This window comes from Cryptomeria japonica, chromosome 3 (genome assembly GCF_030272615.1).
Source record: "Cryptomeria japonica chromosome 3, Sugi_1.0, whole genome shotgun sequence".
Classification (NCBI taxonomy): Eukaryota; Viridiplantae; Streptophyta; class Pinopsida; order Cupressales; family Cupressaceae; genus Cryptomeria; species Cryptomeria japonica.
In genome coordinates, this window is record NC_081407.1 from 907,867,635 (window position 1) to 908,011,813 (window position 144,179).

Here is a 144,179-nt window from a genome sequence, read left to right on the forward strand (position 1 = left end):
AGAGCGACGTGCATTTTGGTCCTGACATTTCAAGAGCTCCTTCTGGAAACAAATATGAGCACTCACATATTACTCAGATCCAAGTTCGTGGCTTCGTCAAATGACTCTAGCTCATTGTTTATGCATTTTTACTTCAAATCTAGCACATTTACCTTAATTTTAGCATTTTCACAATTTAACTTAAAAGACGGTATCAATTATCAATCCATTGAATCCACTAAGAATTCTTAGCCGTATCCTTGCTAATTTGAGGCTAGATCTAGTGGGTTCACCCCTATTTAATATGGTTGTCACTAAGCAAAATATTAGTGTTTTTACTACATCATTGTGTGAAACCTTAATATTTTCACCATTGCATTTTGGTGAACCCAATATCTTACACTTTAATTTTCTGATTTATGTTATCGGATTTGAATGTTTACGCATCTCAAATTTAAATTTAAATTTACAAGTTTAATTTTCAATTGAATTTCAAAAATTTAGAGGTTAAATTCACAAAAATGCTAATTTTTATATTCTAAAATTGAGCTTGTGGTTTGTCTAATTTAGATTATTTCAAATATGATTATTCATTCAATTTAAAATTCAAATTTTCCCTCCTAGATCTCGTTTTCAAATTGAGTTACATAAATTTAGTGATTGAATTTACAAAAACCCTAATTTATAATTAATTCTAAATTTACTTGTGGATTACATAATTTTTCAAATCAATTTTCATATCAGATTTTTATGATATACTATGCTATGATCTAGATGCATTTATTTATCAAATTCACAAATCAAATTGCTCAATTAATTGGTTAAGCAATCACTTTTTACAAAATTTTGCATTGTTTAATCATAATTATCAAATTTTAAATTCAAATTTTCCTTCTTTGTGCATGAGTTTTACTACCATTAGTCCTACCTACAATATTCCTATGAGAAGAAGTTGTAAAATTAAGGCTTCCAAACGTTTAATTACTAAGGATATGAAACCTAATTTGCATAGCTTATTTCATGAGAATGTTGGTGGTTCCTCTAATCCAACAAATAATGTCATTTATCTGCATTCTTTTCATAATTTGCATGATGTGGATGAATCACTAACTAGGGTTTTCATTGATCAATTGGAGAAGATTGACAATGAATTTGAAAAAACTTAACAATGGATGAGTCAACTATACCCAGAAAGTGAGGTAATCTCATGATTGAAGGATTAAAGAGAATGGTTCAAAGTGATAAAATTGGTGCTGATTTGCTGTGTGGCCTTGCTCATATTGTTACATTAATATCATGCCTATGAAAATTTGTGTTGAATTCCTTGGTTACACTCAAGCTACTAGTCAAGTTAGTCATTCTATTCATATTCCTACATCCTTGCCTAGTGTGCCTACCTTCACATCTTCTATTATGAGTACTTCCACACAAAATGTTAATCCTACACATGTTAGTCAAAGGGGAAACTTTGTTAATCAAAACTCTTGTATACTTCATTTTATGAATCTTCCATTTGTGACCCAATCATCTCCCATACCTACATATTTTAGTGTTCCACCTCCTTATTCTCAACCTCAACCTACATACTATAATGTTACTCATCCATCCCAATCCAATATTTCCAATTTCAATCCATCATTTGGAGCAACTATCAACAACGTAACCCAAACTATGTCATCCTTACAACAACTAGCTTCCATTACCCAATCCAAGTTTAATGTGCCCACATTTGATGTAGCGAGCCCATTATCCGATGACATTGTTCGTTTTGTCCATCCTAAACATGTGGAAATTTATCTATTGGAGCTTTATAATGGAAAAGGTGATCCTTGACTCATGTGAAAACATCTCAAACTTTGTGTAGTGATTTTGCTCATGATCAAATACTTTTAGCTAAATTATTTAATCAAAATTTTAGGGATAAAGCTTTGCAATGGTATTTTCCCTTGCCTCCTTATTCTATGACATCATTTTAACAATTATCTAATGCTTTCATTCAATGATTTCACAATAATATTAGTCCTAAGATTACTTTGACTGATTTGATTCATTGTAAGCAAGGTGTTAAAGAAAAAGTGACTGATTTTATTGGTAGATATAAACATTTGTATTCTCAAATTGCTTATCCTATGCTTGATCAAGATGTTCAATGAATTTTTATTTATAATTTACAAAAAGACATTAGGGATAATATTTTATTTTCTGATTTTACTTCATTTATGTAATTGTGTGTGGTGCTCCATAATTATCAGCTTCAAGTGAGTCAATTTGAATCATCTCCTTCAATGGCTTTGGTTGGTAAGAATGAGAGTGATCAACAATATTTTGCAAATTTTAAACCAAACAAGGGATACATCAAGTTCAATGATAGCATCAATACCCAAGTAGCGGTCACAACATCAAGTGTGCCTCCTTTATCCAAATACTTTAGAAAAGAATTCACTCCTCTTTCTAAGTCTTTGCATAGCATTATGACACAATTATTGAATAAAAATATCTTGAAACTTCCTCCCATGAAACTAATTGATACTTACAAACCTTTGCCACCCTATCATGATCCCAAAGCCTTTTGCCAATATCATCATCAACCCAGTCATGATACTAAAAAGTGTTATTCCATAAGGAGTAGAATTCAAGACTTTATTGATAACAATACCATATCTGTGGCTGTTGTGAATGACAAAGGAAACAAATTTGTAGCTCCTCCTAATCAAAATCTTCAAATTTTCACTAATCCTTTGCCTTCTCATTCTACTAATGTGGTTGAGTCTAGGCATCTTGATTTTTCTCCCAATGACCTTGGCCTTGAATCTAATAATGTGGTGAAGCTTATGGATAAACCTACACCTCCTAAGGGCCTATGCATTACCTTTCATCCTAGTGAGACTATTGATGCACCTAATGGCGCACTATATATCACTTTGAAGATCAAATACAAACTCTCGCGTGGGTACTCATTGATCCAACATGTTTGGTGAATGTGATAACTAAAGAATATCTTTATACTCTACAATTGCATCAAGTAACATATGATAAATTTGATGTAGTGGTTAATATGTATGATGGTTTCTCTTGCACTACTATTGGTTCTATTATGGTTCTAGTTGAGGTTGGTACTAAGTACTTGGATGTCATTTTTTCTATCATTCCTACATTGGATCAATTTCATGTGAAGTTGAGACATCCTTGGCTCTCTTCTATGAAAGAGTTCCCTTCTATTATTCATAAATGCTTAAAATTTCCTCATAATGACAAACTCATAACAATTAATCATAGCATGTACCAAACCACAATGAGGCGTGGAGATATTAATCTTGATTACTTTTGGCCTAAACAATTTGAGCCTTTTAAGCCTCATAGTGATGCTCTTTTTCAATCTTATCAAAAGTGGAAGAATGAGATGATTTTATCTTTGAGTAAACCTAGAGATCCTAGACCTATTCCTCCTCCTCATGATGGACCCAGTCTCCTTGCTACACCTTCTATTCCTCCTTTATATGCTGGATTTTCACCTCCTACATCTTACAAAGGGAAGCATCTGACATCTCTTATCTTTCAACTTAGTAAAGCTTCTCCCATTCCTCCTCCTTTAAAGGAAGAGAAAAAGCCTATGTCCATTGATCCTAAACCTTCACAACCCTCGGCTAAAACTAAACCAAACAATTGTGTGAGATAACATCGATCGAGACATCGTGCTAAGGCTCATGAACTCACTTCTCAACCTATTTATGTTTCAAGGTGTGCGCCCTTGGTCTCCTTGTGTTGTGCAACACAACACTTGGTTTTGTGACATGGCATAACTGCCTCTCGTGAGTTCTATAAACCTAGTGGTTGTATTGGGCATTAACAAGTCGATCTTTTGGTGCAACGACAACTGCACTTTTAACAAGTGGTATCAGAGCTTGGTCACAGGTTCAAACCCCTCGCTTGCGCTGGGGGGGATTGTTGCAAGATGGGTGCCCTTGGTCTCCCTGTGTTGTGTAGCGCAACGCTTGAGTTTGTGACATGGCTTAACTGCCTCCTATGGATTCTATAATTTTAGCGATTGTATTAGGCATTAACAGGTCGATCTTTTGGTGCAATAGCAACTACACTTGTAACATGGAAGTGGTCGAGATGGATTTAGAGTGGATAATCAAGATGTCAAAAATTTAGAATGATTTAACATGGTTGATTTTCCATATTTAGGATAGGTTATGTTCCTGATAAAATGTTACATTAGATAATTATACTTTGGATATACTAATTTACCTAACAAGTTTTTATCTATGGTCTAATATGATCTAAATTTTTTATCTTGATTATGGATTTTGGCTTGAGTTCGATATCAATGGGCTATGGTCAAATTTTCATATCTAAATTATGGTTTGGGATTGATATTTTGGTTGAGAATTTGGGTTTTATTATTTATGGATGAATTTTTAATAGGAGTTAAGACTAAGATATTATAATTACAGGTGGATTAAGTTTATGATGGGGGTAGGATTAAGGTTTGGGTAAGATCTTAGTGTTGGATGGATTATGATAAGTGGCTTTGTTATAATGGACTAAATTTTGGTTATGAGTCTTTAGGGTTGTCTAAGGTCTAAGTTTTTTAAATATTTTATGGTTCGGATGTCTTTGAGGTTTCAAAGATTGGATTTGATTTGGGTAGTTTAATTTTAGATAATATTCTGATTTTTATGAAAGGGGGGGATCAAGGATATGGGGAGGTGGATGTTGCTTTCTTTTGAAGGTGTGTGTGTGTGTGTGTGTGTGTGTCATTTTAGAGTTGTTGGAAAATTTTGGTTTGACGATAATCAAAATTTTAGCACAGGAAGACACACAAGTTGTAAGGATGTTAATATAGCAAAACAACTTCATGCACTAATCTTGAGAGGAGAAGGTAATGCAAAAAAAATCAGATATGTACAATAGTTACACAATTAAAATAAAAATAAACATAAATATCAAGCATACTAAAACACAATGATTTATGTGGAGAAAACCCCTTTGGGAGAAAAATCCCACACTCCAAAAGATGCTAAATATATTATTTCAAAATCAACAAGATTACAATATATATGTAGAGAAATATTCTCATAGGAGTATCACCAACTATATATCCAAAGGTAACTCAACAATTATGAGAACCTTACACATAACCTCCATTTCATGCCTCTAATATATAGGAGATACAATGCGTGAAACTATTAAATTCTATAACAAAACCATGATCTAAACGCACCCAAAAAGTGTTGCCTAACTTATCTCCAATCCAATATGTCTTATAATGTGTCAAAACACACACAGCACATGTAACTCCCCCTTATAATGCATTTATGTGCCAAATGCGTTCTTATAACTCCCATTTCAAAAGATCCAACTTTTGGAGGTTGTAACTTTTGATCTAAGAGTCCAATTGACAAACTGTTAGAATCGTTGGAAATTTCATGAAGTTTTATATCAAGATCTAATAGGCCATACCAGTTATGACCAATTTTAGGCCCAAAAATTACCCTAAGGCCTTCAAACTAAACTTTGAAATTTTCAAAAATAAATTTTTTAATAGCTTCAATGCAAACATGACCTTGCAACGAAAATTTGCAAGCATGCTTATGTAGCCAATTTGTAGCTTTGAGGATAATTATGGACCAATTCATGCACAAATATAAACTTACTGTAAAAAGTAACCTTATGTAATTGCAAGGTTGAGACACCATTTTCTTAATAGTCTATCACTTGTTCAACAACTTACGAGAGACATCATGTAGATTGTTTTTCATCTAATCTTTGTTCAAGTAGTGTCGTTGGCGGAAATCATGTAGATTGTATTCTTCTTGGTACTGGTTAGCATTCTTCAAACTATTGGTACCTGTATTTATAACTAGCAGTTTACTCTTGCATGGTTGATTAGTGTCTTTAGGGTGACACACTAATATTCATGTCTTGTTTACAACTTTAACTAATAGATGTTTGCCTCTATTTCCCATCTGATTGTTCGAGCAATGTCATTTGGGACACTCATTAATATTATTGTCTTTAGAAGAGGCTCTTCATTCAACACTATAGCAATATTTTTCAGACAGTTTTCTATAGCTTCTTCATGGTTTAGAGGAGGTTCTTCATGATTTTGGGATATTTTTTGAGGCTTCTTAGTCCTTCATTTATTTTTCTCTCTTTTGGATAGGAGTTTTATCCCACTAATTTGTTCTCATTTTATTTGGTTATGAGATATTTTTCCTTTTGTACATGGGTACCTCATCGAGCCTTTTGTTGTCAGGACCTATTCTTTGCATTTCATGCATTTGCATTTAGGGACTTTTTACTTGTCCCTAAGCTTCACTCAATGGGGTTGTTAGTGCATTCTATATTTAGAAGGCATGTTTTTTAGCTTAAGTACACTTTGTTGAGCTAATATTTATTTATTTGAGTTAATTTTATTTTTCTAATTTTAGATTAGGTTTCTCTTACTTTATAGATAGCAAGTCTTTATGCATTGTTCCACTTATTTTATAATCTTTGTTTTTCAAGAGTATAACAAACACTTTCTTGTTTCTCTAAGTTGTGCAAGGTCTAATTTGTTTGTTGTTTGATCTTGCAAGCTTGTGTTGCAAACTTCATAGTATGTACACCATAATTTAATTGCTAGGGGATGTGAGGTCCATAGACTCTAAACACCATCTAAACTTATCTATCATTAAAACCTTAGAGAATATGCATCATTCATCAAAGTCTAACATTACTAGCTTCACTCTACATTCCTCAACCATATATTTAAAAGAATGATAATATACATCAATGTGCTTGATCCTAACATTAAAAATTGAGTTTTTAGTCAGGTAGATCACACTTTGATTATCACAATATAGTGTCATTGCACCTTGCTTTATTTTGACAAATAAACACAATATCTCAAGCCAAATAGATTATTTACAAGCTTGAGTAAATACCCCATACACATCTTTAGTAGTGAAAAAAGCAATCACAACCTATCACTTACACATACAGCTAATTGAATCACCAAATAATGTAAACACATAAGCAAAAATGGATCATGTGTTATCAACATCACCTACACAATCTAAATCCACATGACCATGAATACCAAGGGGAGTATCATCTCCAATCAAATTACCATGATAACACAGGGAATAATCTAAGGTAACATACAAATATAGGAAGAATATTTTAACCACATCTCAATGAAATCTAGTAGGATTAGAAATATGTCTATAAATAACTACCACTACTTAGGAAATGTTTGGTCTAGTACAAACCATAACATACATCAAACTTCCAACTGCACTCTAGTAATGCATTTTTCTCATGTCTTCCATCTTTTTTGTGGATGGTTGACAAATCCAAAGTACATAAATTTGGTCCAACTATAAAAGGAACATACAATGGTCTACAATCTTTCAAGTTAAACCTCTATAAAATTGAATATAAATACTTACCATAGACATCTCATAGCTTTCTATTCACTCTATCTCTTTTAATTTCTATTCCAAGAATGTGTTTAGTTGTTCCAAGATCTTAAATTAAAAATTTAGCCACAATTAGAGACTTTAGTTTTAAAACTCTATTTGAGACCATACAAAAAATAATTCAATTTACAAACCACATCACTTCTACCTTTCTCCACTTATTGCTTTCAATGTGTCGTATAAATATCCTCGTCCAAATCACAATGAAGGAAAGTCATTTTCACATCCATTTGATCAACCTTTGAATCATAAGCAATAGCAAATTAAAAAAAATCTAATGTAATTCATTTCTACAACAAGAGAGAATGTGTCATTGTAATCAACACCCTCAACCTAAGAATAACCTTTGATAACCAACTACTTATCTGTACCTCCATCTAAATCAATCTTTTTTCTTGAACACCCATTTGCAACCAACGAGTTTCCATTCCTCATGAAATGGTACTAGATCCCATGTATCATTTTTTTAAAAGTTGTTATTTCTTCATCCATCTAATTCTTCCAAGATTATATATCATTCATACCTAGTGCTTCATATACAGATCTAGGTTCATCCATGTTAGTATTCAAAGAAAAAATACATCTATAACCATCAGGTGAATACCTTTTAGATGGTTTTCTATGTCTTGTATACCCTCAAACATTTTTAATTGGAGGTTCTTCCTCCTCTTTTGAAAATTCATAGGTACATGAGCTCTCCTCAGCTTCTTCTTTATCTAGGGACCCTGATTCAACTTTCTCAAGCGTAGAAGGAAGTTGAATTAGATTCAGCTAGAAAGCAATGGAAATAGCTTCAGCATAAATAAATAAATAAAGTGTTTTAGACTAGCACCACTAAGAATACTCCTAGCCTTCTCCATCAATGTCTCACTCATTCTGTCTGCAACTCCATTATACTGTGGATGATGCAAAGTTGTCTTTTGTCTTCGAAAGTAACATTCTTTACAAAATCAATCAAATTATTAGAGCAAATTCACCACCATTGCCAATCCTCAATAATCTTAGTTTCTTTCTCGCCTACAACTAAACCATTTCTTTAAACTCTTTAAATTGACTAAAAATTTAAATTTATCTTTAGAAAGTATACCCATGTCCTTGTACTATATTCATCAATCAATCAAACATAATATGTGAATTTTTCAATTCAAGAAACATCTAAATGACCAAATACATCAAAATGAATAAGATCCAACACACCACAAGGTTAATGATAATTTGAGTAGCACTAAACACGATTTTATTTACAACAAATATAATGCTCATAGAAATCAAAATCAATATTACAATCAAACAACCCTTCAACAACATTTTTATTTTTTAAGATCCTTATATCCTTTCTTCAATGTGGTTAGGTCTCTCGATACATAACATGGTCTTCTTTGCAGGCAATTTTGATTTAGAGGAAAGAGAACCATTGGACACCCAAACGCCATGACCATTCGTTGAAGGTGAAACTAAAAGGATAAAACAAATGGGAATGAATAAAATACAACACACCACAATATTTATGAGAAATTGAGTAAAACTAAACATGTTTTTATTTACCATAAATGTCATGCTCATAAATATTCAAAATCAAAATTACAATCTAACAGCTGTAGAGTCAAAAATATCACCCTTAGTGGTAATTGCGATATGTGGCACCTCCCCCATGCTGCTTAGAGGACAAGTTTGCCAACTTGTCCTTTTATCCACCAAAGAATTACATGTCAGCTTCCCTAGAGGCATTACCAATTCTGTCAATCTGACAAATTCACGGACGCAGAAGCGACGCAGAGACGTCTGCGTGACACGCTACCGTCCCACCAACCTGCCAGCCAACAGGTGGTAGTTGGGATGTTACGACCCATACCAAGAAGGAATCATAACGCCTCCTTGCGCGGCCACCAACATTCGAACTCGTCCCTTATCCTATATCCTTGGTTTTGGGACATTTCCAAGGGATCTTTTGGCAGGTCGGACACTTGTTCTTAGAGATTGAAGCTCTTGGAGACACCACCACCATTGTTGCAGCATCACCAAGCTACCAAGTTTATCAAGCATTCCAACACTTTCCTAGCACTAGGGGAGTAATCTAACTCTGTCTTGCACTTCCAATATCTCATTTATTTTCCAACTACCAAATAGCATAGCATTGTCTTTGTATTTATCTTTACATTCTTCTTTATTAGCTTCTTCATCATCTTCCTTTCCTATGGCTTTTTCGGTTGTCCGTGGAGGTGGAAACACCAAAACAGGGGTCTGACTTAGGCAAACTCCAAAAACATAACCCCCAGAATTTACTCTCTTGCATGTGTGTAGGAACAGCTTCATGAAGAGGATATTATCTTACGAGAGGCTTCACGGCATGGACCGATTGTGAGATTTTCTTATTCTTTAGCATTTTCCTTATTTTGTTTCGTAATCTTTTTTTTTTCTAATTTCCAATATTGTTTAGCTATTTTATAAGTTATGTCAGCTCGTCCAGGACTTTCTTCTCGGAACCTGCACTTTGTTCGTACATGACAAAAGCGCGTTGCGCTGGTGTTCCAGCTTCGCGCGCTCATCCCGAGGATAAAGGCTCTACAGAGTCGTCCAGAGATGCTTCTCAGGTGGCTGACACTAATTGTATAAATTTATCATCCCCTAGCTCATCTTAGCGCTAGCGCCAGTTTGTAGAGGTAATCAAAAGGACAATTTGTCATTGAGGATTCATCATCCTTGAGGTGACAAATTCCATCCATTACATTTTGGTGAACCTGACTTGAAGGGGGATTCGTGTGTGTTTTCTTTTTCTAGTATAGCTTAGTTGCTTTATTTCATTTCCTTTTCCAGTTTAGTATAATTGTTTCACTTTTCATCTCATTCATTTTTAAACAAAAACCAAAAAAAGAGAGAACAAAACAAAAACTGAGAACAACAAACATCTTTTTCCCTTTCACTTTTTTATTTTAAACACATCCAAAAAAATAGTCCTACATCTTTTTCTAAAGACTTGCATAGGTGTCCCTATTCTATGATTTGGTTATCGATCAGCTTATGAGCTTTACGACCCAAACTGTGACAGCACCCGTAGTCGGGAGGTCATCTAGGAGGAGCTTCCCTCTTGATCGCTACAGTCCTCCTCTACCCGCCACCATGCAGGGTGAACAATCATCTATCCCAATGAGTTCTTGACCTCTCACAGTCAGAAATCTATTATGATTGGGGAGCCTTCTCCTTCTAATTCTAACTCTCTTAGGAGTTCTACCCTATCTTCCCCTCCTATCGATCACGATTTTGTTGTCTCTATCGATTTTGAGCAGATTAATTCTTTAGAGAAGAATCTGAGAGATTTTGAAGGATTCCTGAACCGAGAGAACATCCTCCCCCAAGCCGAGAATGTCATCATCACGTTGAGAGACATGTTGATATCCGACAAGAGAGGTTTTGAGATGTTGAGGGCCCTATCCATGATTGTTAAAAACCATGTGCCCCTAGCTAGGGCACCCCCTTGTGGACACCCACTTTGATCCATTTGGGTCCCAAGTCAATGTTAGCATCCCGGGGTTGGGAACCTGCATGGTGGATTCCACCATCCCGAGTATCAGTGCCTCCTTTGTTCCTTTAGGTTACACGGGTATGGACAGTGACTCGATTTCTATTTATGTTGCTTCCCATATTGCAGTTGTCTCTGGCAATACCACATAAAACGACATGTCGTCTGGCAGCGGAGGTGGTGCAGCCCCACCCTCCTCCTCCTTTGCCCACGAACTCAATTCTAAATACTATAATGCAGAACATGGGCCAGCTTCAGTTGCAACTCACTTCATTGGCTTCTGCTTCCGACCAATCATCTACACCCTCGTACTATAGGAAGAGCCCTTTAGACATCACTATCTTGAATACCATACTTCCAACGATCGTCGATTCGTTGAAGTTTTATAGGTTCAGTGGCGATGGTGACCCAAACACTTACATCGATAGATTTATGACCATGTGTAGTGACTATCACAATGTGGACTTTGTTCTCCTTAAGTTGTTTTCTCATTCCCTCAAAGGGACTGCATTGGAGTGGGACAATTATTTTCCTGACCACTCCATCTATACCTTTGACTAGTTGATGGATCTCTTTCTCAAGCGGTTTCAGGCTAACATAGGTAGCAAGGTTACTATATCTGACCGTATTCATTGTAAGCAGAAACAAAATGAGAAGGTGATGGATTTTATCTCACGATATCAGGTGATTTCAACTAAGATCCCCTTTGCCCTACAGAATAACGACTTGTAGTGTATGTTCATAGGCAACCTGCAGCCAACATTAAGGAAGAATTTTTCCCTGAATCTTTATTAAAATTTTGCTAGCATGTGCTCTACCTTGACCGATTATTAGCACATTGTGACACAATTCAAAGACTCTTCTTTGAACCCTCATTGTGGGTCCTTTCCTCACACATCCTCAGATGGATCTCAAAGGAATAAAGTCATGGCTAATGTAGCGGCTACTCCTCCGATAACTGCCTCTGAATCTTCGCAAAACCGATTCTTCACAAAATTGAATGACTCTTATTTGAGTATCATGCAGCAGTTGTTGCGAGATAACCTGATCACTCTAAGTACTTGAGCCTAAACCTCTGTCAAATAGCCAACCCTACCCCCACTGGTTTGATGGGTCGAAGTATTTTCATTACCATCATGTGCTTGGTTACGACACTGAGAGATGTTATCATCTTACACACATTGTCCAAGACCACATCAACAATGGGGCTATCAAAGTTGACGCAAGGAAACACAAGTCAAACAAGTTCGTAGATAAAACCAATAATGACTTGTAGATCTATACCAACGTGTTTCCTCCACACTCGATAAATGTGATTTCTACATCTGATCCGGCCTTGGATGGTGGTCCATATGTCAATATGGTGACCGTCACCCCTATCGTCTCCCCTCCTTCCCAGAAGGGAAGTTGTTTGACATTCTTATCTCATTCACACCACTCGATGCCCCATATTGCAGAGGACCTGCTCCTCTGTATATCCCTTCTCAGTTGAATGATCAAACTGTCATAGGTGTGATGGTTGACCCCTCCAATAGAGTAGATGTCATCATGGAGGAGACACTCTTCGTGAATGGATGGCATAGGGTAGTCTATGACGAGTGTCGCACTACCTTGCGGACCCACCATGGACTCTTTATCAGCCCATTGGGAAACATTACCTTGACGATCATGGTAGTTCCCAAGTCAGTGTTCTCATTTTTTACTATCATCCCTGAATCTGATCTCTTCCGAGTCAGATTCGGGATCTCGTGGTTGATCGTCATGGAGGCGGTTCCTTCTATGGTTCACAGATTCTACTCATTACAAGTGCTTAAAGTTTCCTCATGAGAGCATAGTGGATGTTGTCCAGGACACTGGCTATCAATCGTTGATTTCCTGTGGGAACTTCTCCTTGGATCACTTCTGGCCTGCCCCATTTGGGCCCATGCTTCCTCGCGGTGACGTTTTATATTGTGTGTATTATAAATACAAGATGGGGTAGTCAGCTTCTATGTCGATGCAGCCTATTGTACCTCTGTCACCTCTTACATCAACTTCTGCACCCAAGATCTCAGTCTTAGAACGGGTTGTGACACATGTCTCTCCATCAAAGGGGGTTGGGGCTAAACCCGCTCCCGCACCAAGATTTCCTCATCCGCCTAGGACCATGCAAACCCCAGTGTTGTCCTCTATTCCTACGAATACACCTAGTGTAGCCAAAGGAAAGACACCTTCACTACTAAAATCCATGGCCCACCCACCCTTTGAGCTTCTCATCATAGACGATATCCCTAGGCTATCTCACTATGCGAAGGGGAAGCATTCGTCTCGGGTTCCTTCGTCTCTGCCCGCATCTGCATCACATACCACGTTGATGCTTCCTATTCCTCCACCTGCTCCTCGAGATAAGTGAGGTCAGGCGCCCATCACTGTGAATGTGGTGCCCATTCAAGATGTCCCTCCTTTTTCATCGGTTAGGCCTTCTACTGTCCTTGATCCAATCCTGGAGGCCTCTCCTATGGAGCACGATGCTCCGGATTCATCTCAGATTGTGGTTGGTGGTTCCCACCTCCATCGGAACTAGCGTGCACATGAGCATAAACCCTTTCGACAGACCCAGGATTGAGCATGTGACGTTGCCTTACAGTCTACTGGTGCATCCTCCAATGTTGCTATCATGGAGCCTGCTCCTTCGATGGCTCCCACCTCTGCATCAATTCTAGTTTCACTTCTCGTGACTCCAGGGACCTTTGATGACCCTCCCCCTAAGTGGGTGCAGGTCTTCATCGCTCCTTCCTCAGACCCTCCGCTTATCAATTCTCTATCGGACACTTTGCCCTTGTCTGTGCCTTTGGATATGCCACACACACGCGTGGTCTCCAGCGCAGCTTCCACTGCTCCACCTGTTATGCCACCCTTTCAGCATCATATCTTTCCTAGGGACCTTCAACCTACTATGATTGATAAGAAGCCTGACACTTCTATCCCATATAAATGCAAGTTTGAGCAAGGCCCTATTTCAGAGTTTCAATGGCCCAAGTCTTCACAAGTTTATTCTTCATCCCTTCCTTTGCTTGTCTCAGTGCTTGTTGGTTTGTCTGTCTCTGTTTGCATGATCAAGAAGGCCCCGCCTTCTCCCAAGTTCATCATTACCCCTCTTCCTAAGGCCGACAACCCTGTCCTTGTTCCATATTCTCCAAGTGAGTCATATGCTTCCTCCCCGGAAGCTTCAATGTTTGGCTCCTTGGAGGACATTTCAGCCTTGTCTACGATCTTCACACAATTGTTGACCCTCACCTCCTCCAAGCTTGTAGACGAAGACGTTGTTGTTGCTTTGTTTCTTGCTCTCATTGATGGTGAGGCACCCGGTGCAGCCCTTACAATAGTCCCTCTCTGAGATCGGCCCCCCTCTCCCTATGACCTTGATTGGGAGGACGAGGCTCTTCTTGAGGATGATGATCTCCTGTAGTATGATCCCCTCCTAAGGGTTGATCGTTAGGAATTTTATTTTTCATCTCCATCTGCTTGCATGTGTGTGTGGTTGTGTTCCCCAATGTTTGCTTTATCTATTTGTGTTCTCCTAAAGGACCCAAGTTACTCTGTAGGTTCTCGGATACAGGGTATTTTTTATCGTACACATTTCTCTATTTGTCTACCTCCTTCTTCTATTTTTTGTATCTTGCTTTTGACATTTGGGGATGATGCAAAGCATTCAGGGCATTCTTTTCTTTATTCCATGTTCACCCAAATTTTTATTTTATCTTTGTCTTCCTGTGCTCTTCTTCAGATCCGGTAATTTGGCACTATGACAATACACCCATCTCGTAGCGATCCTATATGTCTTTTTGACACTACTATGGGTTATGATACCAAACTATCAGATCCCCCTGTCCTCTTGCATTGCATCTTTTGATGTTGTGGACATTTATGTGGCACTATCTCTTGGTGGCATTCCATAGAAACATCTTGTTATGTTGATGTGCCACAACTCTTCTTCTCCTTAGAATGACATGCCTTCTATGCATATCATTCTAAGGGGGGGCCATCATATCATAATTTATGCATTTGTGGTTTATTTTTGTGAGATTTTGCCAAGATCAAGGGCACAATGAAAAGTATAAACAGTGACAAAAGAATAAAAAGAACAAATTGTATTCTCGTCAATATACAAATGATCGACTGGATTAACCATTACAATGAATATGAGCCTGCTTATATAGGCAAGGCCATATGGATATACGAGCACACAATCATGACATGTGGCTCAATCAAAAACAAGGGTAGGTAAGAAATACTAGGGGTGGGTAGGAGAAATAATATAATATTCCACACGAGGTGAATGACCCACCGAATGTGGAGTGTAACAGCAAAATAAGACCAAAAAAGGTGGAATTTCTCCTACAAGTTATATCCCTATGTGCACACTTCCCTAAGTGTCTCATATCCAAACTACGAAGAGATGCATTATTCTAAGTTAACTTAAGTAAAGTGTAATAATATCCATGATGAATATTTATTTACACCAACACACCCCCTTAAGTGCAACTTAGGGGGATGAAGACTCAAGTCAATAATGCAAGATGGGTCTCGGCTACTAGGCCATGATACGTACCCATGTACAATATGCAAAAGCAAGAAAAACTATGCAATGCAATCTCTCACAAACGGAGAAAGAGAGAAAACCCAGTGGGAGAAAACTTCCCCCCAAAAGAGAGATGAATGTACAAAAGACTCTCAAAGAAGAAAGACAAAACCTCAAAAAGGAAAAAGTCCCCCCCATAAGAGAGGAAGGAGAAGTCAGTTGACCCCCCCTAATGAGACATCCCATTCCCCCAAGAGAGCTCACAACTGCTGGAACTTACTCTCAATGAAAGGTTTGGTAAAGATGTCGGCAACTTGCTCCATTGTAGGACAATACTGCAAATCAATGACCTGCTCTTGAATCAACTCTCGGATATAGTGCATATGGATCTCAATGTGTTGGTCTGCTGATGTTGGACCGGGTTCTTCAAGATTGCAATAGCACTCTGATTGTTGCAATGTAGAACTATCAGTCGTGGAGTGGTGAACCCAAACTCTGTGAGAATCTGTTGAAGCCAAATGGTCTCAGTCATTGCGTTAATAGCTCCTCGATACTCAGCCTCAGTCAAAGAGAGAGCAATAGAATGCTTCTTCTTGCTCTGCCAACAAATGGGGCCTAAACCAAGGTGAAAATTGTAACCTGAAGTAGACTTACGATAATCAAGATCACCAGCCCAATCGGAGTCTGTGTAACCAACCAAGCGAAGTCTTGTGCCTGTTGCATAGTGAATCCCATAGTGATGTGTACCCTGGATGTAATGAAGGATGTGTTTGGTGACTTTCCAATGAAGCTCATGTGGTTCCTGCATGAAGTAGGAAACCATGCCAACAGCAAATGAAATATCAGGGTGTTTGTGAGTCAAGTAGATGAGACTACCCACAATCTGATGATACAATGCGGCATCAACTGGTGGACAAGAACATTGAGCCTCAATCTTGACTCCTAAAAGAAAGGGAGTCGGGGCAGGCTTACAATCAGCCATATGAAAGCATGCAAGAAGATCAAGAGCATACTTGGGATGCGATAGTGTAATCTCAGAAGGTGACTGTGAAATCTCTATCTCGAGAAAGTAGTGCATAATACCCAAGTTAGTCATAGCAAATCTGTCATGCAAAGCAAATTTGACCCTGCTAATGATGGATGCGATGCTCCCTATAATGATCAAATCAACAACATAGAGCACAAGTATCAAGTGAGAGTCATCCTGTCGCAAAATGACACCTGGTGAACCTTGCGGAGAGAAGAAAGGAATCCATCTTTGCGTACCAAGCCCTAGGGGCCTGCTTAAGGCCATAGAGAGATTTCCTTAGTCTACAAACCAAGGAAGAATCCTGGATGAAACTTTGTGGTTGCTCCATATAAATATCCTCATCGAGATCCCCATGAAGAAAGGCACTCTTCACATCCATCTGATGTACATCCCAACCATGAGTTGTGGCAATAGCAAGTGTCAAGCAAATGGAGTTCATCTTGGCTACGGGCGCAAAGGTCTCAGTATAGTCAAAACCAAGAACCTGAGAGAAACCTTTCACAACAAGTCGAGCCTTATACTTATCCACACTACCATCCACTGCAAAATTGGTCTGATAGATCCACTTACATTGAACCATCTTTCTCCCCTTAAGGAGAGGGACTAACTCCCATGTGTTGTTCCTCATCAAGGAACTATACTCTTTCTCCATAGTGTGGTCCCACTCAGGAACCCCTGATGCTTCACGAAATGTTTGTAGATCGGAAGCAGTGGAAATGAATGCATGTGGAAGGTCCTGATGTTGTGATCGAGTCCTCTGTGTATTTGAAGGATCCCCAACAAGAGAACCCACTGACTCGAGTGTCTGTCAACCCCAACGAGGTCTAGGTGGAGGTGGAGAACAAGGCTCCTCAACTACAAGTGGACCCTGCAGAGGTGTGACCCTGTGAGTCCGAGTTGAAGGAGTCTCATCATCTGAATCACTAGGATCACTATCCACAATGGAGGAAGGAGGAGGAGGTATAGAGGCTAAGATAGGAGAGCTTTACTCAAAATTAACACTCCTCTCAATGAAGACCTCATGTGTCTCAGGATCCATCAATCGATATGCCCTAACGCCCTCAGTATATCCAACAAAAATACAAGGCCTACACTAAGGTTCCAATGCCTTGCATTTTTGCAGAGGTATGCGAGCCCATGTTGGACACCCAAAGACTCTGAAATGTCTCACAATCGGTTTCCTACTAGCCCAAGCCTCAAAAGGAGTAATACCTTGCAAAGATTTGTGAGGAACCCGATTTTGGATGTGTGTGGCACAACTGATAGCCTCTTCCCAAAAGGCGAGATCAAGAGAACATGCATGTATCATACAGCTAGCTATTTCTTTGAGAGTTCTATTCTTGTGTTTTGCAACTTTGTTCTACTATGGAGTGTAAGAAACAGAATGTTGAAGATCAATCCCCTCAAATGTACAAAAATCCTTGAGTCTTTTGTTCACATATTCCCTTCCATTATCTGTGCAAAGAATCTTGACCACTTTCCCGGATTGCTTCTCCACACGAGTCTTGAAGTCCTGAAATCTGTCAAATAGTTCACTCTTATGAATAAGAAAGTAGACCCAAGTGAAGCGGGAGTAGTCATCAATGAAGGTGAGGACATAGCGGACCTTACTAAATGAAGGTGTAAGAAATGGACCTGCTACATCATTGTGAACAAGTTGAAGAACTTCCAAAGCTCTCCAAGCTTTCCCCTTATCAAAATTCTCCTCGGGATGCTTGCCCCTGGAACAACCTGAACATACACCCTCTGAAAAACTGATACGAGGTAAACCTATGACCATGTCTTTAGTGCTGAGCTGTTGAAGATAGCGGTAGTTGAGGTGACCAAAACGCTCATGCCATGTCTTACTTTCTGAATTTGAATGAGTAAGCAAGGCCCTAGAAGGAGAACTTGGCACAAAGTGGGAGAACGAATAAAGCCTTGAGTTGTCATTGACTTGTCCCACTGCTACCAATGCATCATCATCAAGTTCCTTTACCACAACTGAATCAGGTGTAAACTCAACCTTTTTCCCATTCCCATAGTGAGTGATTTGGTACATAGAGAGAAGGTTGGTAGACAAGTTAGGAACATAGAGAAAATTCTCAAATGTTTCATCATCCATGTCAATTGAACCTTTCCCTTCAACCTCAACTTGTGTATCATCACTTATGTAAATGTGAGGTACCTTTAATGGCTCCAATGAAGAAAACTGCTCCTTTGTAGAACCCATGTGATAAGAGGCACCTGAGTCAAGTATCCACTACTGTGAAGAACCTGTTGTAGCCACAAATGCTTTCCCTTCTCCCTTAGACTGTGAGGAAGAGGAAGGAGATGAATCCTTCTTTATGTAGGCATATGGCAAGTTGATGTTATTTTTTTAAGAAGATTTGTCAACTCATCAACTTGCTTGGCATCGCATCGATGTTCATCATGACCATACTTCTTGCAATAAGCACAAGTTGGTTTATTCTTCTTAGGTAGAGTCCCCTTCTTGGAAGAGGATGAAAAATCTCCTTGTGATGGAGAGGAGGATTGCCCTTTTTCTTGTTGTGGCTTTGACTTAGATTGCTTCGTCTTGTTGTTGGAATCTTTGCGTTGACTTCCTTGACTCCCTTGATTAGCCACAAAAGCCTAGGACTTTGAAGACTTGAGAAGCCCCATGTTCAACAACTTAGATTGTTCCAATATCAACATTTTTGTGAAAGCATCAAATGAAGGCATAATGTAGGAACTCCCCACTGTCAAACGATGAGTTTGGAAGCTTGAAACAAATGATGCATATTCTGATGCAAGCTTGTCCAACAAGTTGAATATCAATAGAGCATCATTTTGTCAATTCCATAATCCTTAAGCCTTTCTCTTAGCTCATTTGCTTTGATGATACAATCTTGGATTGTATCAAAACTCTTGGGATCCAAGTTGGTGAGCTCATTGTCAATTTTGTAACCTCTAATTTCGTCAACTTGACCATACAATTTCTGAAACATATCCCAAGCCTCTTGGATTGTAGTACACTTCTCAATGTGAAAAATGAGGTCATCTGATACATACTTACGATCCATACAATTCTTAGTGAGCCATTCTAACTAAGCATTAGGATCAGCCATAGGATTAGGTGGTGTTGCTATTATTCCATCTATGTAATGTGTGAGTGTTTTTTCCATTGATTTGCTCCATGTTTTAATTTTCCAAGATGCATAATTATGTGGAGTTAAAGGAGGAAATTTCTGAGGACTCATTGCAACAAAAATGAAAGAGCACAAGGAAAGAGAGGCACAATCACACAAGACACACCCCCAAATTCACTCAATCAAAGACCCCCCCCCCCCAAAAAAAAAAAAAAAAGATGATTTGGCACTTTATACTTAGTGCGTGTACAATGGGCCACTTGCAATAAATGGCAAAGTGGACTTTTGATTTCAACTTTACAACTGCCTTAATAAGGCCAAAGGAGACTCAAGCTAATAATGCAAGTGATCTAAACTAAGATCCAAGCAAATTACAAGTACCAAATAGGCAAAAAAAAAGACCAATATCTGAAAGTACAATATACACTCAAAATCTCTAAAAACTGATCATATATTATGAAAGTGGATGAAAAAATATGCACTTAAAAAAAAACAGTACCTGAAAAGGAGGTCGTATGAGCTCAAACGAAGCCTTTGAAGTTGCAAAATTGAGGATTGGACAGGTACAACTAAGAGAATCCAAAATTTCTAAAAACCATGTGCACCAAAATCATAAAATAACCACACCACTGCGAAGAGCACAAAAAATTAGCCCAAATCAAAAAAAATTGCACCCAAAAAGGAGCAAAATTGAGCAAGTTATGAGCCTCCAAAATTGACCCAAAAATCCAAACTGCTCGACGAAGAGGGGCCTTAATTGTTTCAAAAAATGTTGACTGGGCATTGACTATGTGCTACTGATTAGGCAGAAGGTACGGACCCCACCCCCCCCTCCCCCCTCAAAAAAAAAAACAAAAAATCCTGAAAATTATGTACCGTACCCATCCGAATTGGGCAAAACATTTCTCCAACACCCAAAATTTGACTTTCGCCAAAATAGGTCGAGTTTATACTCATTTTTTATGGAAACGCCCTCTCGGATGCAACGGTGAGGTTGAAAACTCTCTAGGATGCCTCCAAAACGCGTAGTACCTTACATCCGAAAATAGAAGTCTTCTAAGATGTCTCCCAAAACCAATAAATGAAGCCCCAATAGCTTTGATACCATGTGATATTTTGTCAAGATCAAGGGCACAATGAAAATTATAAAGAGAGACAAAATAATGACAAGAACAAACTGTATTCTCATCAATATACAAATGATCAACTGGATTAACCAATACAATGAATATGAGCCTGCTTATATAGGCAAGGCCATATGGATATACGAGCACACAATCATGACATGTGGCTCAATGAGAAACAAGGGTAGGTAGGAGAAATAATATAATATTCCACAAGAGGTGGATGACCCACCGAATGTGGAGTGTAACAGCAAAATAAGATGACAAAAGGTGGAATTTCTCCTACAAGTTATATCCCTATGTGCACACTTCCCTAAGTGTCTCATATCCAAACTACGAAGAGATGCATTATCCGAAGTTAACTTAAGTAAAGTGTAATAATATCCACGATGAATATTTATTTACACCAACAATTCTTATGCCTTTTCATGCATTTTCTTTATCATGTGCGCCTAGGTGGGGGCCAAACCACTTGATCTTTTATTTCCAAGTGGGGGAAAAACCACTTGATTTGTTCCAAAGATTGCCTACATGGGGGTTAAACCATCTTTCCAATCTACATCATCTTTCTTGCCTTGGTATAGGCCAATATACTATGTTCCAATTCCACTTGCCCTATTGTATGGCAATCTAGCATGTCGCTACCCATGTCGGCTTATTTATATGCCCTATCGCATGGTGATCCAGCGCCTCGCTACCCATGTCGGTATATCATTTCTCCCTATCATATGCTTATCCATATCGGGGTTCCAATTTGCCCTATCATATGGTTATCCATATCGGCGATCCAATTCGCCCTATCATATGGTTATCCATATCGGCGTTCTAATTTTTCCTATCGTATGGTCCTCCATAACAGCTTATCATGCCCTATCATATGGCTCTCGGCATGGCGCATCATGCTAACCATATCGGTGTATCTTGTACCAATGGCAGTCGCCCTATCTTGTATCTTTTCATCATCAAGGAGTTTCCTCCACAGTGAGGCTTGTTCTTGTTGCGCTTTGTTCCAACTTCTTTATTATATCTTATCATCCATCAAGCTAGACTACAGCTAGCGTGTTGTTGATGTTCCAAGTACCGATTTCTATTCCAAAATTCTAGCATCATATTGTCGGGGGCAACTTCGTCTGATCAACAAGCATTTGCTTCCCTATCGTGATATTTTCTCCTCTTCACCTATTCTACCTTTCCTACTTTAGCTTCGCATATCTTAACAAAGACATGCTTGCTAAAGTGGGGGGAAAATGTAGAGTCAAAAATATCACCCTCATCACCCTTAGTGGCAATTGTGGCATGTAGTGCCTCCCCCACGCTGCTTGGAGGACAAATTCACCAACTTGTCCTTTTGTCCACCGAAGAAGTCCATGTCAACTTCCCCGAAGACATTACCAATTCTGTCAATCTGATAGATTCGCGGAAGCAAACGCAGCGCAGAGATGTCTGCGTGGTGCGTTACCGTCCTACCAGCCAGCAGGTGGTCGTTGGGACCTTACGACCCACACCAAGAAGGAATCATAACGCCTCCCTTTGCAGCCACTAACATTCGAACTTGTCCCTTATCCTATATCCTTGGCTTTGGGAAATTTCCATGGGATCTTTTGGAAAATTGGAGACTTGCTCTTGGAGATTGAAACTCTTGGAGACACCACCACCGTTGTTGCAACATCATCAAGCTACCAAGTTTATCAAGCATTCCAACACTTACCAAGTACTAGGGGAGTAATCTAACTCTATCTTGCACTTCTAATATCTCATTTATTTTCCAATTACCAAATCGCATAGTATTGTCTTTGTATTTGTCTTTACAATCTTCTTTATCCGCTTCTTCATCATCTTCCTTTCCCGTGGCTTTTTGGGTTGTCTGTGGAGGTGGAAACACCAAAACGGGGGTCTGACTTACGCAGACTCCAAAAACACAACCCCCAACATTTACTCTCTTGCATTTGTGTAGGCACAACTTCGTGAAGACGAGATTATCTTGCGGGAGGCTTCACAGCGTGGACCGGTTGTGAGATTTTCTTATTCTTCAATATTTTCCTTATTCTATTTTGTAATCCATTTTTTTTATAATTTCCAATATTGAATAGTTTTTTTATAATTTCTTTCAGCACGTCCAAGACTTTCTGCTTGGACTCTACGCTTCGTCTGTATAGGATGACAGCGCGTCGCGCTGGTGTCCCAGCTCTGTGTGCTCGCCCTGAGGAGAGAGGCTTTGCAGAGCCATCCAGAGATGCTTCTCAGGTGGCTGACACTCCTTGTATAAATCTATCATCTCCTGGCTCATCTTAGCGCCAATTCGCAGAGGTAATCGGAAGGACAATTTGTCCTTGAGGATTCATCATCCTTGAGGTGACAAATTCCCTCCATTACAACAACGCTTCAGTAAGGATTTTAATTTTCAAGGTCATTAGACCCTTTTCTCTAATATGGCCAAGTCTTTGGTCCCATGGCATAGTTCTCTTTGCATGTAACCTTGATTTAGAAGAGAAATTACCCTTGAAATCCTAGACGTCGTGATCATATGTTGAAAGTGAGACCCCCCACCTTTTCCAATGAAGTAGTCACATAATTACTTTTCACAAAAGTACTATTGCACTAAATAGTGTCTATGTCAAGCTTATATAATGTTTTAAATCTAACACCTCTAGCGATCACCATAGCACCTCTAATCATATTAAATCCTACATCATAAAAGACTACCTACACACTAGCATCTATTAGTTTTCTCGCTGATAACAAATTTATTGCTAGTCCAAGGATGTGCAACACACAATTACTCTTTTTTATTGTACCATTGCGAAACATGATTCTAACTTTACCATGACCAACAATATTTAAACAAGAATCAACACCCAAGAACACCTTACTTCTATCAAATTCTTCATATTCAAAAAAACAATTTCTACAAAAGTTATAAGAAAGGATGCACTCAGGTCAATTAACCATGCATCATTATTTGCACAAGTGGCCAAAGTTGCAATGAATGCATCACCATCATCCTTATCAAACTTAGAATCATAATCAAATCTCCTTTTTTTCTTCTTATTTTCTTCTTTGCACTCCTTAAAAAAGTGTCTAATATTACTGGACTTCCAAGAAATGGCTTGGGACTTTCTAGGAGATTTGTATCTCCCCTTGGATTGAATTTATCACAGTTCTCATTAATCTTTCATTTTTCTTTAGGTCTTCCATAAATATTTAGGATCTCCTTGGCACTATTGGATACCTACCTCATCTCTTTTTATAAGCAACAAACCCACAACATCTTTGAATTACTACATCACATAAGTACTCTTAATAAGAATAACAAGAGAATCCCACAAATGAGGCAAAGAACAAAACAAGAACTGGCATTCCTAATTCTCATCCATTTTGACACCAACTAATGCCAATTGAACCATCAACATATTAAATGCTTTCAAGAGGTATGTAATTCATCCATCCTCTTCCATTCTCAAGGAATATAATTTCTTCCTTAAGAAAATATTCTTCATTAAAAAATTTGGCTTGATACATCTCATCAAGTTTCTTTCATAATTTCTTTGCAAATGACTCTTCATGGACATTGATCAAAATACAGTCTTCCAAGAACAATCTTATTAGACCCCTGGTCTTAATATCCATAACATCGTGTCAAGTAGCGAAAGTAGGATATGCAAGTTTGAAAACATTCTCGTCAACAACATCCCACAGGTCTCAAACTATTGACAAATCTTCCATCTTCAATTTTCACCTCACAAAATTGTTACCAAAAATTTCTTCACATCTATTCTCCTCGATAAAATCATCAGCTGAAAATTCTAGCAACAAGATCACAATGTATCTTCTACATAGGATCGCACTCAAATCTAGATTAGTTCGAAAAACCCAACAATCCACAACTAAACAAAAGGTGATCAAACTCTGTAGAACAACTTCCTACACTAATTTTGAGAGAAGGGTTATGTAAATACTTTTTAGATATTTACAATAGCTACAAAAAAAAGACAAATAAAGTCAATATCATGCATACCAAAACACAATGATTTTTCAAAAAGATTACAACATACTTGCAAATTCAACTTCTCATAGAAGTATCACCAATTAAAGATCTAGAGGTAACTCAACGGCTATAAGACTCCTACACACAACCTCCATCTCTGCACTTAATTTAAAAAATATAATACATGAAAGCATTAAATGTTATTACAAAACCATGAGTTGGAACCACCCAAAAAGTGGCTCCCAACTTATCTCTAATTCAAGATGCCCTATGATGTGCCAAAAAACACCTCTAACTCCCCATTATAGCTCATTTATTTATCCAGCACATTTTACATCTCATATTTTTTGAGACCAAATTTTTGGATGCCATAAATTTTGATTCTGAAGTTCGATTAGCGAACCATTTGAATTTTTGAAAAGTTTGTGAAGTGCTCTATCAATCTATAACTAGCTAAGCCAATTATGACCACTTGCAAGCACAAAAAATTCCTCTAAGGCTTTCTAATTGGACTTTGAAACCTTCAAAAATGAAAACTTCAATATCTTCATATCCAAACATGATATTGCAATAAAAATTTACTAGCATTCTTATTTAGCTAATAAGTAACTTTGTGGAAATGTTTGGACCAATCTGTATTCAAATGTAAACTTACTATAAATAATATCCTTATGTAATATCAAGGTTGAGACATAAACTTCCTAACATTCTCCCATGCGTTGAAAACCCTACAAGAGCAAAAGGAGTATCTACACAATATTTTAAGTACTAGGGGTCGTGAGACCCATAAACTCTTAACACCGTCTGAATTTATTTATGCTCACAACCTTAGTTAGAGAATCTACATCATTCATCAAAGTCTACCTTAACTAGCATCATCTTACCATCCTCAACCATATCTCTCACAAAATGATATTGTACATCAATGTGCTTGATCCTAGCATGAAACATTAGCTTCTTAGTTGTAGCACCATGTTAAATTTTTAGATCCCCTGATAATGCATAGCCTTCAATTTTTTGTAAGTATGAAAGCCTTAAAGCCCTAACACTCACCTTTAACCCTAAGCTTATTTTTGTTATGTTTCGTTGATGACTTGTAATGCTTGTTAGTCGATTTTAAGTTATAACTTTGAGTCTTCTTACAACGTCCATTATTGTAACTAGAAATTGTTGTCGCCTTGAGTTTAATGTTTCCTAAGTCTACAGTATGTGAATGGGCTAACAAGAGGCACTGTCTACCTAGCCCCTAGGATGCACTAGCATGTAGGCATGCAGTTAGATATATATGTAACATGTAATGTATGGGTAACATGTATTGTATGCATAGGATGTGGTAAACGTTGCCATGCAGTTATATGTATGTATAACATTTAATGTATATATAACATGTAATGTATGCATAAGATGACAGTGCATCCTAAGGGCTGGGTAGACGGTGCCTAACAAGAGTATCAAACATGACAACATAACATGCACCCACAAGCTCCAAGGATCTATATTTTGTCACAAGTGCATTGTTGCATGATGGTGCCATTTGTCTAGTGGTCCTACTTCTTTGCAAAACCAACTAAACGAACAATCAAGCGAAGTATCTTTTTATTGGTCGTGTGCTAGCACAGAGATTGACATGTCAAATTCTAATAGACATTATGTTTATGCAATTTGGTGTCACGTTTCCTAAGTAGACCCATGGCTAATCAAGCAAAGGAAGCTTAGCGCAAGCCCTCGGTGTTTGAGATGTGGAACCCTATCATGAGTGCAAGAGCACAAATTGTTGACACTTGGAGTTGATTGTACATTGAGATGGAAAATGCAATCACGACTAACAAAATGTGATCTAGTCGTGAATTTTCAATGCATGTGATAGGATTTTCAAATCTGGTCAAATCAACCTAAGTCAGATCTTGCCATGCCAAGCCAAAAATAACGATTTGCATTCAAAGTTTAGAGCGGTTAATTGCAAACACTTTGTTTGAAGTGATTGTTGCTAATTGAATTCTAGGTCATTGGAGGAAAATAAATATAGTACATATGGATCATCTCAACATCTACTTTCATTTATATCAAGAATTTTCAACCAAATTATGTTGCCTATTCCATTTTCATTAAAACTAGGGTTTGCAAAAAGAAAAGTGACTATTATGTTCTTAAATTTTATGCATTCCTTGCCTTTGAGCTACCATATGCTGGTATAAGTTGATATTGTGAGAAGTGGAATATTTGATAATTCACAAACTCTAACCATAGTAAGAAACTCTAACCTCTATAATTGAAAAAAATAATTCACTCAATTGGTCAATTGTCCACTTCAAAATGAGTAGTGGATGAGGACGGACTTATTCAATTTCCTTGGTCAACAAGGAGACTTACTTATTGAAGAATTTGTTGCTTACATGTTGAGACTTGATAAGCAAATCAAAGATAAAATGAGATGATTGTAGTAGAGATGAGGATCATGCCAAACATCCTAGATGAACAAGGTCAAGTCAAATCCCTAAATTAATGTAAGAGTGAGTTTGGTGTAGTGGGCCCAAATCTATCATCCTCTATGTGTGTCAATGAAGAATTGAACATTAACTTGTTAAACATCATATTAATTGAGTCGTTTACCCTAGAGACTAATTTAAATAGTTTTAATAAGGAAACTACAACAATGTTGGATGCAATGTATGCACCACATGACAATAAGGTTTCCAATGACCTTAAAAGAAAATGTGTCTTGGGAAGAGAAGTGTAATGATTAAGCATATTTGCATTTCAATTGTCATTAATTCATGACAGTTAGAATTAAAATCAGCATACAGCCAATTTTGACAAGTTTTGAAGTGATGCAACAATATTGGCCACAAGTAGTTTATGCATCAAGATTGGCTATCTTCATCAACATGTGCACCATTCAAATACTTTCAAATGTAAACCTTATGTTGTAATGGGCACAAGTCCCCAAGTGGCTCTTATTTTGACATTAAGTTTTTAGGCCTACATGTTTTTGTTTTTTTGTACATGACATTTGTAATTCTAAAAAAGGATTCCAATCCTATTTTTTAAAACTTCTAGAGCCTAGAGATATTCCATTTTTTGTGGGAAAGCATTTCTATTGAGAAGTAGACATTTTGAGTTGTAGAACAAATTTTGCATATAAGTGGAACATCTCTTTATGACATGTTTTCAATTTAGATTGAATAATATGAAAGACACTTCTAGTGTTTGTTCTCTCCAATTGTCTCCTTGAATGTAAGCACTATCTTGTTAAATAAAGAACTCGAAAAGGTTTCTCAATTTATCTATACACATTTGTTGCATTGTATATCTTGTTTACTGTTTTTGTTCAAGTGATAGATTAAAAAAGCTTTGAATAAGATATGTAGGGTTGGGTATTGCATTAGGGGTTGTTAAGAAGAATTTCATAAAATACCCTTTCTTGAATGTGTCATTATAAGACATTGATACTTTATATCCTCAAAATTTGAAGTTTGGATGTCAAAAAGAGGCACTTGCATGGGATAAGTTGACTTTACACCCAAAAATAGGCACTGATCAGAGATAAATTTGGTCCAAAGTCTAGAATCATAAACCCTTTTACAAAATCAATCTCAGTATTTCCATGTTTTGAAATCCGTAAATTTTGAGATAAAGAAACCAAAATAGTGTGTGCATGTGTGGTTTTAAAATAGAAGAATAAATGAATATTGCATGTTCTCTTTGCATCAATGTTGTCTTGCCAAGAGAGTCGTATGTTTTGAACTATCCAATAGCAATAACTAGTTAGGATATTGCAAACTCAAAAAGAAGACTGACCGACCAAACAATTGCATATTTGGTATCATTCCAATAACAAGACTTAAAATGAGATACTTTAAAGGGAAAATGAAAAGCTAAAAAGAATGGGTTGCTTCTTCATAGCGGCAACAAAAGAATGTTTACAAAAAAAATGAACTGTAGGGCATCACAACCTTCACCTTAAATGAGTAATTAAAACTTTTTTAAAAAATGAAAATAATCACTCATTTTCAATTAGAAAGACCGTTAACTGATTATTTGATTACTGCCTTAAAGTAAAAATACATATGGTTGTATACAGCTTGAACTCGGTTATTACATTCATTCAATTAAGAAGAAACCCATCATCTATGCACTGGTTTCTTATATCTTCCATCACTTGCTGAAGCAAGCGAGGCTAACTTGTTATGATGCTATCCACTCCTGCAAGGAGCATCTTTTGCATAGAATATATATTATCCACGGTCCAAGCATACACCTTTGTCCCTGCCCTGGAACATGAACAAAATAAATGCATGAGACTTCAGCTTTCATCAAACATTCAAATTTCTCTCACTAAAACAATAGACATGAACTAATTAAAAAGCCATCATGTTTTCAATTATATTATGCAAAGGGATATCAAGGCTCTGAGTTCAATCTACAAAATATTTCAGTTTTGGCAGTTCCACTTCTACAGGTCAAACTGTGAAAAAAGCATAAACATAGGGCAAACTAGTTTAAAATTCAAAGCACTCTTTAGGTCTCTAAATTTAAGAAAGTTATAAACAAATTTTAAATAGATGAATTAATCAAGGTGGCACGATAGTAGCATCCAAATATTATATTACACTTTCCCCCAAGCGGCTAGATAGAACATTTACAAACTAATTGTAGTAAATAAAAATCAACATAAAAATTTAAAAAATTGATAATCTTTAAGGTCATCATATCTCCAAAGGTGTTAATAATATAAATATTAACCAAACTATTCAAATATGTGAAAAGAGCTTAAAAATTAAATTCAAAGCAATCTCAAGGTCTCTTAATTTAACAAAGGTATATTCAAATTTAAAATAAATGAATTATTCAAGATAACCCGAGCAATAGAACATCCAAAGCACTGCTACTTGAGAAGGCACGGTATTAGTATCCAAATAATATATTACACTTTCCCCAAAATGACTATACAGAACACTCACAAACTAATTGTAGTAAACAAAAATCAACATTAAAATAAAAAATTAATGATCTTTGAAAACATTTTATCTCCAAAGGTGTAAATAATATAAATATAGTATCTGTACTACAGTCTGGTCCAAAGAGCATAAAGGTTATCCCACATGAGCAGACGATTGTTAAAGACATGTAGAGTTGCATTCAAGAACTTACTATATGCTAGCCAAGGTGAATAATCTCACTCAATTAAGGTATATGGTTCAAAGCAAATGAATGCAAATAATTGAACAGAAAAATGACGAACTGTAGATTTCTTCAAGGCTGAATTAACTAGTATTTTAAATTAATACAGGTATGGTATCTTATGCAGATACCATGGATACAAAAATCTAGAATGCTTATAAAAAAGAGGATTCGATGTGTGAGTGTAATAATAGTAAGAAGAGTCAAACTACCATTTCATAAATTTGGAAATATAACCAAATAATAGTGAACAAAAAGATTAAATTGGAAGTGAAAAAATTCTTTTCCCTTAGTATATTTGGTGCTTTAAAAAAGTGTATGCTCTCCATGGCTGACTGAGAATGGTCTCAGAATGCGGCCCCATATATGCAGGATCAAGTCTTGAAGAGTGTATACGTTATATTAGTTACAGCTTATCAAAAAGAATTGGATGTGACTGAGATTAACCATATCCATAAACTCCTATAGTATAGGACTTAAAAATTAAAATTGGTCATTCTCCAGTATTGTTTTGTATTTATCATTAGTTGGTTCCTTATATTAATTAGCAAAAAATTTACAATGTCTTAATCATGCAAGCATAACAAACAAATACACAAAAAACTACCCAAAAACTTGTACCTCCTAGCCCCAGCCACCCAGAAACTATATGTCATTCTTTACAAAATGGGCTTGAGGCCCCTTTACAAAATTCAGTATCACCTTAATAAAATTACTTATCAAATTTAGGAGCTTGGCTCCTGCACTACAATTCCTTTCCCATGGTCCTCTGTTAACATAGCCCCCACCTTCTCATCGGGTACCATGCTCTGCCTCTCCACACTCAAGTAAGTTCTGCCCTTCACGAGTCCTCGTCATTTTGCACTATAAGAGTCCATAGGCTTGTCACAGTTATTTTTAGGAGGACAAGCCTCCTCTGCTTGCTCCTGGTTCTCATCCCTCGGCAACCACTTTGCCACCTCATCTCACACCATTCAAGCTTCCCTGGACAACACTCTTTTAGCCCTAATACACAAACTGCAGGTGTGTAGCAGCATCTACCCCTTGAGCTATCTTTATTCCTTTCCATCTTCCCGACTCTCTACATTTACAAATGAGTCTCCCAAGAGCTTCTAACATAATCACAAAAAGAGATGAGGGCAAACGATCTCCCTATCTAATACCCCTCGACGTTGGGAAGAAAACATGTGGGCTCCCATTGACTAGCACTAAAATTTGCAGTGTTGAGATGCAGCTTTTGATCCACTCCATCTAAATGGGGTGAAAACCAAATCTTTCCAAGACCTTCAAAAGAAATGATCTATTGACGTGCTCATATGCTTTTCGAATATTCAACTTGATCATCATTCTATTTGTTTTTCCTTGTTTCACAATGTGAACCGCCTCATGTGCAATAACAATACCTTTCACAATTGACCTATTCGAGGTAAATCCACTTTGCTCCTCTGAAATAATATTTGAGAGGACCTTCTTTAATTTGTTAACCATTACCTTTGCAATAATTTTGTAGATTGTATTACACAAAGAGATAGGGTGCATATCTTCAAAGGTCTGAACCACTTCCTTCTTAAGGATTAGGGCTAAAAGAGTGTTATCGATTTCCTTCAAAATATACTTCTTCTGGCGCAATTCTTCTACCACCTCCTGTAGATCCGTTTTCATGAGCTCCTAGAATTTTTGAAAAAACGAAGGACGAAAACCATTCAGACTAGACACCTTATCTCCTTCCATTGAGAAATGAGCAAGCCTAACCTCTTCCATTGACACATATTGGACCAAAAAACCATTTTACCAATCCGATATGATGTGCAAAATGTTCCCCGAAACTCTTCACCATTAGTCTCTACCCTTGCATCATCCTTCGATAATAATTTCTTAAAAAAGCCTACTGCTTTGGAGTTGATATCTTCTATATTGCTAAGTAGATTACCTTCCATACTCCTTATTTCGCTAATCCTATTTTTTACCCTTATAGCCTTAATAGAATTGTGAAAGAATTTGGTATTTCGATCTCCATCCCTTAACCAGCATTCTCTAGACATCTGGCACCAGAATATTTCCTCCCTAGCTAACACCTCCGCTAATCGCTGGTGGAGAATTTTCTCATAGATTTCATCATTTGGCATTCCATGTTGGATAACAACAGCATTAACCTCTGCCAATTCCTTCTCAATTATCAATTTTTCAGCGATGATATTACCAAAAATGGACTCTATTACATTCTTTATAGTTTGTGCTTTACATACCGAAGCTTCCTGACCACATTGAATGCTTTGGTGCCTATCTCCTAAGGGACCTTCGTCCACCATTGCTCCATTAACACTGCCAACTTGTTGGGACTTCAAAAATTTTGTTTAATTTTTAAGACCCAAGCTCAAAATTTTGTAGATTGCATTCAAAATCGCCTTTCAAAGCAAGCCTTTGTAGCTCAGTCGGTGAGCTCATATTTTTGCACCGGTAAATTGTCAAGAGAAATACCTTTGGGGGATTGTTATACACCTTATAGAAATGCTATATACCTGTTTTTCGATTCCTCATAACAGTTTTGACAAGTTTGTGAAGTCTCTTTTGGAGGACCTGAGTTTAGGATCGTTGATTGCACCTTTCTGCATTTTTTTGAGTAGCCCTGTTTGATCGATTATATCTTTGTGCTAGTTGATAGTCAAGCCAAATGGATAATTGTTCGTGATTCCTGCTATTTTTGAAGCCCCGTACCAAGTGGAAAAGTCCTATCAATCCATTTGACAAGTTTTCAAAGCCAATCTTGTTTGCAAAAAGTTCAGTTTTGCACTCTAGTGTCAAACAACAGTCAAACGCCCACTTTGAGATTTTTTATTTCACGCCCAGTTGACTTGCACTTCAAAATGAATATACCCCATGATTCTCTGTAAAATTATCTACCAGATCCCAAGTTTGTAGCTCCCCATCTCGTCATTTGACCACTTTTTGAAGCCCATTCTGAATGAACATTTTCAAGGTTTTATGAGCAGCATGTTCAGATTTATCGGAGCAGCCAACTTCGAGGGTTAATATTTTGCACATGTGACCTGATCAGGTCAAACCCTCTTGCACACGTATTCAGGGTATGTTCATCTACTAGTGGGCCAGGTGATGGCTCTTGAAGTAATGATTTGATATTTTTTCAAATCAGGGTTTGAAGGTTACTCAGATTGATTCAATAGGTTCAAATTTAGAAAATCCTGAGTAGTCAACTTTGCAAGTTAATAACTTTCGCCTCAGATGTCACAATAGCAATCCGTCAGGTGCCCCAGATTCTTAGTATTTCAATCTTTCAGTGCGCCGGCTTGCAAGGTCTGATGATGAGTTTTGAACAATTTTCAAGGCCTATTTTGGAGGCTACTCAGATGTTTCAGGCCAAGTATCAAAGTTGCAAAGTGATCAAATTGAAGATTTCGAACTCAATTTCTTGCATCCCGGGCACCTCCAATCAGTGTATCAGAGTGTTCTCACCTATTCAGTTGCACAAAAACGAAAAAAAAAATTAGTCGGGCCACTTTGGGGCCCGACTAAAGCTAAGACCCTCTGTGAACAGTTTGGGTTCATAGAGTTAAATATATATTATTTTTAATCATAATGATGTAAATAATATTATATTTACATTTGCATGGATATATTTAACTAAAATTAAAGGGGGCCAGGTGAAAAGGCTTTTGAAAACAACTCAAACATATTTTAATATATGTTTTGAAACATGAGCCTCAATGTGTTTAAAAAGAAAAAATCAAAACCTAAGGGGTTCTTAAAAATTTTAATTTTTACTCTTGTAAAAGGACTGAGCAAAGAAAGAGGAATAAAGAGGTAGTGGGGCCTACCCAGTGGTTAGAGTGATATATTAAAAGTGGGACTTTACGCTTATTTGAAGTCATATAAATTTGTATCCCGCACAGAGGATATGGGTAGCTCATAGACCGGCGGGATAAGTTTCTCCCTGGGAGAAAGTCTTTCTCCTCTTACTCCGTGTGGCTTTTAAGGCAAGCCCATAGGCCTGCAGGATAAGCTTCGCACCCTGGATGTGGACCCACAAAAGTGGCGCGGGATAAGCGCTAGGACACGAGGAGGTAAAAAAACTACCCCGCGTAGGAAAGAAAGGGTTTCGGGAAGACCGCAGGATCGTAGAGGAATGCAGGAAGTGTGTTTTCCTCTATCCCACGTGGACAAAGCAATCAATCTGTAGTGCCCCTCCTTGATTCATCTTGCCTTTTTGTACATCAATGGATCATATTGATATAGCTTAGTCTATTTAAAAATGATATGATGGTATGATACTATGTACTAACTCTATTTCATGATTATATTGGATATGATGATGATGATGATGATGATAGTGCTTGGTTGTCATGACTGTCTTCTACAACATTTATGATAGGGACGATGTCATACGACTCATTCATGAGCACGATATGACATTGTGATTCCCCTTCAATTGTTTGTTTTTTTCATGATATATGTTATTGTATATGTTGTTGTGTGTATATTGGTGGTGATAGGTTTGCAAGTACCAGACATCAACTCCACCTAGCCTCACAGGTTTGAGTGTGTCTTCATCCCAATGGCAAGTTGATCAGAGGTGACATGAAATCTCATTCTACAATCTAGGTTTAAGTTGGCATCCTACTAGACTTAGTTTTGTGTTTAGAGTTGTCTTGTGGTATTTATGTTACCCTATGTTGGGTTGTCTTGAGGTATAGTGATTATTGGTTAATTAATTATTAATTAATTAAATTGGTTCATATAGTTTATAACAATAAACTAATTCAATAGTTGATATAAATATTCGATATTAGTTGATTATTGTTTATTAATGTCATTTTGTGGATTATAGTATTTGGCATTTATAATTTTGCATAAAAGATTATCTATTTATTGGTTATTTATTTGTTATTTATTTGTTATTATTTATTTACTTACCCTTTGTTATGATTGGACCCTCTTGAGAGTTGTGCTTGTGAGATATTATTATTTAATTGTTTATTTATATTATTTTATGGTTTAATATTTAAGTGGGTCTTCACATTTTATTGTGCCTTGGTTTATTTAATTAATTGGTTGGTTATATTATTATTTCTCATTTTTCTCATTTGGGTTAATTAATATATTATTTGTTGTTTATTTATTTATTTATATTATTTTTATGGTTTAACATTTATTGGACTTTTGATTTATTTACTAGCCCTTTCTATTTTATTTATTGGTTAATGGATTTATTTATTATTTATTATTGTTTATTCTTCCTACCCGTTATATATTTATTATTTATCTTACCTACCCTCTCTCATTAATGTTTGAGGTTGGAGATTGTAATAATATTATTTTATATAATTGTTGTTTTAATTTTTGAGATGGTTGGTAAGAAATATATTATTTTGGATTATTTGGGTTGGGTCTTTGATTTATTAGGTTTATTTTACTAAACCTTTATATTTTATTTATTGGTTATTATTATTTAATTTCCATTTTATCGTTTAGTTTAATTATTTATCTATTACTTAATTATTTACCCTACCTACCCTATTTTATTATTGGTTGAAATATTCGAGTAAGTTAAGTAATATTATTATATATTTTTCTTACCTCAAATTTGGGTAGGTGTTGGTATGAAATATCATATTTCTAATCACTTTTGATTGGCCAACATATTTCATGGATTTTGAATGGAATTTTATTTATTTGGTTTTTTTGAGATTGTTGGGTGTGGGTTTGGCTGGAGGAATTTTGCATTGTTTGAAGATTTTGGAATTTTTGGTTTTGGAGTTTGGAGTTGGAATTGGGCTTCTTCAGATTGTTGTCTTTCCATAACTTCTAATATCAGGTTGGAGATCTACTTCTTTTGTTATTGAAATGGATTGATTGTAAAAGATTGTCTGTGGGGATAAGAAATTGATGTTGTTAAATTAATTGGTTTAATAATATATTATGGGGACTATTATATTTTTTGTTTATCTTTTTTAGAAATGATTGTCGTGAATTTTGGATAGATGGATTGCTAGTGTTGTTTTGGTTAATTCAATTTATTTCATGTTGTGACTTATTTACGCCTCATTTTTGTTAAGTCTGACATTGGTTTTAGGTGTTTAATTTATTTTTCAGACTTGGTCGAATGTTTCTGGGTTGTTTTGAGACCTTTTTGTGCTCTCTATTATTTGCGCTATTGTATTACTTGTATGCGCCAAATTGTTAAACAAAAGCATTGTTTTTTATTGGCATAAGCGTTGCACTATTTTTTTATATGCGCTATGACATTCTACGTAGGCGCTAGACTGTTGTGTTTGATGTTTTGAGTCATCTTGGCCTTCTGTTCATTTGGTTTTGCCAGTCCAGAGGCTATCCTTTTAGCCTTTTTGAGTTTCTTGATGTTGTTCCGGGAATGATTTATTGATTTGTAATTGCACTAATGAATTGAGCAAGATGGGAAATGTCTTGCAGTTATTCTTTGGGCTCATATTGGATGCTTTTGATAATGAGATTCTTGATGTTTGATGATTCTTGGTTGCCTATGTAAGGCTGTGACTTTGGCATATGTTGTTCATGTTCTTGGAGATTATTATTTGATGTATAACCTTGGTTATCCGGTTATGATGTATTGAGAGCCCATGTTTATGTGATGTGCGTTTTTGTCACCCTAAGGTCTAGGTGCATGCTAGGGGGAGTGTGATTCCAAGTGAGTGACTGGGGAGTAGATAGCCAGGTTACCTAGAGTCTAGACAGGCCAGAATATCTCATTGGGAGTTTATCTTGTATTCAAGTGATAATTTAAATTAATTAATTCTATGAACGTTTGGGTATTAGTAATTCACCATAATAAGATGAGAAATGGTTTGTGGCCTCAACGCATGTCCCTGGGGTACTTATAGTTATTTGGGAATGGTTGAGAAGACCTTGGTGATCTAGGTAAGCTAATCTCCCTGACTCGTTTAAGGTTGAGATGGCTCCGCATGGGCATTATGGATGTCGGGACGACTTCTCAGGTTTCCATTATGCTTGCATGCGATGACACTCTTTCCCTACATGTAGGTCCTAGCATCTTGAGTCTTGATTTGTTGAGTATCCTCTGGAGGTCTTGTGTTTTTTATTGAGCTTTGATTTAGTTGTGTGATGTGTACAATGTCATCCTTTGGTTGTTAGGTGTCAACCTAGATTTAGAGTGTGTGTGGGATCTTGTGTCATCTTCTAGCACAAGGGATGGTTCCTTTGGTTCCACATGGTCAAGTGTTTTGATGCCTTATTCCATTGGGATGTTCTTCATTGGATGTTCTTCATTGGATGTGGATTTCTTATCACTTAAGCTTATGGATGGATATTTGTAGCAGATTGATGTATGATTCATATGGCATATGTACTTGTAGAATTTAGGAGATAATTGTATTGTTGTTGAGAGCTACGCTCCCTGATGTAAAATGGATATTGTATTCATGTGTAATGGTAGATGATATATTAGGTTAACATAATGATGTATCTTGTTGTATCTTAGATATTGCTCATTAATGGAATTGGATCTATGGATATGCATCTAGTGTTATGTGAATGTCTATGATGATTAAAGAAATAGATTAGTAATGTGATAATTAGTATTGGAAATGGAAAAATGATGCCAGGATGTTGAATAAGTGATTGGGATTAGGAACATTTGGAATTGATGTTTTAAAATGAATCTAAGGGGTTATTGGTATTTGCATTATTAGGAATGGAATCATGACAGATGGTCTAGTAAAGAGTCTTGTGTATGCATGAAAAGAGATAATGATAGATGAGTTAAAATGTATTAGATAATGATAGTAATCATGGTGATGTTATGCTAATGATGATATATTCTTGATGTGATTATGCTCTATGGATAGGTTAAGTAATGTCGTTGAGATACCCTAGGGAAGATTAATTGTAGAGTTGTATTTTATTTCCGCTTGTGTAAAGTACTTTGATGAATATATTCATGATAGTTAATTGTTTATCTTGTTAATGGATGTTATATGCATACGAGTAATTAATTGTTGCGTGTGTTGCATTAGTAGATGTTTTTAAAAAAATCTCTATTGCATATTAGATGGTTAGTTTCTCTAGGGTATTTTGGCAAGCATTACACAATCAAAATCAATGTGGGATAAGATGTACATGAAGTCACAGCAAGTAAAATGAAATGTGAATGCAGGAAATGAAAAAAAATTAGGGCACGAGGTACAAGTGAAAGATATTGTTTGTCAATATAAACCCAACAATAGGGAAAGAGCGAGATGGTTATTGGGGATCTTCTACTCAGAGGTTTCGTCCGGCTTGGATGAAGAGAGTTCCAGTCTCTTTGCTAACTTTGAGCCAGTGATGGACATCATGAGATTATGCTCAAATGTGTGGATGATAAGCACGATATTGTTGTGCATACTGGGGTGATTTGCATAGGGCACCATTGTCAACATAATGCCTATTGGGACTACACAAGTAGCAAATGGATGTCGATTTTTATCTACTTTGTTGCAATTGGAGATCTATGGAAACAAGATGGGCAATGCAAAAGGGAGATAGATGAATTCCAATTTGGAGTCAAATGCACAAAAGATATTGATGCATAGAATGTCTCAGGGTTTGATGCATTTCAATACACACCTAGGCTCATGCGGGTATGGCTTGGCACACAGTTTACATTCTAGGTCTCAGTAACCGGTTGAGTAGGAACATCTTGACAAATTTAGTAATTGTTAGACAACGCTAAGAGGAAATTTTAGTATGTAAAGGCAACGCATGAAGGGGGCGATATGAAATGTACACCCAGTGTGGTCGTGATCATGGAAGCAATCCAGAAGACAGGAGGATGCATTTGCTTTGTGCAGAAAGGAATTCAAATGAAAGTGCTCGGTTGATGTGTGAAGGCGCCTGTATATCACGAACCATGTACGCAATGCATAAAAATGGTTTCAGCAACATGAAGGACGTGATATTTTGACTAAAAGTGAAGCATCCAACTTGTGGATTAAGGTCTTCAACGTACACCAACGATGTTATGTTTGGAAAAGGGGCATATTCTCTGCAAGTAGTCTCAACTTTATACATTTGTGTGAATGTCGAAATATGACGATGCAATAATGGGCATAGGGAGCATTTCAGATCTAAAGTGTCGAGGCGCCAATGTATCCATGACGGTGTCAACGCTTGTTAAACAGTTGCTTGCAAGTATGGTAGGGATACCCGAATGTGGGTCAAGGGAGAACCAAATTGATTTGCAAAACTATGTCCAGCAACACAAAGGTTCCTGGAATTGATGGTTGGGATGAACAAAAAACCATGTTGATGTACTAAATATGAATTGCAATGTGTTAAGCAATTTGAATAGTAGCAAATTGTTAGAATTCAATCCGGCCTCTAAGGATTCTTGGGAAACTATAGAGATAGGCATGAAAGAATAATTTTGTACCAGATTTGAAACGATCTCAATAGTGGTTTGCTGAGAAATGGTTCACCGAGTTTGAGATGATTAACATTTTTAGAAGAGATGAAAGGTGTGTCATGGCGGATTGTAAACAGTCAGGGTAGAATTGTTCACATGAAATGTGAAAGATTGAAAAGGCATAGGGCTATATCGATGGGGAAGTGATTCTCATTTGGAAGTAATTATTTTTCACTCGGAGGTAAATGCAGCTAGCAGGATATTTTTTATTCGTGGGCAGGTTTTTGGAAAGAATGTATGCAGAGAGAGTGACAGAGCAACCATCTATGCAAAGGAGAATTTCTATTTTGTGGATCAGAGAGAAAATGTATGCTTTAGGTGATAGACTCATTCAAATTATTGAAAGGAAAATTTTTAGATTTAGTCGAAGCACTTTTAGCTATAGGAGGAAAAAAAATTGTTTCTAATCAAAGAGAAAATTCAAACAAAAAGTGACAGCCACAAAGGGGGAAATTTTTTCAATTTCAGTTTGAGAGAAAATGTGAACTATTGATAGAACAACTGCAACTCAAAAGGGGATTTTTCTATTTTTGAGCGGTGGGAGAACCAAGAACCCATTTTGAAAGTGAAGTCTTTTCAGCAAAAGGGGAGAATTTTCAGTTTTGGGAGCAAAGAAGAAAAGTGTGAGCTTCTGCAGTCAAATAGACAATGGCTACAAATGTAAATTTTGGACGTAGTGCAAAAGTTTGGACTTCACAAGTGACTCCAAGAGGTATTTTCAGATTTTTGACAACTTCTAGTAGGTGTGACAAATGAAAATTTTGGCAAATTTTGAAAAAAAAAGAGCAGATTTTCAAAGTTCTAGATTTCAAGGAGAAGACAAGTCTCTTTCAGAGGTTCCTTTAGGGTTCACATTAGGTCTTTCTCTCTTGGATATATAATCTCTCTTCTTCTCAGTTGGAAGAATTTTGAATATAAGTTTCTCATTCTGGAAGTAGGGCTTCCATGTATACAATGCAAAATTTTCATGACAGTTAGTGTTATTTTCAGTTTGTAGTTGCTTTATGTTCTGAGTAGTTGTAACTAGATAAGCACATAATGAATATGGGTCTTTCTTACTGTTGTCTCCAATATGTAATAGCATCTTTTATGAAGTAAATGATCAAGGATCGCTTACTTTATCCCAACAAGTCTGGTGTTTGTTCTACTTTTACTTCTCTTCAAAGAAGAGACTATGATGCTTGAGTAGAATGATGAAATATTTTTTTGCATATAAGATCTTTAAGTATGATCGCAGAAAGAACCAAGCTGATGGGTGTTAATGTCATGCATTAATGTTGAGATTTATGAGGTTACAGTTCAAGCTACTTGGGTGTAAGGTTGCATACTGAGAGTAAACTTTGTTGCCCATACAAGGCACTAGTCATGGAGTTGTTTTCAGTTTTCAGAATCATTCCTTTATTCAAAATATCTTTTACTTTCTACATTTCTTTCTACATTAGGAGTAGGATTAGTGTAGAAGCCCCTCCTCAATTAAGTGCATAAATGTTTAAAAACTAAGGTTAAAGCCAAAACCAAGAACTCACCCATCTTCTTTAGTACATTTCATTGAGATGATTTGTTGTAAATGTAATGTCTTGAGTATTTTGAAGTTGTTAGTTGTTTTGACATTACATAGGTTCACCCGCCTTGGTCTCGCACAGCCAAAAGTGTAGGAGGCCTCAGTCTTGTGACTAAATCTTGTTCGTTGACCAAATCCTTCTCCGAGTTTGTTGATGAGTTAGTGGCAATTCCTCTAGAACTCGAAAACAGTTGGTTTGGGAACCAACACAACTGTTCATCTCTCAACCACATCTTTTCAAATTTGAATGGGCATCTGATTAGAACCAAGTCATGTTGCATTTGAACCGAGTCACGTTGCATGAGAAGAGAAATAGGAAAATGATCAAACCCCAGATAAGGGAGAATCAAGGCTTCCCAAAGCAACAGCACTTTCTTGTTAAATAAAAAACTCAAAGGTTTCTCAATTTATCTATACACATTTGTTGCATTGTATATCTTGTTTACTGTTTTTGTTCAAGTAATAGATTAAAAAAGCTTTGAATGAGATATGTAGGGTTGGGTATTGCATTAGGGGTTGTTAAGAAGAATTTCATAAAATACCCTTTCTTGAATGTGTCATTATAAGACATTGATACTTTATATCCTCAAAATTTGAAGTTTGGATGTCAAAAAGAGGCACTTGCATGGGATAAGTTGACTTTACACCCCAAAATACGCACCGATCAGAGATACATTTGGTCCAAAGTCTAGAATCATAAACCCTAAAATGGAAAATCAATCTCAATATTTCCATGTTTTGAAATCCGTAAATTTTGAGATAAAGAAACCAAAATAGTGCATGCATGTGCGGTTTTAAAATAGAAGAATAAATGCATATTGCATGTTCTCTTTACATCAATGTTCTCTTGCCAAGAGAGTTGTATGTTTTGAACTGTCCAATAGCAATAACTAGTTTGGAAATTGCAAACTCAAAAAGAAGACTAACCGACCAAACAATTGCATATTTGGTATCATTCCAATAACAAGACTTAAAATGAGATACTTTAAAGGGAAAATGAAAAGCTAAAAAGAATGGGTTGCTTCTTCATAGCGGCAACAAAAGAATCTTTACAAAAAAACTGAACTATAGGGCATCACAACCTTCACCTTAAATGAGTAATTAAAACCTTTTTAAAAAATGAAAAGAATCACTCAGTTTCAATTAGAAAGATCGTTAACTGATTATTGGATTACTGCCTAAAAGTAAAAATACATATGGCTGTATATAGCTTGAACTCGGTTATTACATTCATTCAATTAAGAAGAAATCCGTCATCTATGCACTGGTTTCTTATATCTTCCATCACTTGCTGAAGCAAGCGAGGCTGACTTGTTATGATGCTATCCACTCTTGCAAAGAGCATCTTTTGCATAGAATATATATTATCCACGGTCCAAGCATACACCTTTTTCCCTGCCCTGGAACATGAACAAAATAAATGCATGAGACTTCAGCTTTCATAAAACATTCAAATTTCTCGCACTAAAACAATAGACATGAACTAATTAAAAAACCATCATGTTTTCAATTATATTATGTGAAGGTTTGAGTTCAATCTACAAAATATTTCAGTTTTGGCAGTTCCACTTCTACAGGTCAAGCGTGTGAAAAAAGCATAAACATAGGGCAAACTAGTTTAAAATTCAAAGCAATCTTTAGGTCTCTAAATTTAAGAAAGGTATAAACAAAGTTTAAATAGATGAATTAATCAAGGTGGCACTGTAGTAGCATCCAAATATTATATTACACTTTCCCCCAAGCGGCTGGATAGAACATTTACAAACTAATTGTAGTAAATAAAAATCAACATAAATATTTAAAAAATTGATAATCTTTGAGGTCATCATATCTCCAAAGGTGTTAATATTATAAATATTAACCAAACTATTCAAATATGTGAAAAGAGCTTAAAACTTAAATTCAAAGCAATCTCAAGGTCTCTCTTAATTTAACAAAGGTATATTCAAATTTAAAATAAATGAATTATTCAAGATAACCCAAGCAATAGAACATCCAATGCACTGCTACTTGAGAAGGCACGGTATTAGTATCCAAATATTATATACACTTTGCCCAAAATGACTATACAAAACACTCACAAACTAATTGAAGTAAACAAAAATCAACATTAAAATAAAAAATTAATGATCTTTGAAAAGATTATATCTCCAAAGGTGTAAATAATATAAATATAGTATCCATACTACAATCTGGTCCAAAGAGCATAAAGGTTATCCCACAGGAGCAGACGATTGTTAAAGGCATGTAGAGCTGCATTCTCGTCTTACTATATGCTAGCCAAGGTGAATAATCTCACTCAATTAAGGTATATGGTTCAAAGCAAATGAATGCAAATAATTGAACAGAAAAATGACGAACTGTAGATTTCTTCAAGGCTAAATTAACTAGTATTTTAAATTAATACAGGTATGGTATCTCATTCGTTGGCCAAATCCTTCTTCGAGTTTGTTGATGAGTTAGTGGCAATTCCTCTAGAACTCGGAGACTGTTGGTTTGGGAACCAACACAACTATTCATCCCTCAACCACATCTTTTCAAATTTGAATGGGCATCTGATTGGAAACGAGTCATGTTGCATGAGAAGAGAAATAGGAAAATGATCAAACCCTGAATAGGGGAGAATCAAGGCTTCCCAAAGCAACAGCAAATTAGCCCATTTTTCCACCAAGAAGAATCTATCTAATTTTTGAGCAATTTTGTTGTTACCCACTTGTCTATTTGTCCAAGTAAATGTACCATTTTTTAACTTTGGCACAAACAATCCATTTTCAGCTATGAACTGTTGAAAATCTAGCTACAGTCTATTCATACCACCAACCCCCCACATTTCTCTAATGGACTCTTGATAGCATTGAAATCACCCCCCATGATGAAAAATACATTATTCAGAGATTTCAGCATCCACAAGGCATCCATTCCATTAGGGCTAGATATTTTGAAATCCTCTGATATCCTCCGCCTTTAGTTTAGTTTCTTGCTGCAAAAGTATATTTGGTTTCGCCTGATCAACACCTCGCTTGATCAAGCACCTCTTGTCAAGGGCATTGCAGCCCCTAACATTCCACGAAAGGAACTTCATTGCTCCTCAAGAAGGGAGGCACCCTTCTCAGATTTAAGTTTCATTTGACCCTTTGCACTCCCAGCCATTTCCAGCTGGAGTTTCCTAGATTTCTTCTCTTGTGATCTCTTTTCCCTAATCTTAACTTTGCTTGATGATGTCAGGGTTTGGCAAATTGTTCTTTTACCTGAGATATCCTCCTCCTCAAACATATCAAAGGGATCATCTTCTTCTATATCTACCTCCACTTCATCCCCAAAACATAACTTTCTCGAGGTCACTTTTTTTTGCTTGACATAAATTCCATTTTTAGCCTGGCAAAACGGTCGGATGCCCTTGCTACATCCTGCTCTACTCGGGCATTATCTTCAGCAAGGGTTGTAATCTTCTCGTACCATGTCGGTGTTCTCCGTTGGTAGGTTCTATTAGGAGAAACCATCATCGAGATTTTCTTCGCAACCTATGGCTATGTCATTGTAGAGATTGGAGTTCTTTCGTTTTTTGTTCCATCTAAAATCATTCCTAGATTATTCGTTCTCTGTAGAGGATTTTCCCTATCCATGAATTCCTAGCCAAAACCCTCTATCTATTCTTGAGTATTACAATCTACTTGAATCAGATTAATATGTGGACTTGGTTCTCTATGCCTCCCTTTCGTAATCCTGGTTCCATTTCCTTGTAGGTTCTGGTCGTCTTGGAATATTTCTTCTTGGGCCACATCCCTACCATTTTCCCCAAAGTTAAATTCCCATTTTCACAAGCCTGCTCCACAAACGGAGACAGGGATTGCCCCTCTTGAGGTTGCCCTTGGACAAAGCTCCCCCACCTTATTTTTGCCTTTATCTTTAGCTAGAAATTCTAAAGTGATATGCCTATTCTAATTACATGTCTTGCAACTTTCGACAATGTCTTCTACTTCAATCCTCTAGACCCATATACCCTCATTCGAGACTAGTTCTATTTGCATCAACAACTGGGGAATGGGGCACCAAATTATGCATATACGGGTGCAAACACTGAAGTCCCTTTTCTCCACAGTTTTGTCCGCTTTTAAAAACCCACCCAGTTTGTTCCCAATCTGTTGCAGAGTTTCCATTTTCCAATACTCCCTAGGCAGATTATAGAGTTGAATCCACATCAGCACTTCTTCTATGGTTGCTTTCAAAGGGTCAAAGTTCGGCTCCCAGTATTTGATATATATGCCCATACCCCCCATCATATATGGGCCACCATTCATGATGTACTCTTTGCTTATTGTATATTCATAAATAACCAAACATAATCCATTTGGAAGGGTCTTAACAATACATCCCACTCCCCAAATCTCTTCACACCATTTTTTGACTTTCGGAAAAGCCGGCCATTCTCCTGCCCACTTAATGAAAAAAACCTTCTCTCTCAACGTATGCACCTCAAACTTCCAATCCTCATCTTCTATATTGATTGAAATCCCCTTCATCGCATCTACTTGGATGTTCTTTAGAGTCGGGTCCTTTCCAATTTGGTTTTCCTTTGGTCTCCAAAAATTATTGGCTATCTGATGATAACCCGCTTCTCTTCCTATGATAGTATCCGCATAGCCCTATTTCCTCAGGGGGGGTCGTTTTCTCTTGAGGTATTCCGGTCGCTTTGCTCTACTTTCAGACAACAATGAGCACATCTACTGATCCTCCCAAACCCTTTGCGGCAGACACCACGAGAGAGTGCGACCCTTCTGCAAGCCCCTACCTCTTCCTTGAAAGGAAGGTTCCCTGTAGCACCTTCGGCTCTGAAAATCCATCTTTATCCCATGTATCATTCTTGTTCAATGCAACCAGAGTACTGCATATGATTTTGATTGTGTATGTTTTTTCTTTTTTTCAGTGTTTCCATCACTCTAGCCATATCTCCAGTTTTACACTAATGCTGTGATGTTGAATTACATATCTTATTGCATTAATGTCATTTTACTTTTGCATGAATGCATGTGGTTGAATGAATTGAGCGCCAGGGTTAACAGGCTCCTAACCTAGGATTAATATGCGTTTAGAAGTTTTTGTAAAGGCTTCAGATAAGAAGTGTATGATACTTTGTGATAAATGATAAAGACCATCTTGTTTTTACTCCACAGACTGAATCAAGTAGATGGAATTGATCCTAATCAGCACTAAATAACCATTGTACAGGTTGAAAACAATATATGACTTGGTGCAGTATATTTTCACCAACAAGAGACTAAAGTGCAGTGTCTCTCCAAACAACTACACAAGGATGATATGGCTGCTAGGTGTAAAATTGTTAGTAATTCAAACTTCCACAAGAAAGAGTCTAGTGAAACAAGACTGACTAGATGGTGACCAAGACATTGAATTCTCACAGGACGTATGTATTCAGTATGTCAACAATATCTAAATCCATCGAGGTGATGTCTCCAGCAACCAGCCGTAAGAAGTATCTTTCCTACCACATATCCTTGACCTCAGAAACAGTCGTTCAACAAAGACATCTCTGTTTTTGTGGGGTCTTGAACCCTCCAAGTACTCATAAGGAATAGTGAGCCATAAAAATCTTTTAAATGGTCTTCAAAGAATGATCCAATGACAATCAAGAGAGTGGAAATCCAATGACAATGTACTAACCTTTAATGATTGGTGTGCAATACCTACTTTTCGTGATATATATTAATTGGCTGATGTGATGATGTATCTATGATGGTTGAGAAATATCAAATACAGCAACCCCATCAAGAAGGGCCATAATTGTAATTAGTTCTTCCATTGAGTTTCATGGTTCAGAAGTGGAGTTATAGTGGAGACCCTTAGAGATCATGTCTCCTGCACAAGAATTTAAAAAATGACTGACATTCTCAAATTTTTCTATTGCTTGAGTAGTTAATTTGCATACACGTTGATAATTCAAGTGGTTTGTGTCTTATGATTCCAAGAGTGCAAAAGCAAACCTTCAATAAAGCATGCATTTTCTAAGATAAAAGTAACAAAAGCATCTCCTGTATAAGAATTAAATAAATCATTCATAATCCCAAATTTTCCTATTGCTTGAGTAGCTTATTTACCCACTCAAAACACTAAAGCCATTCAGGTGGTTTGTGTCTTATGATTTCCAAAGTGCAGAAGCAAACCCTCAACAAAAGACGCACTCTTTAAGATAATACTAATAATAACATCTCATGTACAAGAATTAAATAAACTATTGATAATCTCAAATTTTCAATTGCTTGAGTAGCTTATTTGCCCACTTAAACACAAAGTATTGAGGGGGTTTCTGTCATTCCATGAGTACAGAAGCAAACTTTCAATTAAACACACATTTTCTAAGATAAAATTAATAAAAATATAAACTGATACAATACACGATAGCCTAAAGGGTTGCCTCAGAGTTGCCAACTCATGTCTGATAGATGTTTCTAAATCGTTTTCCTCCTTAAGTTTTGATGTCATTGGGTGATTGAGTATGTTTTACTTTTGGTAAATAAAATTTGAAAGCTTAAATGCTACTTCAAGGTTGACAATTAGCATGCCTAGGGTCCATTTTTCTCTGATATTTTTAAGGCTAAAGTTAATTTAATGCAACGTGCCAATATTAATTCACAGAAATTTGAAGCTAAGAGAGGTTAATCAAAATGCACTAGATGCAACTAGATAAATGCCAAAGGTAAAAGGAAGGTGGTTTCATGCAGCACATGACTTTAACCCAAGTACAATACAGATAATAAGAAGTTGCAAGAAAGGCTTGGTTCTCCAACAATTTAGAGGAATTAAGAATCTGCGACTTTTCTTTAGACATTTTCACTGGCAAAAGTATGAAACTCTAAGACTCTTTCAAGGGTCCTAATCCAAAGGACAAAAGCCTGTTTCTATGCAAGCAACAATGGCATTTGAATGATAAAAAAGATTCAAAGATATTTAAAAAAATTCTACCAAATCATGCAATAACTTTTTGGATGCGACCTCAACTACCTGTGTGCCTTTCCAACAAGATTCTCATTCACTAAAACATGATAAACTCCAATGACGTCTGCTCTTTCCATACGAAGTAAATCGCTTTGCATTCCAGTTATAGGATCTTTCATTACAATATATCCCACCTGTGCAACACACAAAACAACAAAATTCCAGTCATTAATAATATAGAATGGCAATAAGGAAAGCAAGAATCTACACTTTCATGAAATTTCTTGACTCCCATAAATAGAAAATGCAAACCACTAAATTTAAAATTTCATTGCAAACCAGAGACCACCAATATATATAATCTTGAATTTTGTTAGTTGGATTACTCAACACATACATTATTAGGTTGTCATCGGGTATTATTCAATGTTTGTAAGAACTGTGAAAAGAGGGTGGCGTACAGGCCATTACATGCTCCACAAAGATTTACCGATGGGAGAAGAGGCAAGAGGATGAAAGTCCAAAACAATGGATTGCATTTCCCCCCCTCCCCCCTACCAAAACAATGGTTAAGTGTGCTTATGTGCTAGGTGGGTCCTCTTACCTCGTTGCCTTCTAAGTATTGCCACATACATGAGGGATGATGTTATTCATGTCTATGCAATGACTACTCATCGAGGTCCCCTTCACATGACTTCAAACAAACACATATCAAAACCCACAAATTAAAAAATTATGCTAACATTTAAAATGACCAAGGAATTCTTCAATTATTATACTTATAAATTAAAGAATTATGCTAGCATTTAAAATGACCAAGGAATGCAAATAGGTAATAGCATGGGTAAAAAGCAGTATTCCAAAGAATCTCAAAATGAGGCAGCGAAGGGGCAGGTTTGGGAACAAGGGGACTATAGACCAAAATTTAGGCAGAGTGACGCAAATATAATATAGAACTTGGAAAATTATAAAAAATAGCAATTTATCCAAATCTTTTATGTAAAGTTGAATTATAAACTACCATACACAATGCACTGACAATGTTGAATATCAATATAATTGTATTCAATATGATGATTACATTGAAGTAAAATGGGGAGAATTTTGCGCTATAAAATAGAGAAACTCAATTTATGTGCTATAGATCTTGTTTTTGGCCAAAATAAGAAGGGGCCCCAACACCCTCCCAAATCAAAACTTATGGCCTTAAAAGTTATGATTTATAAAATATATGTGAGACACAAAAGAGCTGTAAGAGGACCAACTTATGACACATGCTATGACATATCATAAGGCATCTTTCAATGGAGAAAATGAAACCAAAATGGAACACCTAAGTTGGTGAGTGGATTAAGACGGGCATATGACAAGTGGAAGAAATATGTTATTTTCAGCTTCTGGACTCATCTTGAGATTTGAGTGTTGGATTTCTAACTAAGGATTTGGGTGCCACATTTTGGGTGGATCTAGCTCATGGTTTTGTAATTACCATTTGATGGTTTCTTCTATTTATTGGGTGCTAGAGATGGAGGTTTTGATGATGAGTTTTATAGATATTGTTATGCTGCCAAAATTACTCCAAATCTCAAGGGCTTAGACCCTACAAGTATACTGTAACATTTGATTACTGAATAACATTGAGTTGCTTTGGATTACGGAATTTTTTTCCCAAAAAAGTTTACAATCATCTCCTCCCATAATATTATATTTTTAGGAGTCAAAATTTGCCCCTTGTCATTTGGTTCATCGAATTTCAGTCTGTGCTTAACCATTTTTTAATGTTAGTAAGTCCATTTAGGCAATGCCTTTCCATCAAGAGTTTTTAATCTTTTAGTTTTCGAATTCACCCAAACCTGAAATACTTAGGTTACCTTTACTCACCAAGCTCTCTTATTCGCAAACTCAACAACAATCCTCTATCAAATTAAAAATTTCACTAAGTCTGCACCCTCGAGAGGCTTTTCCATACTTCCTCATGGTTTTCTTTTAACAAATTTAATCAGATGACATTGTTTGCAATCTGATTCAATAACTTTCATATCTAGTTTCCCTTGTAAATACTTTAAAGTTTCCTGACCTTGCCAGATTTCAGAACCTATCTTTTGTAGATTGGTCTAACAAGTCATAGCAATGTGGCAATTTCCTATTGATTTCTATAGATCTAAAGATAGCCAGATTGTGCCCACCATGAAGTTGCATTTTGATAGTCATTGATTATGCGTCTCCTCCAAATCGCACCACATGTTAACTCCCTCAAACATTTCTATAAGTCTAAAGATCCACAATTTTCCATATTTTCCATATGTTGATCCTCTGATCACCATTGACTTTTCAGAAATTTCCCTGACTTCACCACACAGCATTCCTGGATTGTAAACAAACCTAAGGTCATGTAGAATTTGATTGGATTTATCTCCATGCATCATCTAGGGACTCCTGGGTTTTCTTCCACATCATTCAGTTTGTTTTTAATCATGCAATTTTCTAATTGTAACACCTTCTAGACTTGGTAAACAACTCAACCCAATTTTAGAGATTGCTAAACCCATGAGGTTGAAAAATTTTAGCCTCTAATTGTTTGCACTTATGTTCAGAAAATCCTCAGACTCCCTTTTACAATTAAATCTAATTCATTGACAAGTTTCAGATCCATATTTTAAAAACTATCAATGCACCTCAAAGGCCACATGGTGAACTTTGGCACCTATGGAAGTCTATGCCTATCATATCCCAATTGCACCTAGATTGTCCAAAATTGAACAGGTGTCTTGTGAAGTCTGAGGTATCATCAGATTGTGATACAAACAGAGAACCCAGGTTCAAATCAAATCTAACCAGAAATTATATCTTTTGCCTCCAGATTCTTTCAGAGAAAAATTTGTCAATTGTTTTCAGATTTTGTTCCTCCAAATTCCAAATTTGGCAAGGCTTTTAAAACCATCTGAATCTGATTTTCATATCCAGATTTCGTTCAGCTAATTCAAAAGGCAAGTATACTTGTCTTGACTCTAATACCTTTTCCAATGTACCTCAACCTGAGAAACTGATGCTGGTTAAGTACTTTCCAAATGCCATTCCATTGAGCATATGGATATGATCATCTAATGAACAAATTTGATACCCAATTTTTATAAAAGATCACGTGAAAACCAATACAAAAGAATTTGCCCATGAAAACAAATATTGAATAGGTTTTTAAGGGAAGTGATCTAGTGCACTCTATTTTCCTTTATACGATTATTAACTGGGTTCCAAGTGATATTAAAAGAGGTGAATGAAAACTCAAACAAGAAAATTCTAATTTATTTAATAACTTTAACATCAATAAAATTGAAAGAAATGCGACAGAAAACAAAATCAAAATCCATGTTCCTGATAAAGGCATGATCTGTTGATTAAGAACTTGGTTTGTTGTTGATACCACCATGGTTAAAACCACCATTGGGCCATTGTGCTTGCAGGCCATGTACCTCTACTAGACTGCTATGTTTGCAGGTTTGGAATGCCTGTATTAAAGAAAGAGGGCAACAGTGGCATGGGGCAGAGGACCCTCAATTGAGGCCTCTCTAGCTCAAACAAAGCTAAAAAATCCCAAGATAACCAAACCAAGAAAAATTCAAATCCATGTTGATCATTACATGCATGGTCCTTAAATTGGAATATTGAACTAGTGCAGCATGAAACCTGTAGTAAAATACTTATTTTCTGGATCAAATACCAAATTATTCACCATTAATCCAAGAGCATAGTCCTAGACTCCTAGGAACTAGAAATTAATTTATAATTTCAGAGTACTTAGAGCAAAATAGTAAATGAAGATATATCACAAAAGAACTATTGTAACTACCTGGAAAACTTGTTACCAACAATAAATTATTGTAACAACCTGGAAAACTTGTTACCAAAAATAAATTATCAAAAACTTAATACCATTTGTAACTAGGTGATCATATGTACCTGGATTATTTACATTGTAAAAAATATTGAAAACCGTGGAGACTTTTCATCTTTTGAGCATAATATGTCAATTTATCTATCTTTTTATTCCACTGTGAATTTAATAACTTCAATACTGCAGTATATATGAGTTCATCCCAGTCACTAATTAAAGAGAAATCAAAGCTAAGTTGTCAATTATGGTATGGTGTCAAGTATGCTAGCATGGGAAAAAAATCTTGGGTACAGTATGGCTGGGTACAACTGTATAATGTATAAAAATTGGTTAAAAAAAATTAAATCATAAAACATAAAAACACTAACACTCATAATTACCAATAAACAAAATATTTAAATACCTCAAAATTTACTGAAAAAAAATCTCAAAAAAGCATAAATCAGTGACTTACCAAATGTCAATACACAATGAATATTCAATAATCTTCATATTGCTCTCCATTGAGAGCATCAGAATCAACATTTGGTTCTATTTTAATTGAACCACAATGAGTTACAATACCATTTCCACTAGTCATGTCATATGTAGAAGCAATCTCTTCTAAAGGGATCTTGGGCTAGTACAATAATGTCCAAGTCAGCACATTCAAGTTTTAGATCCTAATTCCTTGTCACTCCCGCACTGTAATCAAATTTATTTTCTGACAAGAGTTCCCAATAATTAGTAAGGGTCTAGGAGTAGACACCCCAATGGGGTTAAGGGGCACACCGTTTTCACAATTTTATCATTAAGGAAAAAATTAGGCATTTGGCACTTTTTTGTTGTTATTCAAAAATGATTTTCATTTTGATTCTTCTTTGGGCATTTGGATCCCCCTGGGTTTGCCCAAGTTCCCCAAGGTCTCATCCAAGCACCCTAGATTCCCTATGGTGAAGGACCCACAAGGAAGCTAGGGTGCCCAAATGGGACCCTGGGTGAACATATGCCACTCCCATTTATGACTGACACAAAGACCAGTCAGCAACATAGAATCAAAGCTTCATCGTATGCAAATGTAAGTGGTAAATGTCCTTAGTGATCTGCTCAAGTTTATGGTGTTCATCTTGTCACAGGTATGCTGTTCCTTTTCTTTTCCTAGAATATTGCATTATCCACACATTCAAGTCGTATTTCGCTAACTATTGCTTAGATGGTTTTGTTTGCTTGCATGGGATACTTGGAAATTGATAATAATAATTCAAACAAACATGCTCATCTCTAATATTTTTTTCCATCTTACCTTTAATCTTTTGATCTTTCTCTAAAAATTGGTTATTTTAGGTTTTGATTAGGTTCAGATTTCAGATTTAGAATTTAGGATAGAAATGAATTTATTTTTCTTTTCAACATCATTTTGAGCTTATTGAAACACTGTTAAAGTGTTTTCTTACCAGATATATATAAATACAAGAAAATTTAATGTTTTCTATAAGCATTTATATTAAATTTTTCAAAGGTGATTTTGATCAAATTACATTATCTTTCGTTATTTCAAATGTTGGGGTCATCAATACACAGTTACAAGAGTCACCCGTTAATGGGTCTACTCAGGTTAACCCGAGCCAAATCAGAGAGAATGCCGCAAGTTGGACTCCACCCAAACAAGGATGGATTAAGATTAACTTCGACGGTGCTGCGAAAGGAAACCCAGGCCCCTCTGGAGCAGGGTGTATGGCAAGAAATGCCCAGAGTTGTGTGATAGCTAGAGGCAAACAAAGGTTATCACAAGGAATGAACAATGAAGCGGAAGTGCAGACTGCCTCTATGGCTATCCAATTGGCAAAAAGAATTGGGGTGACGAAGTTACACCTTGCGGGGGACTCCCAAATTATCATCAACACCATAGTCCGTGGGGGATCGCAATATTGGAAAATTGATCGGCAGATAAAGGATATAAGAGAAAGACTAGCATCTTTCCAGGACTTTAAGGTGACGCATGTAAGACAGAAACAAAATGTGGAGGCAAATAGGAGTGCGAATGAGTCTTTGGTGCTCCAAGTTGGAGACACAATTTTCGAAGTGTACCATTAGCGGATCATTTGAAATCAACCTGCAGGTTAGTTAGGTGAAATTGTATCTGTTGGCCAATGAAATGGAGGATGGAGTTAATGAAGCGATCCACGGTAGGGATATGACAGCAGTATGGAGGACGGGTGGCAGAAGCAGGCTCCCCTACAACCTTCAAGGCATATCTTCTCAAGTCTGCCTCAGGCTGGGCAACGCCGGGAGTTGGATGGTTCTGCAGTTGAAGGTTTACACATACCGCTATTTAATGACGAGCCATCTCACCAAATGGAGTTTAGTTACACTCGAATGACTTTTGTCCACTACTACAGCCATATCTCTTATGGAGTGTGGATAGCAACAAAGAAGTTCGACGGGCAACTGCACAGAATGGTCTGCATGGAGTGGACGAATACCTTCGTGCATGGGAAAGACAAGAAATACGCAGGGAGTTAACAAAACGGGGGTCGAAGGAATGCAAGTCGACAGATGAAGATTCAGGTTCGGGTTCCTCCTTAAGGAGGAAGAGAGGACGTCCAAGAGGCTCTAGGAAGAAAACAACGCAGCGAACTTTGTGGATAGGATTCCCTCCCGAAGACCACAATGATCTGGATGAATCCGCAAACCCAAGGGAGGAGATTGACATGGGAGACAAAGGCAAGGAATTAGCACAGACCAGTGGGCCGTAGGGGTTGGTTTTCTGCATTTTTTGTATATCGTTTGTATCAATTTGTCAAAGTGTTTCAACTGGGGAGTTGTCAGGCTGGGAGTTTTTTCATAATAGGGATGTTTTTTGTTTTGATAAATTGCTTGAAAATACTCTGATTCGATATATCTTTTGTAAGCTAATTTTCGTATCAATAGAAAGTATCAATTACCGATCAAAAAAAATATACACAATTACAAGAGTCAAGCTGTCATGTCCCCTCTTTAGCTCTGTCTAGCAGAGACATGTGAGTCAGCTTATTATGGGGTCTTGTAGGCTGACAGCAATGGATAGAGACTCAGTGTGGTAATACAGTGTCTGGGACTTGGTGTTCTGGCAGTAGTTGATCAGTTTGGAGCAATTCCTTATTTTTAGGAGACCGTTCCTACATTTATGGAAGATATCCCTACTATTTAGGAGGTTATGACCATACCCAGGGTTGGGTCTCCTTGAAATTATTCCTTGGGTTCAGTTTCAGAGGATTTGGGTTTGTTTCCTAGTTTCTAGGAGCATCCCTAGATTTTAGGGATGAGACTGCCAGTGGATCCTTGATTTCCGACTTCAGTCACAAACAGGTGGCAGGTTGACTTTCTGGTTTGTGGTGTCATTTGAGCATTTTGCAACTATTTGGGTTATATTTTTAATATTTCCTAAGTTAGTGTTTATTATTTAAATAAGGCTATGTTTATAGCAATTTTGGAGTAATAAGGGGTTTTTGGCCTCATCTGGATGCGTATCCCTTGGTGTAATAGCTCGTTGGAAAGGTCTTGGACTTTTCTAAATATTTCTCTTTTGACTCAGATACTTTCGGTGAACGGATTTCTTTATATTTGAAAAAAGGTCATTTTCTATGCACTCCGCAACTTAAAATGAGAAATATAACATTTTAACCCTAAACGCCCCATTGAGTCACTTTTAGGGTTCGAGCTAAGTGGGAAGGTGTTATAAGGAAGTTGAGACCTAATTCTTATTATCTTTTACACATTTTACATCTTAGATTTGAGATTTGGCTCTGGAAGAGCTTTTCAGCATCTGGGACGCCAACCCCAATGCCTTGCCTGTTCAGGACGTAGCCCCCAATACAGCGGTTTGGATTTGCTTGCAGCTATTAGCATCTTGGAGATTGTACGGCATTCTTTCTGGAGGTTCAGCCATTCTGACAGAGTTCAGCGTGGGGTTTGGGGTTTCTAACCAGTTGGGTGTACTTGGCAGCCGTACGGCTGTACCTCGCAGCCACTTTCCTTCCCACATGCAGCACTTGGAGGGCTGGAATCTTGCCATAGCTTCATTCCTGGTTATGTTACTCTTTCAACATTCAGGTTGGAATTATTACTGATTGTAATCTTCCTGGAATTATTGGAAATCCTCATCTGGTCAAATATTTGATTTTATATTTAGAAATCTGCCTTGAATCGAATTTGTTTTGGCTGTATATGAACTTCATTTTCAGTACTTTGTTCATGTACTTGTACTTCATTATTTACTTGTTGAAAAATCATCAAAATACAAAAAGAATCCAACCCTTCTGCAACTTCTGTCTATTTCTGAAAGAAAATATTAATAAGCCGGAAAAATCAATTTAAAATAATAAAAATTACAGCAGATTAGTAAAAGAGATCCATCAGTGATCTTTCACAAGCTTGGCTCAGACTCATTTGGTAGATTTTTACTTGGACTTGAACTTGGCACCCAAACTTGGCAAAGACTTAGCAAAATTAAAAATATTAAATATAGAGAATTTTTAAGGATTTAAAGAGTTTACTATCCACCCTTCAATAAATCAACATTAAATACATAACAAAATTATTAATTAGAAGCTATTTTGATCAGATACACAAATATATAAAAATAAAATGAGTACAAAAGCATATTTCATTTGAAGGAAACGACATATTTTAATATATAAATATTCTCAAGTGTTACAGGTGTACAAAACTCATGAATTATAATATCCATGGCAGAAAAAACAAAAATCACATGGAGAGATGAACTAATGTAGAGGGAAGTCTCTATCATTCAGCCCAAGATCACAAAAATCACGTGGAGTGATGAACTAATGTAGAGAGAAGCCTATATCATTCAGCCCAAGATCACAAGCATTATGTGGGATCCTACATTCATATCTCAAACAAGTCTGCAATGCTTCTACAAGCCTACAACTATAGTGGCATTACATGAGATCAGGTTTGAGTCAGCAAACTGAAAGCATAAAATGTAAATCAATGTCTTGGGATTTAATTGCAAAAAACTCAAGAGAATTAAAAAACGTCATCTTTCCATTTGACATGGCCTAAAATGGTTGTTATTTTTTGCTTTTTAAGACTAGAATAACGTTTAGAGGAACAAGCCCCAAGCAGAATCAAGGGCACCAATTTTTTACATTTTTATTACTTTTAAGTTTCAACCAAACTCCAACAGTCCAGACCCCAAACCCTTCATTAAACATAACTGTTGAAGCCATAGACCAATAATTAGGCCCCAACTCTGTTTGTTTCTTTTTTCTTCAATGTATTTTGGCTTCAAATGCTTTTATTTCTCTTTGTTTGTGCTTGCAAATTGAATTGAATATCATTTAAAAGTGATGTAGGTAATTCACAACAACAACAAAATCACTTTTCTACCTCTATTTTGAAGGCTGACTACAAGACTCGTGACTCAGCAAGTCCCACAAGGCTAACAAAACTCACCAAGACCTAAGTCCATGGGACTCACTCCATGCTACTCACCTCAAGACTCATTGATTTTGCTGAATTGCAGACAACTCTTGTAACTATGCACCAACATTTTCTAGTAGAACTACTTTACCTTTCAGTGAAAACCAATAAGCCTAAACTAAGTAATTGAAGCCTTAAGGACTCGAATCCCTTTCAAGTGGAAGCATTCTGTTACAGCTTTGTTGGTGTCAAACACACACCAACGTTTCTATTGCTACAAGGAGGGCCTCTATAGGTAAACTTGGGAAGTTCATGAACTTCAACTAGATCAAGGTCAACCTCAAAATTTAACATAGTCAATTAAATTTGTTAATAAACACCCAAAGGTGGTCCTCTAGTTTTCTCACCTTTTGTAGACGCCATTAATCAAACTACCTCTAATTGTAAATATTAAAGTGTCGTTAACATTGCAAATCCTATGTATCTCCAACACTCTTGGAAAGTGTACATGGACAACAAAGGTAGAATTGAAGAAATTATTTGTATTTTATACTCTCTTAGAATCATAATATTAGTTGTCATATGCATTCATGATGAAGATGGAGCACTATAGTGGCATCTATGTTTGACTTTGTAGTCACCAAATGTTATTTCCCAATTCTAGGTGCTACGATTGAGTAGAGAATCTTGGCATAATGGATGGGACCCACTAAGATGATTTCTCAATGTTGGAGCACTATGTTATGTCCCAAAACCATAGGTCCACAATCCTAGAACTTTGTCACACCTTCAGGGGCACAAGGTTGTCTTCAAGAAGGTATAAGGGGAGTTCATCAACAAATTGAGGATGGTTGAAGGCTTGCAATAAGTGGATAATCTCTCGTACTCTTAGGCTCAGCTTAAACTTGGGAGGGTGATCTCAGAGATCTCCTTAATAGGTTTGTAAATTAAATAGCATGTGACTAATAAACTACAGCTATACCCAACTATACACTTGACCCCAATTTTTGTCACTAGATCAAGAGTAACTAGCAACATATGATCTCTATAAAGCTGATGGAGCGCCCTGCATATGCACCAATAGATGCCAACATTTAAAGCATCGTTAACATTTCAACTCTACCATGTTTCCACACACCTCTCGCTTGCTCAATACTATGCATTCTTGTACCTGGATTTTCTAGACCATCAATATGCAACACTTTTCCCTCAATTCTACATAAGCATTACCCTCATCACTCCAAATAGCTCTAATTCACTCTCTCTTCATGCACCCTATATTTTCTAACAATTCACTCCGTTATCATTATTTAATTTTCCTTCCTTAAGAACCTGCCTCTACATTGGTTTATATTCCTTCAAAACCCCTTACCAATCTTCTCATTTCATTCTCATCTGTTCCTTTATCCTACAATTAATTTTTATTCCTTTTATGCTATGTTCACACCAACACCTACACAGCCTAACACATGCAATTCCCTCCACCACACAAACACTTTAAGTTATTTCTATTTCTTCTATACTGTGCTTGTGCCAACACCCACACAGCATAACACACGCAATCACCTCCACATACAAGCATTTTCAAATTTGTTCTTCCACCATGCTGCCTCTACCATATTGTGATTGCCTCCTTTCTGCTAATAGTTGATGAAAGCACAAAATAAATAAATAGAAGGACAAAACAATTAAAAGATTTTAAAACTTGATTTAGAAAGATAAAAAAACTATGTTCAAAAGCAAGACCTAGCAAAAACTAATATAGAGAGTTTAAAAACAAAGATAGTATCTTAAGAAACGCCAAATCCAAAAAATCACAATTACATCAAACATCATCTAATAATTCTAGCAAAAATAACTCTCCCAACATTTTCAAGGAAAAAATCTATTTTGCTGTGGAAATTTTAATTAGTTTGTCCAAGTGGTATATCCAATCAATAATGTGAATCATTAGTGGTTAAACATTGATTATTAAGTTAAATAAAATTTAACCTACGGTTAACCTAAAAGAAGTTTTTCCATGTCAATGGTCTAAGTGTTGCACATTATGTTGTCATTGATGTCAAAGATGTAGTCAATACTCAATACTACTACTAGTGTTAAGGTATCCCAAAGGTTGTTGGACGTTTAATTACTTCTAACATGACGATACAAAGCATCTAAAAACACAAATTATCATTATGTTCCCCTCGATTTCATGCATCCGGAAGGTATAGTAATGTTAATTACTATCATGTCATTTCAAAGTTTTGGTGATCCAAATAAACAAAGTCAAGCTATGCTGGTTATATCTTCTGTAGTATGTCACTAGTATCATCTTAATCATGTTTCAGTTGTTAGCAAAGATCCGGAAGTATCTGCGGTACGTTCTGAGGTTTGTCTCTAAGAACTTGTGTATACACTGGCAACTTGTTTGTACCACATTCTACCGCAGTAATGTTCCATGGTTTGCAGTTTGGAAGATAAGTAAGGCTATAAACGAAGACAAATCTATTCAAGTTTCAAGGGTGGAGTTCAAAAAGGAGGAAAGTTAACATCAACATTATCCTCATTGAGACCTGTTCTCAATCTGTTCTAGTGTTCCGGATGTATGCACCAGAAGTATTGCAGTATACACCAGCTAGATGAAGCATGTGGATGTACATTGGGGCCAATAGAGTGTGTGTTGGGTAACACATTGCATGTCCCCACTCCTGCCGCCATTTGTGGGATTTAGGACCTAGTCGACTACACATTTGATTAAGGAAGTTGCATGTGGCCAGCTTGCGGATAGTATTGAATATGATCCAGACCGAAGATCTCAAGTACGTTGTGAGAGTGTTTTGAAGCTGATTAGCTCAGAGAGATGCTAAGGGTTATGAAATAATAATTTCCATGAGTGATGAAATAAACCCGTGAATAAAAAATTCTGATACGATTTCAGAAACCTTCACAAGAGCCTATGATTTTGCCTTTAAAAAATCTGCGATTGTCACTCTTAAAAACTGCAATTTCAAAACAAAAGACCCGTGTTTTTTACAGAAACTCTTGATTTTATTCAAAAACATCGATCAAATACTTGTCGCAATTTCTAGAGAAGAAAATCCCACAATTTTTGTCTTAGATAAAACTCGATCAAAAAACCCTAGGTTTTTTTTTTTTAAAAACAGACTAAAAACTTAAATTTCCAAGTAAATGGACAACAATTTTTTTTATTTAAAAATTTGTCAAAAAAAGAACCTATACTTTGATACCATGAAATAATAATTGATCATTCAATGTTAACAAAGGAGAGGAATACTCCTTATATGAGCAATTACAAAAGATCTTTCCATAACAAAAACAATCGAGAACTAAAGATAAAATAGAAAGATACTAAATACTAACCAATTGACTTATAGAATAGAAAGTTACTAAAAAATAACTAAACGACTTAAATGACCATTATAAGCTAAATATTACAATATTACTTTATTGGGTTCAGCCTTGAAGGTCCACATAACACACCTTTTGTATCTTGATGTATTTGAGATTCGTGTCTCATACTTTGAGTTGATGCTCAGAACTTGGATTAGGGGATTGGTGTCTTTTGTAGGTTGGTGCCTACAAAAGCATTTGAGAATTGGTGTCTCCAGTAGGTTTGTGCCCACAAACATTGTAAATTCTTTGATATATTTTGTGAGGCTAGATTTGGGTAGTAGATCCAAGCAGCTATTCTAACTATGGTTTTTCCCTTCCGAGTTTCCACATTAATTTGATGCTCTTTTGTGTGGATGTCTGTTTATGTTCATCATTTGATAAGTTGCTTAATTGTTAAGGAAAGATTAGTAAATGCTACTTCTAGACACCTAAAATTGTCATGTTTAATTAGATAAATCTTTTTATTTATTTAATTATTTTATCCTAAAGTCTTCTATTAATTAAATAAATTCTTATTTATTTAATAAATTCATTTAGCCTCTTCTAGCCCTTTTCTCATTTAAATAAATATTTTTATTTATTTAAATTATCTTTTTCCTAAATTAAATAAATTTTAATTTATTTAATTGGTCCCACTTCTTCTATTAATTAAATAAAACTTATTTATTTAATTAATTCACTAGCTTTTTTTTCTATGACACATGTCATTCATCTTTTAATTTTCCTCTGCCTACCCCTTTCATTATTTTATTATTTCTTCTACCTACCTGTAATGTCCCCATTCGGAATTTACCTTGTTTTGGCCTTGAAACAACAATTCTAACTTAAAGTGAGAATTGTAATACATTTATAAATATAATTTCACCAAATGCACGGACATTTCATTATAATGTTTAATTTAAAATTCTAAGAATAGGTCCAAGGGTAAAACTTATCTCTGATTTGTAAATAGATTTTGCTGATCCTAAATCTCCCATCAAACGGTTTACTATCTCTCTGCAATTCTGCTATAAAACTTCTTACAAATCTTCATATATTCTTATTTATCAATTTACTCATGTTCCCTTCATATATCTTTTTGTTTTCTCGATGTATCTTCCCTTTCCTTGTATTGGTTTGTATTAACAGAACTTTAATGAGTTGTAAATAAAACAGATCATTCCATTCCTCCTTTTTCTACCACTGCCATAAACTTGTTGCCATTTTTTATAATTATTATTTCGGCCTTCTTATCTAACACCCTGTCTTCTTATTTAACACAGTCACTGATAGTTTCATAGACAATGATCGTTAACTATTATGCTTAATCACATTCTTTAGTTATTGCATTATGTGTAATTCAATCTTTGTCTTTAGTTGCTGCTGATAATGAGGAAGTTGTCAGTCATGAAGTTGACAATATACGGAACTCCAGTCGCTGTTTTGTTCATATTAAGAAAGTCGACCACCTGTATTGCTGTTGGTTCTCAACAGTTTGCTGTCTCTTCTGTAGCATACGCTTGTTTAATCTGAATTGTTCTTTATAATCACATCGCTGCTTTATTGTTCATTAACATCTCTTTCAACAATTCCCCAAAAAATTCTCCTCCCCATAGTGAACAGTTGGGAATGCCTCCTTATACCCTTACATTTGAAATGATAAGTCACGATGTAAAGGCACAACTCGTGTCTCATCATAATTCCTTCATAATTGCACCATTTCATGACTCATGGTTCGTTACTAATCCAGATTGGTATTGTTCATAATAATCATTGCACCCTTTTATTATGATTAATCTCCAACTAGTGATTGCTGTAAATATCGTGTCTCCTCATAATGATATTAATTATGTTTTCTGATCATTACAACTTAATGTTATAATATCAATTAGTTGAAAGAGATGAAAATTAGTAGTTAAAACTTAAAACTATTTAATTTGTATTAGTTTTGATTACATTATTGAATATCACTGTCTACTGTGAGGGGACAATCTCTGACAACAACAGTTTACTTATATTTTATTTCATAATCAACTTTATTTATTGATTAGGATGAGTGCTATTCTATTATATATATTGTTTTTATTGAATTTTTTTTTTTCTGAATTTATTTATTATTAAATGTATTTTCTAATTACTTTAGTATTTTGTCAATAATATAATATTGTAAAATTTATATTATTATTTGATAAATATGAAATTAATATTAATGTTTAATAAATATAAATTATATATTAAATCTTGTTTACTATTATCATTAAGATTTTATTTAGTTCATTCTATTCATTTATTTGGTTATATATATATATATATATATATATGTTAATTGTATTATTATTTATTATTAAATTTTATTTTACAATGGGCATCATCATGTTTTGATTGTTTAGATGGGGACATCACACTACCCTTTAATCCTAGCCGGCCATTTATTTCCTTCACCTCTTAATCTTATCCCTTCATTTTCTAAAAGTATCTTCTATATAAGAGGATTCTTCCTCTCTTTCTACTACCTAATGCGACTATCAAACCTTCTTGCGATCAAACGATTTTACACCCACAATCCATTCTTTGTTGAGCTCTTGTGCACATACAAAATCTGAGAGCAAATATATCAAGCAAGATCAATGGAGATAAGAGACAATGGAGATCAAACCCTACTTGGCATGTGAATGGTATTGTTGTTCAATTTGTTGATTTGCATGTTCTTAGGTATCTTCATTGTTGTATGGTGTATGGTGAATGTTTCATTGTAAGACTAGGGTTTGTTGTGGTTGGATCTTTGTGGTTTTGCAATAGTTTGTCATCATCATTTTTCACCATATACACTACTAATGATGAATTTGGTTTTAAGTTAATCATTATGTTTGAAGAAGTTATTAATGATAATCAATGTTGAATCAACTAGAATTGGCACATATTAATTCAACCCCCCCTTCCCCTCCTCTCAATATATTTGTGAGCTTAACACTAAGAAACATTTAGACGTAAGAGTGTGAATTAAGATTTTTAAATCTTAATTTATCAATCATTATGAATTAGGAAATTAGCCCATCAAAATCAAACCTTGGTCAAAATCCTATAACAAAAGAACTTGGATATTACACATTACCAAGTCATAACAAATCTTTGAGTAGTAAGGCATTGAACTCCAATAAGAAATAAAATACATATTTTGAATTTTATCAGTAATGACTCTTTTATAGATATTAGTCATGTTTCAACATATGAAGCAATTCAAAGCAATGTTCAAAACTCTAGGGTATAGGAATACAAAATAACAATTACTAAATGACAGTCTGCAATATGGGACAGTTATTAGTATAAACCAATGTAGAATCAAAGCTTACAGACACCTGCTCTACTATGAAAACATTTAATTCAATGCCAAAGTTCTAAGGATTTCGATCCCTATTATCATAGGTCCAGATAGAATTTAAGTCCTTTGTATTCAATTCAACAAAATTCCAATCATCAATTGCAACATTCAAAACTATAAGATTTAACTGAGACGGAGTTGACATTTTTTCTTGCTACCATCAATCTTAACAAAGAGTCATAAAACCTAAATCATGGGATCAAAAATCCAAATCATACTCTTATCCCTATCCTTAGATGGAAGACAAGAAAACACAACATAACAAGGCCATTCAAGCCTTCTTCACTTTGAGCTCCACTAAACTCAAGAGGGTATTCCTAACTTTAAGCCTGAGCAGATAAGATTTATCACACAAAATGAATTACAAGCTCATGGCTGTGGATGGTTCTCAGATTTATAAATGATGGGTGTTATGTATTTTCCCCAAATTCATGTGTAATCCTACTTGCACTGAACAATCATTGAGAATAGTTAAATGTGTCTCCATCTTTTACTCTTAGAGGACGAATGTACATTATCCTTTATATACAACCTTTGTATTAGACCTACATCTCAGAGACATACCAAAACCATAAATAATTGGAAGAAGAAACAAAGAACATGGAGTAGATGAGATTTTGAATATTTTGAATGCTTCTAAGCTGGATCGTGGAAGCTTCATGGACAATGCCTAACCTAGGGTGTAGAGTCCAACCATATCCAAATGTAAGCATCAAACAACAAATTATTTCAATTAGTGAGCCTCTCTGACATTAATGCCTAACATTAATGCAGCCCCTACTGTTACTACAAAAATTATTCTTACAAATCCATAATGTATTTCCAAACCTATTGCAATACATGTGTAGGAAATTAATCTTTTCTTTGAAAAGAACCCACAAATAGAATTACACATTTACAAGAGATTTGTAAAGACGAATAACAAAATCCTTGATATTACTATTCATGTGAGATTAAGAAGTACAATCTGGAGATAATAACTGTAGTAATTTTTCATGACAATTCATAAATTAATCAATATTACTGAAGGAATATTTACATTCTTCACTATGAAAAACTCTTCATTCTAAACCAGACACAACTACTCTATCCTTTTGGAAAGATCAAGACTACCTCCTACGCTTTAGGTAGGCAGCTTGTAAAAGACCATTTGCAACTACAAATGTCTTTCAATATCCCTTTAGCTACCTCCTGCATTTTCAATGTCCCTTTAGCTACAAAGCAATTTGTTGGGCTACTATAAGCACAACCTTTCTGAAATATTCTCCACCCCGTGTCATTAAACCTATATCTGATGAACACATTGTTTGTTCCTACATATGGGTATTCCATTTCTAAAACTGTTCTTGAACAAGTGCTCTTGATCAGCTCAACAACTATCGACTTATGAAAAAACCCGATGCTCTAAATTTAGAAGCACTAAATATAGTCGGGTGTATCGTACCATGCATATAAATTATCCTTTTCACTTTTTTCTTTTTCAAAGAATCAAAAATTATCTATTATGATCATCTAACCGCCAATTCAGTTTATTCTTCAAGAACAAGCTAACATCCGTACCCATGCAACTTTTCATGCCACTGAAATTCTTTCTCGGACTTATCACGCATAAAGTTTTCTGACTTTTTCAACTGGTGATCATTTACTGCAGGCGATTCATCAGGATCTTCTTGTTCTCCACTCGTAAAATTCACATCTCTAACTCATTTCCTTGTTGACGCTCGTGTTATTCTTTTGAATTTTGGTCGTTGATCTTTCTTTGTGTTTGGCGGAGTCAAAAGATTCTATCCTGTCTTCGTCGGCATTCCACGGTCCAACATATCGCCATATGGTAGCAAGTAGCTTGTTTAACCCCTCATTGATGCAAATGGACGCTTTAGATTTGCCATAAAATCTGAACTGAAGATCTTTTTTAGTCCACTTATGTTGCAAATCACCATGTGGGATCTACCTCTGTCAATCCTTTTTATCACCCGCACACCCACAGTCAAAAACAAACTTCATCATTTACCTTGCGAGTGCGCGGGATATAAATTCTCTTAATTCTTTACTTTGGCACACCCGCACTCCAAATTGGGTCCTACTGATTATCCTGCAAGGACGCAGGTATGGCAATCTTCAGTTTACACTTGCTTCCCACATACCCACGGGCATCTTGCTTATTTACTTAAATTTGTGTAAGGGGTGTGAGTGAAAGCAATGCTTGCCTTAAAGGAACCCCGCATGCCCACAAGACTTTGGAGTGCTTTGGTAATATCATGTGGGGAAGCGGGAAAACATACTTCACCTCCCGCACGCCTGCATGGCTTGTGAAAAAACTTAAACCTCTCATGTGAGGACGTGGGTAACACTCAAAAAAATATTATCACCCTGCACGTAACATTTGAGGATGCAGTGAAAACTTGGCGGGAATGCAAGTATAGACACAAGCACTAAAACTGAGCACGTGTGTTATCTGAGGATTTAAGGTCATTAATAAGAGGCCATCACTAGCGAGCGATTACAAAAAGAAGCTTAGGGAAAAGCATACGCATACCCAAATTATAAGGACTAACCGATTAAGCACATGACTCAAGGCATAGGGTCGGTCAACCTAACGACAGAAGACCCTCAATTGCGCACAACTTAAATGGCCCACCGGCTGAGCAAGTCACCAAGCAGAAAAAGATAGGTGCCCAAAACAAAATTCAAAATTGCAAACAAGGCAAAATTTCAAAAGCTAACCCAACTAGGAAAGGGCTTGGCACTTTCCTAACAAATGGATCAACTTGGATGCAATGCCCCGATGCTATGAAAACTTAACATTATTGCCTCTTGTATTCTACAAGTGCCTCAAGATTGAAGCCCTTCCAATACAACAAGGATGTTATGTACCTAACTATCATTAGTCATTAGTTTATCAAAGGTCACTAATGTGTAGATGAAACAAAATCACCATGTAGGTAGATAAGTTATCGTACATGTCCCTTTGCTTGTATATATGGCAAACTTTATCGTAGATAAGTTATTGTACATGTCCCTTTGATCGTATACATGTTCATTAGTTGTGAGCATAATAGCAAACCTTTGGCTTTATTGCAAGGATATTCAGCCAAGAGCTAGGCTGAGAAAGGTATTTGAACTTTCAATAACATTTTGTATAAGGGGCAACTTAAGGACTGAGCATCCTTGAATTGTGAGCATACACTACATCCAACCAATTGGAGAAAATACTCAATTTTTAGAGATGCCTGTAAAAGGTTTCACTTTCCCATTGAATGTCTGCAAGAAAATAATCTTTGTAAGGAGTTTAAATGGCAAGATGGTACGCTCTTACTCAATGTTAAAGCTAAAATTATTTACAGGTCTATTACTAATTCTGTTTCTATAACTGATTATCTTCATAAAAACTGGAATCTGAATCTTCAGGATAAAAAATCGCAAAGTGTGTTTAAAATATACCATGTTGTTGTCATATGTTATTAAGCATAAAAAGGCTCATTTTAGATGGTTATTTTTACTTCAAAGGTTACCTCTTAAGTTATGCTCTTCTGACATTGAATTATGCACCATTTGTAGGAAACCTGAATCTGTTAAGCATTTTTTTTAATGTTTTTTGGCAAAAGAGATCTGGAATATGTTTTGTAATGAATTAATGCATTGGAATGATAACAGAGTTTTTAATTGGGGAGAAACTCTTATTGGTACTATTAGTAACTTAGATAAGGAGCTTAGTTTGTTTTGGTTATGTTTATCAACTGAAATTTTATGGTTTATATGGAAGGCAAGAAATGAGGAAAAGTTTAAGGGGCATGCAAGGACACTTACTGAGTCATTAAAAAGACTCACATTATTTAATGTTGCAATGCAGGTAACCGTCATATTGGAGATTTCAAGAGGTAAATTCATGAAACTTCTTAGTGATGGTATTGTTTTGGTTAACAGAAACGAAATAAAGTATGGGCACACCTGGTACTATGACCAATTTGATGATAGAGACCCGTTCTTGAAAGCAATTAGAGAAATTCAGATAAGCTACAGAGAGATTGTAATGGAGAATCAAAAAGATAAGCATAATGAACATGTTATGAGAATTCATATCAACGATGGTGAGGATGCAACTGAAGTTGTTAGATCTAATGCAGTGATTTCAGCCATTGGGCCTCTTCTAGGATGGCTGGGCCCGGATAGATTCAGTGAAAACAAAAATCATTAGCAAGTCATAATATATGTCTTCATTTTGTTTAGTTATGAGCTTGTTGTATAAGATGTATAAGATCATGTATACTTGGTTCTGAACTGCCTAAAACATGTCTACAGGTGGTATTTGATAAAGTCTTAAATTTCATAGTAGCAAAAATCGTTTGGGGATAAATCAGCAAACCAAAAGTATAAGATTTTTTGAAAAAATCAGATTAAAAAAAAACGTAAAAAATTATAGAAAAGGAGACAGAATACTTTCTTTTTAAATTTAAGGCCATTTCCATAGTACAGAGATGTAGGTAGGTTGCCGAATTGGAATCAGAATCGGGGTAAGTGGGTATGATACATCGGTATGTCAAATTTTTTTGGAAGAACTCGGTATGTTCGGTAAATCTGTAAAAATAAATATATTTTAAAAATTAAATATAGTATAAATTAAATAATATACATTATAAATTAAAAACAAATATTATTATATTTACATTTATTAATGGTCTATAAAGATACAAATTTTTAATTTTTAATTTTTAAATTATTTATATTTCTAATTTACAATTTTGTTAAATTATATAACTATTCTATATAGTTTAATAAATGACATGCTAATATAATATATAATAATTTTAATTTACAAATTATTTAATAATGTTAAATATTATATTATTTTTTATTATATATTAAACATATAGTAAATAATAATATAAATGAATGTAAGGATTGTCGCTTATAATTTTTTTTATAAATATATAAAGTTTATAATCCCCCAAATTAGATGTCATAATTTTTAATTTAAAGTTCAGATTTTAATTTAAAGTTCTCGATAATATAAAGTTACCAAAAAAAAGGAAACCACAGAAAGCTTATTCTCGTATTTCTCGAGATTTATCAGTTGCAGAAACATTATTTCCGATTTTTTATTTATAATTCCCAGGGGAAACAACGAGACAAGGTGAGGCTCTTATTCAGAATGCAAACAGAAATATTTAAGGTTTCAATTTTCAGCGATACAGAATGTCATTAAGGTTTTGCAGAGGTCAAAATGTGCGGCAAAAAATCTAAGGACAAAAAATTCAGTGTTCCACGGGCGTTGGGGACGGGGGGACGCGGGGACGCGTTTCCGGGACGGGGGGACCAAGGGCCTAAGTTTGGGGACGGCGGGGGGGACGGCGGCGGGGGGGTCGCGGGGTGGTGGTGCTGATATAGTTATACATATACATATAGTACTTGGAAAACTAGTTTTGAAAAGATGTATGACAGTATCATAGTGTAAGAATTACATTTCAAATGAGACTATAGGAAATTTGAAATATTAAATCTAAATACCAAGATTTCTAAGTTGTGTTGTTATATGGAACCTAATTAGACTCGGAAGTTAGATTTTCCCTACTTCTATCGACGCGGTTTCCTCCTATATTTTTCAACGGGGGTTTGGGGACAGCACCCCCAAGTTGGGGTCAAGACGGGTGTTATTTTTCTATTGGCCCACGTCCAATTAGAGTTACCCCTTAACCCTCAAAAAACTCAAAAAGTCACTTTTTTTTTAAATTTTAATTTTAAACATTGCATATACGTGGGGGTGATAGGAGACGTCTGGGCGTCTCCCTGTCCTTCGAGAGATGGGGGTGATAGGAGACGTATGGGCCTCTCCCCATCCTTGGAGAGACGTCTGCACATCTCTCAAAGGACAGGGAGACGCCCAAACGTCTCCCAAGGAGACGTGGAGGCGTCTCCATGTCTCTCTAGGAGACGCCCAGACGTCTCCACGTCTCCCTGGGAGACGCGGGGACACGGGGACGTCTCCTTGGGAGACGTCTGGGCTTGGGTGGCGGTGGCGGGGGACGTCGCGTCCCCGTCCCCCCGCCCCCGAGACGTTTATGACAGGGGGACGCGCCCAAAAAGGGGGGGGGACGCGTCCCCGTGAAACACTGAAAAAATTCGAACCCTAATTGATTCCATGCAAAGTATACCCAGAATTGGCCTGTTTTCGCAGGTGATTTTTAGGGTTTATATCATTTTTTTTAGCCGAACAGATATTTTGTGATTTTTAAACACGATTTTGCAGAGTTCTACCTGCAATTAATCGGCCAAAGTCGTTGACTAATAATCAATGATTTTTTGCCCCGACTTTGGGGAAAAAATCGGCATTTCCGGCGATTCGCGATTATTCGCAATTAATCGAGACTCAATGCTGACTTTTGCTTCTTTGGTCTTAATAGTTCTTTAAGTATGTCAAATGTGAACTGCTGCCTTTTTTTATTGCAATGCAGCCTTACTATGAATGTACAGCAGGTTACAGTAATTAGTTAGGACAGATATATGTTTTAAAAAACTTGATCAGCCAGCTCAGCTGAATTTTTGTATATGTTTACCAACTATCATTAATACAATGTGTGTGTGTGTTGTATTCTATCACACCTATCCTTCACAGTCAACTATCAAATATTTATTATCCTATTTCTTACTTTTTTGTTAGGGCTAACCACTAACATCATCAAGCCCAGTTTGATTCTCCAAATGAATAGCCCCTAGTCCTAGACATGTTATTAAACATGTATACCCACCGTTTGTTAGTCTCTCAATTCCAATGTGTATATTTGAGCTTGAGACACTCTTTTCACAGATACATTTTGGTACCATTACACTACAACCATTGAACATTATCATATTTCTTATTCATTACATAAATATCAAATTATTACCTTGTATGCACCTTGTCCCTACCTTGTCCGTAAATAACATTTTTCTCTTCAGAATATATTAAGAAGACACAAGTTGTACTAAACAATCAAAAAGTAAGTAATGTCCCATTCTAATATTTTAACAAATTCTGAATTTTTTTGTGATTCTTTTGCTATACTGGAATATTAACAAAATACTAAATAGCAGCGTACAATATTGATATCATAAAGTCTTCTAAACCTAACTGACTTTATTATAATGAAATTAAAATCCACTAAAATCTGATGGCAAATACTATCTTAATAACAGAGTCGATACTACAGAAACCCCTTTAATATTCAGAATATTTGAATATCAATAATAATATTAATATGAGCGGGGATGACCCCACAACGCAGCGGTAAAGCTGCGAGCCTCCTTCTTAGGAGGTCTTGGGTTCGAGCTTGCTGGAGCCCCCACGGTTGAAAGGAACCCCGCCCAGCCAATGTGCACAACTCAACAGTCAATGACGTAGATAAGCGCCAGCAGTAAGAAGCGACCATGTTGCCGCAGTAGAGGTGTTAATGCCTCTTCATCCTGGGGCAGGTTGAAGGTGAGAACGGCGTGCAAGTTCAAGCTTGTGAGATAGCTACAGAGATATAAGGATGCTACGGAGAGATAAGGATGCCACGTGGAGCGATAGGGGATGGAAGGATAAGCAGAAGAATGGAGAGATAAGGCGAGGAATGGAGTGATAAGGAGAGTAGCAGAGAGATAAGAGGATACCCAAGAAATGAAGGAGAATTGAGACCAGCACGAGACAAATTAGGGAGGTGTTAATGCTTCAGCAGGCCAAAAAATGTAACCATGGGGATGGGGTCCCCCACTGTGACCCCACTGGCTTGTAGCTCCAGTCAAAAGTGATTACCGATCAAAAAAATATATATTATTAATATGAGCAGTTCACTTACAAGTTAAAATGTAGGTATTTATTATGAGAGAAGGCGGTATGGCCGCTAACAGAGAGCAGCAGAGTGAATGTTATTAACAAAGACTCGGCATTTTGAAATGTTAAAGCCACTTTCCAACATAGTATAGCAACCAATAAATAGCTATTTCACAATAATATAAATCGTGCTTCCATTTGACTTATTACGGTGGCCAAAATCAATAGATGTAACAGAAAATGGTATGGCTAAGCCAGCAATGATACTGCCTCTATAACGATAGCATGGCAGCCACAAAACAGTAATCTCAGAGATAAATGGTCTGAATAGCAATTAATGATATGATAAAACCTTTAAAGTTGCATAATACCGAAAACAAAATCTGAAATTTCCAAACACAACTGAAACTGGAATCTTTAAGTACAAATGTGATCCCTAAATGGAATCACCTCAGGCGGACAAGAAGATTTTCATCCTCCAATCCAAAATGGAAACCAAGAGAGTTTTCATCCTCCAGATTCCATACACCAAAGGGTTTTTCTGTTTTCATTCTCAGGCATAAAGATGAACAAAAATGCTCAGATCTATAAAAAGGGTTTGATAAAAAGAACAATGGGTAACAACCTCTTCTTTGCCACACTCTTTCCTTTATACTCATCTTTTTAATTTGAGTTTCCCTTTTCCCGAGTAGCATTCCCTTCAGATATGTTTAAAAGCACTTTTTAATAAAATAATCCATTAGGCCCACATTAGTAAAATAGTAATAATACAAAAGTCATCCTCTTACAATAGTATAAAAGTAAAGCTACTAGAACTTAAAACGTTTTTATTAAATATATTTCCCTAACTTTATCCCTTAGACTACGGGAAAAAAAGAATAGGCTATGGGTCTCCCAAATATTTTAATTCTGAAAAGGGGACGTGACAAGCAACAAAAAAATTCGAGCCCACCTTAATCCTCATGAGGCAGCATTTATAAAGTTAGCATATTGAAACAAATTTAAAAAAAATGAATTTAAAATAATAGATAATTCACATAAGAAAAAGCACTCAGATTCTAACCACAACATCATGAGACAGCTTTTTCAATTCTCTCACTAAACTGTCCGTCTTGGCCCAAATAATGCAGTTTCTGCACTGAATCTTGTTCATCTGGAAATATGGCAACAAATAGTATAAGCATCAAACATGTGAAGGAGAAAATGGGAAGCAGAGAAAAAAACACAAGAGAAACATAAAACAGAACAAAATCAAACTGAAAGTTAAATATTGAATGAATATGTTGCAAGAAAAGAGCCTACCGTCAAAAGTAAGTCTGCTGCTAGACCCTCTTCAAAACGAGGGGGACCAACTTTTGCATCTACAATGACTTGCTTGACTGCATCTGACACAAACTGCAAGGAAAAATATGTTATGAAACTCAAATTCATTATCGAGTGCTAACAGCATAGAAACAAAGGCATTAAAATACCTTTAAGGCATCATCAAGAGTGGGCACTTCTTGATGTTGGAATTCTTTTGAAAATCCAAAGCCTGCATCCAATCGTTTAATCTGCAAGCATACTTGCACTGAATTTTAGAAAATAATGACATAATTCATTCAGTGCAAATAGCAGATAACAATTTAAAATAAAATCATATTCTAAGCCAAACTCAGTTATTTGAATTTCACTTATTAATTTCTATTTATAACAGTAGCCGAAATTCTAAACTCATCCATCACAATCATGTCTACCAAAACACTATTATTTTTCTTATGATGGATCATGTAGTATGATCCGAAACGTTGATGATGAAAAATATCACAGAGTGCAATCCAGAAATGAATAATGTAAACATTATGGACTGTGGGAATTACATGACTTTAAAATCGTCAAATGTCAAAAGAAGGAAAAACAGCATGCACATATCCAAACAGAGTTGTCAAAGTTGATTTTAAAGATTTTTATTAACTGTTAGCTGGTACAACCAGAATTTAGAACTGCCATAGTTCAAATAATCTATTTATCTATATAATCAGAATTGGATTATAATCAAAAGGATGAAATAGCAAATGTACTAGTTTAGCAAGCCAATTGAGGAAAAAACTGCTTCCCAAGCTCTTAGCACAAATTTAGACAGCTAAACTTGTATTACAGACGACAACATTTACCTCCCAGATGTGAAAACCTTAGTCACGTTGCTTGAGATTGCAGATTGGGAGTCGTGATATCTATTCCATTTAGCTTCAAGAAAAATCCAAAAATCTTGTCCTTTGGAATCAACATCTTGCAAATAATGTGAATTGCAGCTGCAAAAGAATACATACATTCTGCTACTACAAAATTTGTTACGTGATAAAATATATATGAATTAACTGCTCAGTCAGGGTCCCAGAGGCATACCATCTTGTATCACTTCCATCAATAACCAAATGTGTTACTTCTATTTGAGACTTCCTCAAGGAAGCACATTTTAGCCAACATATTCATCTATTATTAAGGTAAAAATAAAGGGTACAACAATCTTTCAATCAATTTTATTGTCATCTTAGGCATAATCAGTAGTCAGCCTCATGCACAAAATTGACATCATTTAACAATTCAATTTCAAACTAAGAGCCAACCAGCTGACCATCTAGACGTCAGCAAGAACCAATGACAAGTTAGGAAACTCAAGATTTTATTGATTCCGCATGTGGGACATGACTAGAAGCATATTAACAAACCACAGACTGGTTAGAAGCAGATGATTTCTGGAAATTTTGCTAATTGTCAAAAATTAACCATAAATGATAAAAACCCTGCTGACAGCCCAGTCACATATAACTCCACGCAGACACCACAATGCATGTAGCTTGCATCATATTTCCTTGCAATCATGAAGTAATAAATGTCTCTTTCTTTTCCTACATATGCATTTTAAGTATGTGCAATTGCTCACACGACAAGGAATGTGGTTCCACTATGACTTCACATACAAAATGACAAGTTGACCTAGCCATAGCACCATAAAACAAGATGCCCAAATCTACTTTAGAATAATTGAAAAAAATCTATGTTACCGGGTCTTTGTATATTGGGTTGGGTACAGGTCCAAGTGCGGCAGGGGACCGGGTTCAATCTAGGTGCAACCCCAAGTTTGCCTAGGGTACCCGCTTAGGCAGTACCCTGGGCGAACCCAAGAAGCACCCTAGTGAACCCAGGGGTACTGTTGTGACGTATTCACACATCGCCCCATTGCAAATGGGGACCCCTGCTTTTTGCTTTCGAGGGTTTGTTTTCTGGGTCTTTTAGGGTTTTGTCTGTTAGCCTTTGCATTATGAGTGCTGTCAGGGGGATCACTAGATAGCAGGCTCTGCTTGAGCTAGGTTGAGTCAGTAGATGCTCCAGGTTAGGGTTTCTTTGAAAGTCTTCCTTAGGGCCTGGTTTTGCTCTTGTTGCTAATTGTGTCTTGCTTGGTGAGTGAGTATCATCCTTGAAGGTCCGAGCTAGGTCAAGTTGGTGAGTGATGAAGTCTGGAATGTCATCCTGATCTTCAAATGCCCTGAAATTTGGCTAAGTCTGCAATGTCCTGATCCTGAAATTTGACTGTCTGGAAAACTGAAGAATCCTCCAAAAATTAGATTTTGCAATATAACTCCTAGAGGTTTGAAACCACTCTCAAACATCCTAACAGTATATATGGAATATAGCTTAAAGTATAAGAAAGAAGAAAGATATAAGGAAATGTAACTTATACTTAAATGTTATATTCCATAAAATGATCCTGACGGAGAGACCAAAATGTCAAATTTTGCTCTTGACCCTTCCAAAGGGTCCAAAGCGAATTTCGCTCCTGGCCCTTCCAAAGGGTCCAAAGCGAAATTCTCCATAAGACATTCTACTTTGACCAAAACCTAGAACTAACACATTCCCAAGTTTGAATGAAGGAAAAGGCACTTGTTTGAATGAGGAAATGTGAAAATGAAGTCAGGATTTGAGCCCAAGGATGATTTTCGCTCTTGACCCTTCCAAAGGGTCCAGAGCGAAATTCATTTTTATCCACTTTGCTCTTTGATATGACCAAGTTTGTTGACTTTTGGGGCGTGATGGGAAGGTTTTGATGCACATTTGTCTTTGAGAGGAGATTTGAGGTGACAAAATGATGGAAATTAGCCTAAAGTAGGAATTTCGCCCCTGACCCTTCCAAAGGGTCCAGAGCGAAATTCTTGAAAACACCTCATTTTCTCCCTTGTTTAGACCAATGTTCTAGTTTTGAGGTGATGGGATGTGAAAATGTGAAGGATCTTGGCCAAGATTAGGAATTTCGCTCCTGACCCTTCCAAAGGGTCTAGAGCGAAAATCCTTATACACCTAAATTTCTCACTTGTCAAGACCAAATTCCTAATTTTTTGGGGCATAGATGAAAGAGTTTGATGCATGTTTGCCTTAGGGAGGAGGTTTTAGACCTGGGGAGAATGAAAATCAACCTAAAAGAAGATTTTCGCTCCTGACCCTTCCAAAGGGTCCAGAGCAAAATCTTCCATTTTTGCCTTCCTTTGGCCTTAAAGCCTAGTTTGACCTTGCCTAGACCCAGTTGGATGGAGGTTTGTCTTGATTGTGATGAAAGGAAGTTGAATTGACCAAGTTTGTATGAAAATGAGTTGAAAGGAAGATGAAAATCAACCTAGGAAGTGATTTTCGCTCCTAACCCTTCCAAAGGGTCCAGAACGAAAATCCTTGGAGACCTCAATTTCTTCCTTGTCTAAGCCAAGTTCTTAGTTTCTAAGGCATGTTTGGAGGTGTTTTGAATGGTCTAGCCTTAGGGAATGACTAGAGGTGGAGGAAATGGAGGATTTTAGCCTAAAACAAGATTTTCGCTCCTGACCCTTCCAAAGGGTCCAGAGCGAAATTCTTGAAAACACTCATTTTCCCTTTAGCCAAAGTCAGGACCAAGATGGAGATGCAAGGAGAATAGTCTATGTTTGTCTCCCAGAAGAAATTGGAGTTGAAAAATTGAAGAATCAAGCCTAAAGCATGGTTTTCGCTCTTGACCCTTCCAAAGGGTCCAGAGCGAAAATCTTCTTGGACCTCATTCCCTTCCTTGTTTGACCAAATATTGATTTGCAAGGTATCTTGAAAGGAAGAATGGACGTGTTTGGCCTTTGGAAATGTTTGAAAGCATTGAAAAGTGAAGGATTTTAGCCAAGAAGGTGAATTTCGCTTCTGACCCTTCCAAAGGGTCTAGAGCGAAATTCCTTACAAACCTATTTTTTGACCTTGCTTAGACCACAAACCTTGTCCCTTGGGTAAAGAATGATGTTTAGTTACCTTCTAGAGAGGATTGGAGTTGAAAAGATGGAGGAGCAAGTGGTTTTGAGAAAATCGCTTCTGACCCTTCCAAAGGGTCCAGAGCGAATTTTCTCAAAACCACCTTTTTTCCCAATATTGTGCCAATGCAATTGCAGACTAAAGTGAATTGAGGTGAAAGAGATCCTTAGGAATGACTTCAAGTGCTAGGAAATCATTGAAAGTGAAGGAATTGAGCCAAATAGTGAATTTCGCTCCGGACCCTTCCAAAGGGTCCAGAGCGAAATTCCTAAGATCCCTTATTTTCCTAGCAAAATCAAGTCAAACTTGGGTTTCTATAACTTGGATGAGTGAGGAAAAGTGTTTTCTTGCCTTTTTGAGGTGGATTCAAGTTGAAAGGATGGAGGAAGAAGACTAAAAGGTAATTTTCGCTCCTGACCCTTCCAAAGGGTCCAGAGCGAAAATCTCTATAGCTCTTATTTCCTTCCTAGTTTTGGCCAAGTGTTGGTTTCTAAGGCGTGTTGAAAGGTAGATTTATGTGTTCTTTCCTTGAGAAATGGTGGAAATCAACTCAGAACATGGATTTCGCTCCTGACCCTTCCAAAGGGTCTAGAGCGAAATCCTCATTTACCCCCTTTATTTGCCTAAGGCATTGAGAGGTGAAGTTTTCAAGCTAATTTGGTGGTGAGTGGACTTGATTGTGGAGAGGAGAGTTGAGTTAGATCAATTTTGAAGATGGATTGGATGAAGGAGGTGAGAAATCAATCAAGAATAAGAATTTCGCTCCTGACCCTTTCAAAGGGTCCAGAGCGAAATTCTTGGAAACTCATATTTTCTTCTTGGAGATGGTCAAAGTTTTATGGCATGGTTAGAAGGACTTTGATGTGTTCTTGCCTTTGAATATTGGATTGAGGTAATGGAGTAGCCAAAACAAGCTCAAAATAGGAAATTCGCTCCTGACCCTTCCAAAGGGTCCAGAGCGAAATTCCTAAAAACCCTTATTTTCCTAGCAAAGTCAAGTCAAACTTGGGTTTCTATAACTTGGGTGAGTGTCAGGATTGGTGTTCTTGCCCTATTGAAGTTGGTTAAGGTTGAAAGATGGAGGAATAAGCCTAAAACAAGATTTTCGCTCCTGACCCTTCCAAAGGGTCCAAAGCAAAAATCCTAAAATCCACCTATTCCTTTCAAATTTGTGCCAAGCCAGGCCTAGACAAAGATGGTAGAAGCCCTTGAGATTGCCCTTGAATGGATTGTTGTCTCCAATAATGATGATTTTGGGCTAGAGGAAGAAATTATCTCTTTAACCTTCCAAAGGGTCCAGGGCAAAATTCTTATGGAGCCTGTCCCTGGAAAGAATCTTGAGCAGACTTCATTTTGATGTTTTCTTGTTGATGATTTAAGGTAGAAAATGCTATGTTAGAATAAATATATTATGTGTCCTTAATCATCTTATGGTTTGTTTTGCAAATGAAAGAAGACCAGGCTAGGGCAAGGACGACCTATTCCAGTCCAGCATCATCAAGGACGACCACTTCCAGTCCAACATTTCAAGGAAAGGTACACCATCCCTCCTGCACATCAAAGACAAAGGAGGTTAAAGCAAGGGTCCGTTGAGGAAGCAGATAGTTTCAGAAGAGTTAATTAAAATTATCTTCTCAACATCATCAAATTGAACATCTACCAAGTTACAAGTGTCAGACAAGGTGGCATCCCAGTCATCACTCTTCCAGTCGGATTGGTCCACCTCAACGTGTCCAGATTCAATGTACCTGACTCATCAAAGATGACACAAACTTCGATGTACCTACCCCGGTTATCCATTGGTCGAATATTCCAGAGAAGATATGTGTCCAAATAATGCAATTATTTCATTGGCTAGAATTGAGTTTGTTGTAACAAACCCTAATTAGGGTTTTCATTGTAAAATCTTGGCCATTGATCTCAAATTGATCTGAGCCATTGAATTGTGTTGAGAGCACTATATAAGCCCTGGCTCCTCATTTGTGAAGGCTAATAATCAGTCAATAGTTGATAGTGGGTGAATAGTTAGCTAATAGTGAATAGTCAGCTGATAGAATAGCAATTAGAGTAAATTAGGAGGACAAGGCAAGAAATTGTTGCCAGTGATTGTAAACAAACTCCATTTTCATTGAAGTTATGGTGAAGTGTGTTGTTTCGTTGCAATATGCATGGTCTCTTGTTGAATCTTCAATGTAGATGGTAAATAATTAAATTGAATGAAAGAAGTTGTTGAATGCACCTGTGTGGAATCCATCTAATCCATACCACTAGCCTCTTACTGATTGTAAGTGCGCCCTGCGAGGTCAACTGGCATAAAATGAGCTTAATCTTAAGTCGTTACACATCTATTGTTCATGCATTATCTTGAATGGTGATCAGTGTTTGATGGTGTACGATTTGAACGTATTGGAAGCATCCCTTAGAAGATCGCACAGAGTTGATGTCGGATTGTTCAAGCCTAACGGTGAGACTCAGCCCAGTAGGACTCCACCTAGTCGTTCATCCATCTTCTCGCATTCTAGGTAGTAGAGTAGACTTCCTGAACCCTGCATCTTTTGCCATTTGTTTGTCTTCTAGTTAGTAAATAGGACTTGTGATTCCAACAAATCAGACGTTCAAGTCATCGAGTGTAAGTCCCCTTGTGATTCCAGCAAAATCACATTGTACCACGAAGAGCTTATCCACGAGTAGAGATCCTACATAACAGAACCTTGAAGCTTCTCCGATTGATCCTTTTGCGATATCTTCAACATTCGGGAGCTTTATTCAAGAGAGGATAAGGTACCTTTAGGTATTTTATTCTGTGTTTGGTCGTGTACCAAAGACACTTCAACAAGTACCTACGCAAGAAAACAGCCAAATAAAGTGTTTTTTAACAAAAATAAAACATTTAATACTTTTTAAACACCCCCCAATGCATGATTTCGTCTAAGTTTACCCCTATTTGGTGTTTGTAACTCATTTCACAAACACAAAACACCAAGAACACCATTTTTTCCTCCAAGCTGCCAATATTGAGTTCATTTTTTTCAAAAATGAAGGCTAGAGAAGAGTAAGACACACACCAAAAGATGAGGAATCATTGTAAAAGATTTAGCCATCATGGTTGAGAAAATCTTTCATATTTTCAAGTTTTTTTTTAATTTTCAAGTTCTTTTTTTATTTTTTAGTAAGTTTATATTCTTTTGAACTTCTTATGCATAATAAGAGGTTATAATGCCAAATTTTCTTCAATAATGTTTTCCATTTCAAGTTCACACATAATGGTTGGAACTCAAAGTTCTAGTTCAATTGCCTCGGGCCAAAATGAAGAGAGACATTTTAGAATTGATTCAGTGTCGCCTCTTTGCAGATACACAACAATGATTCAACAAATGTTTGGAGGTGGGAGTTTTCTTTGACAGTGTAACCATTGCAACATAGAGTATACAAGCTCATATTTACGAGTGAAAGCTTACTTATGCACCATCCCTTCACAAGGAATAAAAGCTTAATAGGGGCCGAATAAAAAAGGGATTCCACATGATTTGATAATGTCTTATATTAAAGAACAAGAGGATGCTGACATGAGAAGTAACAAATCAAAGAGTATTGCACATCCTCTTGCCAAGAAAAGCTTGAGGAAACCTCATAGTAGCTCCACACAACCAGCTAGCCCACATCCTTTCATGCCAATGCCACCATCTTCTCAACAAGAGAATGTCTCAGTTTCATGAAAAAGAGGCCCATTGGACAAAGCCTTCAAAAATGAAATAAGAGAGGTTGTCGATCAAAGCATTGCTTGTTGCATTTATGGCAATGGGTTTCCTTTCAACATTTTTAGATCACCTTCTTGGCGGGACATGGTGAATACTCTTTGCAATACACCTCCTGGGTAAGAAAACGTGTGAAACACCTTATTGGCGAAGGAGAAAGCTTCCATAGAGACATCATTAACAGTGTTCAAGGATACATAGCCTGAAATAGATGTGAACGTCATTTTTGATAGGTGGAAATATTGCAAAAAAAAGACCATTAATCAACATTATAGCAGTGTCACCTAAAGGGGCAACGTTTTGGAAGGCAATGGATTGTAAGGGGCAAGTAAAAGATGCAAGTTTCATTCCCAATACCCTCATAGAATCCATTGACATGGTGGGGCTTGAAAATGTTGCCCCAATCATAAACGGAAAATGCTAAAAATTGTAGAGCAGTTAGTCTATAGTGGAGGCTACATAAACTCACATTTTTAGGACACCATATACAATCCACTCACACAATTTAATATTGCAAAAAATTGGCACACAAATTAAATGGATCAAACAAGTCTACACGGAAGCTGACGAGATTCAAATGTTTGTGACTAATCATCATGTCACAAGCCATATTCAAGATCTTCTCCAACTTGGAGTTGTTGAAGGTAATTTAGATTTTATTTTTTTATTTTTTTTATTGTTGAAATGTGACGTGTATTTTTTTATACCATGTGAGGTCGTCAAAACACAATTTGCATCTCACACAATCTTCTTAAGACAACTTGTGAAGGTGCAAGAGGCCTTGAGTTCTATGGTCATCAACAGCTTGTGGAGTGTATGGAGCCAATCAAGCACAAAAACGAGCCCAAAAAGTAAAAGTCTTTGGTCAAGCGCAACCATTTGGGTGCAAAAAAAACAGAGGATTTGGTCTACATGCACTCTAACCTTCATCTATTGTCACATAAGAAACCTAATTACAATTAGGGTGTGACAAAGAATTGGGATCTAACCTTTGAGTGTGCTGATTTAGAAGCTACAGTTGCACGGCTTGCACAAGCTTCTATACATGAGGCAACTCTTGCACTTGACATAGCTAGTGGGAGTGGCAATCTAATGGATAGTGGTTCAAAAGAAGTTGAACCAAATGTTCACCTTGATGCTTCTGATGAAGAAGAATATGAATATTAAATATCGATTGTAATTGAATTTTCATTGTTTAATGACATTTTGAGACTCAACTATCATTATTTTTGCAAATTATGAATATGATATTATGAGATATTTAAAAATTCTATTCATTGGTAATTATGGATGTATGAGTATCACTCTGCATATATTTTTTAATCTTTAAGTTTCCACACACAAACACATATTGCCGTACCCATACCGATACCCAAGAAAAAAGATTGCATGCCCCCGTACCCACACATGCATCCCATACCCACACGCATACCCAAATCAGCAACTTATTACACATAACTCATATGCATAGATCTGATATACAAAAGATGCAGTATGTGTTGTCCTCATTTTTGTTTCCAAAAATGAAGGACCACTACATGAAATTTTTGTGAAAAAATGAAAAAAATTACTCTATGGCACTTTCCGAGGCAGAATTTTGACGAATCCTTGGACTGGCTTAATCCTCAGTCCATCCTCGAACTACGTTTCGAATTTCGTCAAATTCTGGGTTCGTTTGCTATGTCTTTCCTTCAATTTCGGATTTTAAAACCCCGACTGCAGGTGGAGAATTTTCTTCAAACTGCAAGTTTTAATGATATTCATTGTTTTAGTTGTTGTAGAGGAATTTTTAGCTTATTACATGTGCATCTTTATTAAAAGATGATTACTTGCAATTTGTTTTAAATTTCCCTTTCTTGTTTTTGTCTTTTTTGTTGTTTTTTGGTCTTGTTTAGTTAAAATAGGGATTTTTTGACTCAATTACAAGTAAACTTGCAGTTTGGTCAAAAAACCCCTACTTTAATAGTTTTTGCATGTAATAGGGATTTTAAATCCCCATTACATATGTGCAAGTATTTCTAACTTGTTGTAGGGATTTTATTTCCCTTATACAAGTAATTAAAACTTGTATTCCTCTCCAAAAACCCCGATTTTGCCTTGCAAGTACTTTTTTGACAAAATAAAACTTGTCATTTGCTCCAAAAAACCCGATTTTGGCTAGTAAGTGAAAAAGTGAAAAATAAAACTTGTCATTTGTCTAAAAAATCCCGATTTTGGCTTGTAAGTTGAAAAAGTAAAATTCAAACTTGTTATTTCCTCCCCAAAACCCGATTTTCATTGTTTCATGGCAATTCGAACTTGTTGTTTGTCTCCAAAAACCCGATTTGCAAGAAAAACGGATTTGTTGAAGATGTCAAAGCGATTTTTTGTGGAGATTTGTTGGAGATGCAAGGCGTTTAGGATTCTATCCTATTCTCATGCATTTACAAACACATTTTATGCCATTTAGGGTTTATTGTTACTGGTTTTTTGAGCTAAATCAGCTAACACGTGGTTCCTTCAATCCACATCTTGGGCGTTTTTCACTCCACAAATCTGCATTCTCCTAAATCGTTTTCCCTTCTCTCACCTAGGTGTGGAGTTTGGGATAAGATTTAAGCGATTTAATGATCCATCTAAAATGCATCAAATACCACGTTTTTCAGCTAACACGTGATTCCTTTGTCTCCATTTTGGAAGCATTTGATGCCACGAATCTTCAAAGGGATGAATCGTTTTGGCTTGAAATACCAAGGCGTTGAGGGTTAAGAAGTATTCAAGCATTTTCCATGACATTTTACTCTTGTTTGCTGCCACGTTTTTCCATATAAGACATTCTTGCAAAAACGTGATAAGGGTTTTGCATTAAGGATTGCTTCAATTAATTGATTTTCCTTCTTCATTCCAAGAATTGTTGCATTATTGGAGAAGCATTTTGCATTTTCAAGAAAGGTATGTTCTCTTTCCTTTCTTTCCTTCATTTTATTATTTTCTTGTTTTCTTAATTTTCGTTCTTAGTTGCATTTTTAATTATGTGTTGTTCTTCCCCCAAAAATCGGTTTTTGTGAGAGGATTCTTCCCTTGGTATGCAATTTTTGAATTGTATTGTTCTTCCCTAAAAATTCCCTCTTTACTTATATTCGGGATTTTTAATCTTGATTACAAGTTCGCTGGAAATTCTTGTTCTTCCCCTACGGTTAAGGAATTTAACCATTTTTTGTTAAAATTCCAAATTAAAAAGTGTGAAATACCCCTCCCTTGCAAATTCGGGTTTTGAAAACCGGATTACACGTTGAAGAGTTCTTCCCATTTTCATGAAAATGACTTTCCCGAATTTTCCCATTTCTATCCATTCATGTTCCCCATATCCATACTTTCCATTTCCATCATTTCCCGTAAGTCAAAATCTCATTTTTCGTCCATTTCTCCATTTTCAAATTTACAAGTGTACTTGTATTTGGGTTTTAAAACCCCGATTGCATGTATGTCCTTTCCAACTTGTATACTTGCGAAAATTCTCCCAAGATCCGAAATTGGTCAAAATCAAGATTTTCCCATTTCTACATATTTCCCCTCTTCCTCTCACAAAATTGTAAAGTTCAAGGATCAAAGTTTTACCCATTTGGAGAAGGAAGAATGATATTTGCAGCTGACTATGATGTTGCCTTAACCCTTTTAAGTCTTCATCACAGTATTCCAGGTTCACAACAATGTCAGATTTGCCGGCATCTCCAACTCCAAAGAAAATGAAATACAAATATCACAAATATCAGAATGAGGTTGCACCTTCCCAGGTTTCTTCTCCTTTAGATCGCATCAGAGACACGGAAATAGGGCACATTGATATGGCAGAATTCGTCAACCGGGTAGAAGATCCACAGGATAATAACTTGCAGCGACTGTTGGACAGCCATATCCATCATGCATCTTCCTTCCCAGTGGCTGCCCTAGAACCTGAGTTCGTTCTTGCATGCGCCCATCATTTTGACAAGGAATCAAGAGTCATCAAAAATGATGATGGTGAAGCTATAATTCGTCTCGATGCGGATACAATCGAGAAGGTCTTCAGAATACCTCCTGCACCTGTTTATATGGAAATCACCAAAGAAAGTGCAGCGGAATATTACGTGAAGAGGGAAAAAGATTGCAAGCGACACATCAATAGGTGGATCCAAGAGCCACGTCCTTCCTTCTCAAGGTGGGCAAAGTTGTACCGTTGTGATTTCAAATAGGAGATAGGAGACACCATCACTCTTCTCAGCAGGATGACGGGCCTTGAGCATTCCAATGTCTTCGAGCCATGGATGTATCAGTTCATTATGTTCATAGGCAGTCACATCACATTTCATGGGGGGAAGTCATCAGCGATGCCTTGTGCGAACAACTTGCAGCAGTTCTTACCACCATGACCACCTTCATGAATTCTTATTTGGTATATTTAGCAGCATCACTTAGACACTTTCCAGGTCTTTCTACCAAGGGTGATCGCTCGCTTATACCAGTTTGGGAATATTATGACCAGTTGCCGTTGAGACCCAGCAGACTACATTTCAAAAAGATCCAAGATGAATTCTTCGGATATTTCATGTGTCAGTTTGACAGAAATCTCAAAAACAAAAGAGTATCAGATGAGGCATGGGTCAAGGTGTCTGAGTATGGGTGTTTGTTCCTGCAATTTCCCACCTTCACCTATATGAGGATAGGATGCTATGATGGTCAGCCATACATGCTTCCAAGATTCCCAACCGATAAGATAATTCTTATGGAGTTGGGAAGACAGATCATGGCTGTTCACACTTTTCAGTCTGCTAAGCACAAGGTTGGAATGGGGATCTCTACCACAAACCCATTGAAAATTGGCTGATACTCCCTTGTCACATCTGTGAAGGCTAAGGCCATGGAGGCTGAATTGCAGGAAATCAAGCTTAAAAGGTTCAAACCTAGAGCTGATTTTGATTATAGAGGTATGAAGGAGAAGATCAAGAAATCCTTTGTGCATGTTCATCGCATTGAAGACATCTGGGTAGATCTCCGCACAAAAGCCGAAGTCCTCAAGATGGATTACTGCAGGCTCACTGTTGAGCAAATTGTTGACTTGAACTTGGCGGATATCCCACAAGGGATGATTGATAACGGGCATATACTTGATCCTGAATACACTTCACGAAGGATTGAGGAAGCTCCACTTCCTTTGATCCAATGGTCGCACAAAGAGTGCATCTCCATCCTTGACAGATTTCAGCCTATCTTGGCCAACACTAACGCATGGCTGAAAAGTAATGCTGTTAGACTTATCAAAATCAAGGTTGGTAAAGAAGATGATTCTACGGGGCCTCTTGGACGGAAATCTGAGATTCAGATTGACAACAAGGAGGGTGCTTCATCTTCGGGCACAAGGATCAAGTTACGAGTCAGTCGTGTAGTAGTGCTTCCTCCTGAGGAGACGACTATTCGTGGGAAGGAAAAAACACGATTCCATGTTCAGGTGATCGATCTGGATAATCCAGAAGAGGGGCAGCAATCTGATGACGCTCCTAAGTCTCCAGTTTCAGACTTGCCTCATGAGGCCATTCCTCCAGTTTCCATTGAGACGCCTCTTTCTCCTCCTGATTTGCTTGTGGATGAGTCTCCTCAGAATGCAATTCCCATTTCAGCATACGAGCCATCTCCTGATCATCAACAAGAAAGTGTGTTGAAAGTTCTTGAAGATATTCCTACTTGCATTCAGTTATCAGAAATTGATACTTCCACTTCTGGTTTTGAAGAATTCATGAGGCAATCCTCATGCCCATTGGTAACTGAGCAAACCGTGGTCGATGTCCAAACAGATATTCCTCCTAGGATGACCATGGTAATTCAAACAGAAACTGCTTCTCCTTTGCCTACGGCTGCTACTGGAAGAGAGTTGATGACTTTGCCTCCATGGCTTAGTTCTTTCACCCTGAAAAGGAAGAAGCAAGAGATCTCACCTGATGCCTTTGACTATCAGCAACTGAAACAGTCCAGATCTAAAGTTGCTAAGAAGGCCAAGACTATCTCCAGAGTAATGGTTGACAATAACAAGATGAAAATAGCTGAAATTGTGGAACCTATTGTAGATAAGCCACTTGATGAAATGTCAGCTACTGATTATAAGGTTACGAGGATAGAGTTGGGCAAGCAAACCCATGAGGTCATTAAACATGATGCTCGGTTTTCCGTTGCTTCACTGGTGCAAAGGTGTGATGAGCTTCTAGCGAAGAAAGACAAGCTAGAAGAGGAAAACCAACAGCTTATAGCAGCCATTCATAAAATCACAAAACCTGCTACTGAAGGGAGTAACTCCATAGGTTCTTCTGGTTCCCAAGAATCGATTCGTGGAGTGGAAAGGGTTGCTCAAAAGGTACAAGCACTGGATTCTTGGGTTGATCAACTTCATGATCAATGTGTACAAGTAATAAAAGACATTTTTCAAATAATGTCTAAACTAGAGACTATTGAGGAGAAACTGGATCAAACTTCTAATACTTTCAAAAAGAAATTGGAAAGTGTTGAGAAAAGTCTGACAATCTAGCGTACCATGCCCCAACAACAGCTGAGTATTTTGCAAGAGCATGCCATCATCTCTTCCAGGGTCATGTACTTGGAATTTGAAGAACTCTTGGAAAACAAGACCCTTGTTCTTAAATCCCTCATTGAGGAGATCGGTGATGCAAGGAGATTCCAGGGTGAAGTTTACCGAGGTATTGTCTCACGTTGTGAAAAGGCCTCTTGCAACATAGTAAGTCAGGATGGAGAGCTGATTCCAGAAGAAGAAGTTCTCGCTAATTTACAGATGAGGATTCATAATGAATGTAGGAGCAAACAATTCTCGGTAGCTTCGATTCAAGCATTGAAGAAACACCAAGCCTTTCTGCATGAAATCCAGTCTATCCTAGATAAAAACAATTATGCGCTCCTCTGCTGTCACGACACTATTGTGAAGACTATGGTTGTTGCCAAAAACACCCATGAACCGAATCCCGATGAACTACAAGCGAGCATCCAGAAATTTCAAGGATTTGTGTCTTCACAAAATGCAACTTAAGTTGAATTTTCCCTCTTTTGTAATCTTTAGTTGTATTTTAGTTTTGACAAGTTACATGTAAAAGTATTTTTTTTTGTAAAATGCAAGTTACACATTACTTGCACTTTTGTAATTACATGTAAGGCAACTACAAGTTGTGTCCAATTAGGACTGTAGTTGGAATAAGTCTTAGTTAGTTGGAGTAACTCTTAGTTAGTTAATGAAGTCTAAGTTATTTATTGAATGAGTCTTGGTGGTTGAGAGAATCTCTCAAGTTAGTTAGGATCCTCCCACCTTTTTCTCAAGGCTCCTCTTCTATAAATACTTGAGGGGTCTATTGTAATCGATATCTTTTGGAAAGCAAGCAAAAACTCTGCCAAATTTACAACAAGAAGTCTTTGAGCTTATGTATGTGGATTGAAAGTTTTTGAAGAATAATAAAGAAGGATTACTCAAGTTTTGAGTCTTTGAGCTACATGTTTGAGTTTGAATCTTTTATTTCTTCTATGCCAAGTGTTTCTAAAGGAGCTTAGTCCAATCTGATTTGAAGTCTTTGAGCTGCAAGTAGAGAAGATTAATTAAAATAGGAAACTCTCTTGAAGGAGCAGCAAGTCTTTGAGCTTGCGTCTATTCTTGAGGAAAAATTACTGTTTGATAAGAAATAGCAGCAAGTCTTTGAGCTTGCATTAGTTCTTGTCTTTGTGTTGAAAGAATAGATTATTCCAGTTTTTGAGCTGTTATCTTTTATTCGTTGTAAAATTTAGTATAGCAAAGGGTAGATAGGACTTCCAATAGTCAAGTCTTTGAGCTTGGTATTGCTGTCCCGTCCCGAAGGAAGTGACGGAAGTCTTTGCGCTTTCAGAAAACTTCATTTCCTTTCTCTTATTTCACTTAAAAGTGGTTACTGTTGTTATTCAATTGCTATCATTTTCTGTGAAGAGAAAAGGATATTGTCTTTCTTGAAAAAAGAAGAAAGATTGTTGTCCCATCCCATTTTATTTTCCAAGTTGTAGTTAGATAGGGGGAGCCTTCCCTTAATTAGGAGAGTTTTTACTCGTGTGCTGTGGTTGAAACCACAATTTTGTATATTTCCCCAAGTGTACAAAATTTTCAACCAACAGTTTTTTGGCGACTCCGCTGGAGACACGGACGCATTCGGAAGCCTCACGCTTTCGTTTGAAGACTAGTGTCTTGCTGTTTTTGAAAGAAGAGCTTGAAAATTCTTTCATTTCTTTAAGCTAGAAAGTTTGCGTGTTTACGTTCATCGGAAGAAAGGTGAATATTTAGAAGAAATATCTGCTGCTGAAAGAGCTAGATTCTTTTTACTCACTAGTACATCTTCCCTATCACGAACCACAAGTTATCCTCCCTCAAGAAAGAAGAAATCTATCCCAAGTAAAAATTCCTCTTTCTGTTTCAAGCCACTGATACCTTCATTATCTAATATGGCTAATCCACCTCCGCTTCCTCCTCTCGGTCCATGGGGAGTAGCTTTTGGTCCTTTGGCATTAACCCCACCTCTTCATCCACTTCCACAAGGTTCTCGCAAAAATCTTTCCAAATTTTATGGCGATGGAAAGCAACACCCCGATGAACATGTCAAGTCTTTTTATATGGCGTGTGGTGTTCTTGGAGTTGAACATCAAGATGTTGTTGTTCGGTTGTTCATAGAGACTCTTCAAGGTATTGCAGCAGACTGGTTTTTCAATCTTACTGCTGGTTCAATTGTTTCGTAGAACTCGTTGAGAGACAAGTTCGAGGAACGTTTTAAGCCTGCGGAAGATGAGCACGCCTTGTTGGCCCAGTTGACACAAATGAAGAAGGATACGCATGAAGGCATGCGCGAATTCATTGCTAAATTTAACAAATTAGCAAATAGAATTCCTGTTAATTCTAAGCCTACTCCTGAGAACCTCAAGTGTTTTTTCATTAACACTCAGTTGCCCGAGGTCAGTTTCTTCTTAAGGCGAGCATCTCCTGCTGATTTAGAAGTTGCTCAATCAATGGCTACTGAAATTGAGGACGATTTGATCCTAGCTGGTAAGATCAAAAAGGATTCTAATCGGTCCAAAGGAGGTTCACATATGGATGGTTCATTTTCTGGTTCTATCGATCCTATGGTACAGAAATTAGCAAATGAACTACTTGCTTTAAAGAAGCAAGTATCTCAGAATTCCTACCCCGCACCATACAAGGATATCCCAAGAAGGACATATCCTAATGCTGCTGCTAGTTACACTGCCAAGAATCAACCCAAGTTACCTCCCCCTTCGGAGAGACTTGCACTTGAGCCACCTCCTTCAAAGGCAGCGGTTGGCTATTATGAGACTAGTCAAAATGAGTCTTCTTATTTTGATTATCAGTCCGACGAAGTTGCTCTTCCTCAACAAGAAGAAGAAGAAGTGACTGGCGACTCTACTATACGTTACATGCACCATGATGACTCTGTTGCTGCCGAAAGGACTCATAGCCAAGCATTTTTTGTAACAACAAGATCCCAGACCCGGTTGACCCAACAAGAAGAAGCTGCAAAGATCGCAAGTGATTTACAACCACCTGTTGTTATTGCTAAAAGAGGAACACCGCTGCCCTATATTCCAAAGGATGCAGCGAAAATTCAAGTAAGTAACAAAAGTCCTCCTCTTGCTTCATTTGTTGATCCCAAGCCCAGTATGCCCAACCCCAAACCATTATCGGACAATGTTAATCCCTTTCTAGCTGGTTCATTTCAAGCCTTTGATATTATTGACCATGCTAGGAAGACTAAGATTCAAATGTCCGAAGTTGAGTATTTACAAGCTAATCCCGATCAATTCGATAGATTAGCTGATTTTGTTAAAAGTAAGGAGACTCGTCCTATACTTGAAAACACTATCCCACAAGAACCCAAGAATTTGCCCAATCATTTGGTGACCATTCCATCTACCACACAAGGAAAGATAGAACCTTTTTACATTTCCTTGTTGATCAATGGTTTTCAATTGAGCAATTGTGTCTTGGATTCTGGTGCTTCTGATAACGTCATGCCCGCAAAAGTTGCTCAAGCTTTGGGGCTGACCTTGACCAAAACTTTTGGTCATTGTTACTCCATGGAGAACAAACAAGTGCCTCTTATTGGGCAAATCAAGAATGCTCAATTTGCATTTGCTGCTTTTCCGGATAATAAAATAAAGATGACTGTCTTGGTCGCTGACGTTCTTGCGTCATACGGAATGTTACTTGGCTGTAATTTTTGTAAGGATGTTGGAGGCGAACTCAACATGGATATGACGGAAGCAAGCATACCTGTCAAAGGTGTTGTGCAGAAGTTAATCCCTGAAAGAGAAACCAAGTACACGGTCGTCAAGTCTAATGATCCCCATGCTCAGATTCTTTTTGAATCTTCGGGTTTTGGGAATTATTATCTCCATATAGATGAAATTTCAGAATTTGCTGAAGATTATCCTTCTAGCAGCTCCGACATTTCACTACTTTCAACAAATGAAAAATTTGTTGATACTGATCAGGATCAAGCATCAGAAGATGGGTCATCCAGTTCGTATGTTATGGTTGAAGAAGTCTCATCTATTGTTGCTGATGAAAGTATTTCATTACCTTCTCAACAAGATGAGTCTCACTCTTCATCTACTCAAGAGGAAAGTTCATCTTCTCCTATGGAGGAAGATGACAACTTTTCTTTTCATAATGCACCCGTCTTGGATGAAGGCAGCTCTAATCATTCCAATGAAAACAACAGTTCAAATGATGTGTGGACTCTTGAATTTGATGGCAGCTACGCTACTAATGGATCCGGAGCTGGTGTAGTTCTTATATCTCCTAAGGGAGAGATCTTCCCTTACTCTTTCAAGTTGCAATTTGCTAATACTAACAATACGGCTGAATATGAGTCACTTTTGTTAGGAATGAGTGTTGCATTGAAAAGAGGAATCAGAAATCTTCATGCCCGAGGTGATGCAGAATTAATTGTTTGTCAAGTGAGAAACATATATCAAACTAAGAATGATAGACTCAAGCATTACCGCAATTTGTTAAGGGAAAATATTGAAGATTTTGATTCTTTCAATATCTCAGTTGTTACTCGTGAATACAATGATAGAGTTGATTCTCTTGCTGTTTCAGCTACTTCATTAATTCCACATCTTGACTTTGGTCAAGATAAATATATTATTGAGATAATCTGCAGACCTAGTGTGCCTGACAATTGGGATCATTGGCAAATCTTCAATGATGACAAGCAAATTAATAATTTCTTGCAAGCTGAGGATGGTTTCAACAACCTGTATTTTGAAGGAAGTAATTCTCCTACTTCTTTGTCATCAGATTCAATGTCTGATACATCATCTGAGTCAGATGAAAATATCCTTCAACTGAAAGGAAATAAAATTCCCAAGGGGTTGGTTTCTCTTGAAAAACTTTTCGATCAACATGATCGTTATATCAAGAGACGACAACAAGAAAGTGTTGATTCTCCTATGGGATATGAGAAATATAATATTGGATCTGATGAAGATCCAAAGTTTGTCAATATTGGCAATAACTACACTTCAAATGAGAGAGATCAGTTTATTCAGCTTTTGCGCCAATACCATGATGTCTTGGCATATTCATATGATGATCTAAAATCCTTCCAACCCAAGGAAGTGTAGCATGACATTCCTCTCAAGCTTGGTGCATAACCTTTCGGACAGAAGCAACGCCAATATAATCCGAAGATTTCAGGTACCATTCTTTCTGAAGTTCAAAAAATGCTTGATGCTCGGATTATCTTTCCCATCCATCATTCAACATGGTTGGCGAATATAGTACCAGTGCGTAAGAAGAATGGAGAAATACGTATTTGTGTTGATTTCAAAAATATTAATCAGCTATCACTCAAGGACAATTATCCATTGCCAATCATGGATCAAGTTTTGCAAACGATGACATGTTCCGAGATGCTATCTATGCTAGATGGACTTTCGGGATACAATCAGATTGAGGTTAGTGAACCTGATCAACACAAGACTGCATTTACTACTCCATGGGGTACATTTGCATACCGCAGAATGCCTTTCGGGATGATCAATGCAGGGGCTACTTTCCAGCGAGCTATGGACTTGGCTTTCCGTGGTATTGTAGGAAGGTATATTGTAGTGTATCTTGATGATCTTACTGTTTTTTCTAAAGATCGTGAGAATCATCTTTTTCATTTACAAGATGTACTTGAAAGATGTCGCAAGCACAGCATCTCTCTTAATCCCAAGAAGTCAGTTTTTGGGGTGACGGAGGGAAAACTTCTTGGTCATATTGTTTCCAAGGAGGGTATAAAAGTTGATCCTGAGAGGGTAAAATCTATTCAGAATCTCCCTTTGCCATCCAACAAGACTGCTGTTCATTCCTTTTTTGGTAAGGTAAATTTTCTGCGAAGATTCATTCCTGACTTTGCGGAGAAGACTCGTCATATTGTGGACATGATGAAAGGAAAGTCTGCTTTCCATTGGAATTCTGAAGGAAGAGCAGCATTCAATGAAATCAAACATGCGATTGCTCATGCACCTGTGTTGGTTTGTCCCAATTACACCAAGGAGTTCATCATGTATAGTTATGCTTCCGAGCATACTCTGTCGACTATTCTGATGCAGAAAAATTCAGAAAGGATTGAATCTCCTATCGCTTTCATGAGTTGTCCTTTGAAGTCTCATGAACTTAAGTATTCCTCTATTGAGAAGAATGCCTATGCAGTTGTTAAAGCAATTAAGAATTTCCGTTTTTACATCTTGAATTCCCATACTGTTGTGTTAGTTCCTGATACATCAGTCAAATCTATCTTAACACAACAGGATTTTGGCACAAAGAGAGGAAATTGGATTGCTAAAATCCAAGAGTATGACTTGGAGATCAAGCCTACAAAGCTTGTTCGAGGAAGAGGACTCTATGAGCTGATGGCGAAAGGTATTCCAGAGGAGCAAGAATTGGATGATTCTGAAGATCTTCCCAAAGTATTGTTTGTTAGTACTACTAATGAATGGTACTCTAATTTAGCATTTTTCTTGACTTATGGTGAATGTCCACAACATTTGTCGTTCAAGGAAAAAAGAAGTGTCAAGTTGAAAGCTGTGAACTTTGTATTATGGGATATTGGTTTGTACAAAAAAGCCATTGACGGTACTTTCCTCCGTTGTGTTGACAAAGCACAACAAACCAAATTGCTGGAATCTTTCCACGACAAGGCTTGTGGTGGACATTTTTCTGCACCAGTGACTGCTCACAAAATTTTGAGAGCAAAGTATTATTGGCCTACGCTCTTTCAAGATGCTTTCTGGTGGGTGTGTAAGTGTGTACATTGTCAACAGTTTGTAGACAAACCAAAGCTTGCAGCATTACCATTGAAGCCGATCATTGTTGAAGAGCCTTTCCAGCAATGGGGCATTGATTTCATTGGTGTGATCAATCCCTCTTCGAGTGCAGGTCATTCATATGTCCTTACAGCTACTGATTATTTCACCAAGTGGGTGGAAGCAATACCGTTAAAGAACGCTACTTCTGAGATAGTATGCAGATTCCTCAAGGAGAATATTATCTCCAGGTTTGGTGTTCCATTCAAAATTGTGACTGACAATGCAGCCACCTTTTCTTCCTCAGAAATTTCACAATTTTGCTTTGAGTTAATATCTTGTTAACTCATTCATCCGATTATTATCCCCAAGGTAATGGTCAGGCGGAATCTAGTAACAAGAATTTGATTACTATTATTCGCAAGCTTGTGGAGGAAAATCAAAGGTCCTGGCATAAGGCTCTTTTTGATGCTTTATGGGCGGACAGAATTACCCCCAAAAGGGCTATTGGTATGTCACCATTTCAGCTTCTTTATGGGATCAATGCAGAAATACCCATCACTTTGGAACTTCCCGCTCTCAAGTTGGCTAAAGCAATTGAAGATCAAACTTATGAGAATGCCTTAGACAAAAGGATCATGTATCTTTCTCAGCTGGAAGAACAAAGAACACAAGTGGTAGATCGGATTGCCCAACATCAACAACAAGTTAAAGTTCTTTTTGATAAGAAAGCAAAGCAAAAAGGATTCCAAGTTGGTGATCGTGTTTTGCTTTGGGATAAGCGAAGGGAACCGAAAGGTTTACATGGCAAATTTGATTCTCTTTGGCGAGGACCCTTCACTATTCACCATGTTGCTGGAGAAGATAGTTTTATCTTGGCTTATCATGATGGTACACCATTTGCGCTGCCTTATAATAGTCAGCATTTGAAGCATTACTTTGAATGAAGATTCGAGGTAACTTCTTGTAAATAATGTCTTTCTCTTGTTTGTTTTTGCGTCTTTTGTTTGTTTGTTTTTGCTTTGTTTTTGCTTTGTTTTGCGTCTTTAGTTGTAATTTAGTTTTGACAAGTTACATGTAAAAGTTTTTTTTTTTTGTAAAATGCAAGTTACACATTACTTGCACTTTTGTAATTACATGTAAGGCAACTACAAGTTGTGTCCGATTAGGACTGTAGTTGGAATAAGTCTTAGTTAGTTGGAGTAACTCTTAGTTAGTTAATGAAGTCTAAGTTATTTATTGAATGAGTCTTGGTGGTTGAGAGAATCTTTCAAGTTAGTTAGGATCCTCCCACCTTTTTCTCAAGGCTCCTCTTCTATAAATACTTGAGGGGTCTATTGTAATCGATATCTTTTGGAAAGCAAGCAAAAAATCTGCCAAATTTACAGCAAGAAGTCTTTGAGCTTATGTATGTGGATTGAAAGTTTTTGAAGAATAATAAAGAAGGATTACTCAAGTTTTGAATCTTTGAGCTACATGTTTGAGTTTGAATCTTTTATTTCTTCTATGCCAAGTGTTTCTAAAGGAGCTTAGTCCAATCTAATTTGAAGTCTTTGAGCTGCAAGTAGAGAAGATTAATTAAAATAGGAAACTCTCTTGAAGGAGCTGCAAGTAGAGAAGATTAATTAAAATAGGAAACTCTCTTGAAGGAGCAGCAAGTCTTTGAGCTTGCGTCTATTCTTGAGGAAAAATTACTGTTTGATAAGAAATAGCAGCAAGTCTTTGAGCTTGCATTAGTTCTTGTCTTTGTGTTGAAAGAATAGATTATTCCAGTCTTTGAGCCGTTATCTTTTATTCGTTGTAAAATTTAGTATAGCAAAGGGTAGATAGGACTTCCAATAGTCAAGTCTTTGAGCTTGGTATTGCTGTCCCGTCCCGAAGGAAGTGACGGAAGTCTTTGCGCTTTCAGGAAACTTCATTTCCTTTCTCTTATTTCACTTAAAAGTGGTTATTGTTGTTATTCAATCGCTATCCTTTTCTGTGAAGAGAAAAGGATATTGTCTTTTTTGAAAAAAGAAGAAAGATTGCTGTCCCATCCCATTTTATTTTCCAAGTTGTAGTTAGATAGGGGGAGCCTTCCCTTAATTAAGAGAGTTTTTACTCGTGTGCTGTGATTGAAACCACAATTTTGTATATTTCCCCAAGTGTACAAAATTTTCAACCAACAGTATGCACATTCTCTAGTAGATACTGGTCTGATGAACAGATGAGGACCCCCAAAAGCTTCAACACAAAGAGAACATTTAAGAAAAAGATGTAGTAGGTACGGCAGTTGACCACAACAGTTCACTTGAAACCACACCCATGACCAATCTTGAAAACTCAAGCGGACCTCTCAAGTACATAACATCAATGATAAGCATGTACTATACGCGTATTAGCTCACAACAATGAATATGTTATTAAGACTATCATCTACATTTCCTCCATTTTCCTTAGTATACATAGCTTAATTATAACAAGAGAATTCAAACTACTTAATCCCACTAGTAGGTTATTGTGGCCGATTCACTTTAAGTTCTTGCAAACCATTAATTTTATTTTCCACCATCATATTCAGAAGTACCCTCATCTCTAAAATGTTCAACCAAAAGAAATCAAGCATGTGAGGGATGATGGCTTTTCCATTTCCAATATTAAGAACCTACAACATATTGAGAGTCAATGCAGTCAAATGATAATTAACTAATATCCAGGGTAGAATCATTACTCACCTGACTCAGATTTAAATTTCCCACCTTTGCGGAGTTGTCACCAGACATATTCTGCAAGTCCCTGCCCTGTAATATGTGAGAATCAAATCACTGGGAATGCATCAAAGTTAACGGTCATGGCACATGAAAGAAGTGGTAGACAATATCAAGTGTCAAAGAGCATGTCAGGTACTTAGTGGGAGATGTTAATGAATCTCACTGTAAAGAAATAAATCATTAATCAGTATATCAAGTTACCTGTCATGTATTGCCATCAACACACCATCATGGGAACGAGATGCATCAATTTCCATACAGTCAACTTGAGAGTGAACAGCTAAGCGATATGCTGCCATCTGTTGAACAAAAATATGTTAAAATGGCATTGGTTTACTTTTTAAAGTTACAAAGAAGAAACGTACAATGAAAATTCTTCAGCAAACCCCACAGAGTCAACAGATAGGAAAGTCCAAGATTGCACCTGCTAAGAACACACTCAACAATTTCATCCCAGATACCATAATATTCTTGTTCCTTTGTTTTCCATCAGAAAAACTCAGGAAATAATATTTATTTTTCTCTAATTTTCAATTCCGTTACAATTTGGTGGATTAATACATGTTTCTATCATTTAAAATCCTGGCATTTTAAGAGGAGACTGCTCCCAATCTACCCAAGACAACGAAAGATAATGAACATGGATTTAAAGCATAACATATGTACCAATTAATGTAATGACAAAGATTGAAAGAAAGATGGAAATAAATGCAAAAGTTATCCACACCTAAGTACTGTGAAGCGTTGATTAGTACTAGGAAAAACTAAAACTCTACAAGAAAAACAAAATCAATCAAAACCAACAGTATGAAAGGAAATCTCCATTACTGGCGTCTTACCTCTACCATCTAGGTCGACTAAGATAGGATTAAAGGTTTGACATGTTGCACATCACATAATAAAAAATGCACATACACATAATAAAAAATGCAAAATAAATTTATATTATCACTACACACTAAAACAGATAGCTACATATATATTTCACATTTAATCTTTACTAAATTAATATATTTACAGATTCAAGTATTTAAAAGCTATTGACAATCAACAAAGAAGACTAAATTCCTTGCTGGCCACTATTTTATTTGTACATATTATGATTGACCTATATTACAAGTAATTGGAAACAAGTTGAAAACGGCAATGCCAAAAGAACATTTCACTTTTCTAGCTAACTTGATATTGCACACCAATTTGATGGCTGCTTCTCATAACTCAAGAAACCCTTAATTACTTTGTATCTCCTGGTCTTCTATATATGAAAATGTCATGTAATTTTTGTAGGAATTTTACACAGATTTTTGTAAGACCTCTTTTGTTACTTAAATAAAATATGCTTTGAGCACTTCTTTTACTGTTTTTAACGTTGGATGTGCTTTTGAGTCCCATTCACCTGGTTTGATGGATTTAGCACATTAATATATTTTATTCCCTTCTGTTGAATTATCTTGTGCGGTCTTATTATTATTTATAAAGTGGCAATCATAAGCTTAATAAAGCAGCAATCCATATATTGAGATACTAAGACAAACAATAATTGATGTTGACATTAATATGGGTTGTTAACCCATGATCAGATGCGATAGTCAGCAAATTATTTAGTTAAGGCAGGAGACATTGTATGAGGAGTCGCCACCTTTGCAAGAAGGGTATCCATTGGGAAAGACATAACTTTCCATCCAAAGCCGAGAGATATATATACCACACATCGGCCATTTCAAGTAGGCATCAAGAGAGATTGATAAAGTAGAGATCTGAATTAATGAATAATATTTAGCATAAAGTCCCTGTGCATTATATAAGTAATTGGCATGAGGTCTAAGTATTTATACATTAGTCTTTATATATATACTCATAGACATATTTCTAAACAAGATTAATACTTAAACTATGTTTTCTCAAGTGAATAGAATATATATATATATATATATATATCTCCCATAATCAACATGATGTAAAGTTCAAGGAAATAAGCTAGGGAGATGCAGTTTACTGGCTCCCCCAAACTAAGTAGACCACCCCAAGGGATGAAATCATGAAACTGATCATAGTTTAGTTGGACGTTCCTGCCGCTTGTGGGCTGAGAGGTGAATTTATCCCAAGGAATGGAATTGGTCATAGTAGAGCATTCCTGCCGCTTGTGGGTCAAGAGGCAAGTTGCCATGATTAAATGTTGCGTTCTCTCAGGCTTAGTTGGGTTGGGCAGTTTACTGGTGCCCTTTTGAGTTTTACTACCGAACTAAACTATGATTGGTTATGGGGTAGTTAGCTAGTAATAATGTTTGGTGGATTTGTCAATTTTGAGCAAAAACAAGTTAATCCCAATTTGGGGACATTACATGTCTCATCTCTGTCACAAAGCATTTGTGTAAGTTATCATGTCACTGTTGATCTTCTTGTGAATTCTGTTTTTGGGCAAATCTTGTGCATTATGATTCAACTGATGAATACAGTGTGAAAAATGAATTGAATTCTTGCCTTTATTGCTGTGGGTTGTTCTTTCACTCTGGTTCATAAGTTTTTAGTAGGGACTTTCAATTTTTTTGCAATTAATTGGTCAGTTTATTGCCAAACAATCACACCCTAAGTTTTTGGGCAAGAAACTTTGGATTGGATTGTCCCACAAGTGAGTTTTTAGGCAATTTTGTAAACTATGCTAGAAAACCCTAAAAATCTAAAAGGAGGATGATTTTCATTGCAAATGCTCAACATTGTATTTACTTCTTAAATTTTCAGCTACTTTTTATTTGGTTAAGTTATTCTAATAGTTATCCCCCCATCATCTCCCTGTTATCCCAAACTTTGGGAGATTTCTTGCCGTCCACATCCCCACATCTTGTGTCCCTCATCCTAGGAACTCATAAAAACACTGAATTTATTATTTTTTGGTTAAATGATTATAGAGATGCAATGTAGACAGGCTTATTGAATGAAAGAAAATCAACATCAGGGCATTCGGTTAACCTTGGGACTGGAGTTGTTATATTTTACATAACAATCAACTAAAGAAAAGTACAAAGAAAGAGTTAGTATCAATCAGTGTGGCTTTGCATAATGCTATGTGATGTGAAGATTGAAAAAACACAAGCCACATCTTTCCCATGTGAGAGTTAAAATGCCAAAAAAATAATAAAGAAGACAGTATTTCACGCCTGAAGAAAACACAATTAAGCACATCACCATTACATAAGAGAAAACATGCAAAACAAAGAAACTCTAATATTTTTTCTGCAGGTTACATTTTTTGGCAGGTTACAAAATCAAGTCGCTGATATTTTATAAGGCACTCAACAAAATAAACTTCAGTAAGTTAGGGACATGCAGGGAGTCATCCATACAAAAATAAAACATTAAAAGGGTGTCAAAGAAATTATTGTAATGATTTTGTAGAAGGGCACAGTCATTAAAGCACAATAGTGTAACTTAGTATAATAAGTTTCACGATGCGTCAGGGTCATTAAAAAAATATTAGTCATGGAAGTCATTTAATATTGTTGAATGATGATACAATAAAGAAAACAAAAAAAATATTTGGGCAGATGCACACAAGAAAAACAAAATGCCATTCAAATATATAATGCAATGTATATGATATTCAATTAATTATTTAATACAATTTGAATATCCAGTGGACCATGGTCTAGTAGTAAGGTGGAGCAATTTTAAAATCCAGGCCTGCCCACAAGGCATGCTCCCTATGTTAAAAGGTTTTTAACAAGACAAATCAAAAACCAAACAAGCCTGGGTTCAACTTCCAAAGGAATTAAATCAAAATGGATAACCCCAAATGGAGCTTCTTACCCATACAGTATTTTAACTTCTAAGCTTATACCAAAGAGAACTGTACCCAAAGGAGGCATCACTAGGGTTTTTTGCAATTATGGGGATAGTGGCTGTTTTGAGAAAGAAAAACTGGGGAAAGAAAAATCCCCTCCCTGTCCCAAAAAAAAAATTTTAAAAATGGATATTTCTGTTTTTAGCTTGAATAGGAACTTTTGCATAGGTTCAGTGTAAACATGTTGGAAGGGATTCAAGTCGTTCAAGTTATTCCATTTTACATTCACTTTTAGTAAAAAATTTAAAAATGTAATGTCCCCTTTCTGAAATAGAATTTAATAATAAATACTTAGATAGATTAGTAAAATAAGGTATGTCTTCAGTATTTCTGATATGTGGCAATAGTCTTGAGAAAGCTCCTTGTATTATCTTTATAGATGATAACAACATTAAAGCCCGCAATATTATTCATTGAATGACAATACTGATTGTTGGTTAGTAACCAGTTGACTAAGACATACAAGATCATGACTCTACCATTGATTACATTGATCACATACGGCCAACATAACCAGTGTTAGATACATAATCTGATATATACAATAGATACTGAGACAGTAAATAAAGGATGATGCACATATACATGTATCTATTCATGCAGTATCAAAGAGGACACCATAAGTCGGACTGATCTCACTAACATGGCTTAGGAAATATCCATTCTTTATCCATAATAACAAAACTGACAGACGGGTCAAGAGTTCTATAATAAGAATTTAGTATAAGAATCAGATCGGACAACAGCCATCATTACCATGTAACCATGAGTATCATTCCCAAATGATCAAAGGATGAGGAGATAAATGGGATTAAGATGATTAATCAAATATTTTACATAATGCCAATATCCGTCAAGGATACAAGTCATCTCAAGCACCTCGATATATGATAAACAAACAATAATCTGCCTTTCATTAATATCAAGTCATTAAAAAAGGATACGGTCATTAACTGATGGGTTAATTCATGAAGAGGCACAATAATAACCCAATTACCATTGGTTTGGAGATTAATAATAATAGAAGAGTGTAATGTTTTACCACGGTAGGGATGTGATTATCATAAAAATAATCCGATTAGACATACAAAGTCAAATCAACAACTAATCGGTGCGATTAGTAAGTATTATCACCAAAGGTATAAGAGATGACTCCTCATTCCTAAACACGTGGTATAAGAAGGTAATCACAATCTCCCAATCCAGGAGGGGGGGAGCAGGAAGAAATTAACTGGACTATGGACAGAATTCAGATCTGCTTTGTATTGAATTGCGAAGGAGTTACATTCTGGTTAGGTGATAACAGACTGGTACACTGTGCTGACTTATGCAAAAATGCTTTTTTATTATCATGTTTTGTTGAGTATATAAGTTTGTCTGATTTATAACTGATTTATAACAGAAATAGGATAATAAGATAATCAGTGATATAAATCAGAATGTCTAAATTCTTTATAGATTAATATGTTCATAGTACAACATGACATCAACGTATTCATAGCCTAAGTACTTAACAAATTCTAATTCTTCACCAAGGAGAGGCGTGGTGTTGTTAGGGAGAGGCGGAGTAAATCCATCCCAAAAATAGATGAATGGACTGATAATCCTGAAATCTGCACTGCATTATGAGCCCCAAGGGTGAATGGACTGATGTTCCTCATATCTGGGCTGCATTCCGGAGGTGGTGTCATTGCACCCTAGACAAGTAAATCCCCATCCAGGGTTGAGAATTAGAAGGGATTAAGATTAGCACTTGAATAAGAACAATATCGGTTCTACTATGAGCAACCATAGTTATTTAATATGTAATTAATGTTGCATAATAAGTAGTAATGTATGCTCATGTTGCTCTTTAAGAATTGGCAGCCTCTTAATAGGGGGGCATTACAAAAAAAAGGGAGTGCCTTTTATTTAGCAAATTAAGTCTAATTATGTGTAGATATGCATTAATGACTTGGACTTATCTTCAAACTCATCTCTTGCAAGAGACAATGAGGTTTTTGAAGATAAGATTTTTGCTAAATAGTAAATAGTATAAAGATAGGTGAGAGGTATAAGAAAAAGCATACAGTGATAAATTCCGTGCAGCTGTAGTGAACAGTTTGTAAGGTTCCTTGTAAGCTTTTTGAAGGAATGAAAAACTGATTTAAATGTGTAATTTTCTGTGTATTTATTTTAGAAATTTGTAATTTAAAGTTTCAGCCATCGTGTGATTGTTGCAATGTTCGGAAATTTAATTTTCTGCTATCACAGAATTTCTGTTTTGAGTTATTTAGGGAGAGAACATTGGGACAGCAGTCGCCTGGGGTTGAAATTCTTCAGTCCCCAGTACATCTCCCCATGGTGGGGGGCATTCCTCTGTTTTGGGACTCGAGCCAGGGGAACGACATGCCATCCCCATTGTCTCCAGTTGTCACCAAATTTACCAGTTCTTAAATTTTCATTTTCTCAATCCTAAATAGTAAGTTACGATTCAGCTGCATTAGGCATAGAATTTTAATTAGTTAAAATAGTATAGACAGAGTGCAAACTCTTTGCTGTATTACATATGGGTACTCATAGTTTTTGTGTTTCACTAATGTATTCTCATAATCAATTTCATTCAAATTTTAGTACTATTTTGTCTGAAAGCTCTTGTAAAAGGAGTGATACTAGAATTTTTTCATTTCTTTACGTCCTTCTGTTATTAACAAATGTGTTCATTTGGAGTGGATGGAAATTGGAATGGCATACAACTTTCAAAGTTTGTAATGCTGCTATTACTATGATGTTCATATAAACCATTTTAATTTATGAATTATCATTAACATTTATCATTTGAAAATTGACATTAAATTAAAATTATCATCTGTGTTCTTGATTCTATATTTAATTTTAAATATTTTGCAAGGATGAAAAAATCGTCATACAATCACCTGTCTCGCAATTTCACACGAGTCAAAAATGGCGACAATTAAATTGCCAAAAAACTTGCCATCGATTTTAAGGAAAAATTGCGCAGACATTTGAGAAAAAAACGCAGTAAAAAAAGGTATTTCGTTTTTAAAGTAAAACTCTAAAATTTTATTACGTTTCAACCCGCGAAAGAAAATGGTTTTGCACGTGGAATAAAGGGCACACGAACACCAATAAGAGGGAGAAAGGGCACACAAACACCGGAGAAAGAAAAAGTTTGATTCAGTCAAACTAAGGCTTTAACTATTCACAGCTTGGGTCTTCAGCAACAGCTGCAGAATTATCGATGATTGCTATGTTTGCTCCCTTGATATTTGATATTTAATTTAGGAGTCGTAATAATATTTTTGCCATGCCTGATCGGTTCTCCTATATCATGCGATGAATGAATTAGAGGCTATGCCTCAATTTGATTCAATCAGATATATCAATTTGATTCACTGAGACAGCAGGAGCATAAGGATTCAATCAGATATAAGCTTGCATTAGAAATGATGCAGACAAAAGTTGAACAATCTTGTTTTGCAAATTTCATAACGCATAAGTATAAAAAATGGCATTGAACTCACAAATCGCATCATTCATACTCATAATAGGTGCAATAAGCCTAGTTTATCTAGTTTCCAAGTCACAGTGTAGCTGGCACACTTTATGTAATATCCCTTTTTTAAGTTTTCCTTAATTTCTTTAAGCATGATAAACTCTAGCTCAAGAAAAGTTGAATAATTAATTATAAGTATGAATTTAAATTGAAAATGTAATTTATGAACTTATTAAATAATTTATATTTAATGCTTATAATTTATTCAGAGGTTGCACTTGTTTATGGTATATGATATGTATTTAACTCTAAATATGATTTATATATGATGGAAACCAGTAATATGTTATTATGTTCTATAACTTTAGTGTATATGTGTTTTTTAAAGAATATTTTAAGAAATTATATATTTTCAAATGTTCAATAAATTTTCCAATTTATTGCTGATTTTTTCCCATTTTTTGCTCTGTCCCGATTTTTTTTAGATTTTGGGCCAAAAGAGTTATTGCGGAGAAAGAGTTTTTCATCTTTGATATTTTGTACATATGATATATATGTGTATCATCCTCCCTTTCTCCTTAAAATTTGCTGCCTTTGAAACCCTGTTCCTTTGTCCCAGAAACTCGGAGAAAACTGCTAAATAGCGAACTCCCAGTAGGTTGAGTGTTTACTGATTTACCAAAGGATCAAAAAAATTAATACAATGTGAGTGATTGGCTTGCATCCAGTTTCTCTCTAATCAAGTATCATTTTTTTTAACAGTCTCCCCAAGTTGAGGCCTAGTTCTAGTATTTTCATTCTCCCAAAATGAGGCAAAAATCTTGCTATTTACTTCTTGCCTAAATGCTGTTGGTGTTGGAAATAAGCCACACCCGGACCGACGATGGACTGGTCCAAGAGGGGCCAGTAGCTCAGTGGTAGAGCACTCCAGCAGTGTATGGAAGGTCCTAGGTTCGAGTCCTAGCTGGTCCATGTCTCAACATGGTATCAAAGCCAGGTCCAGGCTAGGAGCCCGAAGCACACGAGAGGTGTGGCTTAAGGGGGGGTGTTGGTGTTGGAAATAAGCCACACCCGGACCGACGATGGACTGGTCCAAGAGGGGCCAGCAGCTCAGTGGTAGAGCACTCCAGCAGCGTATGGAAGGTCCTAGGTTCGAGTCCTAGCTGGTCCATGTCTCAACAAATGCGACTTTTCTCAAATTAACTAAAAGTTTTGCATTGAATCTTACTAACAACTAAACTAAATTGAAATAGATTACTATTTTTATTTGCCGCTAGACAAAGAAGATAAACTCAGTTGGAGTCCCATATATGTGATACCCTGTGGCATTAAATGTCATGGGGCACCTGTCTTCAACTCCGGTCTGATGATTGTCTTCCTATAGCCTAGACACATTGGTTTTGATTACCGACTGGATGGTTTATGTGCAAGTGCTGCCAAAGTCAATGAACAATTGTCTGGTATGCTGTCTTCTTTGCATGTATTGCATGAAAATATCCATAACATCTAATCGCTTATTTGCATCAAAGGAAATTGGCCTGCTAATAACTAATTGCTACTTAGAAATATGCAGTATAATATTTTTAGCATCCTTGGGATAATTGTGATTTAAATTTCACATGACAAACCAAAACAAAAATATTACATCAACAGCAACTGATAATAGTTTAATAAAGTTTGAAATTTGATTTTAGTTTTTACCATTATATTTGCTTATGAATTGTTCACAAACATGAGCTTAAAACGAATCCAACAGACCAAAAGTAAAGCAGTAAAATTTGTTCTCAAAATCTGTGTACCGTATTTGCAGGAGCCCTGCTTGAATCGCCTCCATGGGCACAAACAAGAGGAGGATTCTGTAACCAACCACATTTTTGTCTTTGTATCTGCACATGAAAAATAAAAACATGACGGTAACATTTCATCAGCACTTAAAGCTTAATAACTATGGAGATCATATACTAGTAACCAGAAAATTGATTCATTTTGAAATTTTATTTGTGTGGGATTTTTCACTACATATATCATAGTAAAAACCATAATAGCTATTTTCAGATGGTGATCATTTTTATATCTTTTTAGTTCATAATGTAAATTGGGGAATACTCACTCCAAGGCAAGGAGATGCCCACAGGTACTTCTAACTTTAAGGATTTGATAGTACGGGGGAGGAATGATTATTTTTAGAAAATTGATCGCTTCGAACTTTTTGCATTTTACACCAGTTCCCAAATCAACAAAAATTTTGATAAAGAAACTCCTTCCTTTCCTATAAATTATTATCAATTAGAAATTTGATGCTTTCCACAATCCATCATGTCAGAAAGTATAGCTCTTCAAAAAAAAACTGTATGGTATTTCTCAGGTCATCTTTTGAACCATTCTAAGTGGTCATTATAAAGACGACATTTTAGGAAAATAGAATAGAGGTTCCTTATTAGATAACTTCAGCCATGTATATGATGCAACAACTCAATCATAAGCATTAATGGATGTAATTAGCCACTGTATGTAATGGCTATTTGTAACTACTAATTAATGCATTCTAGCCTCAGTTTTCTGAAGGAAGTGGTACGCTCTTCATTTTTTAAAATGATGGGTTTTCAGGCTTTATCAATCTCCAATCTATCCTTTCTATTGAAATTCTTTTCCCGCCTAATTACTTGTCTTATGCGCTTCTTCAAGTAGTGATCTTCAATAAGAATGAAATTTGCATCCTCAAATTCAATGTTGTGACCAGCTGAACAAAAATGTTCGGCAATTGCTCACTTCTCTCATAGCATAGTCTTTCTTGTACCATCTCTGACCTGGTCTTTGATCTACCCATTTCCCCAATATAAGGCTCGCCACTTCAGCATCCAATTTTTTAGTTTTTTTCGCTGATCTCAGCATATTCCTTAACTTGTTCTTGGATGAAAATAAATCTTAATGTTTCGACACTAAGATTCTAAGATAAAGTTATCAAATGACGTGTAGACCCTAGGATTCTGTGAATAATTCATAACAATGCTGAGTTAAATATCAATGTTTAAGAAAATGTGGAAAAGTATATCTGAAAAATAAGCATCATATTTTTACGAAATTGCACATCAACAGACCAGTTTAAACATATATTTAATGCCAATTAGATTACACTAGGCCATAAATTTCTTTTACGTATCTAAGATCCGGTGGTGTTTTAGATTTCATGCGTAATAGCTTCGAATTTCGAAATTTAATATTTACCTGAGCATGTCGCTTCAATCTGAGATGTAAAAAAATGGGCGGCACAAATGCTAAGATGGCCAGGAAAAAAAACAATAACACAAACGAACGGAATGAGAAGCGGATATTTTTTCTGGAGATCTTGAAAGAGGACAAGGCCGAGGGTTTAGCCATTAAACCCTTCCGTCTCCTCTCCATCTCGGCGCCTTTTCCCTGCTGAATGTAAAAAGTCTTTGAATTATCTTCTGAATTCAAACGATGATGCCTTTTTTTTTCAAATGCAATTTTTAATTGATTGATGATGTTATCTTCGGTAGAAATGCATTCATCAATTCAATTGCCCGACTAATTAGTTCATATTGAATTTGGAGTGCCTACACGAGGTCGATAGGTCTGATTGTTAAGGGAAAATGTTAGTAGATATATTAGATTTGTTATATTGAGAAGTAAATTATATTGTATAAGTAAACAACCAAATTCTATTAATGTCAAAAAGTTAATTGTACAGTAAGACAATTTTCGTGTACATAACCCAACCAATGGTTGTTCCCAAAGTTGAAAATTTTCCACCCACCATCTTCCATGCTAGTGTATGCAACATGATGTACTTGAAGAAAATGTTATGAATATTGTTTTACAACTTTTTTTTGTAGGCTATAATATTCCCAACCAATTTTTTTTGTTGGACCCGGAGTATTGTTGTTATCCACCCTCCATCCCCCATGTTGGTAAGAGCAGCATGTTATATAATCTTTTATTGAATTTCATGTGATCTATACGATAAAAGCCCTACATCAATGTTTATTTATATAAGTTAGATTTGGATAACATGTAAGTTTGGTGAAGTTAAATACTTTGAAAGTCATGAAAATTTGAAAGTCAGCACTTTTTAGTAATATAATACCTTATGGATGTGTAATTGCAGAATTGGAATGTCACGTATGGTTCATGTCAGTATTTGTTTGTTGTGAGAGAGGTTTTCTGCAGAGAACATTTTGAAAATAATAATTAAATTTGGTTTAAGATGTGAAAGTAAGTTAATTTTCTCAAGTACAGTATTTTGTATTCTGAAAATATTTACATACCTTGATAGTAATGAGGTTGGTGTATTGGTTGTTGTTCTTTATGGCAAACTAAATTGTTTAGTGAAGAGAACCTGAAAGTGTGAAGGGATGTTAAAGAGAGAAGGCAGTTAATAGGTACAAATTGAAAACCTTGAAAAAGCATAATACATGTAAAAGTGAACATGTTCATGGATAGTTGAACAACCTAAACAAAGTAAGAAGCCTGCAAGTAGATGTTGGAAAATTAATTTATTGAATAAGTGAGTAAGGTTTACATACCGTTAAAGTAATGACGTTGCTGCATTTGATGCTATTCTTTAGTGAAAGTTCAAATATTCAATCAAAATAACTTGAAAATCTAAAGGAATGTTAATGAGAAAAGGTAGGTAGTGATAAATAGTATAATACTTATCAATTGTAAAGAGAGATTCAGTGAGCAAATACCATCAGAAATCATTATACGTGTAAAACTAAACACGTGCCTTGCAGAGTGAAATTGGTCGAGTGTACAAACAGTTAAAGAACACAAACAAAGCAAGAAACCTGGAAGCACAATACAAAAAATCTGAAGATTGTTTCATACCTTGAAATTATTGATCTTGCAGAGTGAAAGTGGTCACGTCCAGAAATAGTTAACGAACATAAACAAAGTAAGAACAAAGGATTGTTAATGAGAAAAGGTAGGTAATGCTAAATAGTATAATCTACAAACGGTTAAAGAACATAAACAAAGCAAGAAACGTTGAAGTAGAGTAAAGAAAATCTGAAGAGTGTTGCATACCTTCAAATTAATGAGCTTGGTGTATTGGATGTTGTTCTTTTTGAAAGCTAATCTTCACAAACTATAATAGTTGTGAAATGGAAGAGGTGTCTTGCAGACTGAAGATAAACAAAGTAAGAATCTTGTATTAGAACAGCATTAGTGAATATTAAACGCATTGAACAAGTGGGTAAAATTTTTAATTGCTATATCCATATGATGTTATTGTTTACTGAAAGCTCAATTATTCAATCAAAAGAACTTTAAGGTGTAAAGCAATGTTAATGAGAAAAGGTAGGTAATGATAAATAGTATAACACTTACCATCATAAACCATTATATGTGTTAAAGCGAACAGTTGCCTTGTAGACTGAAAGTGTATTGGAACCTGCAATAAATAAGAACGTATGAGAAACTAATTGTGGCAAATAGGAGGGGAAAATTTTGTTGAAAGTTACAAAATAGTTGAATAGGAAGGGGGTGTTAGGTGTGTACCTTTTGTTGTAGAGTTGGCACATGTAAAAGGGGTCTTCACTTGCATAGACATTAGTTGTGTTACTGATCCTGAAAAGTAGAAATATTGTTTTGTGTTGATACATTGAATAGAAGATATATAATACATGAAAACATAATGAAGATGTGATTTGCACACTTGATTGTATTTGTTCTGTAGGTATGTTTGTTCTGTTATGTTCGAAAGTTGCAGCAAGCGGGCTTCCTTAGCCTTTCGTAGTACTGTTGATGTTGCACCTTTCAATCGTGAGTATCTTTGGTAGGTGAAGGTTGGTTGTATATGTAGGTGTTCAATTGATTTTACTCTTGAAAGTGTTGTGAATGTTAGGCCTTGTTTCTCTATTTTGCCGATGTCAACTGTGGCAAAGTATAATGTCAGCCCCTGTGACTTGTGAATAGTAATGCCCCATGCCATTGCTAGTGAAATTTGTGTGCGGTTTGCTCTAGTAATTGGTGGAATTGGGGCATGTTTTGGATTTTTTGGATCTCATGAAGGCCCAATATAATGTTTGAAAAGAACAACCACATATTTTGGCAAATCGGGTGGTTTGGAAGCTGCATTGTAAACAATTTGTTTGATTTGACCCAAAGCACCATTTACAAGGCCAACTTCTATCCATAAATTTGCAATAAGCATAATTTCCTGGTCTATAGAAAGAAGAATTTCAAATGCTAGTTGTTCTTATTGGTGTGCGTGCTTATCTCTTTGATGGGAAATGATTGTTGTTGCGCGTGCAATGGGTGAGTGCAATTGTGTTAACATCTTTATGTTGTGTGCACTTGAAGCTGCATTTGTTGCAAATAAATGCTTTTGTTGGCTGGAGTGATTATTTTCTTCAAGTGTCAAAGCATGGGTTGACCACAACTGAAGGGATTCCCAGTCTGTTTGTAATGGTATTGAGTTGCAAATATTAAGCAATATTTCACGGAAACTTATCTGTGAAGAACTTGTGCCTTGTTGACGAAATGGAATATCCAAGGTCACAACAGTATTGAATGTGTGCCATAGAGCCAGTGTCATTGAGTGAGATGCGTATAATGGCCTATCCATAACTGGGGGAAGCTGTGCAAGATCACCAACCAAAATGATTGAGATACCTGCAAATGATTCATGTTGTCTACTGGGAAAAGCTTCTCACAATCTTTTTATCAATCTTAATGAGTAATTGAGGGCCAACAAAGCTCATTCCATCTATTAATATGTAACGTAAGTGTTTGCATTTCTCTTGAAACATTAATAGGGAATGGCCTATTAATGGTTTGTATTCTTGAATGGGTATACGGAGGGCAGCATGGATTGTGGTTGCTTGGATATTATATGCAGAGACACCTATTGGTGCTAGTGCAAGCAAAGGGTATTGTGCATGTTCTGAATTGGAATTTAACTGTGTGCATATGCAGTCAATAAGAAGTGACTTTCCAGTGCCTGTTGTGCCTTAAATGATTAATTGTAATGGTGAAGAATGTAGGTTCTATTTAGCATGAGATTTAATCATATCAAGTGCAATAATTTGGTTTTTGGCAAGCTCATAGTTAGTAGGTGCATTTAAATGCGTGTTGGCAAGATTGTGGGGTGCTTGGCTTTTCTCTGTTAATATAAAGTGAGATACTTTTGAATGCAGTGGTTCATCAAGTATACAAGCAGTCCAATCAAATTGTAGATCAAAATCACGTCTGCCAAGCATTTGAAGAGCAGCAACGTCAAAGTTGTTTGATTCTCCCATTTGTGACAAGAACTCCCATTCGTACAGATCTTCATGAGTTGATTGTCAAATATCTTCTGGCTGTAGCTCTTCACCATTTTCTATGGTAATGTGTTCTTCAAAACCATTAATATGCCATCGTATGTAATATGTACTTTGAAGATCTTTCCAATTTATGATAATTTCTTCAACTGAGTTCCCTATATGTAGAGGTATGATTCGAAATGGTTTATAAAGAAGCAATTCACTCCAATAGAAACTTTCAAAAACTATTGTCCTCTTCTAAAGGTAACGATTTGTGTTGCGGGTAGACATTTACAATTGCGGGTAGCTTTCTTTTCATCCATTTAGATGATTTGTGGTGCTCAGAGTATGTGTATAACTGGGTTGAATGAAGAAGACTCATGTTTGCTAATTTTGATGGTCGTTTCATGTAGTTTGAGATGTAAGATATTGAGGTTTGAGATTCTTCATCACAATTAGCTATGCGTTGGAAGATTCTTTTACCAACATTGAGTGTTACAAATTGGCGTTGCAAGATATCAATGGGAGTTTAAGCAACATGCGACAAGTTTCTTGTGCGCTAATGTCCCTATCAACAACAATGCCCATGACCAGTCCTTGGTATGCTAAGAGAATTGTTTCATTTGAATTGGTTGTTTCAACTATGCATTTCAAGATATCAGTATAACTTTCTGACTTTTGTTCAGCTTTGGATGCATACTTTGAGACATATTGTAGAACTATTTTTTTGGAGCAGACGGGCTAACAGTCAACATTAGCCCTCCATATGGCGAGCATTGTTGGGTTGTGTACATTCAAACGATTGCCATTCCTTGCTGGTTTGTATGATGGGTTATTGTTGTGATCTAATATCAATGAGGATTCGTGTTGTTCAGGCCAAGGAGCTTTGTACCTGCATTGAAGGGTTGCGTTTTTTTTCCTCAAGCAGGTATACTCTGAACACTTTGTATGTCATTGAACAACATTGACTAACTCGGTATAATCAGTGCAAGGATCGGACCTGGATATGATCTCTATATCTGCAAAACATGGATCTAAAATTGCAGGCATATATTGTCTGTTCAAGCGAGCTTCTTCAGGACGTGGATTCCATGTTGTGATGTACTGGTCAAAGAAGTGTTTAACTGATTGGATACTTGCATGGTCTGACCAATCAAGGTTATCAACATTTGGTGCTTCTGGCAACCAAAGAAATCCATGTATTTGTGCAGAACCTCGGTGTTTCCATTCATATTTGTACCAGTGGTCAATGGTTTTCAGTTCTTTGACAATGACTTCATCACGAAAGATTTGAAATCTTAAGTGCAAGTATAGAGCTATAATGTGGGGATTATTGACTAAAAATTTAGTAAATTGTCTTCTATTGTTGGGTATAGTAGCTGACTTTGTTTTTGGCAATAACTTATGCAAGTCTAGCCATTTTGTATCAGCCGAGCTTAAGGTGAAGAATAGTGTAGGTGCGCCTAACTGTCTATCATTGATGTAAGGTCAAGGCGGGACTTGCTCCAAAATGCTTGTGTACCATGCAATGAGGTTGCATATCGCATGATATGATTTGGTAATTCACTTGTGGGTGTCTTTTGTAAGTATTCCTTTAGGCCATGAAGATTGTGTGGTAGACTATCTTGTAGATTAGTCTTGATGAACACAACAACTGATTGTTGGGATCAATGTCTCACCATAAGATTGTAGATATAATGTGTAAAGCGAACATGTTGCCCAAATCTTTGATCATAATATTTGATCAAGTGCAAAGCATATTCATGTAAATGTACTTGCCTTGTTCTTTGTTGCAGTGGTAAAGCTATTCCAGAAGGGAAAAGTGTTGGGAATGCCAGGAAAGGAGGCCATCGGTATTGTACTCATTGATAGGCGATGCACTAATTTGTGGCCAAGGAACAACGTTGTCGTTGCTGTCATCTAGATGGAGGATATTTTTTATCGCATCAAGTTCTGGTATTGATGATGGTAATTGTGGGATAAATGAGGAAGAATTCTCCCCGATTTGTTCTTCATTGTTTATATTCACCAGAGTGGAAGTATCTTGAACAACATCTTCTTGCAGGGAATCGATTGAATGCAGTAGCTTTGTTATGTCAGTGGTTTGGTCTTGCAATAGATGCACTGCATCTAGATCAATGACTACATCCTTGCAGTATTGATCATGTTTCATTTTGTAAGCCAATGCATTCATGGCGTGAAATCTATTAACATAACAGTCATGAGTTAATCCTTGCAAATTGGTTCTACAGACAATTAGAGTTTCTAATTGCTTAATATGGCGAGGTAATGTTATTGCAATTTCAAAAATATCTTGTGGGAAGTTTATTGTATGGCCAGAATATTTGTATTGGCCTCCCTTTGCATGTGTTACTTGTAAAACAAGGGCAATTCTTGATATGAGCATTTCTTCTACTTGAGAGAGAGACTTTAAAACAGAAGGTTGCTCACCTGGGTCCATATTGTTTGATAATGAGAAGCGATGGAGGCCTTTTTCACCATAACATCTCATGCACATAAGCACGTGGTTGACTTTTTTAATAGTCATGCCCACATACATTTCTTTACAAATAGAACATGGTTGCGTGATCTCCAACATATCAATCTTTTTGTGGAAATTAGACAATGTATTTTGAAATGAAGCAGTCTTCACGACAAGTTCACGAGCAGTGGAAAATGTTTGATTGAGATTAATTTGCTCAAGATCATTGTTTTCTATTTCTAATAACTTTTGTGAGTTATTGCAAGGTCTGTGCAAAGCATGACGTCTCAGTTGTCATTTTTTGGAGATATCAACTCTATTCTTTGCATAGTAAGTTCTATCGGTCTGGCTTCTCTTCAATTTGATAGCTTCAATTTCTTGAGGGCAAGGCTGGATAGATATCTAATATTTCAAAGAGAGTAGAGGTATGTCAGAATTTTCATAATTAAAGGTAGTCAACTTTGAAAGTATGTATCAAGAATGTATGAAATTTGAAAATTGCTTCATCTATGGTTATGTGATTTTAGAGGATTTGTCGTGTATGTAAAGTGGTTTTGTGATGTTTATTCGTATGTGTAGTGATCTATTCTATTGTTTGGTTGCTCTTGTTCACTCAACTTATATTTACAGATATTCATATACCTGTAAATGACTTTACTTGAAATGTATGGGTTTTGGAAAGTCATAAATTTACTTTGTAGTGTTGTTCTGGGTACGCTTGTTGTTGTTAGCAACTTGGTTTTTCAAAAATAGCATTGTAATATAGGTATGCATAGATATAGTAATTTCTGATACATAAACATGTATATATACATATGAATTAAATATTTGAAGTGTTGTATACAAACATATGCACATATATAACTACATATGTATATATCAAAAAAAACTAAGACTATATATATATATATATATATATATCTCAGTGTATAGATGTATAATCCGTTGTTGTTTTTAAAAGCATGATTGTAATATAGGTATGCACAGATATAGTAATTTTTAATACATATAGATGTATGTATACATATACACATGTATATATACATAACATTTAAAAATTCAAAGTTTTGTATATGAACATATGCACATATATAACTACACATGTATATAACAAAAAGACTATAACTATGAATACTTATGTATAGTTATGTACATATATAAGTATAGTTGTGTATCTGTGGAATTCCATAAGTATGAATAATTCTGGTGTTGTATAGTTATACAAATAGATATTAGACCAAAAAAAATGATATATGTGAATAAATTTTCTGCAATAACATAGAGTTCAGCACATTTAAAAGTAATGAGTATGAGTGTAAATAACTTATGTCAGGAGGAAAAACTTTCTAACAGATAAGAGCTAGATGTAAGAAATGTACATATAGATATTTATAGAAGCAACCTTGTGTTCATAAAGTGTAATTGTTTGTATATGTAAAATTATTAAATATGTAAATTAGCTAATGTTATAATTGTATTGTAAAGTGAAAGTTTAATAATCAGAAAAGATGCGTTATAACTCTAAGGTTGTGTACTTAAGCGGCCAATTAATGCAAGTAATGCATGAGACTCAACTTTGAAATCAACAGGAGAGACATTATTGACTGTGACTTTCATCTTTGATTCTGAATTATATGTCTCAATGGAAACCAATAGTGTGAAGGAATAGTGACATGACAGTAGTCTCTTAATCACTGAGCAAGGTGTCTTTGTTGTTGTTGCATCATTTTGTAGTGCACAAAGTTGTTTTGCAGTTTTGTGTAGCAAGTGAATGCTACCCTCATCAAATGCAGTGGCCCATAGAGTATCATTGCTCAACATATCTTTCAATTGTAGGCCTTTTTCTTCTGCCATTGGACCCCATAGGTTGATGTCAATTGTTGAATCAGATAGATCATTAATTTTCACAACACGTTTGTGTGTTTCATTGTCGTCTTTCCTGTGTATTGGAATGATATCTCCAACATATAGAACAAGGCCAATTATGTCAACCAACGTGTTATTTGATAGATGAAACAATTCATTAATGGGCATGAAAAGAGGACGTTGTTGATCTTCTTGTTCTTCATTGGTGCAACGTTTCAATATGGATGCATCAGACAAGGTGATTTCTAAATGACTGTTTAGTTTGTTGTACCTTGCATTTGCCTCCTTAATGGATCCCTTTGAAATAAGATAATGTGAACCTATGTCCACACGGTTAGAGTGTAACTGAGCTATCTGATCAAAACATGTAATTCTAATTTCACAACCCTCACAGTCAATAATGTTAAAGCTAAACACATGGCCATTTTTTGTGGCTGTGCTATATGCTTTAATAGGGCGTTTATGAGTAACTCTGCCTTTGATTGTCCATTTATTTTGGTATGGATTCAAAGTTCTAATAGGGCTTATATTTTCAGAAGTTGTTGTTTGCAGGGATGGCAATTCAGTGGTAAACTGAAGAGATCATTTAGATGTTGATGGCCTATCCTCAGACATCATTTCTAGTTGTTGTTCTTTGAACAGGTATACTGGTTTACCAAAGAACAGACAATCACTTTGTTTCACTTCCAGACTAAGTATTACAATAGTCCTGTGAAAACAAAAGACTTATTTTTAAATTAGTGTTAATTATACATAATCAAAATTTAAAAAAAAAAAGAAACATATTGTAATTAATAATCATAGTTGATTTCCTACCTTGTGTTCCATATGTATCGACATGTATAACTCGTTAACTGGACTATGGTGCCTATTTTTAGAATATTTGAATCTATCAGAGCAGCATATTTAGAAGGCAAGATTGACAACTGCATGTATGTGCCATCAGATAACACTAATTTATGTCTGTCAGTATCATCTGTGTTGTTTTGCATTTTCTGAAATGACAAAACTTGAAGCAATGCTAAAGGAAGGTCATCCCCAACATTGATAGATTGAATTTCAAAAGGGGTAGGCACATACTCTTGGGTTTTTGCCTACAAAAAATAATATGAATATAGAGGATTTAGTTTGAACGTGAAGCATGTCATATATTTGCTTACTTGTTAATGTAAAGCTTGTGTTAGTAAACTATCTAATCAAGTTATGTTATCTATAGAGTATGCATCTACTTTTGCACTATGCTATGAAAAAATGGTGCATGTGGTAATGAAAAGGATGGTATGGAAAAGAGAGATGAATTGTCCAAAAAAAGAGCATAAAAGCTTTCTATTTTGAAAAGCTTTGATAATTTAGCTTACCAAATTATCAATTGTGGAGTGCTCTATCGATTCACAGGTGGCTGTTGAAGATGCCATTGTGCATATATACCTTTTGACAATTAAAAGTAAACTATAAGCATGAAGAATTGTAGTTCTTATATCAGAATACAATCACAACATGATGTAAGCTTATCAAAGGTATATATGCACAAGCACAACAAAATTAACTGAGCATAGAGTAACGTTCTTATAGTTTATTTTTTGTTTGAAATGATAATAAATTGATCATAATGTGATTGAAACATGCATTGAAAACGATAATTGGTCATATGTTGATAAGCTTAAAAAACATAAAGTATGACATTATGATTTACATATTTGAGAGCATATTAACAAAATATGAGTTCATCTCATCAAAGGTCTTTGAAAGTATGGGATGGTTCTGTTTATTTCGAATGTTAATCAAAATATGAATGTAACTTTTCAAAGATTGAATAATTATAACAACACAGGATCAACCCAAGCAACCCATCCAAGGTCGTTATTAGTCCATTTAAATACTCTGTCTCCCAATGTGAAAATAACCGTTGGATCACATAATTGTTTAGTACTTGGTATTGGTAAAGGTGCTAATTCAATAGTATGTATGGTTGTTACAACACTACAAAATGTAGAGAGGTTCACTATTGTTTGATTTGGTGATTTGTGTTTGTAGTGGTTAATTATCTTTCTGAGGTTGCTCTTTAACTTGTTTCTTTCTTGCAACGTGCTTTCAATGACATTGTTGATATTCTCTATTTGTTTCAATCACCTATCCATTGTTGAAATTTGATTGTATTAATGTGGTTGTTTTCTGTTGGAATGACAGAATGGAAATGCATTAATAAAAAATGTGAACATACAAGAATAATATACATTTGATATATATACATCTATATTTATATATATACATGGATATATATTTAAGTATGGTCATGAATGCTTTGACTCTACAAAGTAAGTATTCAATTTTACAGTTTAAAGGGTAAGTAAAGTAAAGAACCTAACTATGTTATGTAATAAGGTGGGCACAAAATCAGAATTATAGACATCAATTGCAATATATTAAAATTCTAAATATGGAACATTTGTTAGTGGTTATTTATCTTGGAGATTAAAAGCCTTCATGTGCACAAAGTCAGTTACCTCATTTATCTGACTCCGAGCAAATATTTTGTGAAGCAACGTTGTGTTTAATGTTTTCCCATGCGAGATGTATAATCCTTTCGATTTGTGTGCATTCTGCTGTAGGTTAAAAGGGTTTTAGTTGGGTGTTGCAGTTTGAAGATATTCATTGATTCAAGTTTTAACCAGTATCAATAGTTTAAGATTCTATTTCGCTATCTTTAATGATTTCATCCCGAAGGCTGTGCATGAATGTCAACGTTCTTTATGTCTGCTTGCAACTGTAAAATCTAATTTATTTTGTTGTTGTTGGCAATATTTGTCTGTGCAAATTTTCACATAACGTTGCATATAGTCATCGATTTAGGTTTTATTATGCTTGTGACTATTTTATTGGGTTTCTTTGTGAGCTTCGGGCCATGAATGATTTCATCCACGAGGCTATGCACGAATGTCGACATTCATTATGGTCGCTTGCAATCCTAAAATCTAATTTGTTTTGTTGTTGTCGGCAATATTTCGCTCTGCAATTTTCGGTCTGCAAATTTTCACATAAGGTTGTTAGGTTTTGCTTTGGTTGTGAGCTTTAGGCCGTGAATGGTTTGAAGTTGCAAGGCAAGGTTGTATTTTATTTAAATATGTTTTGTTTTGTTATGCATTTTTTTTATAGTCTGCTTATTTTCTTCTTCCATGTGCTTGTAGGGTTGTTACTTTGTTTAACTGTTTGTGCACGTGAGTAATTCCAATTTGCAAGGCATTTTCGGGGGTTCTTATTTAATTGTTTGTGGATGTGACTACTTTCACTCTGCAAGAGAAATGTTTATTTTAAAGTTTCTTGCATTTATAATGTATTTTTTTTAGTGTGCTTATGTTTTTGCGTGTTGTACTTGCATGGTTCTTACTTTGTTATGCACGCTTGAAACTATAAAATGTAACTTGTCTTGTTGTTGTTATAAGTATTTTGCTCTGTAAGTTTTCTTGTAACATTGGATTTAGTTGTCCAGTTAGGTTTTCTTTTGCCTGTGAATATTTACTTGATGGAGTTTCTAAGCTTTTCACTACAACATAACTGTTTTGTTGTTGTTGTAAGTATTTTACTCTGCAAGGTAAATATTTACTAACGTTTGTGTTGCATTGGTGTTAATTTACAACGGTATTTATGTGATTACTGTTGTATGCACACGAAGGCTTTTATTCAGTAAGATAAACTGATATATATATATATATATATATATATATGGCACTGTAAAAACTCCTTTATGCTTGCAAGCTTCCTACTTTGTTTATGTTATTTAACTATTTATGGATGTGACTACTTATAGACTACAACGCAGAATTATATCAATAAATCCTACACGCTTTACAATGGAGTTGTTAAAACAGAGATTTAATAAAAGCCTATATACATATATATACACATATGTATATATGTACATATGGGTATGTACATATACATATATCAACACTACAAAGCATTCTAAGAAAAACAATCACAGATACACTTTGTTTATGTTATTTAACTGTTTGTGGACGTGACCACTTTCAGACTACAACGCAAAGTTGTATGAACAAGTCCTACACACTTTAGAAAATTGTTATTAAAATAGAGATTTATTAAAACCTTATATACATATACATACACACATGTGTATATATACATACATGCATATATATGTGTGTGTGTGTGTGTATATGTGTGTGTGTGTGTGTGTGTGTGTGTGTGTGTGTGTGTGTGTACATATACATATATTAGCACTACAATGCATTCTAAGAAAAACAATTATATATATATATATATATATATATATATATATATATATATATTGGTACTCTAACAATTTGTTTATATGTTGTTTAACTATTTGTGGACATGACTACTTTCAGAGTGCAACCCACATTTCTATATAAATGCTATAGAGTTTAGAATGGCGTTATTAAAAGGCTTATATTCATATAGGTGTACACATAAAGAACGTCGACATTCGTGCACAACCTTGGGGACGAAATCATTAAAGACGGCGTTGCTTCGAAAACAAAGCACATGCACGGAGATGACCACAAGCGAGGCATATGTCACCACGCAGGCCAGGTAATGAACACGCCAAACCGGCGGGAGAATACCGACGGCAAGACATTCCGACGGTCGGTGGAATGTCTTGCACTTTTTTATCGGCTTTCTCTCACTAAAACCCTACTTCAGAATAGAGTTATATATGCATACATATATGTATGCACGTGTGTATATATACAGAAGTATGTACATGTGTGTATTTATATAAATGTATACATACCTATACATACATGTATGTACATATATGCATACATGTATATGTACATATAGTACCTGTCAAAGTAAGGAGGTGTCATGTATATATACATATACATGCATATATATATATATATATATATATATATATATATGCGTTCATGTGTGTATTTATATACATGAATACATGCCTATGCATACATGTATGTAGTCAAGACAACAAACAGTTAAATAAAATAAACAAAGTAACAACCCTGCAAGTACACGATGTGAAAAAACCAAGCACCCTATAAAATAATGCACTACAAATTTGAAACACTTGAAATTGAACAGTGAACGTTCAGTGAAAATTTTCACAGCAAAATATTCTTGAGAAGAGCAAAACAAATTACATTTTACGGTTGCAAGTGGCCATAAAGAATGTCGGCATTAGTGCAGACAATAAAAGTATCTGCAGAATCCAAAACCAAACTAAAATTCCTTTAACGTAGACCAGAATTTAATCAGCAACAGAATGGTCAAAACCTAAATACCTATCAAAGTGAACAGAGACGTTGCAGACTGAAAGTAATCACGTCCACAAACAGTTAAACAACATAACCAAAGTAACAACCCTGCAAGCACACCACAGGCAGAAATAAGGATGGTATCAAATAATGCATTACGAATTTTGAGAACTTAAAAAAAATTAAACAAGTACCTGGCAAAGTAAAACCATTTACGACGAGAACCTCAGAAACAACCCCAACAAAACAGTCTGCATTGGTACACATCACTTAGGATGAAAAGATTAAAACAAAGTGAGAAACTTAAATCAATAAACGTCTGCAAAATGCAAAACCCAACTAAAACCCTTTTAACCTACAACAAAATGCACAAAGTACCAACCTTGCAAGCACAACAAACCAGAAAATAAGCAAACTATAAAAAAATGCATTAGAAAACAAAAAAGAATCTAAGTAAAACTAGAACTTACCTTACAAATTCAAACCATTCACTCAGAGCCACAACAAAACCTAACTCGACAACTATATCCAAAGCTATGTGAAAATGCCTTGCAGACTTGAAGTAGTCACACCCACAAACAATTAAACAACTTAAACAAAGTAACAACCCTGCAAGCACATGGAAGGGGAAAATAAGCAAACTATAAAAAAAAAATGTAAATAAAACCAAAGCTTACCTTAAAAATTCAAACCATTCACGGCGTAAAGCTCACAAAGGAGCCCAATAAAACAGTCACAACCAGAACAAAACCTAACTCGACGACTATATGTAACCTTATGCGAAAATTTGCAGACCAAAATATTGCTGACAACAACAAAACAAATTAGATTTTAGGGTTCCAAGCGGCCATAAAGAATGTAAATAAAACCAGAACTTACCTTACAATTTCAAACCATTCACGACATGAAACTCACAAAGAAGCATCGAAAATCCCTTGCAAACTGGAAGTAGTCACGACTAGAAACAGTTAAACAACATAAACAAAGTAATGACCCTGCAAGCACACAAAAGGAGAAAATAAGCAGACTATAAATTGAATTGATTACAAAACAAACAAAAAATTTAAATAGCCCAATAAAATAGGCACAACCAGAACAATACCTAACTCCACGGCTATATACAACCTTATGCGAGAATTTGCAGAGCGAAATATTGGCGACAATAATAAAAGAAATTAGATTGTAGAGTTTCAAGCGGTCGAACTTACCTTGAAAATTCAAACCATTCACGGCACGACATGAAACTCACAAAGCACCCTCGAAAATGCCTTGTAAACTAGACGTAGCCATGCCCACGAATAATTAAACAACAGAAACAAAGCAACAATCCTGCAAGCACACGGAAGGAGAAAATAAGCAGACTTTTTAAAAAGTGCATTACAAAACAAAAACAAATTTAAATAAAACGGAACCTTACCTTGCAACTTCAAACCATTCACAGCGTGAAGCTCACAATGAAGCCTAATAAAACAGTCACAACTAGAGCAAAACCTAACAACCTTATGCGAAAATTTGCAGACCGAAAATTGCAGAGCGAAATATTGCCGACAATAACAAAACAAATTAGATTTTAGGGTTGCAAGCGACCATAATGAACGTCAACATTCGTGCACAGCCTCGGCGATGAAAATATTAAAGACAGTGTCGCTTCGAAAACAGAGCGCACACACGGAGACAACCGACGCACACATCACCACGCGGGCCGGACAATGAACACACACGCACCGGAGGGAGAACGCCGCCGACAAGACATTCTAGCGGTCGTCGAAATGTCTTGCACTTTTCCGGCGGCTTTCTCCCACTAAAAGCCTATCGTCTTAATAAAATAAAATAAAATAAAAAAACAAGTAATTTAAGGTTAGTCTATTGGTGTGAGTAAATTCAGTTGTGTTGTGTGTCCAATGTTTTTAGGTGAGGACAAGATTATGGTTTCGATTTTGTAATTGATTTTGATTTTGGTTAAATTTCATGGTTTAATGTAATTGAGTGTGAGTAGTATGGGATAAATAATTATCTTAAAAGGTTTGGGTATTATTTTTATATATAAAAAATATTTAAATATAATAATATTTATTTTCACAAGAGTTGGGTTGTTTGGATCATTAATGATGAAGTATGAGTTTATAAAGGTTGTCTCAAAAATTTCATAGTTGAATTTTACAAAAATATTGTAGACTATTTTTACAAATACAAATTTGTGACTATTTAATCCATGTTGGGTGTTGATAATTATTATGATGTCAAGGAAGCTACTTGGTATATAAGCAATAACTAGTTAATACATGCTATGTGCTAATAAATACTAGCAATTGCACCCAACGAGGTGCAATGCTGATGTTAATATCAAGATATGCTTTGGGTAATATATTGGAGGACAGGGAAAAGTTAAAAGAAATGAACATTGTTTGTGTTAGGAGAAATTATTTAGAATGCAATTGAGTTGATCTTGAAATGTGGGACAAAATTGAATATGAATAGATGCAACTTATAATCTAAACCGGCAAGCTATGGAAATGTTTTACCATGTATGAAGATGATCAACTTAAGGTATTGGTTACATTGAGTAGATTTGTTTTGTGATATATTCAAGAATACGATCATCAACAATGATAGTTATTAGCCAAACCCAAAAATATCAACTCTTGAAATGATAGATTGTAGTTCAGCAAGACCTATGCATCTTTAGTTTGGGTAGTTGCCTCAAACAATATTCTAGGTAAACTAATAGTTGACTTAGGGTATTATTATTGAAAACAATCATTTCTATAAATATTAAGAAAAATAGTTAGGTGAAAATGAACACTTGGTTACATTTGACGATGGGATTTTGTAATATATGTCATTTGTATTCAATGCATATAAAACAAAAGTAGCAAAATGATTAGACACCTAGACTAGATGTCAAAATTCAAAAGTAACTATATAACTTGAATCAATATGTAAGATGAAAAATTAAATAAGAGCAAAATTAAAGAGATTTCAAGAATTTATTTATTTATTTTTTAATTTTGAGTTGCGTAATTGTAGTGTCTTAAATTATACCCAATACAATTCACACCACATGTTTGTGCTCCTACTCTGGTGTGTCCAATTTTCATTCCCCCTAGGCTCGTTTTGACCCCATTTACTCCAACCTTGACGTCGCATGTTGACACCATTGGGTGGGCCCCATCCTAGAGGTATCCTCCCCCAATCTCTGAGTTTCTAGTCCTATTTTGGAGGACCAGTGCATCCTCCAATGCCCTAGTCCCCCTTAAACAAGTCCCAATTTAGGATCTGACAAACTTTCTCTTTCCCTGATGGAATTTAGTCCTTGTGGCTAAAATTTACCATTGGAGGTTGGCCTAATTGGTAATTTACCTAGGAAACCTTATATAAAGACATCCTATCAATTCATTTTAGATCTGACACTCCATACCTAGTATTCATGTATTCAAGCATTCATCATCAAGCATCTTCGAAGATTCGAGGCAGCATTTCATCCTTCAAGCATTATAGAGAAAAGTTACATCAATCTACATGCAAGCATATATGCTCGATTGGGTCTTTCATGTTCATGTGTTTGTCATGCCATTACATACTACATTTGTCATTCCATTCAAATAGCATTGCATCATCAATCCTTCCATCAACAATTGTAGATCTAAGGTATATCTCCTAAAATTCACTTCAGTAATTACATAATTCAATTCAAGCTTAATTCCTAAACTAGGGTTTGACCTAATGCAAACCCTTATCCACGGTACTTTCTTCTCTCTTTTTGTGTCCAGGGAATTGGCTCAAGAGTTGTACTCAAGAATTCTGACAGAGTTGATGACGACGAACAAGTTAAGCTTTTGATGGAGCGAAAGTCAGAGGACCAGGGTGAATTTGTACTATCTAGCCCCGACAAATTAGGCCAAACTTTTGAGAACATGTTTTGAATCTCTTCATTTGCCCAAATCCTAGTCTGTGCCTCCGTGGGACATCTATAGCATTCTGTTTTCACCATATCTCTTTAAGTATCCCTTGTTTTGCTAGTTTCCTAATTCACATTCAATTTTCAAATAGAAAGAGGGGGCAAAATCACAATCAAAGAATATTATTAGAATTTCATCCCTTTTCCTATTTGGATTAAGGATAGATCTATTGGATTCACCCCTCTTTCAATGTAGTGGTCTCCTTAGCGTAAAATTAGTGGTTTTATTCTTAATTGGTGAAACCCTAGTTTTACCACCATTACATTTTGGTGAACCCGACTTCTTTCATACTTATTTTTATTTGCAGTCTCAAATATGATTTGTAGGCATTCAAACAATAAATTTTGTACTTATAAACCATATTTGAAATTGAATTACATAAATTTAGTGGTTAATTTCATAAAAAAACCCTAATTTATTATTCTTAAATTGACTTGTGGGTTGCATAATTTTTCACTTGTGTTTTCATATCTGATTTGGGCTATTTCTTAATTGAAATTACTAAATCTGTTTGGTTTTTTATTTCACACATGATTACATTGTTTCTTAGTTATATGTATCAATATCATGTGTTGGATAATGGTTTCTTTCATTTTACATTACTTATTTTCATCCATAGTACTCTTGCATATTGCATCTTTAGAATTTCAAACATATTTCGTACTTGCAAATCATCTCTCAAGGCTTTCATCCATATTCTATGTTGTTTTATGATGATAGTTCTAATAAAATGCATTTCATATGTAGATCACATAAAATCTTTCATAGACAATGATAATCTGACATTGAAAAAGCTAACACTTGTGCCTCTCCCAAGGTATCTCGTGTGAATAAAAAAGAGTCAATACTCCTATCAATGATCTATCTAATGGGGAGCAAGCATTCAAGAGAAGCATGACACCATCTTCTTCTCATGAGCATACTCCACTGCAAGGGAGGCAAGATCAATATGTTGGTATATCAATCTCTTTAGATCCTCCTTATTCTCCTAGAGATAATCTTAATCATCAACATATTTGTGGGGAATATGATGTTATGCAATTTATTCATGATATTCTCCTCACATAACATTAAACAAAGATGAATATTAGATAATAAGGACCCTCCTTCCCAACCTATCAAAGAGAACATGAAAGATGATAAAAAGGAGAAATTCCCTACAAAGGATATCCCTTCTTCATCTACTCATCCCTTTGATCCCTCTATGTTCCCTTACACTACAAATTTTAAATAAATTAATGATATTAGTCTTTCTTCACAATTGAAAAATTCTTATAGGAGTGGTTATAATATAATCTCAAAACAAGGCTATAGTGGACAAGGACTTGGAAAATATGAACAAGGAATCAAAGTTCGTATTAACGCTCCTTCGCAAGCTAGTACAAGAGGTCTAGGAAATCCTCATCATTCACCTATGGATGATCTCCTTAAAGTTAAAAAGCTTAAGGAGTATTTTGGAAGACATAAACTCTATCATCCATCAAAACATGCTTCTGCCTTGAATAATCCTTTATGCACATGTCATCAAACTAATGATCATCATCCAAATGAATGTCCTGATTTTCAAAATGAAATACAAGGACTCATTGATAATGAAAATCTTAAAATAATAGAAAACAATCCTTCTCCTTCTAGCACACCTTGTCCTACACCTCAAGAATAAGACCTACCTCTATTGGCAATCAAGACAAGTTAGCTACAATAATGCTTTAGAGATTGAAGTATGATAAGAATGTTGTTTTACCTTTCATAAGATATAACAATAAGAATAAAGGCTCATTCATGGGCTTCATCGGGTGAATCTAAATGCTGATAGATCTATGAAGAATGATTAGTGTTGCCCTGAGGAAGGTTGGGTGAAAATCAACTTTGATAGAGCATCAAAAGGCAATCCTAGACCATCTGGAATAGGATTTGTAGCACGAGATTGGAGAGGGAATATCATGGTTGTTGGGGCTTAAAGAATCAACAATGGGACTAATAATTTAGCGGATGTCTTAGCAGCTTTGAATGCTATTAGATTTGGCAAGAAATTGCGAGTCACTAAATTGCACTTAGAAGGGGACTCCTTAATAATTATTAATGCTATCATCTCGAGGGAGATTCAAGCATTGCATTTGAAAATTTTTGTTTGGCCAATTCGAAGTGAGTTGGTATCTATACGGTGCTTCCAAGTTGGGCATGTGAGACGTTTGACGAATGAGGTTGCAGACACCTTGTCAAAATGGACAATAAATTTCAAGGAGATTGGGGAGGTACGATTTCAATATTTTTGCAATATTTCTTTTAATGAGTAAGTTCTTTAGCAGTTTGATTAATAATAACAACATTTATGAAGAGGCGAGGTATTGATTGATTGATGTCCGACTAGGCAAGTTGTGCTAGCAATAAAGGGGTTGGTTGAGGTTTCGGTGATTCCTTTCTCTATTTCTTTGTTGTGATCTTGGGTGGTGGAGCTATTATGGAGGCAAATTTTCCCCTTATCACTTCCAAGCCCCAAGTTTCATTTTTTGGGTTGGTTATGGCAAGGAGAATGAAGCGATTATTCAAATTGGAGGATGAGGAATTCATCCATATGATGGAACTGTTGTTGGGAAATGTTTTTATTTATGGATGCAAAACACCATTATCGAATAAATATGAATATTGTGACCATGGTTGTAGCGTGAGGATTGGAGCTGGGAGATACCACAAACAATGTGTTGTGGGTGGTGCGGTCGATTGTGGATGACGAATGGCTGGTGGGTTTAATTTTAGTATTGGAATGGGTTGTACCTGGTGAGAGCTTCAATGATAGTGAAGGTTTTGAAGACCCTGCATTAGCTGAATTGTATGAGTTGGTTCCCTTTATGAGGTGGCCAACTAGTTTTAACCGAGATGAAAGACGGGCTGAGGCCCTTATTGCTTCGGATTCTCTGAAAAAACTTTCTCAGGTAAAGGGAGGCAATTAGGGGTGTTGCAATGGTGGTGGTAGATAAAGAGGGTGTCGATAATGGTAGGAGAAGGAAAAGGAAGAGATGAGGCAAAGCACAAAGGAGGAATTGAGTGGTAGGTGAAGGCATGGCCAGGAGGTTCTCTCTACATTCTTTTTTGTGAGTTGTGGCCTCCTTTTTTGGCAGAAAATTTATGTTTGTGAATCTCTATTTGTATCCGTTCAAATGGGATGTATCGGGGTTAGTTAGTTTTTTAAGTCGTGCTCCTATAACAAATTTTGGTTTTAGGTTCATAACTTGGGATTTTTTTATGATGGCTTATTGTCACAATTGTAAGGGCTAAGGGGGTGGCTTAAAAATTTACACTATAAATGATATGTAGGACTAACGTGGTAGATAAATGATTATGGATCTATTTTTTGGACCAAAAAAATAATAAGAAGAAGAAAGAAGGTGGTGAGTATTGCCTTTTTCATCATTGTTATTCTCATTCTATTGGAAAGTGTAAGGCTTTTAAAGAATTTGTTTAACACCAAAATGATCAAGCTTGCATATCTCTTACAATTGATCTTGCAGTTTTTCTTGGTGAAGAGATAGTGTCTTAGCACTCCATTCACCTTATTATGTTGCTCGTCACCCTAAGGCATTAGTAGTTTAACCTTATTGGGGGCTCTTTATCATGAATGGTGATGCATCCTCATTTCTAATCATGCTTGGGTATCAACATAATTCACATGTGTCTCCTCGCTTGGGGAGCAAGGATGGTATATTCAATCCTCTCTCCTTTCAAAGATTGCCTCCTCTTTTTAGTTGTATTTTGCATATCTTGATGTATTTTTTTCGCATTGAATCTTCCTTCATGCGAGTACACCTGTGTTCCTTACTCACAACCTTTCCTTTGATTGAAGTGCTACATATTTTATGTATAATCTCTCTTTAGAGGTTTTGTAATCCTTCTCTTTGTCCCTATAATTGGGGGGGGGCATTGATTTCTCCTATCATTTCTAAGGATCCACTTTTCCTTTGTTGTGTGGTGTTTTCTTATGATATGATGTTATTCCTTGGTGAACTTGTTTGTTTTCTCAAGGATTCCCTCTTATTAAAGAGGTGTGTATCCTTTTGTACAACCTCTTCACTTGGAAATGTATATTTATTATAAAAAACACCTCAATTTAGGTCAAAAGTGTGTTATCCTTCATGAAGAATTTCTTTACCTAGCAATAGGAGGAAGGTATGAATTCTTGTTCTTCTTCCTTTCTTTTGGTCAGTGATGTTATTTTTGTTAAAAATCTCCTCTTGGAGGTAGATGTCTTTTGAACAAAGATCTCTTCCTTTTTCTACTCCAAAGGATTCCCTTTACACTTGTTGCAGGATATCTCTTTTACAATTAATTTTTTCCTCACTTTTAAGAGTCTTATCTCTTTAGCTTGGATTTATGTACATTGTCACCTAAAGGATATCTCCCTTGTTTAGAAGGTGTTTATATGTGTTTCTAGCTTCCTTAAGACATCAACATACCTTTATGTTGATATCTCAAGTGGGGGGGCATACATAACACACTCTTTGTACTATATCATTTTTTATTTTGCATGTCTTATATGGGGTATTCATTCTCAAAACTAAACCCAATTCTTAGATGAGATGCTTCATTCCCAAAACCAAACACAACCTTTTTATATGTCTTATACGGGGTAAACATTCTCGAAAATAGACCCAGTTAGTTATTCTCGAAACCATACATATTTTATTTTTATTACATGTCTTATACAGCTTGTTGCATGCTAAAAAACAGGCCCAGTTCTTAGATGAGGTGATTAACTCCCAAAACAAGACAACGACATATGTAGCAGGGTGAGTTGATTGGCATAACACATCTTGCTAGACCTTTTAGTTCTTCCTTTTTTAAGATGAGTGGAACTAGCATAACACGACTTGCTAGACTATTCCAACTCCCCTTCTTTACATGAATCACACAACATAATAGAACATGTTGTCCTATGAGTATTCATGTTCCTATGGGTTAGCTAGCATAAAACAACTTGCTAACCTGTCGACTCCATGACCTCTCTTTCTCTTCTTCTCATGGATCACCTAGCATAATGTAGTGTGATAGCCTATGGTGTTTGTGTTCTCTATTTTATCCTCCTCATGAGCTCATATCTTTGCTATTGGTGGATCATGGTTCATCACTTGATTTATGTTCTTAGTCTTCTTATGTGATCACTTGTGTTCTTGTGATAGCCTTATGAAAATAATATTAGTGGATGAGACATTTGATTATCAAGGTCTCTTCAACTAGTTGACTTGGAGCCTTTTTGTTTTTAGTACCAACCCCTTATGTTCTGTGTCTTTTGTATTTGTTTGGTTTTTTGTCCTTGTCTTTGCCTTGTTTTGTGTGTCCTTGCATGCAATTTTGTGAGTTAAGATACTAAGATTGGGGGATTGGTTCCTCAAAATTAGTGAAGTCTTATCTCTTTGTGATCTCACTCCTAGTTGCTCCTCTCTCTCATCTTTCAACTTTACTGCAAGTATGTATATAGACTCATACTCTTGTTAAAGCAAGGGCTAAATGTAGCATCATAAATTGTGAAAAGAATAATTCACACCTCATATTTGTTCTCCTACTTTGGCGTGACCCATTTTCATTCCCCCTATGTTCATTTTGTCCCATTTTACTCCAACCTTGATGTCACCTGTTAACACCACTGGGTGGGCCCCATCCTGGAGCTATCCTCCCCCTGTCTCTAAATTTTTGGTCTTGATTTTAGAGGAACAGGCCACCCCTCAGCGCCCTAGTCCCCCTTAAATAGGTCCCAATTTAGGACCAAGCAAGCTCTTTCTTTCCCCGATGGAATTTGGTCCCCATGGCTACACTTGACCATTGAAGGTCAGCCTAATTGGTAATTTACCTAGGGAACCCTACATAGAGACATCCTATCAATTCATTTTAGATCTAAGACTTTGTTGGTTCCCAAAATCACAGTTTTGTTGAACCCTAGGAATATGCCAAGTTATATAATCAGGATCAACAATTGACTTTGGCCAACGAACGAGATTGATCAAAATGATCAAATTCCCTTGCACTTCTAGCTCTGCTATACCAAGGTGGGTATACCTATAATATCATCAAATGATATTTCTCCAATATTGATGATATGCAAGCAGATCACACTTTAGTTTACTTTATCTCCTTTTGCTCTATTCCTCACCAGCATGAGGTGAGAACTAGAAAACTGAAATAAGACCTAAATCCTACACCTATTCTTACAACTGAAACTAAAAATTTAAATCCTTTTCTTTAAAGTTTGAATAATTAGTGTCTTGATTCAGGGCAACATAGTTAAATGTCAAGGGTTGTAAATAAATTCTTTCAACAATTAACATGTAACCAGTGGGCTTCATTCTGCGTTGATGCCTTACATCAACAATCTCTCTCATGCAACCATAGAAATCTACTTACTGTCACATCTTTTTGATAATCAACCAACTTTTATAAAATAATTGCCAATCTCATGGATACACATTACACTTTGTAATAAATCGATGATTTAAAATTAAATCCAACTATTTCTTTGTATAGAATACTTCCACTTGTGCATTCAATTGCATTTTCACCTTTATTGAAATCCTTCGTTAAATTATTTACTTTATCCAATGAAAGCCCTTATCCGTGCAATTTACCTTGCATCATTTTTTCTAGAAATGAGATTAATCACCCATCTTGGGAAATTATCCTCTTCCCATCTTCATATGGCTTACATTCACAACATTACACCCCTTCAAAAATATTTTACCTTCAAGATTTTCTTTTGTATAACATTCTATCAAATTTACTAATCACATCGTCCATCTCTTTCAAATAATTCAAAATAAGTGGAACATTAGATTTTTCACATTTTGTACAATTCTCATTTATTCCCCCTTTTCTTAATGTTTCACTAATTATCAAACTACAAAAGATTTTGACATCTTGGCAACTATATTTTACCCTAGCGTATATTTGCCCTTAAAAATACAGAGCACGCCATAGAATCAATGTATTCCATGACCTATATTCCTTATGCTTCAATGAGTGTCCATACTCAGTTCCAATGCTACCATTTTAGACCGGGAGGATGCTGGCAAACATAGTGGAGCATGGCTTCACGCGCTCTTGACAGAGATGTTTTGGCAATGGAGGAAAATTGATAGATGAAATTTCACTTCTATCAATAGCCATTGGCTCAGCCTCTAAAGCTGATGACTTGTATAATTTTACATCCTCTGTCAACCTTCTCAGACTATACATAAGCATGTATGCATTCGCAGAAGAAAACGTAATTGGATTATTAGTTTCAGTAGCATCTAAGAATACATGTTATTCTACCAGAGACCCTTCTACCACATCATTCAAAATGGATGATTTGGAATCTAGATCCTTCACAGGAGAACCAACCTTGCAATGTGTAGTATTATTTTGATGCAATGACGAATCACCTTACACACCGCTATTTGACACCATTCCTAGGGTTTGAGCCTTTGTTCTTTGGGAGATGGTGATATATCGCTCAATGGTAGTATTGACCTTTTATCCGTGCGAGACAGCGAAATAACATTAATCTTTAAAAAGATTAATGTTAACCTTTATAAAATAAGAGCATTAACATTCGGATTTTGCCCTAACATCTTAAAACATTTAAAATGTTTGAAATTTTCACGATTGAATTTTAGGAAAATCGATAAATTTTTAATTTCTCCCTGTAACCGTTTCAGAGTAATTCCATTGCATAATCGGGCGTCCTCAAAAAAAACTGGCTAGTGGCTATGATATTTAAAACAAGGACGCAAAGCGTCAAGTTCCTGCCATTAGTGTGATGAGTTTAGATTAGATAAAAAAGAAATAGATAATGACCATTACAATATAAACTATCAAAATTTGAATTGTTTTTAAGATAATATTTAATTATTTTATTTTTAAAATTTGATTTAAATTTAACATTTATCTTTTTAAAAAACAAGTATATGTATTGTATAATTAAAAGTGTTGTAATTACCTTCTATTGTGAATAGAGGAGGAAAAGAATATGTTAAGAAAGGCTTTTATTTTTTACCTTCAATTTGACAATCATTTAGATATCAAAATGTTAATATTTAATATAAATATAATAATTTCAAGATAAATAAAGAATTTAAAAAATTAAATTTATAACTTAAACTATAATTTTTAGATAAATGTATAAATATAATTTTTTAATTAAATAATTAATCAAAAATTTAAAATAAATAAAGATTAAATTTTAAAAATGAATATGTTATTTCATAATTAAAATTTATCAACAAACCTCTAAAAAACATATTAATTGACCTTAAAAAAATCCATTTTTTACATAAAATATTTCTTTATATTTTATAAAATAATAATAAATTAAATTATTTGAAATAAAAATAAATAAATTTTAGTAAATAGAATAGCTCCAAATTGATATCTCTTTACATTTTGATATACATGTTTAAAATATTTATATCAATTTATGTAAAATATATTAACAATAATATAATTAGCAATATATTTTTCTATATGATATATAATCTTTTATAAATTAAATGAAGAAAATAAAATAATTTTAAATTAAACTAAAATAATATTATATTTTAGTCATATATTTAAACATTGTTAAAAAAAAAAAATGATTAATTTTAATAACCTACCTTCTCTAGATTTTTAATGAAATTGTTTTAATCTAGCATTAAAAAAATAAATAGTATTAAATATATAATTATCTACATTAATACTTAAACTTAAAATAAATCTCACATTAAACAAAATATATAAAAAAATATATTAAAATCAATTCAAAAAATATTGACCATCCATGTGAACCCATGTATTAATTATTAATTTTTTTCACATTAATTATTAAATTAAATATAATACACGTTTAGTAATTATTAAAACATCCAATCATATAGTTTGAAAGTTAAAAGAATATAAATTGACGGTCTAGTGTTTTAATATATATGTGCAATTAAATCCGCCAGTATGAATGCCAACTAAATAGCAATACGGATTAAATCTCCAGCATTAACAACGGTTAGGTTTGAGTTTTCTTTTGGTACGAATGACTAGTTATTTAAATCGAATCAAATATATAGAGATGTAAAAAAAAATATTATAATCAATTTCGTACAGTGGTCAGATTAGTATTATTAATGAAAGGATAAATATGTTATTTTTTGCAAAGAAAAATTATTTTTTTACCTACTATTTTTAAGATGAGCCAATAAGAATCAAGATAAATTATATTTAAATAATTCTGTAAAATATCAAATAAATATAAACTATAGAATTTTTGGTTAAGTTTTTTAATTCTAGATATTGATTGGTTCAATTAATTGAAAAAGTACATTTAGATGAATGCAATAGTATTCCTGCTGTGGCAGGAACTAATAAAACATGGTTTTTCATTTCATTTTTTAGCATCTCACAAATTGCACTACTTGCTTTGTAAAGTGGCCTGTTGGAGTCTATAGCAAGAAAATGTAAATTTTAAAATAATACATCAAATGGGCTCAGATTTCAGACTCTGACCATCCCAAGACTTCTGAAAATATTAAATTTTGAATTTTGCACATTTTTTTCGAAACACCAAATTTGGCTCATGAAACAATTAAAAGCCTATTGAAATTCCTCCTTAGATCACCAAAACTCATGAGCATGTAGACATCTAAGCCAAGATTTCATAGCAAAAAATGAACGTGATATTCATCTTGAGGTGCGAGATATTATTTATCAAAGTTCGCCTCTAGAGCAATTTTGGCAAAACAGTGTTTTGCAATAGCTTGAAGCATGAAAAGTCTTAGATTAAAAAATGTATCAAATGAACTCTGGTGGTCACAAAAAATTGCAAGAATGTTCATGAAAGCAACATCAGTGTGTTTGCAAAGTGGTCTTACATGATGCTCAACAGGTATGGAGAAATTAATTTCCAAAGTTAGCCTTTTGCAAACCTAAGAACATTGAAACTGAATAAATTGCAAATGGTTTGGATCTGGAAAAAAAGTGAAACAAAGTGTTGGGGCTCTAGCAACTTGCATAGGAGTTCATTGTAGTATTGACAATTGCAAGGATTAATTGATTTGAATTGAAATTTATCTGAACGCAAAATATTAATCTTTACAGGAGGTTATTTTGATAGATTTTGTTGTTGGATTGGTTGAATAAACTGGGATACTGAGAGGGGGGATGAATCGGTATTCCCACAAATTCTAAAACTTTCACATCTTCTTAATCTTTGCTAATATATCAATTTTATCCAATAAGCTCGTCAATATGAAATAAAAAATGCATAATAAACAAGAAACACAACCACAAATGGAACATCGAATTTTATATGTGGAAAACCCAAATGGGAAAAGCCACAGAGAGTGTTAACTCTCAAGATAATATAACTAGTTATATGGTGTTTACAAAAAGGGATAGCTCACTAATGGATGACTCACTGCCAGATTACAAAAGCGACTCATTGCTGGAATGCTCACGATAATAGATATAAATAAACTAAGGAAAGTCGAAATGCATGAAATCATTTCGAGGTTAAGCTCGAATCACAACTCACAAATCTTACAGTAGATCCAGTAAAGGATCTCTATACCACTACCCAAAAACACCTGCAACAAATCTGGTAAAGGATTACTCCACTGCTCTGACAAACCAATCACTTGCAGTAGATCTAGTAAATGATTGCTGCAATGTTGTCCACACTCTAACTATACTCCAACTACTTTGCTATCGACGACTCACACTACAAACACTGTACCCTTTTATCTACCACTTCTCATCATACATCTCACACTCTACTACATACCATAAAGCTTATACATTGGGATAATACGTCTAACAAGCACAAGCAATACGATGCTCAAAACAACACATTTTCCAATAAAGCCTTAACGAAAAACATGATAACAAAGTCGGCTTCCGCAATATCTCCTATACGCTTCCTTTACACATTTCATTTATCCATGCATATACCTTAATTGCCAAAACAAGATAGGAGTCAACCAAACCCATAGTTACGAAGCCATAAGCACAAAACTCTAAGCACAACAACTCCAAACTCCAAGATACAAATACCACACATACCACAGATGCTGAAACATAAAATATGATAGATACAACTAATATAACTTTATGACGGATGTTGGAACACAACTTTGATACTAGGACATAGTATAAACCAGAATAAGCACAACTTGGGATTCTGGAGATATGGATCTTCTGAAAATGACTCTAGTAGATCATATCTCATACCTCTCATACATACCTATCTTTCAACATCATACACCATTTGGTCCAAACCGGATAACCAAATTTGACATCAATGACGACAATGACAATATTCACACAAGTCTGACAATCTCCCCCTTTGTCATTGATGGCAAAACATATCAAAAAGTAACATATCAGCATACAACTTCCCCTAACTCATATATCTCCTTGTTTCTCCTTTTTTTATTTACCTTTCTCCATTTGCCTTTCTCCCCCTTTGACATCAAAGACAAAGGATGCCTTTGATGAAAAAGAAAGGAAAGAAAGAAAATGAAACTGCAAAAAGAATATCAAAATTGCATACCAACCCAAAAGAATTTTCAACTGCTCTTCTTCTAAAATATTATCTTGTACTTTTTCTTCAGTTCTAGAAGAACTTCCCAAGAGTGAACAACCAATTTAATTCTCACTGATAAACTTTTGCATTCTACCACCAAATCAACAACATGAGAAAGGTTGTCTGGAGCATATAGATTCTTCTCATACTCAACTATAATATCAAGCAATATTGAGAAATGTTCCAATTCTGCCTCAACTATCTCTTTCTCTTTCCAAAAAACATTCACATAATCTTCTCTTTGCCTTTGCAAGAATAATAATTTTGCCTGAAAAGAATTTATCTTTTTCCTCTGCTCTCCATCCTTGTCACTCAGAAAATCAAATGACTTACCCAAGTAACTCAATTCATCTTCAATAGCATCAATCTTTGCCTTATGCTTTACTGCAAGAGCTGACCATGAAAGACAATACACATAGACTCTGCTGGCACTATTGATACATTCTCTCATTTCATCAACGCATATGGATAGAGATCTGTGTGCATCATTGCACTTCTTCAACATACTTTGCATATCATCATCATTTTCTTCTGAATCTTTAGGATCAACAGGTTGCTCAATCATTTTTTTCTTTTAGAATCTCAGACAGGGATTTCGGAAGCACATTACTAACTTATTCAATTCTTATACTATTCTAGACGAAAATTTTTATTAAAATATTCTCAAACCTATCTGACTCAACAGAAGTCAGCCACATCTTCCCGATATTCCTTATTCCATCTGCATTGCCAATTATCTCCAACAAATTGGACTCATCATCAGATTCTTTTACTTCCTGCTCAACAATGACCATCTCTCCCTTAGCCACGAGAGATTTCGGATCTTCAATTACAATAATGTCTTTCTCCTTCAAATCCTTCTTTCTCTTCTTAGATTCTAGGGCACTGGAAGGCACAATCTCCTCCTTTTCCTCTTTCTGAAAGATGAATCTTCTCTAGTAGAACTGGTAGCAAGGGATACTAGACTAACACTCCACATATCCAGAAAAGATTTGAAATAAACATTGCATGCATCCTTTCTCTTGTTTGGTCCATTCAAATATCTAAAGATTTGCCTCACAACTGGGACTCTAGATTCTCATATCACATTCTCCTTAACTGGAAGGGATCCCAGACAATACATATTTAGGCAAACAAGCAATAATCCAAACCAGAAGGGGTAACTTTTCTCTTTTGACATCTTGATATTTTCTAACAATAAATCCCTTAGCAATTCACACAAGTCGAACACTCTATATTCCATAACAAGCATATGTGTGATATATATATAGCAATAGCCGAAGTGGAACCTTCCCTATTTCTGAAATAAATCTTGTAAGAAATGCCATATGCAACATACCTCAGCATAGGATTCATAATTTTGTCAATAATCAACACTTTATGATCACCCATTACACTGGTTAGGGTTTAGACTTCTTTATTCTTTATAGACTTCTTAACCGGAACAGATCCACCGTCGTATAAACTAGTAACAACTAAAATAATCTCCTTTATGATTGTGTAGGGCTTATCCAACACAATGCAATCATCTTGCAAGTGACTAAGAGTTACTTTGATTACCTCCTCATCAACAAACCAGGGAAATTCAGTCCATAAATTCAATCCTTTATGCTCTAGCTCCTTGATCTTCTACAAATCTACATCGTTCAATCTCTTTTCCACTTTTCGGATCTTATCAGAGTTAAATTCATCTAAAAGTACCTTCCCCACAATCTGAAAGTCTATGATGCTTGATTCTCGACAATCATCTTAGCTTTCAAGATTATTCACTCTACTCTGATGCTCTTCAATTGTTCACCATCTCTTCAAGCACTATTAACATGATGAAGAAAAATGATTTCAAACATCGAATATTAGCTTACCAAAAATCTCCTTTAGGGTTTTGCCGCCAAAAATGTCTTGTCGATGATGTCAGCACAAACCTCTAATTACTGGATAGCCTCTCTAACACAATCATGCTGAATTGACGACATGATCTACTCAGAAGGGGGAAACAAAGATTTTCCTTCAGGAACTCCCCCTAAGCCGAAGCAATATGCTCAATTACCAGAGGAAGAGATGCTTGCACCAGTTTACTGTATACCATGTATGCTTTCATTCTTTACCTCCTTTATCTAAACCAAAACTTTCTTTTTCTTTGATCCACTATCCTTTACAACATTCTTCTTAGCAGACTTCTCCATATTTTCATTTCTACATTGATCACGATAGTGTCTGGATTGCTTGCACTTATAACAAGTGATGTTCTTTTGCATTGAATTTATTGAATGTGTTCTAGATCTGCATTGATTAGCTTTGTGACTATAATCATTTCATGAAATTTATTGTTCACCTTAATTTCTCCAACCGGATTATGATTCTGACAGTAATTAGTTTCATGACCAAACCTTTTGCATTTGTAACACTTAATGCTTCTATAGCTTGCAGCCTTATGACTAAACCTATTGCATTAAAAACAATAACCATTAAATTATGGGTACATTAATGCATTAGGTTGACAAACCGGTAGCCTCCTTGCATTGGTATTTAGATTCTAGGTCTTGTTTGCATCTGCTGATTCCTTCTTTGCTTTTGTCTTTGTTATTATGATCTAACCTTTTACCGGGTTGAAATCCAAGTCCAGTCTTGTCTAAATGAGCTTTCTGCATGTTGATTGATTTTTCCAAGAGCTTACTACTATCAAGAACCTTATTCTTTTCCTTCAACTTCTTCACCTGTTGCTCTACCTTCTCACATTCTTCAATCTTCAGCTTGATTGATTCCTTTTGGGTGTCTTTTGTCTTGTTCTTCTCTTCAATTTTCTACATTAGATCTTTAATAGTCTCATTCACCTACCTCAACTGATTGTTAATTTCCTTATGCCTCAATTTGAATTTTTGGATTTGCTCCCTTAGCTTTTGCACACATTCATTTGCTACCTTCACATTCTCTTGCAGTTCTTCATTCTCTAATTCAACACTTTCTAGATCTCCAAGGGTTGTCTGCAATTCTTCATCCAACTAAAATTCTTTGATCGTACTCATCCGTGCCATGATTCAACCAACAAGGATCTCCCTTAAGTGGTTAAGCTTTCAAGCAAGGGACCGGTAGACACCTAAAATTGTCCTATCTAATTAAATAAATATTTTATTTTTTAATTATTTTAGCCTAAATTCTTTTATTAATTGAATAAATCTTTATTTATTTAATTAATTCATTTACCCTCTTCTAGCCTTATTTCTCATTTAAATAATTACTTTTATTTATTTAAATTGTCCTTTTCCTAAATTAAATAAATATTTATTTGTTTAATTAATTCATTAGCTTTTTCTACCCATGACACATGTCATTCATCTCTTAATTCATACACTACCTGCCCTTTCATTGTTTTCTTATTTCTTTTACCTACCCTCTAATCCTAGCCGATCATTTATCTTTTATACCTCTTAATCTTATTCCTCCATTTCTCACAGTGTCTTCTACATAAGGAGCTGCTTCCTTCATTATCAATCCTCCTGGACCCGCATTCGAACTTTCATATGTGACCAAGCCTACTTGCAACCACATTTTCATTCTTTGTTGAGCTCTTGTGCACATATAAAATTTGAGAGCAAATATATCAAGCAAAATCAATGGAGATTCAAACCCTAGTGGACATGCAATGGTATCATCTTTGTGATTTTGTTGATTTACATTGTCTTAGGTAATCTTCATATGTTATGGTGGATCTTTGTTGTTGTTAGGCTAGGGTTTTGTGGTGGAATCTATTCAGTCTTTCAATATTGTTGTTTTCATTTTTACCATAAATATTTTGGCACACCTGGTGGGACTCTTGTCCCTTTTGCATTTAACATCTTGGTTGCAGATTTTGTGTTTTTGAAGTTGTAGATCTGACATTTTTCGACAACATTTCGACATTTTCTCGTCTGCGCATATCGAAACCACGTTTTTGCTTTTCTGTCGCGTATGTGACCTCTGGAATCACGTATGTTTTCGAAGCGCGTCTGCGAGGGTTTAAGGTGTGTTTGTGTCCTTTAAGCGCGTTTGTGTGAGATTCAATCACGTTTGTATTTTTTATTTTGAAATTTTTTATTTTTTTTCTAGTTTTAAGGCTTTATTTCGTCATTTGGATTTCAGATCTGGTTTATTCGGGCTAACATCTTGTGATCTAGCTAAAAAATTGGTGCAGCTTGTCCTTGAAGCAACACGTCTTGTTGAAGGCCCCTTTTTTTCACAGTCTTTTGGATATAAAATTTACCTAACTTGTGTGCTTGCAAGAGGGGTATTATTGCAAAACTACTAACAAATCTTTGTTGCAAAATTTTGGCAAGGGTTTTTGATCTTTATTGTGTGCCTTGTTTTCATATATTACCAAACACTTCAATTGATGCACTAAAATTGAACCAGTGTCTTTTGTGTCTTGAGCAATAGGCTCTTTTTGTTTAATCTCTAGAGGGCCTGTCTCCCCGTGTGGTCATTAGGACTACTAGTGAGGAGAGAACGACCCAAGTGGTAGTGAGGAAAACCCACCTCTTTCAAACCACTATAAATAACTATATCCATGGTGAAAGCAATGGGTAACGTGTGCTGATTAGTTCATACCGACACTATGTCTCCCCATAAACCCGTTTGATCAAATTTATTTGATCAGTTGTAGGGCGTAACCCCTACCGACTGGGAGCCTTCTGTATTTACAAAGCTGAAAGTGTCGCATGTATAGCCACAAGAGCGGATGCCCTTACTAGCACCTTTTTGCTTTAGAAAGCCAAAATCCTTCTAGTTGTGGGGGCAAGAGGTCGGAGCTTTGGAGCAGCCCACACACATACGGTTCTTAGTAGAGATACAAAGTTCGCCACGGAGAGTTTTCGTGGGGACTGATGCTTGGCTGCCCTGGAGAAGTGAGTGCTGAGGGTGGAGCCAGTGGGTTCAAACATCTAAGTATCCGCTCTGCATAGAACAGCCTTGGGAGAAACCCCATGTGGGATCAACAACTGTTGTCTTGGTCAGCCTTAAGAATTGTGCTTGTCTTATTTTAAACATTCAAACATTCAAAGATCAAACATCAAAACATTGTGTCTTCAAGTGTAAGCAAAACATTTTTGCATCAAACAACACACTTTCTTTGGAGTCATTTTGAGTCTAAACACTTGTAAACATTGAGTCCTCGTCAACATTGTGTCCTCTTGTCACAAAATGCATTCAAAAATTCAGATTTGGTCACAACAATAACTTTACAAAATTGGAAAGATTGCATTCAATTTCTGGAAATGTGTCTGTGCAGTGTTTAAACATGTCTATGTCATTTAATTACATCTGTGTAGGACAGAAACGCGTCTATGTTATCACAAGCAAAACTGCATTCACAAAATCTCAGAAACGCGTCTGTGTAGTGTTCGAAAACGTCTATGTCAGAAAACCGTGTCTGTGAAGTATACAGGCACGTTTGTGTTCAGCATTGAGAAACACTTACAATCCAACAAACAAGAGTAGTCAGTTTTAGACTTATTGAGCTTCCTAGGTTATCTCTTTGGGTTTTCATCTAGAATTCAACCTATTTTGGGTCTCACAAAGTCCATCATTGCTTTACACCTTGCATTACATTCACATTTGTCTAAACTTGTGTCAAAAGGTCACTTGCTTGTCCTCATCTTACTTTGTCAACACACTACATACAACAACATTTTACTAAGTGGTCCCTCATGAAGCTCTGTCACCTTTTGGTGCCATTTGGTCTTACTTAGAGTCAAGGTCAACTTACCTCATCAAGAGAAACTATCATCTCTTTGGAAGCCACACCTACTCTACTACATACATACTTGGTCTTACACTTTGGATATTGCAAGTACACTTAAGATTCATTTACATTCCATCCAACTCTTGGTCTTCCATACTCTTTCCATTTTCATCTAGTCTCACACATCTTGGTCAAGACCTAGTTCATGGTTGAAACCCGTTCCCAAAAATCTAGGAGAGAAGCTAAAGAGCCTCAAAAGTCCACAAACATGAGTGCCTATGAGTATGACAATGATATCTTCTTCAATTCTGATCATACCACATTACCTGACATGGACACTTATAGAAACATTCATAATATTCAGAACATGGATAACACAAACAATAACAATGATACACGCAATGACAATACATACAACTTTTCCATACATTCAGCAGAAGTGGAAGACTCTATTATGGATCCCCAATTTAATAGATTGGTTGAGGAAATCATGAGAAGAGACAATATTTTCTACAAATGATGGCACAAAGTGGAGCTAAAATACCTCATGATTTTGACATGTCTCAAATAGTGGAAAATCAACCTATGCAAGAAACTCAACTCAACATGGATCAAAGGAGACCTAATAGTGGAGGTACTAGAGGACCATGTTTCGTGCCTGAGTCTCGATCATCTTTTTTTCAAAAACCTGAGGTCCCAAATACACATGGTCAATCTTATGATACTCATGGAAGAGCATCTCATGAACAACTCTGTCTACGTAGACCATTATGGAAGTCTTATGCAGATAAATACACTCAATTGCATACCAATGCTAAGGACCAACCTCCGAAGCAATTGGATATCCAGAGGCATGCTCAAAATTTGGACACAAGGAAACCCCGTGTCAAATTTGGGGGAAACACACAAGAACAAACTCGTGACATGCCTGTAGAATATGATATATATGGACAAAGCATATATTCCATTCCTCGTTATGACTCTATACTAGGTGGTTCTCATATGCAGTATCATTATAGACCTCCTCCATATGATCATGTCTACGATCAATACCATCCATATATGCAGTATCCTCTTCCTCCACCCAGTGGCTCAGGCATGGGATATGGTCTAAGAAGTCGGTCTCCACCTAAGAACAATTAGGAACAACAGATAAAGGACTTACAAAATAAAATGGAGGACATTCATACACCAAACCCAACATACACAATGAGAGACATATGTCCCTATCCATTTGACAAAAGCATTCCAATTCCTCATTTTCCTACACATTTCATGACACCAAAGTTTGATAACTACAAAGGAAAGGGAGACCCTAAGGCACATATAAGACAGTTTTTCACAGCTTGCATTGAGGTAGCATCAAAAGAAACATACTCGATGAGACTGTTCCCACAAATCTTAGGTGATCAAGCTATGGAATGGTTCTCCCAACTTCCACTTGGAATTAAGTCTTGGGGTGATCTAGTGGAACTTTCATACAAAATTTCTCATACAACATAGAGACAAACATATTAGTCACCACTTTGACCAACACCAAGCAAAAGGATGGTGAGTCATTTTCATCGTTCTTACAAAGATGGAGGAATTTAGCCAGCAAATGCTCTTGTGAAATTCCACAAAAACAAATGGTAGAGATGTTCACACAGAATGTCCACAGAGAAATTGGTTATGACTTAAGGAAAGCTTTTTTGTCCACTTTCAAAGACGTCATTGAAAAAGGCTTAGCAACAAAGAAGGTCCTAATTGAACAAGGAGTAATTGAGATATTCAAATAAAACAAAGAGGAATTTAAAGGAAAAGACAAGCCAAGATTTTGGAACAAAAAT

General features: G+C 35.9%; 1 protein-coding gene across 2 annotated transcripts; it reads right to left on the bottom strand.

Moving 5' to 3' along the window:
* Positions 1-41,965: 41,965 nt before the first annotated feature.
* LOC131067015 (glycerophosphodiester phosphodiesterase GDPD4) lies at positions 41,966-107,813 on the bottom strand. 2 transcript variants are annotated; one of them, XM_058001942.2, is made up of 9 exons: positions 107,455-107,810; positions 106,029-106,115; positions 97,097-97,194; positions 96,860-96,920; positions 73,233-73,313; positions 73,063-73,155; positions 72,824-72,913; positions 47,986-48,113; positions 41,966-42,368 (listed from the first exon to the last, which is right to left on the bottom strand). In XM_058001942.2, the coding sequence occupies exons 1-9, from the start codon at positions 107,629-107,631 to the stop codon at positions 42,203-42,205; spliced, it is 981 nt and encodes a 326-aa protein (XP_057857925.2). In that variant the 5' UTR covers positions 107,632-107,810; the 3' UTR covers positions 41,966-42,202. The 2 variants fall into 2 exon arrangements, with proteins under 2 accessions (XP_057857925.2, XP_057857926.2); XM_058001943.2 differs by lacking the exon at positions 41,966-42,368 and adding an exon at positions 46,583-46,842 and having other exon boundaries at positions 107,455-107,813.
* Positions 107,814-144,179: the final 36,366 nt, after the last annotated feature.

Bases quoted from the DNA above. Each gene is read 5' to 3' on its own strand.
- LOC131067015 (XM_058001942.2), bottom strand. From the start codon at position 107,631: ATGGAGAGGAGACGGAAGGGTTTAATGGCTAAACCCTCGGCCTTGTCC. The intron at 106,116-107,454 runs GTAAATATTAAA...TTTCATGTGCAG, and splicing joins GATTGAAGCGACATGCTCAG to ATACAAAGACAAAAATGTGG. The intron at 73,314-96,859 runs GTGAGTAATGAT...GTATGCTTGCAG, and splicing joins GAAATTTAAATCTGAGTCAG to ATTAAACGATTGGATGCAGG.